A 121896-nucleotide genomic window follows, 5' to 3' on the forward strand; every position below is an offset into this window, starting at 1 on the left:
ATAGAATCTGTGCAAGTTGAGGCTTTGCAGGGCCGACACGGACGCTTGCTATAGGACGCCTCGCGTTTAGCCCCGGAGGTGAAGGCAAATTTACCGCAAGGCTGACTAACACAGCTGCTAGGAGAGCATGTCTCTTGTTAAGAGAACTGACCCCAATAAAGACGGACGGTTGGCAGTCAGTTACGTAAGATCATCTGACTGTGCGGATGATCCCGAGGCAGTGTGGACGTGTGTGCATTTGTGTGTGTGTGTGTGTGTGTGTGTGTGTGTGTGTGTGTGTGCGCGCGCGCGTGTGCGTGTGTGCATGCGTGTGTGTACTTGTATAAAAATACTTGTGAGGCCAAACGTCCCCAAAAAGTATAGTACAATGTGAGAAGTAGACATTGTGAGGACAATTTACCACCTTGTCCTTACAAGAGAAATGTTCCTTTTTGTTTTCATGGTTAAAATACAGTCTCTTAACCAATTGTTAATTAGCTAGAGATTCAGGTTGAGGTCAAGGTTAGGATTATAGAGGCTTTTAGAAGTTAGGGTTCATCGTGACAGATTTATACCTAAGTTACACACCGCCGGCGTGGCAAACTGAAAATGACAAGTTCCACAAGCTTGGAAGCTTATAGATCTTATAAAAGAGGTAAATTAAATTGCATTCATAAAATTCCTGTTAAAAAATGTTGAAGTATAGTAACACAAACGTGTCTGTCTGTGCATGTGTGTGTGTGCATGCATGTACTGTATGCGTGTGTGTGTGTGTGTGTGTGTGTGTGTGTGTGTGTGTGTGTGTGTGTGTGTGTGTGTGTGTGTGTGTGTGTGTGCGTGCGTGCGTGCTATCCGGAGGGGTATAGGGGGGCATGTGTGGGCATGCAGGCGAGTGGAGTAGCGTGTGCAAAAATGTGCATGAGTGCATGTATGTTCATGCATGCACACTGTGCATCCCTTCTGCACATTGTGTGGCACTTCCTGCGTCCAATTATGGCTCTGCACGACATGCAGTCCTTTAGAAGGTCCTGCTATGAAGCCATATAGTGTTGTGGAAAGTAACCGTAGGCCTACTTCAGTACAATTTGGAGGTATTTCACGAACAACCCACAACCCCCAACAACCCACTAACATCTCAGGGGCAAATATTGTACTTTTATAAAAACACACTAACCACTTCAGCCCCATATATATTTCGGCCATTTGAAAACAGCAGATCTACTGTACAAGCTCGTAGATCAGCTCCCCCCCCCCCCCCCCCCCCCCCCCCCCCCCACGAAATGGTATCGTCAAAGTATGACGATACTTTTGTACTTTTGTACTCAAGTGCATCTTGAATAGTACTATACTAATAATACTTGAAACAGAGTATATTTCTGCATCGCCGTATTGAGACTTAAAGAGTAAACAGAGTATAAAAAATAACATTTGAGTACTTCCATCACCCGGTTGTGGTTCCACTAACATATGTGCTACAGTATGTACTGTAGCTAAAAGGGGCATTTGCTTTGAACAGGAGAGTTATAATGGTCGAAACAATATTATAACAGAACAAGTCAGATTTATAGGAAGACATAGAAACCACGCTTCCTATAGAATTACTGTAATCCCTCTCAAGAAGCGGGTCCATAATAATAAACATATTATCGTCTCCGTCGGTGCGGAAACCTCATATGTCCGAAGGAAAACGGTTCAAACTTTTCAGGGGTCAAATAAAAAAAATAAGCAAGAGCAGCGGAATGGTTTGGCGGCACGATTCCAGCGCGTGGACCTGCTACTTTTGATGCCGTCGTGTGACGCAGCTGATGCTGCAGTATGAACAAGTACGGGGGGAGGGGGCCCGGGGGGGAGAAGTTAAAATATGGAGATAGGAGTTTTCTGCCCGACATGCAGGCAGCAATGGTATGTCAAACGGCAGCCCAAACCCATGCAGCACTGCACCAGAAACAGGGAGACACCAAAGCAGACTCCGTGTCTGCACTGTTGTGTGTGCAGGACTTTAATGTTGGCCACGGTTGCACCCTGCCTTATGTGACCCCGCCCCTGCTAAGTACAGGGCTCGAGGTTTCCTCCACAGTTAAAAATACGCTGAGTCGCAGTCGGGGCCAGAAACCTACCTCTCATCTCAATATTTAAACTTCTCATGTTTTACCCCCCCCCAACCCCCTGTAAATTAACGCCCTACTTGATCGTACTGCAGTCTCACAGATCCACAGGCTCAAAGCACGGCGCGACACACTTTGAGCCTGCATGTGCGCATCTGGAACCTTTGATACTTTTGAATTTGAATCCTGAAAAAGTAACAGTTTTTGACGACATGTATGCTCGGCAAGAAGAGGAATAACGACCTTAAAGGTTATAGTACAGTACAGTTACTACAGTACGATATAGGGCAGTACGTGTCCTATATTTACTGTTAACGGTGTGGTACAAATCATACAGCAGCTGGGGAAATTATCTGATATATTGGTGATTTGTTGGTGCAGGTGTGTGCATAGACTAGAAATACTGGTGCTCAGACAAATGGCACAACATATATTCAGATAGGGGTCCGTGGACAAATACATATTCATTTGGGAGCCCTTGTCATGACAAATTTGAGAACCACTGCGGTATAGTCCCAGTATAATCCTTGTATCTACAGTATATTGTCCCTCTCTCACTTTTCTTCCTCACTTCCTCTGCCCTTTGTCCCTCGTGGCTTCCCAAGAGCACCTCATGGCAGAGGCTACGTCATCAGCCAGTTCCTCTCCACAGTCGGTTGCAGGCATGGGCTCGTATACCATAGACTGTAGAAAAGGCCAGCCAGACACGCATGTGTGTCTATACTACCTTCTCCATTCTACAATGTATGACGAGGCTTTACCGCACCCAATGACCTACAGGCTGGCACATTCCAATATGCAAGCCAGCAGTGCTACGTGAAGACATAAGGCTGTCTATTGGCTGCCAAATGAAGCCCAGTCACTGAGACACAGAGAGAGAAACTTCCTTGTTTGAGTTGGAAAGAGTGTCATGTTATGCTCTGCCTACCATTTGCTCCATTAATGCATGGTTCATGCCAGTGAGTAAGAAGTTGTGTGCTTGTGTTTTTTTCTTTTATTTTTTTTTCTTCTTTTTTACGAGAAATAAGTTTACAAGTTTACATTCCATGTATGTTTACTGTTATTTTATGTAATGCCAGTCCTACAACGGCAGTAACATGCACTGGAAAGGTGTTCATTTTCAGCTATATGCACTGATAACAATAAAACAATCTAAATTACAGTCTAACTGGACACGATAACATGATTCATGACTTCATGAAGTGAAACCTATACGTGTATTTTATGTTGAAGAAGCAAGGCTGGCATTAATAAATGACATTACAAAGCCCCGGAGATTAAAGTTATTAACAGATGTTGGAAACCACAATCTGATTAGCCTGGGTGAAGATCCATGTATGCACTATGTGTATATTCTGAGCCTAAACATATTGTATCCCCACAAACTATATATGCTCGGAATATGGAAAAATAGGGCACTGGGCTGTCAGATATCCTTAGGATTCTGAGCGAAGTGCCACAGGAACATCTATTAAGCCTGGCATTCCAGTTCCACTTGGGTAAGAGCCCTGAAGAAGCCCCTTTAGTGCATACTCTGTGCCTCGTGCTTCTTCGGAGAGACGCGCAGGCCCAGGAGCGACTTCAGACGCTAAAGGATAGCAGCCTGGCTAACTACCTGGCTGACAAGTGGCGGCAAGCTGGACACCTTCCGAATTGTGCGGGTCTCTGTGAGGAGGAGTCTACAGGTCACGGGATGGTGGTGGAGCTGGCCAGGGTTTTCAAAGTGCTGTGCAAGGAGAGGCTGTGTGATCCACTGTTGAGAGACCTGGCTTATCGGAGAGCCATTTCCGCAAATGTCCAGAAAACATGGGATCGCCAGCACTTGGAATACAGCTGTTTAGATCAGCTAAGAGAAGAGGCTAAGTTAGTCTGTGGACCCCACGTTTCAGAGTGGATGTGCTCCTCCAACAAAGTCCCAGGGGTTTTGGACCCCTGGGACACATCCGAGGACACATCAGATCTGCCTATAGCCCGCTACAGGACAGCTATTCCACTGACTCCTATCCTACCCACCTAGAGATAAGTCTTGCCTCGACGGCCAGGTTTGACAGAACTACTTCAGCAGCACTGAGCGACCTCCAGCCATCTAACGCCACACACCTTGTTGAAAAAGACGGCCCGGAAGCGATGCCGGCTGGTCGTACCGCTTTCTCCACAGAGACTCACTCTGAATCACATCAAACGCCTCTAATTAAAGGAGAGACAGATGTAAACAACATGGACACTCCTGGCTCAGCAACTTTATCAGCAAAAGGAAATAAGCTACAGTGTGATACCGCTCCCAATCAGAATCAAAAGACCACAGTGCCAACCTTTGAACCCATGCCAGCACCTGCTGCAGCAAACACATTTACACCAGAGATTAAAGTTCTAGCGCAGGCATATGAAGGGGAGCCCAGTACAGAAGAGGAGGAGGAGGATGTGTTTTATTTGTTTGTTATCCTGCACACGCCACAGGATGCAGAAATGTCTGAGAGTATGAGAAAAAGACTGGAGTCCTTGGGCAACAGCAAGGGGGCCACTTTCACTGAGGACTTTGAGGTCCCTGGAAGGGGGACTCTGAAGTGCATCGAGGACGCCATCAACAACTCGGCCTACACCTCACGCGCAACTTCAACACACGCCTGCTGGAGGTGGAGACGGAGACCGCCCTAGTCAACTCCATCAATAACAGACACAAGCACAACACCGTCATCCCCCTGCATCCCCGGGAGAACTGCATGCCCAGGGAGAGACAGCCCAGGGTCCTGCAGATCTTAGATGAGCGCAAGCCTGAAGACTTCCAGACAAAAGTCAGAAAGATTCTATTGCCCGCAAACGTCAACATGCAGAGGAGGCTGTGGGATGAAGAGCAGAGAGTCAGACGGCAGGTGAGGCGACAGGAGAGACTGAGGCCGCGTGCTAACGAGCAGCAGAAGCTGCACAACCAGGAGCTCAGAGACGCAAAATTACTAGAGCAGGAACAAATGAGGCTTCACATGGAACAGCTTAACATAGAGCGTTCCCCACAGCAGCATTACCCCCACACGGGACCCCAGTTTACTAATGTCCCCAGTGGCTTCGTGCCGCCGCAGGTCGGTGAAGATGGCAGGCTGTGGTCAGGGAACATCCACATCGAGCACGCCAAGATAGAATCATGATCGGCAATGACTCTCAAATGACGGTGGATTTGGGCGGAGCTGCGAGCAGAGAGGATTTGACTGATGATGATGACAAGCTATACTGCCCTGCATAGCCAAAGTGCAGTTCATCTACGTTTTTGGACAAACCGACTAATTTGTGTATGCCACAGGTCAAATATGCCTTTGTGATATTGGGGGATAAACAATTACCTCAAGAAGAGATATACAATTAGTAGAATATCACTTATATGACGATATCTTATTCAGGTTATCACAGGAATAAATATCATAGGACAATGGAGTATACAAAACTATTAAAATAGTCATTGGCATTGTTGTCATTAATATTATTATACAAATACAGCTGTGTTCTGAAACGTACTCCCTTTCTTGTGTCTCTCTCCATCAGCTGGCTTAAAGAAATTGCCTTGCAAATATCCAACATGCACAGGCAGCTACACACGCATACATACACATTATAAAGAAGAGAAAAGGCCCAGACTGAAAAATGATAAATCCCATGTGAAATTGTATTTTTAATACACAGCAGGCTGGGGAGGGGATATTTGTACTGTAGTCCAGCTGTTGTCATTCATGTCTCTCTAGGGCAGGCTATGGTTCTAGTTATATTTAGATCAGGAGTGCCATCTACTGGCTAGCAACAATACATCTATTTACTGGTTGTTTTTGAGCGGTGCCTCCGCTCCATTACGAAGCTATGTGTGTCCGTCCGTATGTCCGTATGTCTGTCTCTGTGTCTGTATGTCCGTGTGTCACACACACACACACACACACACACACACACTCAGTTCAGACGGGTCTGATTTTAATAGATAAATGATCAATAGCTCTATATTCCCATAGTAAATGGTGCATTTAAATAGTGCTTTTATCCAAAGCGCTTTACATAGATTGTGCATTACATGCACATTCACTCACACATTCTCATACACTGATGGTGGAGGAAACCATTCAAGGCACCAACCTGCTAATCGGGAGCAATTAGGGGTTCAGAGTCTTGCTCAAGGACACTTCGACACCGACTCTGGGGGAGCCCACAGGGATCGAACTGGGAACTTCACGGTTCCCATCCGGCCGCTCTACCGGCCACTCTGCCCCTGAGCCACTGCCGCCTGTGTTTGTTCAGCAACAGTGTTTGTTCAGTAACAGTGTTTGTTCAGTAACAGTGTTTGGACGTGATGAGACAAAAACAATTAGCAAAATTGTAACTGACCCACTATAAAACTGAAGTAGAAATATGACAGATGAACTGAATCACGAAAGATGAAGTGAATTATGATAGCTGAATTGCACATCCTGTACACTGCTTTTAGGTAGACTATGAACTTATGAAGTATAGTTTACTTATTCTAGGATTGTATGTTTCTTCCTGTCTTATCTGTATTTTCTGTCTCTTTTTTAATGCCGACCCTGGGACCTGCGCACCGAAATGTCATTTGGCAAATTAAGTCTATTCTCTTCTGTCCTGATTGGATGAAATTGCTACCATGACCTGAAAAATTATTTTCTGTTAAAAGGAGAAAAAAAATAAAAAGGTTGGAGAGACTGAGAGACTTCAAACACTCTATTAGCAAAGATTCGGTCAAGGTCAGGTTTTGTTGTGGGCAATTTGTGTTACAGCAGATTTGGAACCTCTAAAAACACAAATTAAACATACACAAACAGACATAAAACAGCCACAAGGTCCAGATCATAAGTGTCTACAGCTGCAAGAACTTTATAAAGACTAGACCACAACATATTGAACCATTAAAAAAACATCATCTCATCATCACCATTCTCCCGAGACCTCCTGGTCCTTTCGTGTCAACTGCCCCCACAACAGTTACCTCCTCCAAGACGGTGATGGGCCTGTCAACTGCCCCACAACAGTTACCCCCTTCTATCGGAATTTATTTGGGTGATTTTCTTGATTTTCCATAGCAGTGATTCTCAAAGTGCAGGGGTCCTCGTTGAGAGGGTTCCAGGGGGTCCCCAGCTAAATGACATAATATAATGAATATCAATTAACTGTAAATATACAATGGCTATTGAAAATAGGCTGATCTTATAAGCTCACATAGTGTAAAACAAATCTGGAATGGGGGTCTCTGGCATAAAATTTGAGATGGATGTGGCCAAATACGTATCAATTTGGGGGCCCTTGTCATGACAAATTAATTTGAGAACCACTGCGGTATAGTCCCTGTATAATCCCTATAGTCCCTCTCTCACTTTTCTTCCTCACTTCCTCTGCCCTTTGTCCCTCATGGCTTCCCATACTCTGGAGCACCTCATGTCAGTGGCTACGTCATCAGCCAGTTCCTCTCCACAGTTGGTTGCAGCCATGCAGGGCTCATACAAAGGCTCGTACCCAGCCAGACATGCATGCGTGTCTATAACTTAGGCGTGTCTATACTACCTTCTCCATTCTACAATGTATGACGAGGCTTTACCGCACCCAATGACCTACAGGCTGGCACATTCCAATATGCAAGCAAGCCGTGCTACGTGAAGACATAAGGCTGTCTATTGGCTGCTAAATGAAGCCCAGTCACTGAAAGAGAAACTTCCTTGTTTATGTTGGAAAGAGAAGTTTTGCCGTCATGGTAATGCTGTGCCTACCATTTGCTCGATTATTGCATGGTTCATGCCGGTGAGTAAGAATTTGTGTGCTTGTGTTTTTTCTTTTCTTTTTTCTTTTTTTGCGAGAAATTGGTTTACACGTTTACATTCCACTACTGTATGTTTACTGTCTAATGTTTAATGTTATGTAATGCCAGTCCTACAACGGCAGTAACATGCACTGGAGAGGTGTTCATTTTCAGCTATGCACTGATAGCAATAAAACTATCTAAATTACAGTCTAACTGGACACGATAATGCAAGCCCTATACATGTATTTTATACTTTGGCTATTCAAAAATAGACGATCTACAAGCTCACAACACGTTGCATGCGTCGTTGTGAACTTGTAGAATGGCTGTTTGGAGATATTTGAAGTGGTTCATTTATTTTGTTTCTGTGTATTTTCAGTGTCTGTTGAAGAAGCAAGGCTGGCAATTATAAATGACATAACAAAGCCCTGGAGATGAAAGTTATTAACAGATGTTGGAAACCACAATCTGATTAGCCTGGGAGAAGATCCTATGTGTATGTTCTGATCCGAAACACATTGTATCCCAAAAAACTATGGATGCTCAGAATATGGAAAAACAGGGCACTGAACTGTCAGATATCCTTAGGATTCTGAGCGAGGTGCAAGAGGAACGTCTATTAAGCCTGACATTCCAGTTCCACTTGGGTAAGAGCCCTGAAGAAGCTTTAGTGCATACTCTGTGCCTTGTGCTTCTTCGGAGAGACACGCAGGCCCAGGAGCGACTTCAGACTCTAAAAGACAGCAGCCTGGCAAACTACCTGGCTGACAAATGGCACGCAAGTGGTGGCAAGTTGGACACCTTCCGAGTTCAATGTGTGGCTCACTGTGAGGAGGAGTCTACAGGTCACGGGATGGTGGTGGAGCTGGCCAGGGTTTTCAAAGTGCTGTGCAAGGAGGGGCTGTGTGATCCACTGTTGAGAGACCTGGCTTATCGGAGAGCCATTTCCTCAAACGGCCAGAAAACATGGGATCGCCAGCACTTGGAATACAGCCGTTTAGATCAGCTAAGAGAAGAGGCTAAGTTAGTCTGTGGACCCCACGCTGCAGAGTGGATGTGCTCCTCCAACAAAGTCCCAGGGGTTTTGGACAAAGACAAGAACGCATCCTTGAAACCATCTTCCAAGGACACATCAGATCTGCCTAGCCCGCTACAGGACAGCTATTCCATTGACTCCTATCCTACCCACCTAGAGATTAGTCTTGCCTCGACTACTTCAGCAGCACTGAGCGACCTCCAGCCATCTAACGCCACACACCTTGTTGAAAAAGACGGCCCGGAAGCGATGCCGGCTGGGCGTACCGCTTTCTCCACAGAGACTCAGTCTGAATCACATCAAACGCCTCTAATTAAAGGAGAGACATATGTAAACAACATGGACACTCCTGGCTCAGCAACTTTATCAGTAAAAGGAAATAAGCTACAGTGTGATACCGTGCCCAATCAGAATCCAAAGACCACAGTGCCAACCTTTGAACCCATGCCAGCACCTGCTGCAGCAAACACATTTACACCAGAGATCAAAGTTCTAGCGCAGGCATATGAAGGGGAGCAAAGTACAGAAGAGGAGGAGGAGGAGGATGTGTTTTATTCTTTTGTTATCCTGCACGCGCCACAGGATGCAGAAATGGCTGAGAGTATAACAGAAAGACTGGAGTCCTTGAGCAACAGCAAGGGGGCCACTTTCACTGATAACTTTCAGGTCCCTGGAAGGGGGACTCTGAAGTGCATCGAGGACGCCATCGACAACTCGGCCTACACTCTCCTGCTGCTCACGCGCAACTTCACCCGCCTGCAGGAGGTGGAGACGGACACGGCCCTCATCAACTCCATCAATAACAGACACAAGTACAACACCGTCATCCCCCTGCATCCCCGGGAGAACTGCATGCCCAGGGACAGACAGCCCAGGGTCCTGCAGACCCTCGTACCCTTAGAGGAGCGCAGCAGGAACTTTGAGAGAAAAGTAAAAATGGTTCTGTCGCCCGCAAAGGTCAAAGCGCAGAAGAGGCTGTGGGATGAAGAGCAGAAGGTCAGACAGCAGGTGAGGCGACAGGAGAGACTGAGGCACGCTAACGAGCAAAAGAAGCTGCACAACGGGGAGCTCAGGAAAGCAAAATTACTAGAGCAGGAACAAATGAGGCTTCACATGGAACAGCTTAACATAGAGCGTTCCCATCAGCAGCATTACCCCCACACGGGACCCCAGTTTACTAATGTCCCCAGTGGCTTCGTGCCGCCGCAGGTCGGTGAAGATGGCAGGCTGTGGTCAGGGAACATCCACATCGAGCACGCTAACTACATCATGATCGGCAATGACTCTCAAATGACGGTGGATTTGGGCGGAGCTGCGAGCAGAGAGGATTTGACTGATGATGATGACAAGCTATACTGCCCTGCATAGCCAAAGTGCAGTTCATCTACGTTTTTGGACAATCCGACTTATTTGCCTTATTTGGTCAAATTAGCCTTCATGAATTTGGGGGATAAACAATTACCTCAAGAACAGATATACAATTAGACAATTAGTGTAATACCACTTATATGCCGATATCTCATTTGGCTGACCAGTTTAAACACATTTAACACGTAAAACCATTTCTCAGATGTACATTTTTCGTATACTTACTGCACTTTGGCTTTGTACGTAGGACAGTATAACGTAATGCTGATTCTAAGTAGAGGAGATGTTTTGTGAACACTAAACTCATCTGTACAGTGGTGGAAAGTAACTAAAGTACACATACTCAAGTACTGTACCATTTTGAGTTACAGTTCCACGTTGCAACGCACTGTGAGCTTGTAGATGTGCTTTTTGAAAAAAAATATATATCCTTTTTTTTGATGGGCCTCTCCTATATACGGGTTTAATGTTTGTTTTAACTTTTTAGTTAAATCCCATTAACAATAAAGAGAATTTAATGTTTGTTTTGACACCATTTGTTTTACATCAATATTACATCACCTCATCATAGCAACATGAGTTAGACTTTAATATATTAGCGCCCCTCACTTCACACGGCCCACACGGGTGTGATTTTTTTAAAGATAAATAATAACAATAATAATAAAAAAACAGGAGATAGGCATTATTATTATTATACAAATACAGCTGCGTTCTGAAACATACTCCCTTTCTTGTCTCTCTCTCTCTGAAATTACCTTGCAATTATCCAACATGCACATGCAGGTACACACACATACACATGATACAGAAGAGAAAGGACCCCGATTAAAAAAATCCCATCCCATTATTTTTAATACACAGCAAACTAGAGTTACTTAGGCTATGGTTATAGTTATATTTAGCTCAGGAGTGCCATCTACTGGATAGCAACTATACATCTATTTTCTGACCTAATTAGCTGCGTGTACCAGCTCAAGGCACGAGGGGGCAGTGTTGATACATGCCTCCTGTACAGAGTAACTGCTGTGTCATCCAGCAGGTACCCTCACTGGAGTGTTGCCACACAACAGCCACCTCCTCCAAGTCAAGACAGGATGGGCCTGGCCTGTCGACTGTCGTGTCAACTGAACCAATTGGGTGATTTTTCTTGTTGTTGTGTTAGTTCCAAAGATGGCAATGTTTACTATCTAACAACATCAACTGCATTTTGTTTATCCAATTTACAATTCAGGCCTTTAGCAGACTTAATCCAGAGCAATAGCAAGCCCAAAGTCCCAAACACACCCCAATGTAAACTTGATTATGATCTAGAGAGGGTAAATTAATTAATCATATGAGCAGAGCCCCGTTATTAACGACAAATCAAGGCGAGATTGATGCCACGGTCTGTTCAGTGGTTCACATAACAACATAGGCCTACTATATTTGGCCACAGACGACCATCTGAAAAGATTTAGCGGGACTACCATCAGAGAATGTGAAAATATGCGATCTAGACATTCTGATGGGCAGGTGAAAAAAGGGCACCTTGTGCGACATGTGACACATAAATAATATATTCGAAGCTTTTAATCCATAATTGATCGATGTCACCATGGGCCACATACCGTACACTATACAAGACAAAAATAAAGGTAGCAATCTAACTTTGGCACATTTCTGTCCAGAGGGCAAAAGGGCTGGTGCTCTAGCACCACCTAGTGTCTATCTGTGCATGTCTCCGGTTCACAACGTGTTGCAAAGCAATATATCAGGTGACACTGGTTGTACTAATTTACACCCAAAAGAGAACTGGTTGAGTTATAGTATCCGTTAACAAAGATGGATAGGATTGCAATTTGCAATGTCGGCATTTAGCAGACTTACAATATGCAAGGCAATCACTAATCACATAATGCATGCACAGAAACAGTGTAGTAATGCTTCAAGAAACTAGATCCCAGATAAATAAATAAAAACTACACCTAATACTAATCGGTATCGAAATAATCTGCACATTGAAGCTAAAGTATATGGATTCCATGGTAAACAAAGAACCTAGGATGATAGGATCTTTTAAATAACATGCAGCTAATTCCAATAGGAGAGGCTGGCTGAACCCAATAAACAAGGGTCCTGGGACAGTGGAGGGGGCCCATACAGGACAGTAGAACATACCTGTTCTGTTGTCCTATACAGCAGCATATTCCAGGCATGCCTCTGAGCTCTCCGACACGATGAGACCATCTGAAAATGATAAAGAGAACCATAAACATGACCAATTGTACAGCTCCCACAACAAGACACACAAGAAGGCCAGGGACGGTATATCTTCATACATTCATACGACAGGATATTACTCCCCATTGTCTTCTTTGTTGCACAAGAATTTCACCAAGACTCTGAGAAATATAGCCGTGAAAATGAGCTCCAGCAGTAGCCACCTGGAAACCATTGTTTCTGACGGTTCAGGCGATGGTCCAGCCGATTCATGCAGACGACATGTGTTGTTTCATGCGGGCGCATGAATTTCTTTTTTTAACCCATTTAAACCTGAGACCGATTCTACAAATGTTTTCTAAATCATTGCCTTCAAATCATTTTTTTAAATGCTTTGTTGTACACAGGTTGAGGCCTTGTATAAGCCCTGTGGGCTTCTTGCCTCCTCCTAGCACTTTCCTATTTTTCTACGTATTTTCCCTTTTGTATTGTTTTTTTACTGTGATAAATATAAAAATCTAATCAAAACTGTTTTCTGATAAACACATGTTTCTATGTTTGTCAGTTCTGAAACCTTTTTTGTCAAGGACCCCCAAAATTATCTGTATTTGGCCCAAATTGGCCCATCCCCATCTCAAAATATTTTATTCCAGGGATTTAGCCTAATCTCCAATGAGAGAGAGGCTAGTTACGTTAGGAGAGTTAGGCGTTGTTTTGAGAAGTGTCCACACAGAGTGCTCACCCCAAAACACCGCTCGCCCCCCGCCGGTTCCTGTATTGTTCTTGTATTTGTTTTACTGAGGTTAAGGTTAGGAATAAGTTTAGGGTTAGGTTAGGCATGGTTTTACTGAGGTTAAGTTTAGGAATAGAGTTAGATTCAGGCATCGTTCTACTGAGTTTACGGTTAGGAATTAGTTTAGATTTAGGCACAGTTTTACTGCGGTTATGTTTAGGAACACCAATGGCGATCGCTCCGAGGTCACCGGATTTGACCCGGGGCACGCATGTTTTGGGGCGAGCGTTCTTGTATTCTATAATTAACCACTTAAGCCCTACAAGTTCAGCTAATCAAAAATAGCATGCCCACGACACATCGACACATTGTGAGCATGCACATATGCTACTTTCGACACATTCATAAGATTTTGAAAAATGTTGAGAAAGATCTACTAATAACTAATAACATGCTCAGAAAAGGGACACTCTTATCATGGTCCATCTGACTCCTTCCAGACACACTCCCGTAATGAGCAGCCTAAATTAGACCCATTAGGGATCATCATGGTTGATAGAAGACCTAAATTAGAGCTCCTTCTGGATCCATTAGATTAAGATTCTGCCATGTCATCACTTTCAATCTCCACCATGATGATGTCCCTGGAATGACAGGTGGACCACACACACACACACACACACACACACACACACACACATACACGGTAACCAAAACTTTAGTAAAATATAGTATCGTGTCACTCAGAATATACTTAACGTAGGCCTACCAAAAGTAGGCTACTTATGCAGGATGTCCCATTTCAGGTAGGCTACCATTAACCTAGTCACCAGGCTTTCCAGGGTATCATATTTAAAATGCATTCAAATAGCCAAAGTTGTAGTAGTAGCCTAGGCCTAATTGTACTTAAAGTAAATACAGTACTTGAGTAATGTAGGCCTACTATAGCCTACTTACTTTACTTTCCACCACTATTGATGATTAGCCAGTCACACATGTTAGGCTACTTAGGCTACTGCAGACGCATAGCCGTACTGCTTGCAGCTTGCTAGACCACACTGTGATATTATGCATGTTTGTTAATTGTTACACACTACAGAATAGATGATGCCATTTTATTAGTTTACCTACCGTATTCTAGTCAGGCATGCTTAATTTGCACTAAAATAGCCTGTCTTTGCATTAATGAGTGCTAATTAGCCTGTTTGTTACATAAAAGGCAATTAAGGGTTCAAGGCCATTTCGCCCTGGCTGCAAAAAATAAACAAATAAACTGCATTAAAACACCAAAATACATGCCATCAAACAATTCCAGCCATACTGTAGCAAACCCCTTCTGTGACTCAACTCAATGAAATCCCTATTCCCTACTAAATACAGTCTGTGACTGTCTCCAACCTCTGCTCTGAATGACTTCCACAAGGAGTGTGTGAGAGAGAAGGATGAAGCAGCATTTGAATCTCAATCATCGTTCGTCAAAATGCTGCCTCGTTTACGCACCGTCGTACGATGGTGTCGAACCCCACCACCGCAGGCGCCGGGGGGGGGGGGATAGCCGATCTACAAGCTCACAACGCGTCGCGAAAGCGACGCCTTGTGAGGTTGCATATCTGCTATTGTGTCGGCGCGCGATGATGGGATGCGATGATGGATAGATGCGTTCTGTTCTGACCGACTGACTTAAGGCTGGGTGGAGCGCACATGCGCACTGCGCGCGCTCTCGTCTGCCGTGCCGAGTGCGGCAGGAATAGGAAAGGCGCAGAGAGAGAGGGAGAGAGGGAGAGAGAGAGAGAGAGAGAGAGAGAGAGAGGCTGAGAGACACAGAGTCTGAGAACATTTAGAAAGACAGCCTACAAAATAACGATCATCATGGACATCAAGGAGAAGCTTCTGCCACATGTTTTGTGAAGCCGTGTTGTTTTGAATGGATTGAACGTCCCTGCATCAGTCTTGCCAACGGCCTGGTATATAAACAGCATCCTATTCCTATTCCTGTACGATCCGCTATGCTGGACAACCTGGAGATCAGATAATAACGCCCGGGCTGGGAATGTGCAGAAGGCGAAGAAAACCGCTACGATTCCTTCCTGGCTATACGAACGCTACAAACTTCATCACAGCTGCAGGGTTTAATATCTGGACATATTTGATATGGACATGACACACTGATTGAGGATTATAGGCCGATTATTTTCCACATGTAACGGGTTAAAGAAGGCTGCAGTTGGTGTAGATTGCCTGCCTGCGTGCGTTCGTTGTTCTTTTCCAGGCAGCATTCAAAGTTTTTTTTTCTTTTTAGGAAAGGGAAATTTGGTGCATCGAATTCCTCCGGACGGGATGTCATCGGTGGAATTCCAGCAGACTGACTGACTGACTGACTAGGCAGCAGCAGCAGTTGTTGAAGGCAAGCAAGGGGAAGCAGGGTCGTCCTGGCCGGGTACAGAGGCAGGACATCAGCGGGAAGCAGGGCCGTCCTGGCCGGGTACAGAGGCAGGACATCATGGGCGATGATGCGGTGGTAGACGGCGTGCTGAGACGGACCTTCATAGTGCCCACGATCAAGACGTTCGATCACTATGACTTCACCAGGGCCAAGACATCATGTAGCCTGACATGGCTGGTGGCCAAGGCGTTCGGATCGGGTAGGTGGTGCCGCTTGTTTTCAAAATTCTAGTCATGGATGGGGCCGGGGGATTCTTTTTAATTTGACCGGTAGGCCTACCTATATAAACAGGGCACGCTAGGCTGTAATTACATGACTCACATAAAGGATATGAGAAAATAAATAACTGCCTTGGGATTTTGTAAACACACAGATTTGATCAGTAATTGTCATTGATGTCTCTCTCTCTCTCTCTGTGTGTGTGTGTGTGTGTGTGTGTGTGTGTGACAGTGACACACTGACTGACAAAACGTATTGGTTAAACTTGTTGCTTGCTAATTGTCTCTAACTTGGTATATGGCCAGGCTACTATGCTATTACTATCCACTTAAGGCGACCAGGCCCTAGCTGTCTAGTGTCTATTATATAAGTCCATACTCCATAGTAAATAACTCTCTCTCTTTCTCTCTCTCCTGCAAGCCTTTAGTGTGGCACAGCTGAGCTCATGTCTTCTAATTCGGTGATTCAGAAAATAAATCATATCAAGGAGTCAAGGACAACAGTTTGTGCCAGGGAACCCCCATATGAGTTTGTCAAACATGGGTCAACATTTTTGAATAGCAAAAAAGTAAAACATCTTTAAAGTGTTCCTTCATTTTGCTGGTGACCCCCTGGAACCCTGAGCGTCTCCGGGCCACACTTTGAGAACCATGTGTGCCAATTAACATAATGATAGCTGATGCTCCTACTGGTACATCTGTACACTCACACACTGTAGTTGTGGTTATTCCACTCTAGTTCCCATGTACACCTGGAAGGCCTTGGCTTACAGCTGTCACACTGCCTGCGTTGTTGTTGTTGATGTTGTGTGTGACGGACAGCGGTCATGTGTGTGTGTGTGTGTGTGTGTGTGTGTGTGTGTGTGCGCGAGCGCGCGCGTGCGTGCGTCCTGGCTTCAGTGTGGCGTGGAAACTGGAAACCTGGCCTCATAGATGGACTGATTCCATCCAGTCAGTCTACTCACTGAGCAGAGCTTTACTCAGGGGACTTAAAACGCCATCTATTAATTAATGCTTTTAACAGGCACTCCCCCCAAGGACAACTCACAGAGAGAGAGAGAGAGAGAGAGAGTGAGAGAGAGAGAGAGAGAGAGACACACACACACACACACACACACACACACACAGACAGACAGACAGACAGACAGACAGACAGACAGACAGACAGACAGACACAGAGAGAGACAGAGAAACAGAGGCAGACAGACAGAGTTAGAGAGAGAGAGAGAGAGAGAGAGAGACTAGAGAGAGAGAGACATAGATAGAGAGACATAGATTGAGAGAGACAGAGAAACAGAGGCAGACAGAGAGAGTCTGAGAGAGAGTTGTGGACAGAGAAATATAAAAAGAACAACATTACTCAACCTCTTAAACCGAGATAAAATGCTAGAAAGAGACCCGGTGGGTATGTCTGCTCTCACTGAGCAGGTCACACATCTAGAGATAAGCGACAAGCAATGCGTTCCATTCCTCGTGTGTGTGTGTGTGTTTCGTTAGGGTACACCATGTGCTTCTGTATGCTAGTCTAGTCACAACGTACCGTGAGCTTGTAGATTTGTCAATTTTTGGTATTTCTGAAAGTGGTTACAAATTAGCGCCAGTCTACCTCCACACATACAGTACTGTATGCACCACGGCACACCTGCGGGCCGTTAGCAAACGGCACCACCACCATGGCTCATTTTTTCCTTCCCCTCCCTGGTGGTGACACACATCCAGCTTCCAGCACCACTGAGAACTGTGGCCCAATTCAGAACCGGCCCACCGTTAGCACTTGGCCTAGTTCGGATGTATCTGGTGATGCCAAGCCCCAGATTCAATGCTGCAATCCACAACTTAGTGCAATGAATAACATGCTATTTTAACCAGTCTGTATGGAGGAGTATACAGTATAACTAATACAGTGGTTGGAGACAGAGGTGGACTCCCTACTCTTCTATTGAGAAGTGTACACCCTGATGACGGTAGGGCGTCTACTGGTGGACAAGTTGTACTGCCCATGAAGCTCATAGGCGCAATATCTTTCCTCCTTGGTAAGCAAGGAGGCCATCTCGGAATAGAGGTAGAGGTTTGGTCTCTCACACGGGAGAGTCAGGTTCAAATCCCGGCTGGGGAAACTTACGGAATGAAGAAGGGTGCTTGAATGTGTGCGTGTGTGTGTGTGTGTGTGTGTGTGTACGTGTGTGTGTGTGTGCGTGTGCATGCATGCACGTCACAGTGACTCAGAGTCGTGACAGTAGGGGTGTCAATTACAATCACAACACAGAGGCTGTGTTGGGCTTTGTAGTCCCAGGGGACATGGTGTATGTGTAGGCCCAACAATAAACTACCATTAACTAGGAGCCATTATCACTTATCTAATTAAATGTGACCAGGATCAGCATTGATTTTTAATCATGCTAAATGGATACATCAGAGGCGGTGCGTGCTGACCGCCATGGCTTCACCTAACCACAGCGTACAGGAACATCCTGAGTGTTATTTTAAAGTTCAATACTCTGAAATCTGCCACTGTAACCTAATCACTTTCAAGTTCAACCATGGCATTGATATTTTGGGCACGAAACATTAACAAAAATAAATGAAACAAACATGATTTTATTTCAGTTTTGAAACTAGTCCTTGACTCCTTAACCCATTATAACCGGGAAGGTGGTGTCATTATGGATGTTAGCGTTGGCTATTCAAAAATAGCAAATGCAAATACTGTACAATGTTCATCTGCTATTTTTGAACATTTTGAAAAATCTTGAAAGTGTGATTAAAGTGTGAGTACTGATTAAGAAGGTTTTAAAAAAAATCAGCTTCAGGTCTTAACCCATTCTGGGCGGGAACCCCTATTGGTATCTTACCCCCTCAGGCCGGGCACCCATATTGGGGTTCTGTACAGTATGTACAGTATTCAAAAATGTAAATTTTTTGATGCTGCTATATAAATATTTGAAGTTTTTCAGAAACCTTAGGTCAGGATTTAGAGGCGTTTTTAGAATCGGCCTTAGGCCTAATGCGGCAAGGCCAAGGGGCTTGGTCACACATAGGTAAATCACTTTAATACTGTAAAGCAGAGTGGCTGTATTGTACTGCCGTAGAGCTAAAGTCAGCCTAATTCACCTGGGTTATGGCACCAATGTCACAGTCACTGACTTACTGTCAATGGTGACAGCCAGGTAGTGTTCGGTGCGTTGCCTTTGGCCTGGCTTACATGCATCGCAAACCTTCAACTCACCACTGAAGGAGGGATACACAGAGTTTTAATCAAGGTCAGCGATCATTGGTATCTCAATCTATACCAATTCATGTATACTTTGTTGCACATCCGTGTCACTCAACAAATATGACAGATTCTAAACTGGAAAATGTCTTGAGTCTATAGTTGAATCTGACAGATATATTAACAGTTTTAAAACATTATATAGCACACAGTGAAGTAACTAATTAGTCAGAGACAGAGATGAATCGGTCGGTATACAGTCTTGTCAGAGAGGTAGTCGGTGTCCACCCAGTTTTAGTCCCTATAATTTAGATGTCACCAGATGTTATCGGCAGAGATCTCTGATCATCTGGCTACGCGAGACTAATGTGGTTTAGTGGAAGAGTAGCGAGACCAACCCCTTCAGATGTACTAGTTATATTGTATTAACAAATATACAGATTGGACCTGAGGCCAGATTTGACAAATTGTCTTCTAAAATCGTAAAAGTTTTCTGATTTCTGTTTCTATATCAGTCGTTCTCAAACTATTTCATGTCAAGTTCTCCAAGAATTATATGTAATTGGCATCCGACCCCCATTTGAAAATACATTGTTCCTTCCAGCCAGGGACCTCCCCAGAAGCAAAGATACGAGTTAAAATATTTAGCTGTGAAAGAATGTATATTCAAAGAAAGCACTCTGTGCCTCGCTATGAGCTTGTATATCGGCTATTTTTCATTATAGCTAAAGTTGAAAAAATAATGGTTAAAGTGGTTAAAAGCTGTCAAATGTGTATTGTTGTGAAGAATGTAATGCTAAATATTCATATATCTTTCTAAGAACGAGTACTAAGCTACTAGGAGTAATGCTGACTGCTGGGGTTTTCGGTGTGTTGCCGAGTTGTGTCCCGGACGTCTCCAGGGGAGCAGTCCGTCCCATGTCTGGACTTCCTGTGGCAGCTAGCTACTTCCTGTCCATTTCCTCTTTGATGGTTGACACAAAGGAGAGGCTTTTTTTCCCCTTGACGATGCAGCTTTTTCATGAACCCTACGGGCTGCCCACCATAAGTGTTTTTTCTGCTTCTGTACAGCTCATTAACATTTACCACATGAACCCTATATCGACCCTGTTCTTGGGGTGAACATTTGGCAAAAATAGCAGATCTACAAGTTAAGCTGGGTAGATCTTCTATTTGGTGAAGAGGGAAACACCTAGAATAGAGCCCTGGGTGACCCCATTTAACTAGGGTTTAAATGAGTGGTTGGGCAAGTTAGTTGTCAGATGCACACAATATAGGTCACACAGAGACAAAATATGTTTTTGCAGCTTAGAAGAATTGCTTTCCAAAGAAACTTTCTTCAAAGTAGGACTGTAGATTGATTGTGCTTTTGTATTACGCCTCCCCTCAAGCAGTAACACTTTCTAAATGAATTGAAATAACTTTTTTCATCAAAGCTTGGCTTCTGCTGCTACCAGTCAAGCATAATGGACATTCTAACAACAGATGGATGACTTTACTTGTTTGAACAGTTGTTGCTTGTTGTGACTGGATGTTGGCGTACATACGTACTACGGGGAACTGGCTGTTAAGTAGTTGTTGAAGTGGTAAAAGTAAAACGCCTGGCCCTTTCCTTCCATCGTCCCTTTTCATCTCTCTGGGTGGGGGGACTAAACTAGTCTAGATGCTAAACACTGTCGACATAGACCCAGATAAGGCTCAGGCTGCCTCCCATCGCTGGCCGCTGCCATGCCAAACCGCCTCGAGGTTTTTAGTTTAATAGTTTCTTTGTGGCATGGACTGGTGTTGTTTCGGTTGATTTAAAAGTATACTGTGAGTTTCAATTCTAATTGTGTTAAAAGACAAAACATTAAACTAAAGCTCTCTGAAAGAAATCCTAGCTAATATAAGTGTGTTCAGTAACAGGGAGTCTCTCCATCTCGCCAGCTCTTTAGTAAACAACCAGAGTGCCCCAGTCCAGGAAGAAATTGACTACAGTATCCTCCTGACCTCCTCAAATTAGCCTTTGTGGGGGGGATAAACAATTACCTCAAGAACATATTGTAGTGTAATATCACTTATTTGCTGATATATCATTTGGCTGACCAGATGAAACTATTAAATCCATTATCGTCCATTTTCCCCCCAGAGTTACTGCACTTTGGCTTTGTAGGGCAGTATAGCGATGATTACAATCAGAATATAGAGCTGCAGTATGTGACACTTATTTAGTCAAATACATATAATGTACAGCGCTTATAGCCGTCGTATAGTATTGCTGTGTTGTCGGCTGTAAGTGTAGGAAGCTGTATCTTTAAGAAACCTTTCAGTCCCGTCCCACCCACCCCCCCTTCTTCCCAAGTGTGATTCACAGGCAAGGAGAGAGGAAATGACCCCACACACAAGGAATACAAACCCACCACCGAAACGCATAACTTTACAAATGTGTGTGTGTCTCTCACACACACACACACACACACACACACACACACACACACACACACACACACAGAGGAGCGTCTGACTCATCATGTGATGGCACCACATGTGGGATGCATAAAGCTTCAATGCAGTGCATATTACAGTTACAAGTTACGCTATACCAGAACAGAGACCCGGGGACCATTACTATAGCCCGCCAAACTCGCTAAACAGTCTAAACACGTCTATAATTAACTTTGTGAGTAATTATAGATAAGGAAAGGAAGGAAAGAAACTGTTTTTCTTTTTTTTAAACTAAACTATTTTTTATTAAGATACTTTTTTATTATTATTGAGAGTCCCTTTTGAAGTATGCATAGTAGAATGCTTAACCCCAAAGAGTGTACAGATTGAACGATTTATTGATTGATTCTTTATTTAAGTGTCATGCTTCCGAAGAAGCCCAGCCCATATGGACTTACAGGACACCTTTTACAGTTTATTTTTTTTAACCGTTTTGTTTATTCAAGATTCAGGGTATACAGTAAATCAAATGACAGTATAACCTTTTACAGTTTACATGACGATAAGGTTGCAAACAATGATCAAGCGACCTAACGAATACACCCCAGATCCTTACAAGGCAGATTACATATGATAATATACATAACATAAAATACACCATTAGGCCTGTAACAGGAGACACATGGACCTACAGTACTTGAAGAGCTGGGATTGTCTTCTACTCCAGGCTCGAGAAACAAACTGTGCCGTCCTAAATACTTCATTATTAAATAACCACTCTAACGTCTGACCATCATCTTCCCAGAATAGTTCAGGATGTTGTTGTTGCATTGTACAAGTGGAACTACAGTAAATGGACGCGTACAGGTCCATTTAATTTTGTACACTCGCTTTGGTCACAGGGGTCGTGTTCTAACCTGGGTGCAGTGGAGTTTGCATGTGCATGTTCTCCCCGTGTCCCCTATAGCCCCTAGGTTAGGTACCCTCACAAAAAACATGCAGTAACTCTGGTCTCTGTACTGCCTCCCCATGGCCAGCCTGATGGAGGGGAAAGGAACTGGTTGGAATAACGTGTTTCTTCCACGTGCTACGTCCTACCGGGGGAAACTCCCCCCCCCCCCCCTGTCAGGTGATAAGAAGCAGCCTGCTCACTCCTCATGCATTGAAGAAAGCTCACAACTCAGGAAGGATGAGCTCAGTTTGGGGCTCTCCCCAGGTTGGCAGAGGGAGAGTATAGCGCCCAGGGTTACAGCTTAGGCAATTGGCACCAGGTGAAAAAATGTGTTACAAAATCGTCAGATAAAAATGTAGTATTAAAAAAACCCACTTGCTACTGTGTTGGACTGTGAGTGAGCCTGGCCTCTTGTCCTTTTGGTGGAATGATTGTAAGTACTGATAGCGGTTGCTGCATGGCCACTAGTTCCCTTGAGAGTTGAGACACACGTTCTGCATCAGGGTGTGTGAGTGACTGTGTTTGCGTGTCCGTGTGCGTGTGCGTGTGCGTGTCCGTGTGCGTGTGTGTGTCCAGCTATTTCCTACAAATCTGATTTACTGTGTGAGTTAACACGATTAGAGTGGACAGCACAGCGTGTTTCAGACACACGCACGCAAACGCACACACACACACGCACAAGCACAAGCACACACACACACACTAGTCTAGACGCTTCTGTGCGGGCAAATATTCACACCAGCAGAAGCATCAGGACTTATATTAGGCCGAGACGTGCTCTTGCTGCCTGCTGACCGGGCGCTTGTGAAGACCCCTCGCATGCAGACCACTGATCCTGTTTCCTACTACTATACTTGTGAGGACCCCTCGCATGCAGACCACTGATCCTGTTTCCTACTACTATACTTGTGAGGACCCCTCGCATGCAGACCACTGATCCTGTTTCCTACTACTATACTTGTGAAGACCCCTCGCATGCAGACCACTGATCCTGTTTCCTACTACTATACGACGTAAGACGTCACTGGCCGCAGATTGCAGCTCTTTAACCCACTTAGACAGGACGTCGAAATTTAAAAAAAGTCTTCTAAAGACAGTTTTCTGAAAGATGTTTCAGTGGTGCTCAATATTGTCAATGTCAAGAACCCCAAAAGTGATATGTAATTGGCCACTCTCTCTCTCTCTCTCTCTCTCTGGCACAACAGTGCCACGTTTGCCCCTACTGGTACTCATAGTCACATAGCATAACATAACATCATGGACATTGCTGTTCCTTGGAGTGGTTGCACCACTCAAAAACGTTGGCTCTGAAAGAATATATATTCAAAGATTTGTGCCATATTTCCACGACTTTTCTAAAATAGCAGACCTACAAGCTCGTAGCGTGCCACTCGGTGGCGTGCTATGAGCTTGTAGTTTAAAACACCAAAAGGGGTTCCCGCCCAAAATGGGTTAATGCTCCTCTGGCCTCGCCAACCCATTTCTGTTCCACAAGAAAGACCACCGTAAGACTGCTGTGTAATTAACTGCCGCAGTGACTGACTGCTGTTCGTCACTGTTGTGTTCACAGCCTTGACCATGATGCAACAGCGAGGGTGCTGTGGTCTCTCGTCCCCGGGTTTAATTGTCTACTTTCTAGACCGCAAATGTGCCTCAAAAGTTTGAAGACTCAGCAGAACTCAGCAGTTTATATCCGTTTACGGTTTCATCTCAGGATACGGTAACCTTGCCCTGTGTTTACTTAACAAAACACTAAATACATGTACCCATCATGCATCGTTTACCCATCATGCATCATCACCAGCACTCATCAGCTATTGTGGCAGTGATTTGTACTTAGTCGCGTACCAAACATAGCAGTTCTACATTCACAGTTCACACAACACTTGTGAGCATTTTTGGTGCATGACATTTTCGTGGGCCTGTGTGTGAATTGAACTAAACCTTCCTACTTATTGCCTTTTCAGTAAGAGGCAATTACCTTACAGCTGCGATTATTTGCAACGATGTCCGAACTACAGTAATGCTTCAAATAACTTTACTGACATCTTCAACCAAGTAGGTGTCCTATACCCGACACCAGGGTGCAAATATCTGGATAGAAGGGTATAGGGAGAGCGGGAGACCACCTCCAGGCTTAACATACCCTATGCCTATTCAGGACGTTGACCAATTTAGTTTTTAACATAGATGTATTTTATATTATAACTTAACCACCGGTTGAGACAATGGTGAAAAGGTGCACCCATTCATACACACATTCATGCCCTGATGGCGGCGGAAACCATGCAAGGCACCAAGCTGAGCTTGGTGAGCAATTAAGGGTCCAGGGCTCCATTTTGCGACCACCCTTATTCCTTATCCCTAAACTTATTTGCCATTTTTTACTATTTTGAAAATCCTTTTAAAATAGTTCAACTAGCCGATCTACAGCTACACGTTGTGAGCTTGTAGATCAGCCATTTGAACTATTTTAAAAGTTTAGGGATAAGGGTTGAGGGGTGGCGCAAGATATAGCCCCCAGGTGTGTTTCCATAAAGCCGTTTTTTGCGCATTAAGGCTCTTGCGCAAAATCTCCTGGATGGAAACACCTAAAAGTGCGAATAAGTCTCCATTTTTCGCAAAAACACAAAATCCACACAAGGTGGTGGATTTTGGGGCTATATCGAAAAAGTGAAATGCGCAAATGGGGTATGGAAACACTTGCGAACACTTTATTATAGGGACAAACACACACACACATTATTATAGGGACAAACACACACACACACACACATACAACGCTATATGTCCAATTTATCCATATAGAATATTCCCCGCCAATTAAGGAGGTTTTAAAACTTGTATACAACGTGCCTGGCCCTGCATGGTCCCTGCAGGCTATTCGATCCATGCATGCTTCATCTCTTCTTATATTCATTGATGAAACACAAGTTACAGTTACACAACTGTTTTACAGCTGCAATCAATCAATCTATAAACGCTATGCTCCAATCGAGTCCCGACGTAGGCTACATCATGCGCCCCGAATATATAGCCTACAAGTTCAACTCATAAACTTGGATTGCTTTTGTCGCACGTTGCATGTGGCGCAGACATTTATGTAGCCTAAAGTCTACAATATCACAGCGGATGAGATGCGTTGAATCAGTTTTATACCATGGTGGTAAGAAGCACAAATCAGGCAACAGTAAGCTATAGGGCGGATACATGTATGTGTATCTGTTTCTGTGTGTGTTCATTGTGTTTGCGAGGAGCAGCAGGCTGCCGGGGAGAACAACATCTTTAGGCTATTATTTATTAATGTGTTCGGCTTGTAGTTAAATGTCCCTTAAATAGAAAGGCCTAAGGAAATTAGGCCTACTTTAATATTTAGGCTACAATCTAGTGATTCTAGTCTTACTGTACCAGCTCCCATTTTGGGCGGGAACCCCTTTTGGCGTTAGCATTATGTTATGCTTTAGCTATTGAAAAATAGCAGATCTACAAGCTCATAGCACGGCACCGAGTGGCACGCTATACGAGCTTGTAGGTCTGCTATTTTTGAAAAATCAAAGAACGACTGACATAGAAACATAGATTTTTCAGAATACTGTCAGAAGACATTTTTAGAATCTGATCTCAGGTCAAAATGGGTTAATAGTTAATTAAATTCCTAGGAGCCGATGGACAAAAACCTGTCCTCGGACAGCCTCTGCACAGCATAAAGGACTTGTAGCCCAATTGTCAACCAGGCAGTCCGTGTATAAGATTTCTGTATAGCCTAAAAGAACATCAAAAAGAAAAATATATGTCATAGAACGGTAAGGCTCACTTTACTGGCAAAATAGTGCCACACTGCTTATTTCATGAACTTATTTTGTATCTCCCATGAGTCGAATAATCAGTGGATGGACTTAATGAACATACGCTTCCAGGAGGCGGCTTCCTATTTTCGCAAAGGCTTAATGGAATCACACCTACTAGTGTCTTGCTCAACAGCTAAGTGGCCTCGTGGTTAGAGTGTCCGCCCTGAGGTCGGGGTTCGATCCCCGGCCGGGTCGTATACCAAAGACACTCAGCATCAAGGGTTGGATTGGGATTAAGTCCCGGGGTGACATACTGCCGTCATGTCTAGGGGGTGTACTTGTACATTATATCCAGGGGGTGTACTTGTACATCAAGCTGCCCCACGCTACAGAAATAGGAGATGGTGTCCTGCCCTATATATGGACCTCATGGCTCGGTGAGGCTTACTCTTGCTCAAGGACACTTTCGACAGTAACTCTGGGGGGATCCCGATATCGAACTGGGAAACATCGCGGTTCCCATCCGGCCGCACTATACTGAGCCACTGCCGGCCGCCCCCCACTGCTCAACCATACAGAATAGATTAGGTTAAAGTAACATTTTAGTCATCGTCTACTACTCGACACCTAACCCTCTCTGCGTCTGTCCCCCATCATCATGCCTATATAGACGCTGTCCCGGAGGAGCTGGCGGAGCCGTTCTACAGGGACCAGTACAGCGTGGAACACCTGAAGCCGCCCGTGGCGGTCCTGCTGCAGTCGGCCGAGCTCTACTGCCGCGCCGGCAGCCTGATCCTCCGCAGCGACGCCGTCAAGCCCCTGCTGGGCCACAACGCCGTCATCCAGGCCCTGGCCCAGAAGGGCCTCTACGTCACCCACCAGGACCGGCTGGTCACCGAGAGGGACCTGACCAACACGCCCATACACATGGTGAGTTAACACATTCTGACCCAAGATCAGATTCTATAAATGTCTTCCACATCCTGACAGTTTTCTGAAAAAGCTATGTTTCTATGTCAGTGGTTCTTCGATTTAAAAAAAATAGCAGACCTACAAGCTCGTAGCGCGCCACTCGGTGGAGCGCTATGAGCTTGTAGATCTGCTATTGCATCTGCTAAAGCATAACATAATGCTGACACCAAAAGGGGTTCCCGCCCAAAATGGGTTAAGAGATCTGACCAATCAACACGCCCATTCACATGGGACGATCTGAGCCATCCATCCATCTTCAACCGCTTAGCCGTAGTCGGGTCGCGTTGGCAACAGATGGAGCGAGAGCTCCAGACATCCCTGTCTGGTGAGTGGAGGATCTTGACCATCACTAGGGTTGTCACAATTAATACATAATCGTAATTATTTGAGGTAAAAATACAGTTTTCTTTAAATTTTATATAATGTATCTTCCCCCCTGAGAGCTTCCCTATTCCAATTATAGGTTCAAAACATTTGTAATCGGGATCAATATCAGACCCAGAAATCTGGCATCTGTCGGGCTCTAGCAAAAACAACTAAGAAAAACAGTTTGTGGTTATGGCGAAATAAGTCTTGAGTCACAGCACAAGACGGGTCACAAAAGACTATGTAACAGTGCAACCCCTGCAGCTTCCATTAACAACACACTGATTCATTCAGCGGCTCACAGTCACAGGAGGACAAAAACAAATGCACTGAGACAAACCTGAATAGAAACGCCATATAAATGTGCTGCGCAGACTAGCGTGACATGGCCGTCATATTAGATCGTTGGAAACCCATCATAGTCCTGTGTCCATTAGATCAGTGGTTCCAAAACTCTTTAGCTCGAGACCCAAAAGAGAAATTACCAGTATAGATCGGCTATTTTCACTACTTCAAATTTTGCTATCTAATTGACATTTCATTTTCTTGTATTATCCTCATGAAAGTACTGAAAAATCCTTGAATTTGCTTTGAATTCATGAAAGAATTTGTTTGTTTGTTTGTTTTTTTTGGGGGGGGAGGGGGATGCATTTTGAAAATGGTTTAAAATAATAATTAAAAAACAAATGAAGGAGACAGAAAATAAATAAAGGGACCCATAAAAATGGGAAACAGTGGATTAGATCTTTATATTGAACGAGCATAGCCAGATGCCTGGGGGATAATTTATGTATAGTCACAAAGATTATGAGAAAACATGCAGCATCCGTGGTGGCTGTGTTTGACATGCTGAATTATTTCAGTTCAGGCCGCAGCGCCGATTTGTCAGCTTACAGACGAATCAGCTCTGTAAAGCTCATAACAGGTATCAGCTCAAAGGCTGATATCAGTCATTTCCCTCTTTGGTCCTTTTACGATCACTACCCTTACAGGACAAACAGGGGTTGGGTGATGTAGTGACATGCTGTCGTGACTCGTGTATTCAGAGCGGTGACTCAAAGAGTCTGCTATTGACCGATGACCCGGTCATCAGATTATTGGCTCAGGAATACGTCAAAAACAATACAAAATCATTGTGAATTCACCAAAAGGGTAATAACTGATTATTATGAGTACCTATACCAACACTGTTGTGTATTATGAAGCCGTGAGTTTTTCTTTAAGTCAGTGTGTCCTCAGTGATGCTGATAGTACAGAGAGACAGCCAGAGAGACAGACAGAGAGGCAGACAGGCAGAGAGACAGACAACCAGAGAGACAGACAGAGAGACAGCCAGATAGACATACAGAGAGACAGACAGCATGCGACATACAGGGAGAGGGAGAGCATGCGTGCGTGTGTTCCGTTGATAGATGTTCCTCCCAGGCCTGGCCCGGAGGGAGCAAAACATTGTCTAATGACAGGTTTCCTATAGCATCCACTTACGCACCGACACTGTGTAGCAGCCAGACAAGGACAGAGCAAACATGTCCGTCTCAGCTCAACACAACACAAGAATGACGTATACGGCACCGTTCTGTACTGTAGGAACTAATTATACAGTCAATGTACACATCTAGGTTACTGGTGTAACCACACTGTACTGTATGGTTCCCTCAGCAGCACTATGGGAACTCCCAGTGTACACAACAAACATGGTCTGCCAGCTTTGACTTGACACTGAAATCCTCAGTGATAATTTAATGGGACAAGCACTTCCAATTTCACTTGTTTATATCAGTGCATACTGTAGAGTGTCGCAGTCCCGTCCCCCTCATGAGACCCGGAAAAGAAATCCCGTTCTTTTTCCTCATAGACTTTTCAGAAAGTATTTATTTAAAGACGTTTACGCCGCGGACAAAGCCAACTCTTGTCGTGACAAATCATGACAATAAACACAATGTTTTGGGCCAAACAAAGAATTAGAAAGTAGAAAAGAACGGCAGGTTACAACACTTTTTTGTTGTTTTTCTTCTTTGTAATTATTTGTTTGGTCCAAAATATTGTGTTTGTTGTCATGATTTTCCACGACTCGAGTTGGCTTCGTACGACGCTTAAAAGGTCTTTAAATAAATACTTTATGAAATCTCTATGGGAAAAATGCATTGGGATTCATTGATTGGATAAAATTGGGATCCTGACCTGACTATTCTGTTTACTAAAGAGCTGCCTGTCGAGACAGGGAGGGTGACCCCAGTTACTGAAGTTACTAGTCTTTAGCAATGATTACTATTACTATTACTATTATTAGAATAGAGAGCCATTTAACACTTGCACACCCCCTTCAATTCGGAGAGCGTATGCATATTTATGTTTGTAACACTCTCACTCTCAACAGGAGAAAACAACACTGAGGATTTTACCGTGTAGGAAATCAGCAGATGAGAACAGAATGTACTAAGGTTCAAACTAAAGGAAGTGTACCATGGTATGGGAAGGAGTTGCAGTACTACTGAGACAATGACAAAGGCATGAGTCTCATTCTGACTGGAAAACACGTTGAATTGTAAATCAATAGGTCATTCACTACATAACGTACAATTCAGTGTAAAAGCAGTGGTTTTTAACCTTCTTCATTTCAAGGTCCAACATTTGATGAGATTTACCCTCGACTCAGACCCAAGACTTTTGTCAACAGATAGGATTTTATCCACAATTCCAGCTGTATTGATGTTGGTACCATAGGAGAGATAACGGGCAAACGTTGATCAAAATAACAATTCTTCTACATTCTCTAATTATGTGGACTTTATTTTACACTCTCAAGAGTTAAAAGATCTAATAACGGTCCATTTGGTTACCAACTCTCCATCATTTAACCAGGAACCGCCTGGAACCCCCTCATGGACCAGTGGTTGAAAACCACTGGTCTAGAGGCTGTGATGCATTTTGATTGATAATTAACTACATAGAGATCAGCTGTAGTGTTCATTGAACTGTGAGAGTGGGGAAAATGGACCCACAAGGGCCTCTCAGAGATCAGTCAACACTCCAGCTAACAGTGTACTACTAACTACATTACCACACACACACACACACACACACACACACACACACACACACACACACACGCACACACACTGACGCTGTCTGCATTGCAGTGGACTCGCTCTCTCTCTCTCTCTCCCTCCCTCCCTCCCTCTCTCCCAAACTCTCCTTGGGTCTTTGCGTGTGTCTAACATCCATCCTCATGTCTGTCTGTCCGTCCGACCATCTGTCTCACTGGCGTTTTTCTCTCACTTTTGAATATTTAATTGAATTCAACCATCTGGTTCTCTCTCTCTCTCTCGCACTCCCTCATGCACGCACGCACGCACGCACGCACAAAGGATATCCCAAAGTCACTATAGGCACAGTATGTCAAGGACATGTTCTTGTGTGTGTGCATGCATACCTGTGTGTGTGTGCGCGTGTGTGCGCGCACGTGTCTGTGCGTGTGTGATGGATTATGCTGTAGGAGTCAATCAGGTGGAAGAGATGGGCAGTGGTTTGATGTACTCAATTATCCCCATGTCCTGTCACACGCATGTGTGTGTGTGTGTGTGTGTGTGTGTGTGTGTGTGTGTGTGTGTGTGTCACAGTGTGTGTTTGTGTGTGACGTGTGTCAGCAGCGATGGTGTTTAAGTAGTTAATTTGAGTCTATGATCTCAGTGACCTTGATTTTTAAGATACAAAGTGTGCGTTATTTGCATATCTCTGTGTCTCCATCTGTTCACGTATCACAATTTTAAAGGACCCCATTTTGTCATGCTTTCATCTCTGGGACTGCAAACTAAACACATGAGCCCTAGCTACAGTATAGCTCATAATTCAGCACAAATAGCAGATCTACAAGCTCACAACACGTCAGAATGCAAAGATATTTAGTCTAGAGGTAAAACAAGAGTGGTTGTATAGAAGTATAGAACAGTAGTTCTCAAACTTTTTCATATCAAAAACACCCAAATTGACACTAATTAATTATCCCACTGACCCCCGTTTGAAGAGATTTTTGTCTTTTTTCCGACAGCATATTGATCCGAAACCTCAATCCTAACCTAACCCTAACCGCAAGCACGGGAGCAGCGCATGTCGCACCATCGCTTTTTCGCATCGCAGCGACGGTCCCCCCGCTGCAGAGCGGACCGTTGCCCCGTCGGCTAGAATGCTGTCGGAAAATAGTCCGCCTCCCGTGATTCTCAACCATTTTAATTTCAAGCCAGGACCCCCAGATTTACATGCATTAGGCTACGGCCCCCATTTAATGGCATTTCTATCTCTGGGACCCCAATTTATATTGTAAAATCAAAGTTAATTTAACTCTGAGTGTGTACAAATGGAACTCTCAGAGTTACAGACCCTTAAGGTTCCATCGTTGGCTCCCTAGATGCCAACGATGAACCTCTGCCCCAAATCTTCCAGAACGGCCTGTTATAGCGCCACCAGGAGGCCGACCTTTTTTATATTACTCCTCCATATTTTGTCCAAAAATCCCGCAAATTGTTACACAGTATCTCTATAGTCATGTGCTCAAGACAGATCTGTCTTTCATATTCCATCCTGATTGGCTGAGGAATATATCCCACCTTTTCACATTGGCCTGTTATAGCGCCACCAACAGGTGGATTTTAGCAAAACACGCTTTTGGAACAACATGCCTCAAATCATCCAATTGGTAAGAAGAAATGGCACCCTTTTCACATTGGCCTATTATAGCGCCACCAGGAGGCCACAACCTGACCTGCCCTGGTGGAGACCTGTGCCTCTGGCTCTTTTTCTAGTTTATTCATGAAATTACTTGGGTCCTGACTCACTGGGAAACAGTAACATCCTTACTTTTCCTCTCTCTCATGTGTATTTCTGTCTCTGTGTGATGAGTGAGTCTTGCCTCTTCGCATCTCTCTCTCTCGCACACACACACACACACACACACACCCACCCCCCCCTTGATGGTGTGTGCGTGCGTGCGTGCGATGTGTGCACTACACAAACGTATATGTGCGTGCTAACTCAGCAGTACAGTGTATACTCTCAGTGGAGCTGAAGTGGTGTTTTGGGGTTTGGGTTACGGCACGTCTGAGAAGAAAAGTGATGAGCTCACCAAGTTTTCCACACGTTTCCCCCCCGTCGTTCCACACTCTGGCAACGGACGCTTAACGGAGCCAGAGTGGAGGATGAGGATGGGGGTGGGGGTGTGTGGGGGGGAGCGGCGGGCTGTCAGAGGATGAAGGGGAGGGATGCCTGAGTCTTTTGGCCTGGGGCTGGCAGGAAGGGAGGAGGCGGTAGGGGTCTTCAACGAGAAGGAGAGATGAAGCAGGGACCCCCCCCCCCCCCCCACACAACATATTAGCATAAATTGTGTTGCAAATGAAACCTTTTCATACATTTTCTAGATGGCTTCATAGACGAGTGTGACAGCACTATCATAGTGTTGTGTATTGTCATTGCATTTAGCACTTAAACGGAGAAAACCTCTTGGCCTGCTTTTTCCCCCCTCTACACCAAACCTCTGCCGAAGCTCACAGCGCAAGGCAAAAATCATATCATGCAAAGATTGTGGATAGTGACTCTTATAGGAGCCCCTGTTGAAGACCCCTGGAGTAGAGAGAGTGAGGGGGGGGGGTTCTGCTGCATGTCACACATCTGAACATATGGCGACGGACAGGCTCACATAGAGCGCAGTGTGATCCAATGGGTTTTGTGAGACTGTCGGATCGCCACCAAATCAGGATCGTGGCTTCAAAGCCTCTGGGAGAGGGAAGAGTGGAAAAGAGGGATGGATGGATGGGGCGGCCATGGGGACGCACGCCAAGGAAGGAGGGACGCGCGTCAAGGAAGGGAGAGAGAGAGAGAGAGGAGTGGAACAGAGAGGGAAAGTCTGTCCGCAAGCCCACAGAATTGTGGGGAAGTACAGCAGGGTGTGTGTGGGAAGAACGGGCAAGAAGAACGGGCAAAATATCGCTGTTCAACTGAGAGCAGAGGAGAGAATAAGAAATGTGTTGCTGTGGTGTGGAGGTGTGTGGGAGGTGTGGGGGGGGTGTGGGGGGAGCAGGACGTGATGTGCTCCACTGCAGCACTGTGTAGAGGGGTGGGGTCTCACAGCAAGTCAGAGCACGTCTGGCGCGCAAACGAGACTAGCACGTGAACGCAACACACCCCTCCCAATTCCTATACAGTTGACAGACCTTCAGCAGTGCATGTGTGAGAGCCATGCGTTTACCAATAAGAATGTTCTTTGTCCCCTCTCTCAATCTCTCTCATGACTCACTTTGCTTTAAACACTTAGAGCATTGGGGATGACAATGTCAGAGGAGAGGAGGGAACAGGAGAGGAGAGGAGCAGGACAGTAGAGGAGAGGAACAGTTCAGTGTAGAGGAGAGGAGGCAGGAGAGGAGAGGAGAGAACGGGGGAGGAGAGGAGCAGGACAGTAGAGGAGAGGAACAGTTCAGTGTAGAGGAGAGGGCTGGAGGAGTAATTAAATGTATCTGCAGAGGGGCGTGTCACAGTACTTGTGTCTAAAAGCTTAATTCTGAACGCTGAACGACGTGTACGGAGGTGGGGGTGGGAAGGTATTGTCGTGTGTGTGTGTGTGTGTGTGTGTGTGTGTGTGTGTGTGTGTGTGTGCGCTCGCGTGTGTGTGTGTGTGTGCGTGTGCGTGTGCGTGTGTCAGTGCTGAACAGCAGCAGATACTTGTGAGAAACAGCCTTTACGTTCAGTATCTGTTTGCTCAGCTGTAGTGTGCATTGGTGTGGGTGTCTTTGATCAAGGGCACGCGTGCGTGCGCGCACACGCACGCACACACACACACACACAGAGCCGAATTCACTGTCCACCGACTGTGCACTTCACACATACACACAAACACACAGAAATAAATGGTATATAAGTGGTATATCTGTATACCACTGGGCTACTTAGAGATGTAAGATACAATAAAACACCATGATTGTAGTATACTAATATCACAATGAAAACTCATCTTTCAAGGTTTTTAAGGAGATATTCCATGGGGGGCACTCCTAGGATCGAGAACTGGCACTGTACTATACAGTATAATACAGTTAACACTGCTTACAGTAGGCTGTCGTTCTGGCTTTATGACCAACGTGTGCCTTTGGGTCTCCACCACCTTATAAGGTGCGTCTGTCACTGCTGAGGGTACTTTAGACACGCACGCACGCACACACACACACACACACACACACACGCACGCACACGCACGTACGCACACGTGTTACCAGATGTCTTTGTTAGGGGATAATAGACGGCACATGGCTTTTAAATCCGTGGTTTAGTGTCAACAGTGGTGTTTTTATGTCTAGTCAGTGTGTGGATAATAAGCACAGTCTAATAGCCCTCCATCTTTCTTCTATCTCTCCATCTCCGCCCTCTCCTCTCTCTCTCCTCTACCCTTTCTCACTCTGTCGTCTTCCTGTGTCCCAAGCGGCACACTTTACTACTTATTTCGATGGAAATACCGGTAAGCGAATTAGCACAAAAAATCAACCCCCATTGAGGGCTTATATTAGGGGAAATAGCCAATAATGCACTTTTGCACAAAATATCACCTGACCTCTTTGGTGGGGACGTAACAACTACAAATAAATGTAAGAAAGCCTTCTAGCATGGAATTCTCCTTTAAGCACATTTCAACCTATTTTATAATTTAAAATAGCTGAACTACAAGCGTGGTAGATCAGCTATTTTCGGGAAAATTGTGAAACATCTTTTAACAACGCAGAATCGCAGATCTTATCAGGGTTCCTTCCTGGCCACAAGATCTTTTCAAACGTGTGTGTAAGTCCGTGGCATGACACTATTTGAGAACCACTGCTTTGTTGTTCAACACGCGCCCTGCACACAGTGTCTATACGCATGCCGCAGCCTGCGTCTATGCACTCTCCATGCATGCACGCACACACACACACACACACACACACACACACACACACACACACACACACACACACACACACACACACACACACACACACACACACACACACACACACACACACACACACACACACACACACACACACACACACACACACACACACACACACACACACACACACACACACACACACACACACACACACACACACACACACACAGAAATAGACCCTGTGATTCCTTGTCCCTATAGCAACAGTACAAACCTAGGATTGGTTAATTCAGCTGGGTTTGGTTTCACACTGACACATGGTCACATTGGTCACACATCCTCCCATACTTTTTGTCCATGCCCACCAGTGTGGTAGACATGGACAAAAAGTCAATTGTTCATGTTGCTGAATCTAAAGTTAAAAAACACCACATTCTGACGCACACACTCAAACAAGCACGCACGCACCAACAAACGCATGCAAGCACATGTACACTCAAAATGACAAATGTAAACAAATGCAAATGGTGGGGGGGTTGTTCCCGTGACCAGACTACGGATAAGCGGTTGAAGATGGATTGGATGGATGGATGGGTAAATTAAATTAAAAATCTAAATCTCAGCAAACAGCTCAGTTGGTGTATATGTTTTCTGGATGGCCAGTGCTGGTCTACGTTTCTTGGCCTGTCAGTCAGTAGGACAGACAGACATATACTGTATAGTCAGTCAGTCAGTCAACCAACCAGACACACACATAATCAGTCAGTAAGCAAGTCAGTCAGACTCAGTTAGGACCAGCTTTTGGCCAGGCAAGGCGCATCTCATCCAAGATGAGAATGCATATTGCAAATAATATCAGACATCTGCCAATATCCTGAAAAGACCAAATGAAAACAGTGCAGGAATTGTACATTGGCTCTAGGCTGTACTAGTGTTTTGCCTCTGCAGGCCATGGCTGGACCTCTTCTGTGCCTGTTTGGACTGGCACTGACGTTGTACTCACACGCACAGACAACTCAGAGTCCTGTAGTCAAGTTCTTCAGTTTATTAAGGAAACACACAGTCATACTGGCTGGTATTCTACGGCCCTGGGGTCATGAATAGAGGCTTGTGCATGGCAGTAGGGCTCTAGGGCTGAACCTGGAGCTCAGGAGAGGTCTGGGTGGGTGTTGTTGCTGTTTGTTTGTTTGTGTCTTTTGGCTGCGGTGACATTTTCTTTTAACCGTATCCTTGGGACCACGGTCGGAGAGCTTGACTTGAATGTTTGTTTGGTGGGACTCACTCACAGACAAGGCCGAGGTACGGACGGGGTGACTGCATCACGTTTGAGCTTGTCAAACACAATTTAAGACCTTTTAATAGCGGATAGAATGAAATACACAGTATAAGACAGCTGGGATAAACACTGAATGGACAGTGAGACAATACACGCCTGTGTGACCAGGTGGCTTTAAAACTAGGCGATTAGGGGATTTGGCACATGAAGAAAGAAGGTTTTGGAGGCATCCGAGAATGAATTAAAAGTGAGTAGAGAGGATATCAAAGGTTCGACCCTCAGCTCGCCAAATCTGGACAATCTAACCACAAAGCCACTGAGCTAGCATAAATCCCCCCTCAGCACAAGCCACCTGAGCAGCGCATCAGCTGGGTGAGGCTGTAAAAGCATAAAATTTACCCTCTCCTGAGGCAAATTTTCTCCCCATTTCCCCCTATTTATGACATTTTAAGGCCTGGGAAAAGCCACCTGACAGTGGTATGATACATCCAACTCACCCGTATACGCACAAACACACACACGTTTCGAGTGGACCTGCGGTGCGACAGGAAGCGGGTTAAGGGGAGTTCCGTTGGCGTGACCGGCCTGGAATGAAGCTGCTCAGAAAGGCCAGGAGAATGTCATGCATTGTGTAGGTGTTGAGGCCTGGCTGGCGAACCCACCAAGTACCTCCATGCAAGCATGACCGTATTAGATAATTCAGACAAACACACACACAAGTGCTGCTTTTATCCGGGTAGCTCAGTCACTCGGTAGAGCTTTAATTGGCCTTTTTGGACCACATGGTCACGGGTTCGATCCCAGGGCACCGCCAACTCAGCGTATTGAGTAGCACGGCTTGGGTCGTGCAGCAAGTCGTAGCGGTAAGTGCTTGGAAGCTGATGGTAGGTGTGGCGCAACACCTCAGCATCCATCTCCCAGGGGGTCTAGTGCATTGTAACGGGGACAGACTCCCAAGTGTAACCGTCTGATACCGACAATAAACCACTCCTGACCTACTTACATTTTATAACAACACGCAAAGTGCACCTTTCATTTATGGACTTTCAAGCCGTGCTCAAAGTTGTGTTTCTCTATAGTGTTCAGTTTTAGCCTGGATCCAGCCCAAAGAACCCGCCAGCCACTCTCTGAGTGGACTGCTCCAAGAAAGTCAGTCTGATAATCAGGCTAGTTCAGTTTGGGAAAGGCTGTCCAGCTGTGTTGTCTAAATGGGACTGGAGTAAACAGGGACACGTCTCCGTCAGACCTCCATGTATTTCAGGCATAAAACTAGCAAAAAGGTTGTTATTTTGAAAGCGAAATGCCCCACAATATGAATACATATATATACGTCTCATTCTGGTGGTAACTGCAGCTCCGCCTTGTTCCTGACCAGCAGCATCACTGTCACGCCAATAATTGCTCAGTCTTAAGCCATTACAACCGGGAAAGCACTGGTGTCATTTTAGATCCGCTGCGAGCTTGTACTGTACATCTGCTTTCTTTGAGCATCTTTTTTTTTATCTTGAAAATGTGAGAACTACTGCTTTAGAAGCGATTAGTAGAATCGGCTTCCAGAATCTTCCCCTAATCTAATCTCCCTGTTGTCGTCTACTGTGTCTGTGTGACTGTGTGTGTGTGTGTGTGTGTGTGTGTGTGTGTGTGTGTGTGTGTGTAGAGCTCCCACCTGGCGCTGATCGACACTCTGATGATGGCGTACACGGTGGAGATGGTGAGCGTGGAGAGGGTGATGGCGTGCATCAACAGGTACTCCTCTCACGGTGACGGACAGGTCCCCGAGCTGCCCTACGACACGGAGGACGCCATCACCACCTGGATCAACAAGGTAACAATCAGTCAGTGGGTGGAAACGGTACTCAAATGTTTTTATTATTGCCAGAGGAGATACTGTCAACGACAGGGATGAGTATACTGTACACATAACTCCAACAATCTAATGAGTGGTGGGTCTTTTCCCCTGGCACACCATTTTCTTTATCATTTGCTACCGGACTGACAAGATATGAGATGTCGTCTCTCGAATCCTCCATCTGCCCTCCCATGCACACTTCAGGGTCAGAGCAGTTGCTGCGTGGGGGCATTTAATCAAACAGTACCATAGAGCTAATGCTGGAAAGAGAAGCACCAGACCAAGTCAACTTATGACTGATCTCATCTGGTCCGGAACAGGATTTGAAGGTTAAATACTAAACAGTTACTTCACACACAATATTCCATTCCTTGATTCCTATACAGAGTAAAACCAGTGTTAACTGAATGAAAGCTAATGGAAGTTCATTTAACTCACACGCACCCACGCACCCACGCACACACACACACACACACACACACACACATGCACGCACTCACTCACCACTCACGCGCGCACGCAAATAATTCAAAGCATACGTTGTATGCCACACGGTAAAGCACTTAATGAATTGCCGTTGTTGCTGAAATGTCCTCTACAGATAAGATGTCTTGCTTTACTGTAAGAGACAAATTTAGCAACTTGGGGGTGCATTTTTATTGACCCAGCAGGAAGTGGGACTTTCGCACTGCCAGCTTTTTAAACAATGATATCGACCCGATATATTTATATATCCGATATCCAATGTCGAAGTGAAACAAGTGAACCACACGCTTTTGTGTTCTTCAATTCACTTCGTTTTAGTGTCACGGTCGGGAGTGTCCCCCCCAGAAACAAAACACGCTTCATGTTTGGTTCCCAGCTGAGGCTGTTGACATTCCTCTGTGCAGAAGCACGTGTGCTTCCTGTTCCATGCTGTAGGCCAAGGCCAGCCGGATGCTCGCACACACAAACACACGTGCACACACACACACACGCCAGTATGCACGCACACACTCAAATTTGAAATAAACAACATCCAAATAAAAGCGTATCCTCATGCAACAAAATGCCATGAGACTCTGTCTGTCTCTCTCTCACACACACACACACACACACACACACACACACACACACACACACACACACACACACACACACACACACACACACACACACACACACACACACACACACACACACACACGTTGGAACGGCTGCTCTTCTGCACAGCTCCCAGGCATTGCATGCCACGGCCGTGCTTGGCTCAGTGCACTGTGAGCGTGCACGGTCAAACCCCTGAGTGTTGATTTAACTCTGAGAGTGTACAAATGGACCCGAGAGGGTCCGTTTGTGAGTTAAATCAACACTCAGGCCTGTGCAGCGTGTGCATCATCTGGCGCTGTTACCTCACCGGGAATTTGCTTTTTGAAGCCGATGGAAGGAGTGCTTGTAAAAAAAAAAAATAGAGGGCTTTTTCAAGGAAATACAAAAAGCTCTGAGGCGAGGTCGCTTTAATTTGCTTTTAAAGCTTTCCTTAATGCTGTATCGGGTTACACTGGTGTTTTAGTCATAGCATCAGAAGACATGGCACCACTTTGCTAATAAACCCTGGCAATGAAACACAAGCAATCCTTTGATGGTCTTTTAATCCATGTTTTGAAAGCATTTAAGCCCCCTTGTCAGTCATTCACTCTCATCGAGATAAACAGAAAAAAGACATTCATTGCAATGAGGGGCGGCAGTGACTCATGGGGGTAGAGTATCTGGTAGAGCAGTCCCCAGAGTTAGTGTCCAAGTGTCCTTGAGCAAGACTATGAACCCTGAATTGTTCCCAATGTGCAGGTTGGTACCTTTCATGGTTTCCTCTGCCATCGGTGTATGAATGTGTGCCGTGAATGTAATGCACAATCGACAGCAGTGGTTCCCAAAGTGGGATACGGGAACCCCCAGGGGTCCTCGAGGGAGTTACTGGGGGGCCGAACCAAATGGACCCTTATGGGTCTGTAACTCTTAGAGCATTGGTTCCATTTGTACACTCTCAGAGTTAAATTAACATTGATTTTACAATATACAGTAAATTGGGGGTGCGAGAGATAGAAAGGCCATTAAATGGGGGGTCCGTAGACTAATGCATGTCAAACTGGGGGGTCCTTGAAATTAAACGGGTTGAGAATCTCTGCTAGAGCCGTAAATAATCTTCTCTTATGGGGGGTCCTTGGCATATCTTTACAAACGGCGGTCCGCGGGGCTAATTAGTGTCAATTTGGGGGTCCCTTGAGTTTGGGAACCACTGATCTACAGTATGTAGAGCTCCTTGGATAAAAGCGCTATATAAATGCACCATTTTGTCCATTTACCAAAGATATTGCATTGAATTTAATTGTGATACTACAGAATAAGCATGACACACACAGACTCTGCCACTCTGGGATCACAAACCCCCTGAAGCAGAGCCTAAATATACACGCTGAACACGTTTGAATAGTTAATGAAACCTTGCATAGTTAATTAATAAAATGTATAAAACTCAGTCCGTCGGTCAAAAGTCGGATGTTTCGTCACGGGATCTGTAGTCACAGAGTCATGGTTTCATAGCCCAGATGGACGGCAATGCCGTGGTTTTATGCTTTTATCTGTAGTTAACGGGTGCGCTCCCATAGCCTGGACGGGCGGTGGTTTAGAAATGCGGGAATGGACTGTTTTTGTTTTCTTAGATATTTGTATCTATAATGAGTCATGACATGATGCCCCAAACAGGTTGAAAGTGGCCACATCCTTAGAACTAAACACCTCTCTCTCTCTCTCTCTCTCTCTCTCTCTCTCTCTCTCTCTCTCTCCTCTCTCTCTCTCTCTCTCTTCTCTCTCTCTCTCTCTCTCTCTCTCTCTCTTCTCTCTCTCTCTCTCTCTCTCTCTCTTCTCTCTCTCTCTCTCTCTCTCTCTCTCTCTCTCTCTCTCTCTCTCTCTCTCTCTCTCTCTCTCTCTCTCTCTCTCTCTCTCTCTCTCTCTCTCTCTCTCTAGCAGGCGAGCGAGGCACAATCTCTCCATTCATTCATTCGTTCACATTCTGTCCATCAAAGGCTTGTCTGAAACATGACCCCAAGTAAACATCCCCCCCCTCCCCCACATCTCTCTGCAGGTGAACGAGCACCTCAGGAACATTCTTGTTGAAGAACAAAGGCTCAGAGAGGCTTCCTGTCTGGAGTCACACAAGGTAAGAGTGCATGCGCAACATGCAGCACATTTTGGAAAAATCCTGAAAATGTGGCGCAAATCTGTGAATATATATTCTTTCAGAGTCGGCGGTCAATTACATATTCTTCTGGGGTCCTTGACTTGAAAATGTTTGAGAACGACTGACACAGAAACATGGAAAACTGTCAGGATTTAGAAGACATTTGTAGAATTGTCCTCAGGACTAAGTATATAGTCCTGTCCCCAGGACTATATACTTCGTCATACTACAGTGTCACACAAACATATGTACAAGCATATTTACAAGTTCAACTTTTGAGCTTACATATCCAGTATTTTTGCCTTTGAATGCTGAAAAGTAACAGTTTTGGACAGTTTTCAGTGACCTGACAGAGTCGATATGTAACTTTTAATACATTTAATACTTTAAGTCAATGGGTCTCTGATCTGATCTGGCTGTAACTTTTGAGTCATGCATCATAGTGCATTCTAGATGAGAAGACAACATTCGTACGTGGACCCCGACATCTACATGATTCCATTTTTAATTAACACTCGCGGCTCTCCAGTGCGCCACACATACAAGCATGCACGCGCACGCACTCACAACCCGATGAGCTGTGACTCATACAGTGCAGAGACATGCTGGAGGGACAGACAGACAGACAGACAGACAGACAGACAGACAGACAGACAGACAGACAGACAGACAGAGACAGACAGACAGACAGACAGACAGACGGACGGACGGACGGACGGACGGACGGACGGACGGACGGACAGAGATAGAAAGATTGTCAGACGAGATAGGGGACATAGAAACGCAGCAAGTGAACGCGTGACAAAGCAATACTTAGAAGAGGAGAGAGAGAAGAGAGGGAGGAGGAGGCAGAGTGGATAAATGACATCTGGAGAGAGAGAGGGAGGCAGAGAGAGGCAGGAAGAGAGAGAGAGAGAGAGAGAGAGAGAGAGAGAGAGAGAGAGGCAGAGAGAGAGGCAGACAGAGAGAGAGGCAGACAGAGAGAGAGGCAGAGAGAGAGGCAGACAGAGAGAGACAGAGAGAGAGAGAGGCAGAGAGAGAGAGGCAGAGAGAGAAAGAGAGGGGTAAATACAGAGAGCGAGTGTGGCAGACAGAGAGGAGAGGAGGGGGTGTTTTCATTCTGCAGACAGCGGTTATGTAAGTCCTTTGTGACAGAGTGTGACACGCTGTGACATTCTGCTGTGGCCTGTCCTCTGACTCCCTGGAGCTACAGGCCCCTTATCAGGTCACGACCCCCCTTCAGGGTCACGACCCCTGATTAGGGTCACGACCCCTGATTAGGGTCACGACCCCCCTTCAGGGTCATGACCCCTGATTAGGGTCATGACCCCTGATGATTATAGGTTTAACACTCAAAAACAAAAATCACACCTGTGTGAAGTGATCATCATACATCACTTTTCTGCCCTCACTTTTATCTTCATCTATGTACTTTGCTCAGCCAATCAAATCATTGCTATGGGGCGATCAGCCAATCACAAGCCAATGTGATTGGCAACCCGGAAAGCTGAGCATAGGAGTGACCAAAATGCCGCATTGCAATGCATTGTGAGCTTGAAGATCTGAAACCTCCAAATGGCAAATTTATGTTTATGCATGAGTATGTGAATGCATGTGCGTGTGTGTGCGAGCCTCGCATACAGTATCTAAGCAAATGTTTTTCTGGGCAGTGCCGGTATAAGTAAACTTCCTGCAGTTCAGTGGCGAGTCAAAAGAGGTACACATTGATTCAAATTGGATCAACTGTGTGTGTAAACAGCAGTTAACGGACAGGCCAGAGGCTGGATAAGAACATTTAGCCAACGGCAGCGCAGCTGCAGTGTGTAAACCCTGTTCGGTTTCTGAATATCAGAATATCAGAAACACGAATAATCGTGTTTCTGCATCGCTCCCATCGTATCGTTATTATACATAGAAGAAAGAAAGGAAGAAGAGGGGGGGGGGGAGGCTGAGAGGAGACCAAACTAGAAAAACAAAATGCCAAATAGACATATTTACAAGGTACCTGAGATAAGATATGAAAGATGCGTGAGCATACTGTAGCAGCAGATGTATACTGTGCATGATATACTGGCCTGTCTAAATCATAAGTTGTCAAAGTGAGGTACTAAAGGGTCCTTATGGGGGGTTCCAGTGGGTCCCCAGCGAAAGTAGTTAACACAGCATCACAATCATTTGAATCACATTTATATGTTGGCTATTATTAACCATTTAGACCTGAGGCCCATTCAAAAAAGAAATGTCTTCTAAATCCTAACCTATGTTTCTATGTCAGTCGTCGATGCGCGGCACTGAGAGCTTGTACTATAGATCTGCTAGTTTTCAATAGCTAAAGTACAGTATAACATAACGCTTAAATCACCAAAAGGGTTCCCGTCCAGAATGGGTTAAAAAGTAGAAAATGTACAAGCTCACAGCACGTCACTTTGTGCCGCGCTGCCACCTTGTATAGCTGCTATTTTTGACCATTTTGAATAACTTATCTATTCTGGAGGTCACCGACACGAAACCATTGACACTGAGACACGTTGTCATAAAGTCACTGCTGTAAAGCCACCCTGACACAGAAACACAACGTCATAAAGTCACTACTGTAAACCACCCTGACACTGAAACACAACGTCATGAAGTCACTACTATAAACCACCCTGACACTGAAACACAACGTCATGAAGTCACTACTGTAAACCCCCTGACACTGAAACACAACGTCATGAAGTCACTACTGTAAACCACCCTGACACTGAAACACAATGTCATGAAGTCACTACTGTAAACCACCCTGACACTGAAACACAACGTCATAAAGTCACTGCTGTAAAGCCACCCTGACACTGAAACACAACGTCATAAAGTCACTACTGTAAACCACCCCGACACTGAAACACAACGTCATAAAGTCACTACTGTAAACCACCCTGACACTGAAACACAATGTCGTAAAGTCAACCGTTTACACATGGACGTTCTCTATCGTGTTCGAGACTGGCTCTCCACTACATATTGTTCAATATGTACGGGAACTGACCCTACAGGGCAGTGTTCATGGATATCTCTTTAAGACACATCTTCTATGGTGGCCCTGCCCAGCTGCCAATCAGCGGGCTATTTAAGCCCCATCTGTGCAGTGCCACTTCGATTTTTTGATTTCCACGAGAGCAGACGTTTCGTGTATCTCAGCAGTTTTGACACTATTTAAATATAATATATAAATATATATATTTAGAACATGAAGCTGCGTGGCACACAGTCCACTTACCTAGGTAAGAAGAGAGCTGGTCGTCTCGACGACTCCTCTCGGGGCGCCGCGTAGCTCCACAAAAAAACAACAACAGCAACAAGCTGCAGGCCTAATCCGCTAGACAGTGGAGGAAGCCTCAGCTTGTCCGTGCGTCCGTTCCCTGGTGAAACCCGACCACGTTGGGGGAAACCTTGAGACGGCGTTCGGTCCGTGCGTCCGTTCCCTAGTGAAACCCGACCACGTTGGGGGAAACTAGGAGACGGCGTTCGGTGTGGCCAAAGCCAAGTGCGAAGCCGACCACGTTGGCGGAGCCCTGGTTCCCTGGCTGCAGAAGCGGTGAGACCCCCGGGTCTATCATCGCAGCTGTACACCGCGGCGGCGATTGGCGGGGTAGAACCTAGAGGAGCTGACCCAGTCGGCGTACTCTGAGGCCATCTACGTTCGCTGATCGTTGCCGCCGCGGTCCGGGCCAGACCACACGGCAGAGAGTGTAAACAAACAATTCCAGCGTGTTCCAACTTCCTCATTGACAGGTTGACGTGAGCGTCATAGTGTAGGAGGTATGCTCGTCAGGGACGGCTGCCCAGACTGCACTGTGCCTCACGGTTCACAAGAGGGCGGTGTGGCTCAAAGATCAGGAGACAAAAAACTCCAGATGACCCACCGTGTTAGGCGCGGCAATTAAATCGCTTACTCTGTCACAATTGGTTCTGGTTAATATATACTTATATGCTTATATATATATATACCTGTGGGTATCAATACAAGCATACAGGTATGTGTATCACGCAAGCTGATACACTACCAATGTATTGTACAGTCTGTACAATACAGTACAGGCATATATATATGTACCATTGTAAAGCGCTTTGAGCACTTGGAAAAGCGCTATAAAAATGCAATTCATTATTATTGTTATTATTATAAGTATGATAATGGCTACAACAACACACTATGCATGTGGACTTGTAGGCCTACTGGTATGATATACAAAAGTTTGGAAGCCTCCAGCGTGCTTAATGTCAGATTGTTTTGTGCTAGCGGCCGAGCAGTTTATGTACAACCTCTTCCAGAGGTCCATAACTCTGCTGGTGACACAAAACAAACTGTGGACATTGATTTGGGGACTCTGTCCTAACAAAGAGAGCACACTGAGAATCCGCGTCATGGGGATGTCTTAGGGTACCATGTTGCCTTGATTCGTTTATGCAGCATTGTGAGCTGCAAAGGGTAGATTATGACCCCTCACGTTCAAGCAATTACTATGGGCCCACTCCCTGTGGAGCACATTCCGAACAGTTAAAATATGGTGTACAATACAAGATGTATACATATATGTATATATAGGTACACATATAATAAATAATATATAGGTATACATATGAATATATCTATATAGAGACAAGAGGAGATGGAAATAGCAGGGGTTTCTCAGGCTGCATGTGGAGCTCACACGCCCACAGAGGATGGCCATGACCAGTGTGTGCCCTGCGGGGGCCCTGGTATGAGGACCTCCTGTATGAATGGTCTCTTCCTTCCAGCTGAAGCTGGAGGGGCCATGCCTGTTTTAGAGGCAAAAGACCAGTCGTTTCCACTGACAGACCCATAAAAATGTATTTTTTATGTGAACGGGTATATGCTATTTGTATACAGCTGTGACTCTGTCTCCAAGACAATGTTTTCTCAAGAGAGACAAATAAGGACTACCTTGAACCTTGTCCCAGGTTGGCAGAGCTGGGCGAGCTAAGCTCAGGCTATAGCTCCACCTCTTTCCTGCCCTGCCTGGTATGGACAGGTCTGTAAAGAAGGATTTAGTGAAAGTTTTCGGCGAGACTACTTACGAGTGTCAGCAGCCTATTAATGCACTACAGTGTGCAGTTTAGGGAGCGAGCGTTGACTCGCCCTCTCGGGTTAGCTGTTGTCTCGTTTGTAGGTGAGACTAACACAATTCCTTGGGGTCAGACGGCCATTAGAGCACACTATACAGGGTATGGTTTACTGAATGGATCCCCATTAGCTGATGCCAAAGCGACAGCTAATCTCCCTGGGGTCCATATGAAATAGACATACAAAGAGTACATGAATACATGTATTGTGGGTGTTGCGCCAGCTTACACCCCGGTGATGTAGTTCGGTATTGTGGATCTGGGTTCAGTGACACAAACAGAACGTGCTGGGTCAGTCGAAGGTTTCCCTTTATGTTGGGCAGTCATCACAGCGCACTATACTGTCGTATTTCTGGCGGGGTGTCAGCTCACGCGACAGTGGTGTAGTTCTGTCACAGACAGGACATGCTGTGTCTGTCCGACGTTTGGTAACATAGACATGACATGCTGGGTCTGCCAGGAAGTATGCCTGAATCTCAGCCATTATCACACTATAGGGCGTATTGCTGACGAGGTCAGCTCATGCGTCCGTGGTGTAGTTTCACGGTGGAGCCGGGCTCAGTGACACAGCAGAGCGTGCTGTGGCTGTCGGGCAGAGCACACGATACAGTGTACAGTGTGTCACGGCGAGCCGTTTATGCACCTAGGTGTGACTCTGCGGGGTAGAATCCGGTTACCGGTCTGAAACCACAGAGAAAGCTCTTCTCATCCAGAGAAGTCACGAAGTCATGGCTATCTAGGCGCAGCTAGCCAACAACAACAGCAACAAGACTGAGTGCTGAATCTGCCTCGCGGAGGAAGCCTCAGTCTTGTCCGTGCGTCCGCTCCCTGGTGAAACCTGCTCGTCGGGGGAAACCTTGAGACGGCGTTCGGTCCGTGCGTCCGCTCCCTGGTGAAACCTGCTCGTCGGGGGAAACCTTGAGACGGCGCTCGGTGCGGCCAAAGGGTCCCAAGTGCGAAGCCGACCTCGTTGGTGGAGCCTGGGTTCCCTGGCTGCAGAAGCGCTGTGAGACCCTGAGCGAAACCGACCTCGTCGGTGAACCTCCTGGTTGATCATCGCGGCTGTAAACCGTTGCGGCGGGTAGCGGGGTAGAACCCAGAGGAGCTGACCTAGTCGGCGTACTCTGAGGCCATCTACGGTCGCTGATCGTTGCCGCCGCGGTCCGGCCAGACCACACGGCAGAGAGCGTAAACAAACAATTCCAGGGCCAACCGGCGGGGTATGGCTAGAGGTGCTCAGCACACCGAGCCCACTCCTCAGTCCTGACAGTTCAGGATACCCAGCCCCCACATGCTGTCTCTCGAGACAGTGGCGGTCAATTCAGGTGGACCCCTGAGTAGGTTCCACCATGTCATGGGTTGTAGCTCTCTCGAGGTCGTCCTCAGACGAGCCCTCCATTGTCGTTTCCGGTGATCCTGGATCTCCATCTGGCCAGTTTGTTGGTACTTTGCGCTCCTGCGTCGTTCTTGAGTACATCCACGGATGTTGGCGTGGGACGTCCTCGTGACCGGTGCCCGTTTGTTGGATCCCACAGCACTAGTTTGCTGGCTGGCATCTCTTGGCAGTGAGCCAGCTGGTGCCTCCGCCCCTTAGGGCTGAGGGAGACCACGGTGTACCGGGTGCTCGCACATTAGGTCGGCAGCCCCCCCACGGGAGGTGGTACTGTCTGCCTTGCGGCATGAGCCAATTAAGCGTGGACACTTGGGTGGCTTCTCGCAGGACAGCATTTTTGTTGTTAGCAGTGTCAGCCACAAGAATGTCCCTATCAGTGCATGAAGGAGGCTGCCGCTTCCTACATGGCAATGGTTAGGTGGTGCTGGCACCAATCCCTGCACTCTATACCATGCGGCCTGATCAGAGAGTGCTCGGGTAGACCATGGTCGAAGGGTGGACTGTCCCACCGGATCACAGGGGTGATCCAACAGGGACAAGCAGGCAGGAGTGCCAGGGTCGCCTGGAAGGCGGGCACACTCTGCCCATGGGACAACAGCCCCCTGGTTGCTGTAGAATGGTGTATCTCTGACAGAGATCTACACAGCAGTGACATGGGCGACTCTGTCTACATTCACCTTGCCCTACCGATGGAACGTGGTGGCATCCGCTCCCCCTGTGGGAGTCGCTCCTGCGTGCTACTCAGCGGTAGGGTCACCAGCACCTTGACCGGTCAGGTCGGCCGGGCATCTGACGGGCTGGCTTGAGCAGCCCTTCACCCCGGTGGTCACTGGCCTAGCATCATGCTGGGCCAGCTGAGCCTAGGTGGCGTCTTGCGCCTAGGCCACGAGTATTACTTACTTGGTATGAATACTGAAGTTTTGGAGCGTTTTGGCAAGCGCCTGTGACTCATGGCGCTCACCACTTATAGGCTCGGATGGAATTCAGGTTAAACTGCCTCGGGCTGCCGCAGGGGCAGCTGGTCTGCTTATTTCCTCGCGGTGTGTCTTAGAGAGTTCCCGTACATATTGAACAATATGTAGTGGAGAGCCAGTCTCGAACACGATAGAGAACGGAGGGTTACACTCTCTGTAACCCAGGTTCTCTTAGTGGAGAGACTGGCTCTCCACAAAAGAGCCGCTCCGAAATGCGTGTCAATCAAGAATTAATCGAAGTGGCACTGCACAGATGGGGCTTAAATAGCCCGCTGATTGGCAGCTGGGCAGGGCCACCATAGAAGATGTGTCTTAAAGAGATATCCATGAACACTGCCCTGTAGGGTCAGTTCCCGTACATATTGAACAATATGTAGTGGAGAGCCAGTCTCTCCACTAAGAGAACCTGGGTTACAGAGAGTGTAACCCTCCGTTGTATAAAACGTCTACTGTATCTGATGACAAGACTCAAGAGGAGTACTTATGTGTCACAGTGGAGGCATCAATACTTTGCTCTTCACAGGGATGTACAAATAATGTCATAATACCGTAAATCACCTCAATCACATGTATTCAAAAATAAAACATTTGGATTGCAAGTATATCTACAAACGCACCGCACGACGCGTTGTTAATTGCATGAGTAGATCTGGTGTTTTTTAAATAGAGCATAAAAGAGGTCAATTCACAATATATGTTTGTAAGTTTGGGTCCCAGGAGTCACTCCCTAGAAATGTAGTGTGTTCAAAAGTTGAAATGTAAGCGGAGTGAAAGTCATCAGCTTGCAAGACAACTAAAAACAAATACTTCAAGTGCAATACTCAAATGTACATAGTTACGGTCCACCCATGAGGTATTAACAGTACAACACATTGTTGTGACCGTTTCTGACCCGCTTCTGATGATAACATGCCCCAAAATCAGGGACGCCAGGTTGAAACTGGTTAAATGCGGTCTTTATGAATAGAGAGAGACTTTCTTGGTAAGCTGTTGGCCGTGTGTGTGTGTGTGTGTGTGTGTGTGTGTGTGTGTGTGAGAGAGAGAGAGAGAGAGAGAGAGAGTGTGCGTGCGTGCATGTGCGTAGTGTGCGTGTGTTGTGGTATAATCGGAGAGAGATCGCTTGCACTGTATCTCTCTGTATGCTGTTAATACATGGAGGTCCTGTGACCCGACTCTCTCTCTCTTTCTCTCACACACAGCTTTGTTCGGAAGCAAATGAAGGATTTCCAACAGGGATAGAATTAAGAGCAGAATGGAAGCGTGTGAAATGTGAATGTACTAGACACTGTCTGACTGTACGCTCTTCATTAGCTGTCTTATACTGTAGCTGTGTGTCTGTCACTGCACTGTATTATCACTTATCAGCCTCAGCTGAGTCTGTTCCCTCAATGAGATACTGTAAGAAGATCATTCTCCACATGCTGGCATGCACGCACACACATACACACACACACTTGAACTCAAACATTATCGCATTAAATGCACTCATTCTGTACTCAGTTAGCTACACTACACATAGGCTGACACTTGCTTTATAATTAAGATGCACGTCCCACGCGCGCATGCAAGCACGCACAGTCAGAAACCTCAAATTGTATGTCTGAGTTATATTAAAGAACTAAAAGAAATAAAGGTCCTGTGCCGGTGTAACTGTAACCAAACTATAAGTCCTGCAACGCAAAGTTCCTTTAAATGTCTCAAATGAGTATAGTTCCCAAAATGTTCCGAAAATCAAGTAATCCATTATAAAGTCAGCAAATAAAAAGGCAATGCATTGCTCAAAACGGGGGGGGGGGGGGAATCCTTAACCAACCTTCAAGTCAGGACGTCACAGCAGGTTCCACTTTGTCCAAAAGCTCTGAATGCCTTCAGAGATAAACCCTCAGAAACGCTCCTTGACCAAACTTTTCTTCTTCAGATCTGAAGGTTTTCCAGCCACACTACTCTGTGGTTTATCAATTTATGATTCTGGTTATAGTATTGGCCTTAAAAGAGTCTCTGACAAATCACCACCAAACACTTTTTTGATACCTAAAATGGAACTCCCAGCCACCTCACTTCCTGTATTTTTATAGATGTTCCTTCCTGGTACCTCAACTATTGCTAATCTACTTTCCCCCACAGCTCCCCCTATGGTCAAACCGTGTCAACAGATATGAATGACCATATTCAACTACACACAAAACATTTTTTCCGTACACTACATTTCAGGGTTAAATGTTCAACCATATTCTAACCTATTCCCTTGTATGTTATGCTTACTCTTCTTTCAATGCTCATACCAGGACAGGGATTACATTTACCACAGTGTCCGAGCTCTACAGCCTCCTCAGACCAACAGTGTGTTGTCTTCCCCAGACCAACAGGGGTCAGCACAGCAATGGCAGTGACCATACACATTAAGGAGGGGGGATTGATTACTTTATTAGTCAGAAATGTAATCAGTATAATCAGTACAGAGTACAGTCAAACTCTTCAGTGCAGTCTTGTTTCCATTCAGGTCCTGGGGTATTCAATTCATAATCATGACATGAACAATAACAACAACATTCAAATCATCACAAAAAATAATAAAACAGACATGTACAGGTTGGGGGGAAAAAGGGGGTTATACTTATAATAGAAGTGGGGGGTAGTAAGGGAGGAGCAATCATTTCCTCTCCCTTTGGCCTGCTGAAAGATGGATTTTCACGCCTGTTTTAATGGACGCCAGTGATTAGCATTTTTTTAGGGAAGGGGTCAGGGCATTCTTCCACACTTGGGTGGCAGTGAGAAGGAGAATATACCCATGTTTGTTTTTAAAAGTGGGTGGTACCAGATTGTTGTTTTCGCTCCCTCTAGTATTGTGGCTGTGGGTATCGCTCACTTACTGAGGGCATAGAGGGCAAAGCTGCATTTACAATTTTAAATGTCAATCCCAATTTCAATTGCTTAACCGTGTCTATTAACCGAAGCCACCCTAGACTATCAAAATGGCTTGCAAAACGATGCGTCATGGGCCCTATGCCGAGAAGTAGTCGAATTAGTTTGCTTTGAGAGGTTTGGAGTTTAGTCTTTACTAAAGACTAAACTCCAAACCTCTCAAAACAAACTAATATGTCACTAGTGACATACTGTATGTCGGAGAACCAAGAGGTGCAAGTATAGTCAAAAGAGGGCTGAATCATAGTCAGCTAGAGTCCTGAGAGCACCTTTGTTGACAAAAGAGGAAATTCTGCCCAGAAATGGTGTTCTTTGATTAACTTTTTTGATCAGCCTTGTTGCCATGCTTTCCCCTCTCAGTTTGTTGTGACATGGACAATACACACCGTGGGGAATTAACATAATGACAATAAATTGGAAAGAAATCTCATAAATAATAAAACCCTCTATAGAGAACTATAACTATAGAGAATTGCCCTAGCAGCAGCAATGTGACTCCCCTCCCTGCTGTGGCCCTAATAATGACTGTCCTCACACCTCACACACCTCCTTAAACCAGTGGTGGTCTCTCTCTCTCTCTCTCTCTCTCTCTGTCTCTCTCTCTGTGTCTCTCTCTCTCTCTCTCTCTCTCTCTCTCTCTCTCTCTCTCTCTCTCTCTCTCTCTCTCTCTCTCTCTCTCTCTCTCTCTCTCTCTCTCTCTCTCTCTCTCTCTCTCTCTCTCTCCGTGATGTATGTCTCTTAAACTTGAGCCTTCTTTGCCTGTGTGAATTATGATTTTATTGTGGTTTTCCTGCATGGGAAAGCCCTCTGGGGTCAAAACTGCTATTGCTTTTTAAACGCTGCTATATAAATAAAGATGACATGGCAATTCATCTGCACTGAGCCGGCGCATAGACTCGCCATGAGGTGCCGCAACAGGCAGCACATGTGATTTAGAGTTTAATAATGATCCGGGGTTAGGATAACATCCATTTCAACCTCCGGTTCTATATGTTTCTGTCTGCCTATTAAATAATGCAGTATGTACTGTACTGAACACCACCACCGCATACTATAAGCTGTTTCAAGGGAACTGAATTGTAGGTATTGTGGTGCCTGTGTGCGTGCGTGCGTACGTGTGTGCGTGCCAGTGACAGCAACAATGTTTTTTTGCTGTTTCCATGGCTACATGCAGGCTCGCCACAGGAGAGAGCGCGCTCCTTCGCTCCCTCCAGTGGACAACCTGCTGAAGGACAACACGGACGGCTGTGCCCTGACAGCCCTGCTGCACTTCTACTGCCCGCAGTCTGTCAGACTGGAAGGTACATTAGTTATTATTTTTACATTATTATTATTATTATTATTACTATCATCACCACCACCATCACCACTCTATCACCATAACCATCCAGTCTGTCAGGTTGGAAGGTACATTAGTATTATTATTATTATTATTACTACTATCATCACCACCACCACCATCACCATCCAGTCTGTCAGACCGGAAGGTACCACTCTTATCAGCATCATGGCACATCCATGTAAAAATGTCAATGAGCCAGAGTTAGCAAATGTGGCAAATGTTCATCTGTAGTCTCTTAGCAGGCTGTTAAAAAAGGTGTTCCATACAAAACAGACATAACATTACAATATAAGACAAGTAAACATTGTACAGATGACAGAACAATTATGGTAAAATGTGGAAAAATGACACCAAATAGAGCTGCTACTTTAACCAAACACACTATACTATGTCTGTATGATACAATACAAATACAGTACCCTCTGGTAGTTGCCTTTGAACTCGCTCAGTTGAGGAGGTGCAAGCCCAATGGAAACCCTAAAAAGAAGACCTTAAAAGTCTACATGTTTCAAGCCAGTCCTTCATTGAGGCTATCCATCATCTCCGTCCTCGCTTTGCCAGTTCTGGTTCATTTATTATGAACCGTTGCCCAAAATAAGCTTGTAGACCCTCTTTATTCTTCTAAGGCACTTATGCCTCTAGGTGAAGTATTTGAAAGGCCTTTCATAAAGGCCTTTATGAAATGAACGGCACGCAAGCAGCCAGCCGGTCTCGAGCGCCATCACAACTTAACGCATTGTTGTTTTGTGCTGCTTCGTTCACAAACTGCACACATACTGTGTAGTACCTTTGTATCTATACATTGGACTGAAAGGCCAAGCCATTATTATATATACTCTTATGTTTGAACACACACATTATTGTCTCTATACCTTCTTGATCCAGCAACGTTCTGTACCCGTAATGCTGTGTCTCAGTTGATATAGCCATGGTCTGAAATGTAAACTGAAGCGTGATTTCAATGGCGCAGGGCAACAATGTCTTCTATTCTTCCACTCTACTGCTATACAGATATCTGTGTTGTCCTCTTGGACAGTGTGTTTTCTGACAAAGAACCCATTTGTCATTATGTTTACTGCTTTTTTCCATTTTCCAACCCAGAGGTTTAAAGACGCTAGGGAAAAGAAGAAGAAAAAAAAGGTTAAAGTAAAATAAACAACTACGCCACATCCTGGTTTGGATGGTCTTATAATGTCAATGTTCTGCAGAAGTTAAAGACCTTTAATAAAGCGTTTATTTACATCACGTTAGTGATTTAAACGGAGGATAATGTAGAGGAGGGTTCACAAAAACCTAAACTCATCACATCAGACAGACAAACATGGAAAATGGAGAGAGAGAGAGAGAGAGAGGGAGGTGGGGGGGGGGGAGAGAGAGAGAGAGGCTTGTTTCCTTGGACTGCACTCAGCCCTCTGTTCTAAAAATGCCCTGCATGGGCTGGGCCGTGATTGGTCACGAGGGCTCTGTGTGTGTGTGCGCGTCCATGTGTGGCATTGCGTGTGTGCGTGCGTGCGACAGAGCGGACCATTACAGCACTAACGTTAGCCTGCCCACCCGCCCGGACGGCTGGGCTGTCTGTTATTATTTCAAACATAAACATTTCTAAACTCTCACCTCAGCACTTCTCAGAAAGGACCGAAGCACCCGACGCGCAGCGTAGCTAGTTCACGTACTCCTAGTTCAGTAGGAGTTCACCTCACACACATGTGTGAGCCAGCTGTTGGAAGGAAGATGCTTCTGCATAGTTTTCGTAGGCAGAACGTTGTCGTCTTGCCCTGAAATTAGAGGTCTGGAGGGGTAGTGTAAAGTATGACATCATGGTCCAGTCCCTCTACTTTGGCCTTCTTGTCCTGCAGTGCGGGGGCAGATGACGTGAACATGACCTCATGCTTGGAAGAGACTTTGGAAAAAAACAGTACAGTGTTATACATTAGAACAAGCACACACCAACAGTGCAAAATTCGGCTATTATGTTTCGACTTCAGCTGAAAATAGCTCACAATTCATATGGTCTGATTACAGCAAAAAACAATTTTTTTATGCACTGGAAAAAGGAGGAGGCTCCTGCATTTAAGCACTGGCTAAATGAAATGACTAGTACACTTAATCTTGAGAGAATAAGGTATTTCCTGAGAAACAGGGAGAGACAGTTTGATAAGGTTTGGCTGCCCCTTGTCCATTACCTGAGTAGAAACAATTAATAGACAGGATACCAGTGATATGGTTGACTGTACGCCATTTTCTTTTCAGATGTTTTCCATGAGCTTTCTATCATCTTATTCTATAGTATGCGGTGTCACGTATGGGTGGGAGGGTTGAGGGATTTCTTTCTCTTTTTTGTATTTGTATTTTCTCTTTCATTTTTCATTTTCTATATAAAGAATTATAATAATGTATTTCATATCATAATGTTTGTAACAATTTATACCCTAATCTGTTCAATAAAAACATATTTGACAAAAAAAGAAAATAGCTCACAATAATGCCTGCGACGCATTGTGAGCCAACTATAAATGTGTTAATTCAAACTGACTAGATGAGGGGTTCTCAAACCTTTTTGTACCGCAGGACCTCATTTGATGAACATGGGGAATTGTTTAAGCTATCCTATACTCGATTTAATAAAAAAATAAATAAAGCATACATTTGTACATTTATAACACTGTGATTCCTGCTGATATTGTGTCTTACTCTTAGAGCGATTAAAAGCTACGGAAACGTGTTTCTGGGCAGGTTTCTGTACACAAAAGAAACATAATGTTGCCACTGCCAGAACCTTAATAATACTAATAATAATACTATACTAAAATACTAAAAGAAAATAAAGAAAATGCATTCACAGTTTTCACACGCTATGCAAAAACAAATCAAACAGACTTAATGGGAAGGATACACTTTTCTACGTTTCCAAGTTGTCAATGCGACTCCCAACGCCACCTTCCCAAGACCCCCCCGGGGGTCCCGACCTATAGTTTGAGAATGTGGACTACTAGACCTCAATATAAGGAAGGAGGCAGCCAGCCTCATGTGGGATAATTTCAGGCCGGTCAGTTCTTCAGATGGCTCCTATTTGTTCTACTTGACCTAAACTATGTGCAATCTGTCTTTATCTTTCCCTGTGTCTTCCTGTCCGGGTCCCCTCCCCACCGTGTGTGCGTGCGTATGTGCGTGTGTGAGTGATTCCCTCTCTATCTCTCTTTCTCTCTCGCTTTTTCCTTCCCTGTGCTGTGTGATCCCCCACGTCTCTCTCACTCTCTCTCTCTCTCTCTCTCTCTCTGCCCCCCCCTCTCTGCGTGTGTGTGCGCGCGCTGCTGTGCGTGTGCGTGTGCGTGGCCCCTCCCTGTGTGTGCAGATATCTGCTTGAAGGAGAGCATGTCTCTGGCAGACAGTCTGTACAACCTGCAGCTGCTGCAGGGTTTCTGCAGGGACAGTTTGAACCACTGCTGCCACTTCAGCCTGGAGGACCTGGTCTACGCTCACGCCTCCATAAAGGTAGGAGAGAAGAAGACACACGCTCTATACTGTATACAAACGCCTCCGTAAAGGTAGGGCAGCAGAAGAAGAGGCATTTGATAGTGAGAATGATAGAGAACGATTTTGATGAAAGCTTATTCATCACACACCACAGTGTCGCCAGTTGTCAGTACCACAGCTAACAAAGCTTGTGGTCAATAATAGATCTTCAAGCTAACAAAGCCACTTGGTGTTAGTTGTTTGAAGATCGATTGTTGGGAATCAACGCCGCCTAAGGAAGGCTGCGCAATTATAACACATTTATTTATATGGCACTTTTCAGAAGCAAAAGTAGAAAGAAACAAAAGAACAATACAATATCATACAGTATAACAATACAAAAAGGTGTTTTCTACAGGTAATAGTGTATGTGGGTGGTCTCTCCGTGTGCCTGTATCGATTAAACACATCGACTAATGACTAATTCTGTGCTGCTATGTCAATGGTGTTAAGTGTGTCTGTGTGTGTGTGTGTGTGTGTGTGTGTGTGTGTGTGTGTGTGTGTGTGTGTGTGTGTGTGTGTGTGCGCGTGTGTGTGTGTGTGTGTGTGTGTGTGCATGTTCGTGTTTGTGTGTGCATGTGCGTGCGCGCACGCGCGCGTGTGTGTGTGTGTGTGTGTGTGTGTGTACCCTCTGGGCTGAGTCTCTTCAGTCACCCAGAAGGACAGAGGGTGCTCAGAGGAGCTTCACACAGGACCCCTCCTCCCTCCCCCCTCCTCCCTCCCCCCTCCCCCCTCCTCCCTCCTCCCTCCTCCCTCCCCATCTCCTCCCTCCCCCCTCCCCCCTCCTCCCTCCTCCCTCCCCATCCCCTCCTGGCTCCCTTGTTCTCTCTCTCTGCTGTGTTTATTATCACACAGAGACATCTAGGATCCTTGCAGTCTATAGCAGCAGCAGAACCTGCCCATTCACACAACCGAGCAGAGGATTACTTAGTTATCCGTCCCCGAGGTTAAACGTTGTTCCCCTAGCACCTAGCTGACTTCGTTCACACTTAACTTGCCTAATCTGACTTAATTATGTGTACAACTACTTACTTTCTTAGCTTACGCATGTTTCATGATAAATGCTTTTATGTGATGTATTCCCATGATTTTGTTCTTGCTTAATGTAAGTCGCTCTGGATTAAGAGTGTCTGCTAAATGCCTAAATTGTAAATTGTAAATTGTACAATATTTTGATCCGAGATGTGGTGGAGTGGAGGTAAACGTATTGGGAATTGGAAATACAAAAGAAGTTAGTTAAAAAATGTTACTTAAGTACAGAACTAGAGTAAATACACTTAGTTACTTTCCACCACTGCCTACGGGTGGTCAGAGTGGGTAAACAGCATGCCATGCATAGAGCGTGGGTAGAGAGAGAGAGAGAGAGAGGCATTAGGATTCTAGTCACAGTCCGGTCTGCCATCCAACTAAAGGAAGGCCGGGGCCCGGGGGCTTTCCATTCCTTTAAAACAACAACACAACGCTCAGTTTCTAAACTCTCACACTCTGTCGTCTTCCATCTTTTCTCTCATTTCGCTCTTCATGCATCTTCCTCTTTTTCCCGTGCCTTTCACACTTTGTGCCTGTGTGTGTGTGTGTGTGTGTGTGTGATGAGGACAGTAGAGAAGTGACCATTTTGGAAGTGGCATGTATATTTGTACAATGTACAATTCTGTTCAGTGTCTGCAATAATTGGCAGTCGCCATATATGGAGAAGGCGATGCTTTCTGTACCCGTGATCTGTATCCTGAAGCACTTTGTTCAAGCTTGTGCATCCACTATTGTTTGTGTTCAAGACATTTCTTGTAAAATATGAATGCAAATAAAGATGTTAAATGTGTGTGTGTGTGGAGCGGACAGTGCTACAAGTAGGCAAAAGGGAAGGGAGGAGGAGAATGACAAAACCGGCCCTGAAGAGCGGCCAAAAATCCTTTGGCGAGGTTCCTGCCCCGGCCGATGGCCTAACCTCCCACTGAATCCCATCCGCACTGTGCGTGCGTGCGCAAGACATGGAGACAGAGAGAGGCCTTTGATTGAACATATTTGCATGAAAAGAATTACTGTCACCATTGCTGCAGTATATTCTTTTTCCGCTCTGTTATCCAAAATTATAGACCGACCATGAAGCTGTGCAGGCGACTGAGGCTATAATCTGTTAGGTGAACTGTTGGATAACTTTTAGGCTATCTATTAGCCCAGTGGTTTTCAACCACTTTCATATCAAGGTCCATTATTTATTCGGCATTTGAGCAACGGACCACCGTTTGATGGGATTTAGCCTCTCAGACCCAAGACTTGTTGTCAATGGATAAGATTTTGTCCACAATTCCATGCGGTATTGATGTTGTACCATTAGGAGAGATAACAGGCAAACGTTGATCAAAATAACAATTGTTCTACATCGTCTAATTGTGCAGCCTTCTAGTAGAGTAGTGCAAATGTTTAACAATAATTTAACTCTCGAGAGTGTAAAATTAGGTGAACTGTTGGATAACGTTTAAGCTAACTGTTGGTGTTGTGGTGTTCATTATAACACAGTTAAAGGGGCGGGGAGGCCCCATCGCTCTGTGTTTCTCCGTACTGTACAGATGAAACGACGTGTGGAAGTTTCCAGAAGCATCATTCATTAATGTGTTTCTGTGGTTCTGCATGGGTCAGTCAGTCTCAGCGCTCGTTGCATCCATGTGTGCATGAGCTGTGTATTTAAACCCCAGTCCAGATGGTATATTTGGCAGTTTGATTACGGGTTAGACATTAAACAACAAATAGCCTCCCTTAAATGAACTGTACACATGCACACACGCGAGCGGATGTGCTCAAATGCGCACAACATGCACATACATGTGTGCACATTCATCCAGTTCCTTGGCAACAGTTGCCAAGCCGTGACCTTGATCCTTTTGATCTATTTGAAATGCTTGCATATTGTTTCAATTGCCCACCCGGTTGCATCTCAGCAGTGACACCTGGTGGAGAGCAGCCGTGCGTGCACGCATGCTTGTGTGTGGTTTTGCACCATAATGTATATTGGCAGAGACGCTGTTACTTATACCAAAGTATACTGAGTGTAATGCTTATTGTACCATGAAGACATAATATACCATGATGATGTGAATGTAACCTCACCGTGGACATAAATAAAAGGTTAAGATGTGTGTTGCAGAGCAACTACCTGGTGTTTATGGCTGAGCTCTTCTGGTGGTTTGAAGTGGTGAAGCCCTCGTTCGTCCAGCCCAGAGTCTTCGACCCTGAAGGTATACAGTTAAGAGTCATCGTTACATAATTAAAATATTAACAACAATAACCCACTATAATTATAGTTATTCATATTGATATACATACAGTCACGATCATGAAAAGTTCAATGGAAAAGTCTGTTAAATGTATGCTCTGTCGTACAGCGGCGCCGCATTGAGCCGAAAGTAGCCAATCCTTAAAGCTCACAATTTGTGAGCTTACAGGATTAGTTTTTTACGTCCGGATAAGCCGTCCAGGACAGGCGCCTCCTGAGGAGACTTGGCTCAGATCTGAACCCATTAGATTTGGCGTCCGTTGCGACTGCATGCCCCTTGCTGACGTCCACCCCAGGCAGGGTTTGAACCCACAACCTTCCGTATGAAAGGCATATGCTCTAACCGTCTGCAATGCCATCGTATACAACGAAGTATAAACCACTAGGCTTAAGTAATAATAATAACAGGCCTCTCGGAGTTGAAACTGAAAATGTACTGATGGACATTGTTTTTGAATTGACATTGTGTTCTGTGTGTTTGTGTTGGGCTCTGTTACAGCAGTGTGTGAGCCTGTCCCGTTGTGTAGAAGCATGGCCCCTGTGTCCAGCCCTGTCCAACAGAGCTATGCAGACAGACCTGACAGCCTGGAGCACATACCTGCTGCAGGTAATAGAAACCGCATTCATTCATAATAATCTAAATCTACAAAGTAACTAAAGTTTTAAAATTATTGGAGTGGAGAAAAAGTACAATATTTGCCTTTGAGATTTTACTGGAGAAGTAAGTAAATACTCTAGTAAAGTAAAACAATAAATACAAAAAAGTACATTACTCAAGTAAATGTACTTAGTTACTTTGTATCACTCAGTGTCTTATACTTTCAAGCTGTAGGCTAACATGATGTACTGTAGTCTGTATTTTATTGCCTACATCTCATACTGTATAAATTAATTCAGTCTGGTTGTGGGTTTCAGTTTGTTTTAGGGTTTAAGGCACCATCTGGTGGACATATTGTCTAGAGTCTAGACTAGAGTACAGACATATACACAGCCATAGGGCCCCTTTTCCACCAAAAGAACTTTGGTTCTAGAATCGGTTCTAGATTCTTGGAACCATGGAGCATTCAAGGCCATTTCTTTGGTTCCAGTTCTGAACCAACTTTTAGGGTTATGAACCAATTCATCTTCAGTGGAAACACTGTGAACTGGTTCAATATAAGGCTGGGAAAAAAGAACAGAACCGGTGGAAAGGGGGGCCATAGGCTACATACAATATATAAATAAATACATATTATACATTAACAGACAGGGTCTTGGTACTTTGCTACGTGCAGCTACTGTAATAACACTTGAGTGTGTACTTGAGTGTTTAATTTCTGGGTCGCCTCAGAAAGCTATGAACTGAAATGAAAGGGTTCTCTTCTGTTCGTAAGCAATTATACATCAAGTGTCCTTGACTAAGGCACTCAACTTCCGCTGTTTCGAGTGTTACTGTGTGTGTGTGTGTGTGTGTGTGTGTGTGTGTGTGTGTGTGTGTGTGTGTTACTATGTGTGTCTCTGTGTGTGTGTGTGTGTGTGTGTGTGTGTGTGTGTGTGTGTGTGTGTGTGTGTGTGTGTGTGTGTGTGTGCGCGTGTGCGCGTGTGCGTGTGCGTGTGTGTGTGTGTGTGTGTGTGTGTGTGTGTGCGTGCGTGTGTGTATTACCATCGCCCGCCCCCCTATCCACCCTCTGCAAGTAGCAGAGTAGCAAGTGTAAGAGTTAGTACTTCATCATCACATTCACCTGATTTGAAAGTATAAATAAGAAAGACTCACAGGATGCATCATTCTGTGTCTCTCGTCCCCGTGCAGGCATCATCAAGAGGTCCACCTCCATGTCCTATGTGGACGGCATAGGAACCTGGCCCAAAGAGAAACGGTTAGTACCTCCAGGCCATGAATAAAGTCATATTATAGTTTATGATATGTATATCTTTAAATAATATGCATGACAGTGTATTTCCCGGGTATTCCAACATTATTTTTTACTCTTTTTTCCGATATCGGAGCGGCTGTAGCTGAGTGGGTAGAGCTGGCTGTCATGGAATCAAAGATTGTCGGTTCAGCTTGCCCAGCCTGCATGTCGAAGTGTCAAGGAGCAAGACACTTACAAAACCTTCAAATCCTCAATTGGCCCGTTAAGACCTGTAGGCCAATTCCACAAATGATTCTTCAACTTCAATTTAGATTCAAAATCAAAATCAGTAGTTCTCACACTTTCAGGATTTCTCAAACATTTTCAAAAATAGCAGATGTACAAGCTTTCCCGGTTTTAATGGGTTAACTGGGGTTCATCAGGACTCCTTGATTCCCCTCCAGAGTTCTCCTCTATTCCACATATCTTAGCCATAGCAGCAATACAACGTGGTCAATTCAGAATTCTACTATTTTCTGAGAACGTTTGCCCCAGAATAGGGACGCTATAGGTTTCAAGGGCTTAATCAGAGCCATCGGCCGGGTGAAGCGGTAAAAGTTATTAACCCCTCCACCTTTTTTCTCAGTTTTTGATCTATGTCTCTCCCTCCTTGTCCCTGTCACGCAGCTCCTCGACTCGGGGAATCTCCTTCGAGATCCCCCTGGACGGAGACCCCGGCATGCCCCCACACGGCATGACCCGCTCCGCCAGCACCGAGGGCCTGGGGGGCTTCAGGGTCCACCACGCGGCCCCCCGAGGGGCCGTGAGGCGCCACGTCTCCATGATGCCCGTCAACGGACAGAGTGGTGGCAGGCACATACCCGAGGAGGACGACGACGAGGACTACACCTCCCATAGGCCTGTGGGGCGGAACAACACCTTCTCCGTCAAGAGCCAGCGCAGGTGCGGCGGCGGTGGGAGTGGCATTTTGACGATAGTATCGTTTCTGAATGAAGCCGTTTTACGGATATGAGCCCTTCCGTTTTAGGACAGTGGTTCTCAAACTTCTTGTGTCATGTCAAGGACCCCCAAAGAAAGTTTTCCAGTACATTCAAGATTTGATTAGATTAAAAAAAAAATTGTAGACAAAGTGTCGCGCTGTGAGCTTGTATATCTTCTATTTTTGAAATGCCAACCTATAAAAATATGGACGAAGTGGATAAAATTATTGTGATATTAACACAAATATTACAAATATTAACACATTTAGCTGGGGACCCCTAGGGATCCCTATATCCCACTTTGAGAACCACTGTTTTAGGAAACATGTTAAAGGACGATAAAGCAGTGTTTTTGCTCATTTCCCCATGCACATACTGTATCTGTCTTATATCTGTCTGTTTTACACTGTATCACTACCTGTAGCACAAACATATGATGCGTAGGGCAACCAAATGGTCAGCAGCGGCCCTGCTTTAGTTGAGTGTTACAACCCTGCAGTCTCAACCCTGCAGTCTAGGAATGACGGGAGGAACAAGCTGACGGTATAATTAGCCAAACACGGCCATTCATTGTTCAGCGGCCAATAAACAGAAATGACAACATTACAAAAACAGGAAAAGGTGAGCAGACCGGAATTGTTGACCAGAGGGGAATGGCCTCCGCAGAAGCAGATGGTGCACATATCCTGCTACCCTAATAGACAGGGGTACATGAGCACCTGGCCGTTCATTCGTGCTCTATCTCCGACCAAGCCACACTTCCACCACACATCTCTCTATGCAAAATAAAACCTGCACACTCCCACAAAAGACATAGACTACATTGCATTCGCCAAAAATGTCTTCTTTACTGTTTAAATATTACTTTTCAGAAACACGCTATTCTTGCTCAACCTCAACAGCCTACGTCAGAATCGTCATGTTGGCGTCTACTACGCCAACTACGTTCACTTAATGGGGCCAGTCCTTCACAGTGACACACGCGTTACATCAACCACGCGACCGGGATGGTTTCTACCCCTCAATGTCGTGCCTACTCTACACTGCCATCCCAAGTCCCCTCCCCCTTTCACTGCTCCTGTGTGTGACCTGTGAACTACTCTCTGACTGCACTGTGGCTTGATTTACATGTGCGAGGTGGAAATGTAATGCACATAAATTAATTATAGGTCCAGCAAGCAAATCATGATTGTCTGTTTGTGCTCAATAGGTCACCATCACATTCCGATTTTAGGTGTTGTGTTTTGTATGACATTTATTTTGGCCAGTAGTTTCATATCTATCCTTTTCCCTTTCACCAACACAGACCATGCTAACGGTGTTAGCGCGTTAGCATCACACAGCTTACAGCGTCAGTGTTGCATGAATACTTTCAACCATGACAATGCCGACTACTTTTGCTACACACACTTCCCAAGGATTATGGAGATGTCTTTATTTATTTTTTAAGGTTGAGAAATGAAATAATTATGGTCGTTTCTAATCTCAGCATTTCACAAGAGAAAGACGTGGATGCCTTTCGCTGCTGTTGCCATGTCTCATAGAAACAAGTAAATAGGTCTATAAAAATAATCCCAAAACAAGCGCATATAACAGGGGTCTGTAACCTATTTTAAATGAAGTGCCATGTTTTCATTTTCTAGATAGTCAGTCAGCCACAAGCTCACATCACAACAATAATCCATGTAATAATCACAATAACAATACTAATAATAATAATCATAATAATAATAATAATAACAATAAACTTCTTTGTAAACTCACTCATTTACAAACAAGCTCACATCAGAACAATAATGCATGTAATAATAATAACAATAATAATAATAATCATTATAAGAAAAACAACAATAACAACACTAACAACAGTACAGTACAGTACAGTAAAGACGTACAGTAAAGTACAGTACAGAGGACAACATTACAGTACAGTGCAATACTAAGGAGTGCAGTACAGTATTATAATAATTTATAACCCATCCGTTACTACATGTGCAGGGCACACTACTGAGTTTAGACTTTTTATGCAGGGCCTGGGAAATAAGGCAGAATCTTTTGTTTGTGTAAAAAAAACAGGGAATATCAACAAAACATATCTGTTTATTGTACACAATGCAATATTGAATGCAATGATATGGTGTGTCCTGTAAGCCCATGTGGGCTGGGCGCCTTTGGTGCATGACACAAAAATAAAGAAATCTATCTATCTATCTATTCAGGCCCATCCTGCTACCCTAATAGACAGGGGTACATAAGCACATGGCCGTTTATCCAACAGCTTTCTCCGACCAAACCACACTTTTACCAGACATCTCTATATGCTAAATAAATTCGCCACACTCCCAGAAAACATATAGACTACATTGCATTCGCCAAAAATGTCTTATTTACTGTTTAAATATTACTTTTCTCAAACAGGCTATTCTTGCTCAACCTCTACAGCCTACGTCAGAATCGTCATGTTGGCGTCTACTACGCCAACTACGTTCACTTAATGGGGCCAGTCCTTCACAGTGACACACGCGTTAGATCAACCACGCGACCGGGATGGTTTCTACCCCTCAATGTCGTATTTGCTGCGCCCTTCTAATGCTGCGCCACGCCTACTCTATACTGCTCCATAGACAGCGACTCGAAGTCGAACAGCAGCAGCAGCTCGCCTCCGTCACAATTTAAAGCCCACAGCACTGCACAGCCCCACACCCAAATGAATCGAATTAATGAATAAGGCGCTTATATCGCTTTTGCTCAGTGGATGGGACATTTACATTAAAAGCTATCGGATGGACGCGTGGACAACGGCATGGTTGTGTGCACTCGGAGGGAAAGGTTCCATATAGCTTCCATGCTAGCTGCTTCAGACACAGGGGAGGGGAGTGAGATGCATGTAATAATAATAACAATAATAATAATAATCATTATAAGAAAAACAACAATAACAACACTAACAACAGTACAGTACAGTACAGTAAAGACGTACAGTAAAGTACAGTACAGAGGACAACATTACAGTACAGTGCAATACTAAGGAGTGCAGTACAGTATTATAATAATTTATAACCCATCCGTTACTACATGTGCAGGGCACACTACTGAGTTTAGACTTTTTATGCAGGGCCTGGGAAATAAGGCAGAATCTTTTGTTTGTGTAAAAAAAACAGGGAATATCAACAAAACATATCTGTTTATTGTACACAATGCAATATTGAATGCAATGATATGGTGTGTCCTGTAAGCCCATGTGGGCTGGGCGCCTTTGGTGCATGACACAAAAATAAAGAAATCTATCTATCTATCTATTCAGGCCCATCCTGCTACCCTAATAGACAGGGGTACATAAGCACATGGCCGTTTATCCAACAGCTTTCTCCGACCAAACCACACTTTTACCAGACATCTCTATATGCTAAATAAATTCGCCACACTCCCAGAAAACATATAGACTACATTGCATTCGCCAAAAATGTCTTATTTACTGTTTAAATATTACTTTTCTCAAACAGGCTATTCTTGCTCAACCTCTACAGCCTACGTCAGAATCGTCATGTTGGCGTCTACTACGCCAACTACGTTCACTTAATGGGGCCAGTCCTTCACAGTGACACACGCGTTAGATCAACCACGCGACCGGGATGGTTTCTACCCCTCAATGTCGTATTTGCTGCGCCCTTCTAATGCTGCGCCACGCCTACTCTATACTGCTCCATAGACAGCGACTCGAAGTCGAACAGCAGCAGCAGCTCGCCTCCGTCACAATTTAAAGCCCACAGCACTGCACAGCCCCACACCCAAATGAATCGAATTAATGAATAAGGCGCTTATATCGCTTTTGCTCAGTGGATGGGACATTTACATTAAAAGCTATCGGATGGACGCGTGGACAACGGCATGGTTGTGTGCACTCGGAGGGAAAGGTTCCATATAGCTTCCATGCTAGCTGCTTCAGACACAGGGGAGGGGAGTGAGATGGCCCGCCTCACGGGACTCCAGTGCGAAATAGCGCTTATGCAACAATTACCCTAAAAACAACACCACAACTCAATGTCATTGTGAATAAGAATTTCGAGCAAAAAAAATATTTTTGGAAGGACACTTTCAACCAGTATGAAGCTAAATGTGGAAGCCGTGTGTGTCACACCAAAACGGGTGACCTATATAATCCTGTCACGCCGTGCATTCTGTGCTTGCGTGCGCATTTCCCAAATCTCAGTCATTTATCCACACATCGCTCTCTGTGTGTGTGTGTGTGTGTGTGTGTGTGTGTGTGTGTGTGTGTGTCGCGTCGCCCTCCAGCTGCAATTGGGGGTGCGCGCTTTGGCAGACTTTTTATGCAGGGCGTGGGAAATAAGGCAGAATGTTTTGTTTGTGTAAAAACAAAAAAGGGAATATCAACAAAACATATCTGTTTATTGTACACAATGCAATATTCAATGCAATGATATGGTGTGTCCTGTAAGCCCAATTTAGGCATTTAGCAGACGCTCTTAATCCAGAGCGACTTACATTAAGCAAGAACAAAAAAGCATGGGTATACATCACATAAAAACATTTATCATGAAACATGCGTAAGCTAAGAAAGTAACAGTGGAATATCTATAATGAAACTATACATATAAGCTATACATCTATACTACTATGCTATACATATGTACTATGACGTGCTATGACAATAGCACATACAATGCACTTATGCTGTCTACATAACATGCTATAAGACTGTATCAAATGCTATCTAAGTCTACAGAATTGCTATCTAAGGGGGTGGGGTAAGTGCTATGGGCCATGATGGAGTCTGAAAAGGTGGGTTTTCAGACTACGGCGGAAGATTGGGAGTGATGCTGCAGTTCTGACTGCAATGGGAAGTGCATTCCACAGTTTTGGAGCCAGAAGGGAGAAGAGTTTGGGACGTGTGGAGTGTTGTCCCGGCGTTTTTAGTGAGGGTACTTCCAGCTTCCCTGCGTTGGCTGATCTGAGTGAGCGGGAGGGTTTGTAGGGTTCGATCATACTTGCAAGATATGGGGGAGCCATACCTTTGGTTGCTTTGAATGCCAGCATCAGAGTTTTGTATTCTGTGCGGGCAGCGACCGGGAGCCAGTGGAGGGAACGGAGCAGGGGGGAGACATGTGAGAATTTTGGCTGGTTGAAGACCAAGCGAGCTGCGGCATTTTGGATCAGCTGGAGAGGTTTAAGTGCACAAAAGGACACTACACACATATATTCAGGCCCATTCAGAACACATTTCCCAAATCTCTGATTTATCCACACATCGCTCTGTGTGTGTGTGTGTGTGTGTGTGTGTGTGTGTGTGTGTGTGTGTGTGTGGGCGTGTGTGTGTGTCGCGTCGCCCTCCAGCTGCAATTGCGAGTGTGCGCTGTGTGCAGGGCACACTACTGAGTTTAAAAACACAGCTGAAACATGAAGTGGAGTCTGTCAACTCCTGCAATTTCCTTCTTCCCATATTGCGCTGCAACGACACTGGGATGAGCCCGCCGAAGGCGGGCGAAATTCTAGTACAGAGTAATAAGGACAGGGGGAGGAAAAACAATCAATAAAAGGCAGCAGTAAACACAAAGGTTTTTAGCTTTCTTTTAAAAAAAGAACTAAGAGTTCACAACAGGCCATTTGTCCACTCCACACACCTCCCCCCAGGTACCCCAACGGAGTCCTCCCAGACAGCAACAACCACCACAGCGGTCACCACACGGTCAGCCCGTCGTCAACGCCCCCGAGCATCGAGGAGGCCCTGAAGATCATCCACCATGATGACACCACGGAGGACGAGCAGCCTCACGCCAGCCTGGGCCTGATGGGGGGCGAAGACAGCTGCTTCTACCTGCACGGAGCAGAGCCCCCCACGGAAGGTTGGGATAGTTTTACAATTTTCATTTTAGTTTAGTTTTAGGTTTTTTTTTAAAATATATTTATAACTTAGTTCGTTTTAATTTTGTTTAATTGATAGAGCGGATTTGCTAGTTTTTATTTGATGAAAATGCTAATAGTTTTAGTTTAGTTGGTTTTTTTTAGTGCTTAACCGCTCTAATGACTGACCGCGTATGTATGTATGTCTGAATGAATGTCTGTCTGTCTGTCTGTCTGTCTGTCTGTCTGTCTGTACCAACAGCTGCAATACTGCTGGCAGCCACTGCAGCCAGTGGTGTTTAAACTTTGGGTTATAAAATGGCATTTCAAAATGTATTCAGTTACAGATGATCCACAAACAACTTGTTATAAATAAACTAAAACAAAAGGAACTTTGACGATAAAGTTAGTTTTGGTTCGTTTTGGAAGTTATACACACAATAAAGTTTAAGTTATAGTTTATTTCATTTTATTCTAGTTTTTATTTAGTTTGAAAATGTTCCCCAGCGTCATTTCGTTTCCGTTAACTATAATAACCTTGCGACAGCAGACGACGGCGTCACCGCGGGGGCCCGACGGGGCAGCGCCGGCGGCGGAGGAGGAGAGGAGGACCCCCACCTGGGTTCGGCGGCTAAGGCGCTACGGCCGGACGACCACGAGCCCAACTCGGCCTCCACGGAGGAGGTGGACACGGGCATCCACGTCCGCACCGAGGACATCCAGAGCCTGGACGAGGACTCGTCCTCTCTGAGAGACTACTCCGACATAGACCCCGACTGTGAGCCCATGAGCACGCGGTCCTGTCCCATACCGGACACTAGGGTGGAGGAGGAGGAGGAGCGGCCGCCCGGGGCGGGAGGAGACGCCTACACGCCCGGCAGAGAGAGGGGAGATGAGGGTGAGAGTTAGTTACTGTAGTAGGCCTTTCACAACATATTTGCATAATCGTTGTTGTTGTCGTCGGGCAGGAACCTCTTATTTCCATTTTTTAACTTTACATTTTTCGTAAATCAATGCCCTACTTACTAACTGCAGCATCACACAAAAGTATCAAACTACACTCACATCTAGCGCCACGTGTTTTAGTGTATTTATAACAAGTTGTTTGTGGATCATCTGTAACTGAATACATTTTGAAATGCTATTTTATAATCCAAAGTTTAAACTCCACTGGCTGCAGTGGCTGCCAGCAGTATTGCAGCTGTTCGTGCAGACAGACATACAGACATACATACGCGGTCAGTCACAGACATACATACGCGGTCAGTCACAGACATACATACGCGGTCAGTCATTGGAGCGGTTAAGCACCACTCAAAAACTAAAGCGAATGAAGTTTTTGTTACAGTTACGTTGGAGAACGATGTATCCATAAGTAACTGTATGTATTTTGTGTATTATGTATAATTTTGTGAGTGTCTTGTAAGCCCGTGCGGGCTGGGCATCTTATGATGTAGGACACTTTAATAAAACCCAACATACCTTGCACTGCATCGACGCGCGTGTCATGTGATCAGCCATAGCCAATCGAAAGAAGGACGCACAGCCGTCCACTTCATGTTTCAATGCCGTTTTAAAACCCTCTTTTCTTAGAATCTACGCTGCATCCACGGTGATTGAACAGAACGCGTACATTCTGGGATAATTTCTGATGTTATGCTGTGTCGAGGTTACAATATTAACGCTTCTGAAGAGAAATAGACTTTAGTACGGGTAATGGCGGAATTCAGAAACGGAAGCTGAAAAAGCTGGGTTGAAAACGCAGAGGTAAAGTGAGTGACGTCAGAGCACAGGCACAGCACAGGCGTAAACGGCACACCCGCATACTCCAAGCACGTCACGGTATATGACTTGCCGACCTGAACTGGCGCACAGTTTGTGCTCACATTTTGTGCTCATAAATGCGCGCTCAGCTGACTCAAATGTATATCTTGAAGTAGCAGCAGATCTACAAGCTAAAATAATCCAATAATCCCCAATGTACACACGTTCTCTCAATGCCCCTGCCGACAGATTCAGTAGCGCAGCTTGGACTGCTCAAGAGTTTATAATGGATGAATCGCAACTTTTCGTATGAAAGTCATCGTCATTCGTCCAAACTAAAATGTCCCTCCGGTGACAGCCCTAGGTGCCCCCCTAGGCTCCGTGCCCATGCTGCCCCGGTCACAGTCGGCCAGCCCTGCCTCGTCCTGCGGAGGCTCCGGGGGGAGGGCGAGCGCCCTGGTGCGCATGACCAGCTTCGCCGAGCAGAAGTTCCGGAAGCTGGAGGGGCGGAGCAGCAGCGGAGGAACCACGCCGGAGAGCTCCGAACTCAACATGCCGTACACACACCACCACCACAACAGAGCCATGTCGCCCGAGGTTGGTAGCCCACTCATCATGTGTCGTGTCCTGTTGTCGCTATTCATTTGTTTCAAAAGGTGCACAAAAAAAGAATTACACCACATGTGTGTCTGCATGTGCGTATGCGTGTACGTGTCCGTGTCCGTGTGCGTGGTGTGGTGTGGTGTGGTGTGGTGTGGTGTGGTGTGGTGTGGTGTGGTGTGATTGTGTGTGTGTGTGTGTGTGTGTGTGTGTGTGTGTGTATGTGTGTTTGTGTGTGTGTGTGTGTGTGTGTGTGTGTGTGTGCTGGCTAAAATAAAATAAATACATATACACGGCAATGCTGCTCAACAGTGCCACTTTAGGTCACCCCCAGCGGTATTGCAGCTGTCCATACTCAAACAGACATACATGGAGACATACATAGCTGTTCATTGGAGATGGTTAGACACCGCTCAAAATTGTCCCTATCGGTAGGGGTCCCCAAAATCATACCCCCAGTGGGTCGGTCCCCAGTGACAATGTATAAGAACCCTTATTGCATCAAAGGTAATCAACAAACTATACTATTGTCAAATAATAATGAGAAAGAGGCAAACATTTTGAAAATAGCTGATCAAAAAAAAAATGTTCGGCTATTGGAGGGTCTGAGGATGACCTAGAGAGACTGAGTCAAGCCTCGTCATGTCATTCCTCAACTTCTTTCTTTCTTTAGTTCAAATTATAATTATTTTGAGAACCAGTGCTGTAGATGACTAATGTCACAGGCTGAAGTCTGACATACAGTACACATTGAAGCCACAACATTCCATTTTAAGATCCTGACACCCAACCTGCCCTCTCTCCAGGTCTCTGGTCCTCCACTGCCAATCACGTCTCCTTCTCCGGCCACGCCCTCCCCCAGAGACCCCTCCCACCTGCTGGCCTCTGAGATGGTCCACCTGAAGATGAAGCTGGAGGAGAAGCGACGGGCCATCGAAGCCCAGAAGAAGAAGGCAAGGATGGATGGATGGAGGGAGGGAGGGAGGGAGGGAGGGAGGGAGGGATGGATGGATGGATGGATACAGGGCTGCAACAGTTTGTCCAATTATTTGATAATAGAAATGTTAGATTTTCAAAAAGTTAAAATAACAGGTCCACTTGCGTCATGACGCGAGTGCGACACGTTGTGAGCTCTTGTAGTTGCGCTATTTGTGGTATTTGTGCACGAGACCGATGCACAACTAAGCACAAACTGGAGCTTAATCAGACTAATCGATTAGTTGGTTACTTGGTTCTAAAACAATCTATGAGAATTTTTACTTACTTTTACAGAATCATCACAAAGACAATAATCGCTAGTTGCAGCCCTAGATGGACGGAATATAGTTTAGTAGTATTACAGCTGAGGATATGAATGCCATCTCTTTGCCTACCCAAACCGCATCTCTTTGCCTGCCAGGTGGAAGCAGCCTTCACTCATCTCTTTACCCCCCCCATCTCTTTGCCTGCCAGGTGGAAGCAGCCTTCACTCATCTCTTTACCCCCCTCATCTCTTTGCCTGCCAGGTGGAAGCAGCCTTCACTCATCTCTTTACCCCCCTCATCTCTTTGCCTGCCAGGTGGAAGCAGCCTTCACTCATCTCTTTACCCCCCCCCCCCCCCCCCCCCCCCTTTGCCTGCCAGGTGGAAGCAGCCTTCACTCGCCACCGGCAGAAGATGGGCAGAACGGCCTTCCTCAACGTGGTGAGGAGGAAAGGTGTGACTCCGCCCATCAGCCCCAGCCAGCAGGGGGCAGCACAGGAGCCCTCCTCCCCCTCCCCCGCCATAGAGGGCAGCAGCGAGGGGGGCAGCCTGGCGCGGGCAGAGAGGTGCAAGCCAGACGGTGCAGCGCCCAAATCCCCCTGTGAGGACGGTGGAGGTGGGTTACCTATACAGGAATATACAATAGAGAACGCAACTGAATAGATACGTTTGTATTTTCCTATCCTCCAGCGTGGCGTTTCTAAAATGGAGGCGCTTGTACGCAGTGGTACTACAGGTACTAATACAGTACATAGGAATTAGGAACGCAAAGGAAACGCAAACAAATGTAAAATAAGTGTATACATTTTAAAACAAAATAGCCGATCTACAAGCCTGCAACTTTGCTATTTTGGGTCCCGGACTCCCGGGCAAAAGTCTAATCTCTCTTTTGGGTCTCGGCCCTGAAAAGTTTCGGAATCACTGTCAGACACTAATCAACGTGATGCGGGTCGTGTCCAGGTGTGACTCCGTGCGGCGAGGTGGACCTCACAGAGTACACGCGCTCCATAGAGAGGCTGAACACGTCGCTGGGCTTCCTGCAGACGGAGATGCAGAGACTGGCCCAGCAGCAGGAGAAGATCATGTCCATGAGAGTGGATCAGCAGCAGCAGTCCTGGGTCATACCTCCCCCTGAACCCTCACCACACAGGTATACTACCGTCCTGGGTCATACCTCCCCCTGAACCCTCACCACACAGATATACTACCGTCCTGGGTCATACCTCCCCCTGAACCCTCACCACACAGGTAGCTACCGTCCTGGGTCATACCTCCCCCTGAACCCTCACCACACAGGTATACTACCGTCCTGGGTCATACCTCCCCCTGAACCCTCACCACACAGGTATACTATACCGTCCTGGGTCATACCTCCCCCTGCTCCCTCACCACACAGGTATACTATACCGTCCTGGGTCATACCTCCCCCTGAACCCTCACCACACAGGTATACTATACCGTCCTGGGTCATACCTCCCCCTGAACCCTCACCACACAGGTATACTATACCGTCCTGGGTCATACCTCCCCCTGAACCCTCACCACACAGGTATACTATACCGTCCTGGGTCATACCTCCCCCCCGCTCCCTCACCTCACCACACAGTTAAATTATCCACACGTCCCAGACTCTTCTCCCTACAGTCTCTATAAATTAAATGTGTTGTTTATTCTATATTATATTGTTTCGGCTGATGCTATAGGTTCTTGGTTTAACTCTGATCCTAGATTACTGAGAATTACTGCAATGTCTCTACATTTGATGTATATGTGTTTACATTGCGTACTGTAAGTCGCTCTGGATAAAGCGCATCTGTGAAATGCCTACATTGTAATTCATGAACTAACTTGCTTATGGAAACACCTGTGGTTCTTTGTCTCCCCCTACAGGCAGCTCAGAGAGCTGCGCAGCAGCAGCGTAGCGGGCCGGGGCTCGGGTCGAGGCTCCGTGGGCTCGCTGTCTCCCATCCTCTCGTCCTCCGGCTCGCCCCGCGCTCCCCACCGCTCCCCCGGCGGCATCAAGCGGCGGCCGGCCTCCTTCCACGCCAGGACGCCGCGGACCCCACGGCCCAACGACCTGAAGGTCACCCCCTTCAGCCGGATGCTCAACACCCCCACCTCGGTGGACAGCCTGCCCAGGCTGAGGCGCTTCTCCCCCAGCCAGAACCAGACCTGCTCCTTCGCCTACCTGGGCCATGACGAGTACTCCGGGTAAGGCCTGTCACAACTCAGAAAACAACTACAGAATCGCCTGATTGCATTTTTTTTTCCCTAATGACAATTATTTAGCATAACCAATGCCATTCATCTGTATTAAAATCACATATTATTTAGCATAACCAATGCCATTCATCTGTATTAAAATCACATATTATTTAGCATAACCAATGCCATTCATCTGTATTAAAATCACATATTATTTAGCATAACCAATGCCATTCATCTGTATTAAAATCACATATTATTTAGCATAACCAATGCCATTCATCTGTATAAAAATCACATATTATTTAGCATAACCAATGCCATTCATCTGTATAAAAATCACACTTATGTGAAGTGAGGGGTGCCATTGTTTGCTTTTGTACGTCACAGGGGGGCATGCTTAAAGCAAACATAAAAAGTCCATAGACATGTCTGCCACATGACATCACACGGGGCATGTTGATTTTTGGGGGCTTGCTGATTCTTGGGGGATCATGAATAAGTTGAACACTAAAAGTCCATAGACTTGGCTGCCTTATGACGTGCGTCATGTATGAAAGCCAGACGTTGGAGGGGATAGCGCCCCTCAAAAACACCTGGATGGAAATGACAGTAATGTTGAATTCATCACAATCATTGTATGACAATGAATCATCAACTACGGTTTCACGATGGTGACATCCCTAGGCCCGGCTCGACCCAGAGCCAGAACCAGAACCAACAGGCCAAGGACGGCCAAGGAAAGGAGAAGGACGAGATAAGGCCAGCGGGGAAGAGTACCGCCTCTCCCCCGGCCTCTGCCGCCAGTGACAAAGAACCAACCAAAGGTGACGGGCAGGAGTCGACGGAGGAGAGGAGAGAGGCGGAGCAGCAGAAGAGGTCATCAGAGGTGCTACGTCAGCCCGTGTCCGACGGTCAGGGGGTCCGCGGCGGCGGCGGTCGGACGACGCAGGTGGACGGCGCCCGTGAAGACCACCACGGCAGGAAGGACCTGGTGGAGGTGCCGCTGTCTGCGGCAGGAGACGGAGAAACCGGCGCAGACGACCAGAAGATGTGCTGCGGCTTCTTCTTCAAGGTACGTTAGTCAGAACTAGAGAACAGGCCCATCAGGGCCGCTCTAGCTACATAATGCTTATAATGGCAACATCCTTGGTTTGGGTCCTGTCTCAGCATCACCTCTGTTACTGGTCATTCCTCCTGTCTGCCCTCACTCACTGTCCTTTGTCAATCGGGATGCGTACTAAGATTAGACCCGGCCAACAGACCGACATGCGGAAACAATGGTCGGACTACCGCTCGAACTGCGCTGCTCCCGTGCTTGCGGTTATGTTTAGGTTAGGGTTAGAGATAGGTTGTCGATGTCGGACTAATGACTGGCCTGACCAATGCACACATCTACGTTGGCAATGTATGTCACACTATCCACAACCACCTTGGGCTGAAACACAGCCATGCACACATCTACGCTGGCTTATTTTATACATGTCATGTAATATCTATGTATGAATATTTTTGGTTGATCATCTCTGTCGTGGTGATTGACAGGGTGCAGTACTTAGTTTAGACTAGTGGTTGTGGATAGATAGCGTGACATGCATTGCCAACGTAGATGTGTGCATACACTGACACGAAACAAGACAGGAACGCCCCAAAACGTCACATCCGGGACATTTACCCTGGGCAGAATTTTCTATGGCTGCCAATGCAACTTTTTCCAATCCTTAATCACATACGGACAAACATCTATGCCGATAATATCTAACCTGCGGAGGTAACGTGCCTTGTCTACGGGCAACAGATCTTTCAACCTATGTCATTGCAAATACGTTTGATAATCGCTACTCTGCGCAATATTGTTTTGAAAATGCATTGCAGTGAACGAGAGCAAATCACAACTTATCCTGGGGGTGGTGAATCCGCCCTGAATATGTGTTGTCGTGTCAGTGTATGGCTGTGTTTCAGCCCAAGGTGGTTGCCGAGAGCGTGACATACATTACTCTAAGATTTGACTTTAATGTCAAACGCACTGCATGCAGGACTTTCCCGCAATAGATCATTGTCAGATACATGCCTAACTTGCAGATTTTGTGCTGTATCAGTCCCCTGCGAGCTACTGTACTTGCTGTATTGCCATATTTCATTATTTCCCCTCTCTATACAGCCTTTGATCCATACTAGTCTCCAGTCTGCCAGATGGTATTTTCATGCCGTTAACTCAGGCTGATCCCAAATTGGACCAAATTAACACACGATTGCAAATTCGATAACAATTAAGTGCTCATTAATAATACAGTCGATGTAGCTTACATGCATGGGTCTGTAGCCAGCAGGGTTGCAGCAACAGAAGGCTGATCTTACTGTGCATGCTTGGCACACATGACGACGTGCAGCACTGCGTCTACTGAAGCATGAGCTGATCATACAGTACAGTAGATACTAGCATCAGTGTGTGCATCAATGGCAGGCCAACAACGGATGAGATGACCTATTCTTGGGCAGAATGTTACTAAGCTCAACATCACTTTTCATTAAGTGAATTCAGTAATGGGCCTGGCCTGTCAGAGCTGTGTTGGCGCAATGTATTCACGGTAGTGTGACGCAGTTGTGACCCAGTGACGCACAACGAAGATAGCAGATCTGCTAATTTTGCGACCAAGTCCAATCAGGCATTAGAGTCCCACTCTAAACCTACATGTGAACTGAATAGGTTCTGCATTCCTGACAAATTGCTATAAAATGAGTATTTTCTGCTGAAATGGTTCACATAATGCTGCTACAGTATGTACGGGTTAGGCCTCAGCCTAATTTGGACATGAATCTTATTCTTGTTGAGCCCAATCATATCCCATATCTATTTGTCTGTTCTTTTGTACAACTATGTACAGTACATTACTTAATTTACAAGAATTATACACAATTAGAGAATATTGATTATTATTATTTATTTTTTGTTGTGGACAACAAAATATTACAAGTTTTGGCTAAAGGCCTATTCATAGTCATACTCCAGTTTTAGGTGATGAGGTGACCACTGGTTAGTAAAAACAGGGTTAGGTAGAGATGTGTTTGGGTGAGCGGTGAGTCGCTTATCACCGCGGCGTGACGTCATGTTGTAGTTTTCGGTAGTCAACTTATCACCTAAAAGATGAGTATGAATAGGCCATAAAACTCATCAAATGGTGGTTCGTGGCTCAAATGCCGAATAAATAATGGACCTCGATATGAAAAGGCTTGAAAACCACTGCACTACGGCGATAAGACACATCGTGATTGTGTAATGTCTGACATATGTATGGACCCGTGCGTTTGCTCTCCTCCCTCCAGGACGACGGGAAGGGAGAGAAGGAGCTGGCGGCCAAGAGAGCAGCTCTGCTGGAGAAGAGGCTGAGGAGAGAGAAGGAGAGCCAGGAGAAGAGGCAGCAGCAGGAGGCTGAGCAAGAGACCAAGAAGGAGGCCGCACGGTCTGTCTGTCTGTCTGTGTTCCTTCAGCTGTCTGTCTGTCTGTGTCTGATGGCTAATTTGCACCTCGTTGCATGACCTTTTAAACAGGTTGTGACCAACTAGTCACTACCCAAGGCAAGGAAGGACACAACACAGGGCAGCTTCCTTAAGTTTGTGCAGGGAATCATACACAATAATATTATTTTACACAGGAGAGGCGATAGCTCTCCACTGTCCGGCTATCTCCCGAGTGTTTGTGGAGATGACTGATTTCTCCTGTTGTGCCTTGATCAAGTCCATGCACAACAGGTGCGCAGCCACACCCAGCTCTGAGTCCAGTTCTAGTTTGACTCAGGCCAGGTGTAACTGCTTAAATCAGTCATCCTCCATCTCACACAGGTTTTGCTCGACAACTAAACTAAAATACACCCTTGTTAGATTTGGGAAAGTGTGACACAACAAAACAGCCCCAGCTTGCTGCTTCTTTTATTTACTATTTTATTTTTTATTACTAGTTTTATTATTGCATATTCATGTTGATTACTTGTTCCCACATGTTATTTAAGTAGACCCATACTGTTTGCTTGAGCACAAATGTTAAGTACTGTATGTTATTTCGATTTCGTTTTTTTAATGGCACTTAATTATTCTCTTATTCGACTTAAATATGTGTTTCACTGTCTTTGGATGTCTTGATGATGAGTTCACGCCATTTACTCTGATCTCCCAGTTGTTACTCTGATATAGAGCATCTGCCTAAATGTGTCCTTGGGATAATAAATTGTAATTTAGACAATAACCTTGAGTCTTCTCCGTCTAGGTTGAAAGCAGAGGAAGAGCAGCAGAAGAAGGACGACGAGAAGGCGAGGAGAGACTACATCAAGAACGAGTATCTGAGGAGGAAGCAGCTCAAGCTGATGGAGGACATGGACGATGTCATCAAGCCCCGCCCCGGGAGTCTCAAGAAGAAGCCACGCCCCAAATCCATCCACAGGGACGTCATGGAGTCTCCCAAGCCCCCTGTCCGAGCGACAGGTAAGACACGCACGCACACACACACACACACACACACACACACACACACACCTAACTTTGAGCACCAACGGTACCTGGAGCACGTGTACGTACGTACAAATCATTTTCTTTATTTTTAATGCATTCTTATTGCATTCTTATTTTTGCCCTCAAAATATTAAGTCTGGTGTCTTCACACAATTTGTTGACCATAGTTCTGTTCATAATTCACCATTTGTTTTGTAACTCCAAGTAGCAGTTAAACTATTGCTTCACAAAATGATATATTCCATCCACATCACATTGTGCAACGGTGCAAAAGTTGACGAGACTGAGACACTACTGTTTGTTTGTAATGAGTACTTGAAAATGCCCACATCATGTTCCATGGATTACAATCATTTCAACATTACAAGGCTATACTGTACATTCACAATCATAATAATAATAATTTCTGAAATATGAGCAAAAAGACAGCCTGCCTGGCTGCTTAACAGTAGCCAATGGTTGGCAGCGGGAGCCCACACTCCACCTGGCTCCATTGGCTAGGCGTCACACACACACACACACACACACACACACACACACACACACACACACACACACACACACGCACACTGCATATCATACAGCTGTGTGATCAATGTCTTCTGCTCTGTTTATGTTTTGGTGCAGGGGTGCGTCCCAGAGGGTTCTCAGTCTCCAGTGTATCCTTGGCCTCCCTCAACCTTGCTGACAATGACAGCAACCATCCAGACAACAGGAGGCCTCCCAGGTATACACTCTCTCTCACACTGACTCAATGCTAAAGCTGCTATACTCCATAGCACAGCAGGGTCGCTTCCTGAAAATAACTGATAACTACAAACTGATCGGTCCTTTTTGGAAAGTGACTCCATCTTACTACAGGCCAGGGTATGAATGAATTAGTCTTAAATGTCCTCCTGCACCCACCTCGCCGTTAGCTAATGAAAGCAGTAAACGCATTCCACATTCTGGTGGCGGTGGTGTTTGTTCTACTGTGATATTTGCTTAACCCTGTCTTGTCTTCTACCCTGAGCCATCCCAAACTACACCTAACCCTGTCTCCTACCCTGAGTCATCCCAAACTAAACCTAACCCTGTCTCCTACCCTGAGTCATCCCAAACTAAACCTAACCCTGTCTCCTACCCTGAGCCATCCCAAACTACACCTAACCCTGAATTCTACCCTGAGCCATCCCAAACTAAACCTAACCCTGTCTCCTACCCTGAGCCATCCCAAACTACACCTAACCCTGAATTCTACCCTGAGTCATCCCAAACTACACCTAACCCTGTCTCCTACCCTGAGCCATCCCAAACTAGCGAAGTGTGTTGGAATTAGGTGGGTCATGGGCTTAAAGGGCGAGAAGTGGTCGCATCGCTATCAGTTTGTTTTGGGAGGTCTGAAGCAGAACTGTTTAAGGTTAATTGTACTTGTTTTGAAATTATAACTTTCTATCCCTGTCAGGCTCATACTGTACTACTATGCATCACTCCTGTTTGACTCCTGTCTCTCTGTCTGTCTGGTTCCTTTCCTCCATTCTGCATGTCACCCACAGAGGCACTAAAGTAGCCTCTGGTCATATCTCGTTTTTCCTAAGCCCTCCCAAAGAGCGAAAGGTCAGGTTAGTACAGTGAGGACACAAAACGTAGAACACAGCGGATACGTAATGGTCTCATTACGCTTATTGTAAATATATGCAGTACTGTATATTTACTCTCATGCAAAAGAACTTTGATTCATTTACCAATTTCCTTGAGGCAGACCAATATGGGATTAAAAAGAAAAACACATATTGTGATGGTTGCGTCACAGCTATGTGGCGATAAAAGTTGTAATTTGACAGATTACGCAAATAACTTGAACCCTAGCATCTCTATTCTGGGTAACATTTAAAAAAAACCAATAAGATCTACAGTAGGCTACTAAGAACCGACGTGTTTTAAGCTCGTATATTGGCTCTTTATTTATTTATTTTATGTTTTGCAAATTGATTTGGTGTGTAGAGGGGGAAAAGAGTGGACCAAAAAAAAAGAAAGAGCCAACTCAGGTCAAGTTTACTAAGTATTGAGGTAGTATTTAAGTGGTTAATAATGAATTCAGTCTATTTGTGGCTTCTGCATTGAAGTTCTCCCTGGCTTGGTGTGTTCTTTTTGCTTTCTGCCCTAGCTCCCTTCTGGAACCGTCTGTATTATAAACCTCTAACAGCTTTCTGCCCCAGCTCCCTTGAGCTGGAACCTTCTGTATTGTGCACTTTTAATAGCGTTGTGTCTGTCGGATGGAAACCTCATGTGTCCAAAACTGTTACTTCTCAGAATTCACATTCAGAAGTAGAAAAAGCACTTTTGTGCGGCGCTGTAGTGTGATCAAGTAATGATCAAGTAATTTCCGGGGAAAGAAAAAACACAAAAACTTGGTATATATATGGAGATAAGAGGCTTCCGCCCGACGGCAACGATATACTCTCACACAGCTCTGAGCTAGGTTCTCTGCGCTAGCTAGTAGCTACTCTATGCTATACTCCCTCTGCTTACAGTAGTTGCTGTGCTTTTCGTTTGCCTCTAGACTAGTACTATACAGCTTGGCTCTCTATAGTTAATAGTACTAGCTAGTAGCTGCTACAGCTTGCCTCTCTCCATAGGCATAATGGTGACATAGTTCTGGGGAGTCTGCTTTGCTTGGCTGATAATTGCGTCCCTGCTTGTCGCTGCTCAGTCACAGAGATGTGTGCCGTGACGTGATGCGAGCGGACATGCAGGGGTTGGGAGAATTGTGCCACTGACCTTTTTTTTTCTTCTTCTGTATGTGTATGTGTGTGTGCGCATGTGTGTGCCGTAAACTATCTTCACGTCCTGCATGCTCTGGGGTCCTCTATTCTATGCTGTATGTGTCTCTCGTGTTTAATGTTGTTCTTTTGTGCGTGTCGTTTTTTTGTTGTTGTTTTGTTGGGGTGTGTGTGTGTGTGTGTGTGCACAGGCCAGATTCAGCAGAGGGCTTCTCTTCATGTCCGTCGGCTGGCAGTCGGAACGGAGAGAAGGACTGGGAGAACGAGTCCACTACTTCATCCACCCCCTCCAACACGGAATACACAGGTAACTCCACCCCCTCCAACACGGAATACACAGGTAACTCCAACCCCTCCTTACTCCACCCCCCCTCCTAACTCCACCCCCTCCAACACGGAATACACAGGTAACTCCACCCCCTCCAACACGGAATACACAGGTAACTCCACCCCCTCCAACACGGAATACACAGGTAACTCCAACCCCTCCTTACTCCACCCCCCCTCCTAACTCCACCCCCTCCAACACGGAATACACAGGTAACTCCACCCCCTCCAACACGGAATACACAGGTAACTCCACCCCCTCCTTACTCCACCCCCTCCAACACGGAATACACAGGTAACTCCACCCCCTCCTTACTCCACACCCTCCAACACAAATACACAGATAACTCCACCCTCTCCAACATGGAATACACAGGTAACTCCACCCCCTCCTTACTCCACCCCCTCCAACACAAATACACAGGTAATGATGCATTCACATGAAATCATCAGGCAAGCGGTAGACAGCAAACGGCAAAACCTCCTGTTCCGTTTACCGTCCTGCTCCCTTCCACTAAAACTACCGCTTGCCTGATCCCATGTGAATGCAGCATTACTCCACCCTCTCCAACACAAATACACAGGTAACTCCACCCCATCCTAACTCCACCCCCTTCAACACGAGTACACAGGTAACTCCACCCCCTCCAAAACACAGGTAACTAACTGTGCACGACTGTCAAAATGTTACTCTTAAACATTTCAAACATTTTCATGCGATGAGCAATGTACGATGAAGTGTAAAATAAAATCAGTTCATGGACACACCTAACATTGATTCTGCCTACTGTACGTGGCCGTCGTTGTGCAATGGTTTTCTATGGGAACGGAGCGGTTTGTCGTGGAAATTCGCGCAATCGCAACAAAACGCTTTAAGGACGGTGGATGTAAAATATGGCACAATTATGTTATATATTTTTTGTTGGAATGCAACACGAAATTCTCCAGCTCAGACATTCTGTGACGTTAGGATATGTCAGTGTCACAAAAGGATTCTGCCTGTCTCATGTATTCCCGCTGTGTCTGACTGCAAACCCTTTGTGCATTCTTCATTCTTCAGGGCCTAAACTATACAAGGAGCCGAGTGCAAAGTCTAACAAGCACATCATCCAGAATGCTCTAGCGCACTGCTGCCTGGCTGGAAAGGTCAACGAAGGGCAGAAGAACAAGATACTGGATGTACGTTTTGTGCGTGCATGCATGCGTGTGTGTGTGCTTGTGCGTGCATGTGTGTGTGAGAGTGCGTACTTGCACGTGTGCGTGCATGCTTATGTCAGTGCATGTTTACAACAACGTTGAATTATGTTTGGCTGATTTACCAAAACCACACCCACCTTCCCGCCCCCCCTTTCCCCCCGTACTCTTTACCGCTAGGAAATGGAGAAGTCGGAGGCCAACAACTTCCTGGTGTTGTTCCGCGACGCCGGCTGCCAGTTCCGCTCGGTGTACGCGTACTGCCCCGAGACGGAGGACATCGCCAAGCTGGCGGGCATCGGGCCCAAGAGCATCACGCCCAAGATGGTGGAGGGACTCTACAAGTACAACTCGGACAGGAAGCAGTTCAGCATCATCCCCGCCAAGACCATGTCCGCCAGCGTGGACGCCATCACCATCGCCAGCCACCTGTGGCAGACCAAGAAGCCGGGAACCGCGCCCAAGAAGCCGCCGCCAAAGTAGTGTCACGTTCCAGAGGCCCTCGTCCGGAACTGACACGGAGGAATTTGTGGATATTGATTTTTTTAACTTTTTCTTCTCTTAGTTTTTTTTCCTTCTTTTTATTAAAGGGACACCTGACCCTGCTGACAAAACGTACAACTGGAATGTAGAACATCAATGACAATGACAACTAAAGGGCCTTGGGGACATTGCTGCTATGCTACAGGACTGTGTGACAGTGAGACCCTGGGCTATTTAAATGGAGCACGTGTGTACTGTGTACGTGTGTGAGGCTGTGTGTGTGTTTGTGCGTGTGTGCGTGCGTTTGTCAGCACGCGTCCATCTTCTTGTGTGCCAAAAAAAATGTCAAAATGATAAATGAATGAAAGCAGATATGGGCTAATGCCTTACCTAGATGGACCACTGAAGCACTGAATGTCACTCCTCGTAAGAGATTGGTTTCGCCATGTTGATCGTGTGTGGCCTTATGCGTCGTTCCGTTTCATATCGAAGCGAAGTGCGCGTTTGAAAGCCTGTTGAGAAGTCTGCCTGCCGCGTGATGCAGGAGATAAATAAGGCTGTCCCTAACATTTCTGGGACAGCAGTAGCTGAGGGGCAGAGAGTGGTATGGTATAAGGTCACTGGCTCTGCCCCGGCCCCTGAAGTGTGTGTCCAAGTGTCTCCGAGCAAGACACTATTAACCCTTAACTGCCCCCCCCACCCACTTCCCCTGCTACCTTGTGCTCGCCATGACCATCTGTGAAGCTGGGTGAAGGAGAAGAAGAAGATGAAAAATAAGTGACGGGAGGAGTCAATTCGAGGCAGTCAATTTCTGAATGACAGCTTGATCGTGTACGGCCAGGCATGTGCCTCCTAACCTTCCCCTTTGAGGCCACTTTTACACGCCAACGGTCTCCACAGAGAAAACGGCAAAGTCCCGTTGCGTTCTCACTTTTCAATCGGTGTTTACACGGAGACGCAACAGCTGTAGTGTGCATGCCACGTGGCTGGGTGTCGGTGACACACTGCCAGATAGACCAGGCAAGAAGAACCAGTTCTATTTCCTGTCACAAGGCTGTTTGTTTACATCATGGTGTACATTCACCAATGCAGCGGCTCGGCGACGTAAGCCACATTGATGTCACACGTTTTGCGGATTCATCGTGTTGTCCGTTTACATTGAGACGCCAGGCGGAGGGAAGCGTTTTCAAAGATTTCCACTGTGGAAGGAGTTTTCACTTTGGTTCCGTTTCCAACCCCCGAAAACGCAGCTGTCGTCTAAACGGACCCTTGCAAACGACTATTTTGCCGTATTCTATGGAAACCGTTCTCGTGTAAAAGGGTCAGTGATTGGAGCGGTTGGTCTTTGTGTAATAATGTGTGTGAATAGTGAAGTGCCAAGAGAGCGAGGACAATACCTCAGATATCGATCACCACTTCAGTAAGTGTTATACGACGATGATCATCATCACTCATCTACCTTCCTGGAGAGCACCTGCAACTGACTCTTTTTAATTTATTTTCATTTTGATATAATTGCTTTGGAGGATGAAGATGAAATGCTTGAAAGACATTTTATGGAAAGAAACATACTTTATTGTCTTTAAGTTAATTTAGTTTGTATATAATTGCTATTGCGTCAGCTTTTTTGTTTATTATTAATCTATTCTTCATAATGTACATTTATTGTAATAATGGGGGGGGGGGGTAATCGTACTTACAGATGCAAGACGTGCGATCACTCAACAAACAGTGTCATTGATGGGTCTGTAGAATAGGAGATCAACTCACACCCCGTGCCATCAGTCTGTGCAGTCAGTCTTAATAGTCACTGTTGACGTAACACATTTGGTAATTACACGTTTATTAACACAGTGGTTCTCAATGTGGGCTAGCTCCGGTGACCCCCAGGTGTCCTGAAGTGGGTTCCAGGGGGTCCCACCCAAGAGGCCAGTGAGGCTTTCCAACGTTGATGCACGGGGCCCTAGTGGTAAGAGGAAGGACTGCAGGCGGACCCGTGGATTCATGACGAGGAGCTGGGCTTTAACATTGAGCGCTCGGTTGCACTTCCGCATTTGGGCACCACCCCAATGGGTGTCCTTCCTGAAGTGGGTTCCAGGGGGACCCACCCCAATGGGTGTCCTTCCTGAAGTGGGTTCCAGGGGGACCCACCCCAATGGGTGTCCTTCCTGAAGTGGGTTCCAGGGGGACCCACCCCAATGGGTGTCTTGAGGGTTCCAGGTGGTCCCGACTCCCAAGCTAAAAGGATTTGATAGTTAAAGAACCAAATAGACTCTTATGGGTCTGTAACTCCGAGAGACCCTCTCAGAGTTAAATGAACACTGAGGAGTTTGTATAGATTGGGTTCCCGCAGAGATAAAATGTTTTATCAAATGGGGGTCTGTGGCCTAATGCATATCATACTGGGGGTCCGTGAAAGAAAAAAAAAGGTTGCGAACCAGTGTATTAACATGTCACTTTACTGTGGATATTGTCTTAAATGATAGATTCCGGTTACGCTTAAAGTAGCCCACAGCAATTGTAAATACAAGGTCTAAACTAACCTATGATAGCACTTCATAGCCCCCCCCACCCCCCAACCAGTGGTGGAAAAAGTACTCACATTTAGTACAACGTATCAGTAGGCCTACCGTAATGCAGAAATAGTATGTCTAAAATGAAAAAAGCAACCTGCTGGTTGCTATTTTCAAATAGCCAAAGTGTATCTACAAAGCAACAGTAACGAAGGTTTTCAAATTATTTGAGTAAAAAGTACAACTTGCCTCTGAGATGAGTAAAAATATAGAAAAATGGAAATACTCCAGTAAAGTTTGTACTTAAGCACATGAGTATGTGTACTTAGTTATACTTTCCACCACTGCCACCAACCCACTATAGCTTTGAGCGAACGGCGTACATGAAGACATACGCAGCCATGTTTCCAGGGCTGTCATAATGACTTTATACTTTTAATCCTTTTTTTATGATTGATTTTTTTTAAACCCCGCAAATGAAATCATAGTTTTACTTTTCAGTGTTTTCACACTGTACAGATATATTTTGTCATATGAAAGTATTTTTCACATTTCATATATGGAGGGTTTTATGTCCGAGCAGCAAAAGAAGACGTCGTGTTATGAGAGCAATTGTGTGTAGCCAGTATTAAACAGGACGGAGTTGTCCAATGCAGCATAGTCTATTATGAGAAGTCTTATTTTATTTTGTATTCTGAATTTGTCTTTCAATTCACTAAAATGCTCAGTTGTTCATGTACTGTATTTATGTTATGTTTTTTTTATTGCTTTGATCTCTATTAAAATGCCAACTATCAACAGTAATGTGGCGTCGGTCATGAATCTCTTCTAGGTCATTGGTTCTCAAAGTGGGCTCCGGAGACCCCTATAGGTACTTGAGGCAGGTCCAGGGGATCTCTAGCTAAATGATAGGAACCAAATGGACCCTTATGGGTCTGTAACTCTGAGTTAAATTAACAGTGGTTTAACAATATAAATTAGGGGTCTGATGCCATTACATGGGGGTCCATATTCTAATACATTGGGGGTCCTTGACATGAAACATTTGGGGAACCACTGTTCTAATGGTAATGAGGGGTATTTAAAAGCCTATCCTAAATATCCTGGAGACAAATAATGTATACATATTTTATTCTATTCTATTTGAATTGCATCCTTTACTGCTATTCCCATATTCCAGAAAAGTTATCCTAATGATTGACTGATTGATTGATTGATTTATTAATGATTGATTGATTGATTGATTGAGTTAACTAGATTTAAAGCACAGGCCATCATTATTATCGTCATCATCACTGTGAATTCTGGCTTGGATGATGAATGTTAATGACAGCTACTGTATAACCTATAGGCAATAGATGTTGTAATTGGTGCATGGTAAATGGAACTGGTTTTTGGTACTACGGATATCTTTCATTTTTAAATAACAGTTCTGCATTCAACATTTTACTTGATTATACAATATAGGACCAAAAACATAAGAAAAGTAAATGTGACCCATTTCTGAATAATAAATATGATAATTATAATTACTGATTGATTCATGTGTAATAATTACAGCTTATTTTAACTATAGGTGCCTATTAGATGGGGGTAGCACCCGCAGTTTCATTAAAGAGGATATTTCCAGAGCACTTAACCTGCCAGTTATAGGTAAAGAAACGTTGAATAATTATGTATAATTTGTACGTGCATATCCTGCACGTGCATATCCAACAATGGCAGATCTGCAAGTTCAGTGTCTTGAATGAGATGTGCTGTGAGTTTGCATGCTATTTTCCAGCATAGGACCGTTGCACAGTGAAGTATAAACAAGGCTTTAGGATTTATAAGTCGTTTTATGCTCCTCAGGAGCATATCCACGGATGCCTATTCCCGAAGAAATGCCACTTGACAGTTTTCAAATGAGCCTCATGGTGGCGCTACAACAGGCCATGTTAAAATTACACTTTTGGGGTAGAATTAACTCTGGGCTGAGTTTTTGGTAACACTGACACTAACAACTCTTTCAAATGACTCCGAGTCCAACACTGAACCCAATTTAAATCTGAAGATGTTAAAATGACACCTTGGGAGTTGAAATCAACTCTGCAATGTTTAACCCTGGAATTTCAACTCTCCAGTTTTTGCTGTGTAGCCTACTATATGGAGGTCAGCTTGTGAACCTTTTTTTCTTTCTTATATTATTTGACAATTTGACCAGTTAAGCCATTAAATTGTCACAGCTGTGAACTGGGGACCCCACCCCTCCCTGGGGGTCCGTCTCCCGACCCACAGATTGACAACCACTTTCCAGAGTGATGTAGGCAGTCATTTTGACTATAGCTCCTGTCACATCGTCTAATCACTATTATTTGACATAATCGCAATTATTTTTGCATAATTGTTTCCATGTTGAAAAATGTGCACATAATAGTCTATAGGATATTACAATTTATTACATGTATAAAATTATATTAAATGTCAATAATGTCTTTGTGTAGGCCTATTTAAGTTATTTAGCATAATGTGCCCTATAGCCTATGTGCAATTATCAATTACGAAGCCTAAAAGACAAAGAGAAATTACATTATTTATTATTTTGTATTGATATGTTCCAATATGCAATCAAGGCCAATTGCCAAACACAATTATTTGAGTGACAAATTCTGACAATTAGTTGTTAAATTCAAATTTAATATCGTGACTCACAGTTTTGACAGTCAGCCGGGGACTGGTGCTGGGAGGGTATAGCACAGTGCAGTGCGAGGCAGAACAAGGAGGAGACAGCACAGCACACACACACACACACAGCGACTGGGGGAGCACAGTCACACACAGCCAGGCTGTCTACATTCTACAAACCAAGGGAGGAATACATTGCAAAGTGACAGTGTGTTCCTTACACACAACCACAACCACCACTCCTGGACCTCATCCGCAGCCCATGTGTTTTTAAGATCAGGTGAGTGTTCAGTTCATCATCACATCATCAGAAGTGTTGTGTTGTAAAAATAAATGTGGCGCACGGACGGTGCGTGGGAAAGCAGCTAGAGCACCCCGCCCGTCCGTCCGTCCACCAACCACTAGCGGATCTGGACTGGAGAGAGAGAGAGAGAGAGAGAGAGAGAGAGAGATGCGTAATATCTTCTCTTTCTCGGCCTGTCACTGTCTGCTCTTCTGCATAAACAAACAATCTGTCAAATTGGCTGGCTCGGCGTGATCTCTGCCTAATAGCCGCCCGCTCTGCGTTGGGTTAATCCAGACGCTATCCTTTCGCTATCTAGCCTCATCTGTATCTATGGCAAAGCTAACAAGTAGCTACATTACAACAGTAGGCTATAAGCTCCTTATGCTTGTGTCACACTCACACAGATCACAGCACAGTTACAGTGCCATCGCTAGCTATAGCTTCAGTAGCAGCAAAGGCTGCAGTGTTTCTGTCTAATGGGAGGGTGTGTGTGATCAAGGTTAGTATTGATGAGTTGACCGGTTTAAGAAGGTGTCGTTAACTTGTTATTGAACTCCCCCATCACCATACTGCTAGATCAGCAGCAACAGCAGCAGGAGGATGGCTGCTGCTTCGTATCATGATTCATGAGGGTGGCTGTTTTCTGTCAACAAACCTTAGCAACCACAGTTGTTGTAACGTTTAGTGCACCGAGAGTGAATGTATATTACTCCGTTACAATGTGATACACACTATAGTTAGTTTATACAGTTATTAACTATAGTTGTAAACCCTCTCTCCCTCCCTGGCTGATGGGAGCTGCAGCAAATGTGTGGCATCAGTTGGTTTGACAGCTTGGCTGTGTCATCATCCCTGCCTGCATGATTAAAACACATGATATTGTATAATCACTGTTGTTTAGCATGTGATTGGATTATCTCCAAAATTGAAGTGCTGCTGACCCCTGCACTGTGCTCTGGTGATGATCGAGGCACATTCCTGTGTGTGTGTGTGTGTGTGTGTGTGTGTGTGTGTGTGTGTGTGTGTGTGTGTGTGTGTGTGTCTGACTTCGTTGTTGATTTATTTACAGTACGGTACAGTGAAAGCACACACAATAAATTACCTTGCGAGTTCATTCATGAGTGAAAGTGCTTGTCTGGCGTGTGCGCCGTCTGTGGATTTGCGGATTACAACAGATTAACTGAAAGTTAAGGCTAGTATATTAATTGCCTTTCCTTTGAAGAGACAATTTAAAGATTAAAGATGAAAGAAATCAACTTAAAATGAAGGAATTTTAATTGTATGTTACTTGCTTTTATCCAAAGCGCTTTAGGTATAGATTGTGCATTACATTCACCCATTCTCACACACATTCATACACCGAGGAAACCATGCAAGGCACCAACCTGCACATCGGGAGCCATTAGGGGTTCAGTGTCTTGCTCAAGGACACTTTGACACTAATTCTGGGGGAGCCCGGGATCGAACTGGGAACCACAGCAGGCCCTTCTACCCCTAGTACTCTATACCCCTGAGCTACTGCGGGCCAATATTATTGTTATTAGGCCTACTATTATGGGCATTTGCTACATGGATCTAAGTGTATGGAACCTGCTCAACATATAAGCATATACACCTGAAATGTATGTACAACACAAAGTGCCACTGTGTTACTTCCACCACAGCAGCCAGGAAGTTGACTAAACTTCTTGTAACTCCGTCTGTGTGTGGTTATAATTCCACCAGCGTTGGACTTGTCCTGCTGTTCCCCCGACGAGGGGCTGTTTTTTTCACTTTGTTTTGTGTTTGCCCCCCTCTGGCAGCCCGTCGTCGCCATGACAGCGGAAGAGACCATCAACGTGAAGGAGGTGGAGATCATCAAGGTGGTGCTGGACTTCCTGCACTCCAGGAAGTTGCACATCAGCATGCTGGCGCTGGAGAAGGAGAGCGGCGTCATCAACGGCCTCTACTCCGACGACATGCTCTTCCTCAGGTCGGTATAGTACAGGGCACCGTCACAACATTTAAGTTGATTCATTCATTCATTTATCCATCCATCCGCTTATCCGGAATCGGGTCGCGGGGGGTAACAGTTCCAAAAGAGATTTCCAGTATTCCCCTTTCCAGAGCAACATTATAACAACTTCCTCCTGGGGGATCCCGAGGCATTCCCAGGCCAGTGTGGAGATATCCCCTCCATCTGATTGATTGATTGATTGACTGTTTATTTAGTTTGAAAAGGATTAGCTGGTTAGCTGATTAGCTGGTGCCATGGCAATCAGCGGCAATTATACAGTAGTTGTAGGAATCGTGAAAGAAGGACTCGTTAAGGAACCGGAATCGTTGAAATCCTAGAGAATCCCAACCCTAATTAGCATGCTATTTGCTCAACATGAAACCAATACAATAACAGCAGCAGCCAAGCCGCCGCAACATACACAGTCAAATCCGGAATGTTGATTTCATTCTGTTAGCGTAAAACGTGGATCCTTTCAGAGTGAAATAAACACTGCAGATTTCTCTGTGTACACCGTCTAGATTACAAAGCTGTCGTTTTCTGATCTTCAGTCTCACTATACGATACGGGCAGCAGCATCCTGTGTGTTTGACGTATTCCGGGACATCCGACAGATTTGCTGATAGTGTTACACAGACAGAACCGCCTGCACATTAGATCTGAGTGCTCCGCTGAATGTCAGCCAGAAGCGTGTCTTTCTGGACAGACCTGTGGAATTCCTCTGGAATGAGGAGGAAAGCATTTATACAAACCGTTGCGGCTTCTGTTTCGTGTCTGTTATCTGTCCACAGTGCGGCATGGTCTTTTTCTGCAGGGCTTAAACACCTAAATAACAGTGATTTTCAAGGGTCACCAGTTTGATATGCATGAGGCCACGGACCGCCATTTGATTAAAAAGGGGCTCCCTCCTACAGTATATAGAGGTTTAATGTTTGTCTTTAGGTCAATGTTTGTCATTGACAATGACGAGAAATTAATGTTTGTTTAGTCACTAACACAAACATTAAATCCCATTAACAATAAAGATAATTTAATGTTTGTTTTAACATTGTTTGTTTTACATCATCATTACATCACCTAATCATGGATTGGATGACCATTGAATAAAGTAACATTTATAGCTGCTCCAATTAAGGTATACCGAATTCCCTCCTCGATGTTGTAAGATGATAAGAGCGCCCCTCACTTCACACGCATGTGATTTTAGCCTCAATACGTACATTGCTCAGCCAATCAAATCATCGCTATGGAATGCTCAACCAATCAAATCATCGCTACGGAATGCTCAACCAATCAAATCATCGCTATGGAATGCTCAACCTATCAAATCATCGCTAGGGTACACACACATGCACACACACACACACACACACACACACACACACACACAAAACTACAATTTGTAGATGAAGAATGCAGGGATTCCAATGAGTTCCAATGACGTCATGTACTGCACTGTGTTTTCAGACAACTGGTGCTGGACGGCCAGTGGGACGAGGTCTTGCAGTTCATTCAGCCACTAGAGTGCATGGACAAGTTTGACGGAAAACGGTGAGTGAATCACTCTAATTGCATGCATCATTTTATCTGTACATTAACCACATAGTTTACGACCAACTACGGCTTAAGACATTTAAGTTGTTAAGACTTGATGAGGTGGTCTCAGATATAACCTATAATATGCTGTAGTACATAATCAAGGCAACAACACAAATGCTACCAGCGTTCTAATACAATCTAATAAATAGACCATAATAATTGACAAGTCCACTCTGTCTAGTCCAGTGCTGGTTCATATTAACTGTATCTGTGTCCTTGGCGTGGTGTTCAGGTTCATATTAACCCATTCTGAACGGGAACCCATTTTGGTGTCAGCACTATGTTATGCTTTAGCTATTGAAAAATAGCAGATCTACAAGCTCATAGCGCGCCACCAAGTGGCGCGCTACGAGCTTGTAGGTCTGCTATTTTTGAAAAATCGAAGAACGACTGACATTTTCAGAATCTGATCTCAGATCAGAATGGGTTAATCAGACCCAGTGGAAACCTCGTATGAATCTGATCTCAGGTCAGAATGGGTTAACTGTATCTGTGTCCTTGGCGTGGTGTTCAGGTTCATATTAACTGTATCTGTGTCCTTGCCGTGGTGTTCAGGTTCCGATACATTGTCCTAAAGCAGAAGTTTCTGGAAGCTCTGTTCGTGAACAACGCCATGTCGGCAGAGGACGAGCCTCAGCATGTGAGTCCACATCTCTCCTTCATGACACACCTATCTTTCTCACACACACACACACACACACACACACACACACACACACACACACACACACACACACACACACACCTGGGACCATCTCTCAGCAGGGGCTGCACCCTGGTACAGTACAGTACAGTATGTGCTCGCAGCTGGTTACGGCTATATGCTAATGAGATGAGGTGAGATATACTTTATTACTCCCAGAGGGGAAATTGAAGCGTTACAACAGCATAATGTGACACATAAAAAAACTAAAAATACTGGACAGACAGAAGAACACAAATCAGACACAAATGGACATAACCACACAAGACCCAAGACCTAATGCATTGTGGTGTGTTGTTTCAGTTGGAGTTCACCATGCAGGAGGCGGTGAAGTGTCTCCATGCCGTGGAGGAGTTCTGCTCCACTAAAGACGACTACAGCCAACTGTGTCTGCTGCTCACCCTGCCCCGCCTCACCAACCACGCCGAGTTTAAGGCGAGCGCTGCAGTACATGCACCACCGGCGCGCGCACACACACACACACACACACACACACACACACACACACACACACACACACACACACACACACACACACACACACACACACACACACACACACACACACACACACACACACACACACACACACACACACACACACACACACACACACACACACACACACACTACTTATTTTTCTCCCAGTGTTTATTGCATGTATTGAATTAACGTTTCACAAGATCCAGACGTGAGCAAAATGTTGATCCAGTAGTTGGGAGCAAATTATCAGACAGAAAAGACCTTATTATTTTCCGTTTGTCCTGCACTTGGATACTAGAGTGGATGTACTTTATCTATCTGGAGCGTTTCCATGAATTTACTCACCACACCCTTGTTTTGATTCCCAAACATTCTCCGTCTTTCCTGTCTATCTTTACCGTCTATCCAGATTTACTGCCACTGCCACTATATAGTGGCAGTGCAGATTCGCTGCCGTTATGAGACATGAATGCCGTGTGTATTTATATTGGCCACATGACGTCTCACGTCATCAATGTTTGTTTAACTGCTGCCATAACCCATTTTGGACTGAGGCCAATTCTAAAAACACCTTCTAAATTCTGACCTAAGTTTTCTGAAAAACTTCAAATATTTATATAGCGGCATCAATTTATTTTTTACAGTACATACTGTACAGAACCCCAAAAGGGGTTCCCGTCCAGAAGGGTTACAACACAAAAAGGGGTTCCCGCCCAGAATGGGCTAAACAAACACTAAAAGTCCATAGACTTGGCTGCCATTAATTTTTTGTCGAAAGTGCTCTAAACAAAAGTCAAGTCCACTGACTTGACTTGGCATATGACTTAATTTTAAAAGCCAGGCATTGGAGGAGCTAGCCCTTGCATCTTGCATTCAAAGAAACACCCTTTTGCTCACAAATCGGGCAACCATGTGGAATTGTGAGTGATTCTTTGTGTGTGTCCGCTACAGGACTGGAACCCGAGCACGGCCAGGGTGCAGTGTTTCGAGGAGGCGTGCACCATGGTGGCAGAGTTCATCCCAGCTGACAGGAAGCTGAGCGAGGCCGGGTTCAAGGCCGGCGGGAACCGCCTCTTCCAGCTGCTGCTGAAAGGAGTGCTGTACGAGTGCTGCGTGGAATTCTGCCAGGTTGGACCACTTTAGAGCTCATTACAGGAAACCAGCCGCAAAAAATATCTGCCTCCTGCACTAGTGTTGATTTTGTCAACTATAGAACCATGCCGAGAATTGCTAGTGGACTACCTGTTATCATGGTCAGTATCATGGTCAGTGTCATGACAGTATAATGGTCAGTATCATGGTCAGTATCCTGTCACTATCATGTCAGTATCATGGTCAGTATCATGGTCAGTATCCTGTCACTATCATGTCAGTATCATGGTCAGTATCCTGTCACTATCATGTCAGTATCATGGTCAGTATCCTGTCACTATCAAGTCAGTATCATGGTCAGTATCATAGTCAGTATCCTGTCACTATCATGACAGTATCATGGTCAGTATCCTGTCACTATCATGTCAGTATCATGGTCAGTATCCTGTCACTATCATGTCAGTATCATGGTCAGTATCCTGTCACTATCATGGCAGTATCATGGTCAGTATCATAGTCAGTATCCTGTCACTATCATGACAGTATCATGGTCAGTATCATGGTCAATATCATGTCAGTATCATGATAGGTATCATGTCAGCATTGCCAGCATGTAAATCTTTGGTGGAATGAGTGATACCAGATTGCAACAGATAATCAATCTAATCGATTCAATCCATAACAAATTGATTTGAATAAAACACTTAGATTTTTAAGGGAAACATGTTTTTGTTAGTTATCGATAGAATAACCATCTCTAAGAAAACAGTCGCAGTAGCCCTAAACGAGTGACATCTCATTGCATGATGCGTCGACAGAGCAAGGCGACGGGGGAGGAGATCACGGAGAGCGAGGTGCTGGTGGGCGTGGACATGCTGTGCGGGAACGGCTGTGACGACCTGGACCTGTCGCTGCTCTCCTGGATGCAGAACCTCAACCACGGCGTCTTCCAGTGCGCCTTCGAGCAGAAGCAGCTCAACATCCACGTGGACCGCCTCGTCAAGCCCGCCCGGGCGGGCTATGGCGACCTCCTCACGCCCCTCATCAGCAAGCTGTCCCCCTACCCGCCGTCGCCGCTGCGGCGGCCGCAGTCCGCCGACACCTACATGTCGCGCTCCCTCAACCCGGCGCTGGACGGCCTCTCCTACGGGCTGACGTCGTCTGGCCCGGACAAGAGGGGGGCCGGAGGCGGCGGCGGGGGGGACGCGGCCGCACACGGCAAAGGGGTCTCGCCCATGTCGCACTCCTTCGCCAACTTCCAGTACCCCGGAGCCGGGGGGGGCCCGGGCCTGAGCAGGAGTCTGATGATGGAGAGCTCCGACTGCCACAGCATCTTCGAGGAGTCGCCCGAGACGTAAGGGGGATATGAATGATGAGCGTTCAACGTGACGGACAGCATTCCTGACAGGGTTTACTGTAGCTCAGAGGTGTAGTTTTCAGAAAGAACTATGACATGCGGTGATCACATGCGTACACATTTAAACCAAGCAGTACCACAAAGATATCCTGAGGCTACAAGTAGATGCAGATCATTCCATGTGGAATGTGCATACAGCAATGAACAACTTAGGTTACCATAGGCATAGAATTTACTTGTGACGGGTGTGGCTAACGTTAAAACGCTCAGACGCCTCTGAAATTTCTGACGCCCCTGAACTTTCATGGATTTCATAAATGAATATTAACCAGCACAAAGGTGCACTTCTATAATAGCATTGATCTAAAATCTGACTAATCTGTAAAAAAAACGAAACTAAAACGTGCATAAATTAACTGAGTTTTAGGTAAAATGCGAATGGTAGGGAGTGGCAAATGACGACACTTGGCTTAGCTCACAAACAGAACTACATCAAAAGGAGGTACTGTTTGGCTAAAGGGCCTTTCTGTGTGGAGTTTGCATGTTCTCCCCGTGTCCCCTAGGGTAGGTAACTTCACAAAAAACATGCAGTAATCCTGGTCTCTAAACTGCCTCCCCCTGGCTAGCCGGGGCACCTGATGGAGGGGAAAGGAACTGGTTGGAATAACGTGTTCCTTCCACACACTACGTCCAACCAGGGAAACTCCCTGGTCCGACTTGGACACTCAGGCATGAAGGAAGCATTCAAGTCGAGTTCAAGTCCGTTGCTCTCCCCTTGTCCCCCATATACGTATGGGAACTAGGTTGGCGGAGGGTGTGTAGAGCCCAGGATCACATTAGATAATTGACACAGGGGTGAAAAATGGGTTACAAAATCCTGGGATAAAAATTATAAAAAAAGGAGGTCCTGTATGTTGGTAACACGACAGTGTGTGTGTCATCTGGACCAGCTGCTGAGTGACAGCTTCGTGCCACCTTCGATATGATAATAATCACAACAGAACCCTAATCTGTCGCTGTGGGTGGTTTACTCTGTGCTTCAGCTCCAGGACGGACACGCCCGTGGACAAAATGCTGGGGTCAGGAACCGGGGGAACCCCCAACTCAGGAACCGGGGGAACCCCCAACTCAGGCGGGACCCCCAACGCGCGGCCCGCCTCCGCCCCCGGAGAGGACGCTCCGTCACCTGGCTCCGCTGAGAGGAACGAGGTAAACATCAAACATGACCTCACCACTGGTTACTATCTTAAAAGCTGCAATCCAGGACTGAATGAATGAATGAATAAAACGATATTTTAACCAATCTTATACGGGGGAGTATGTTAATACTAAAGTCAAATAAAAAAGGTCCGCACACCATTTTCTGCTCCCAGATGTATCTTATAGCTATAGCTATAGGCTATAGCTGTTTTTCAGCCATAACTAACACAGCATAACTAGTACATCTGTATGGTAGAGTATGTTAATGCAGCATAATGAATACATCTGCCGTTGTTTGAGCCAGGCGTTCTCCCTACTCTCCTATTGAGACAAACGTTAGACCCTGGTGTCAGTTGGGACAGCATACTGGTTGACAAGTAGCCCTGTGTGAAGCTCATTGTCCCAATATTTGACCCTGGCAGAATAGAAGGGCAAATGGATGTTTTGGTTTCCCCCACGCGGGTTTGAAGCCCGTGATCACAGTTGCAATTACCAGTATACTTCTCTCGCCGTCAGGGGAGGACAGACTGCAGCTTTAATTAACGTAACAATTTTATGTGAAACATTTCTCGGGGCTTTGAAGTCCTGATGTCACTCGTTCATCCCCTGGGTGCCAGCAGTAATTCCTCTATGGAGAATAACATTGGGTCATCTTAGAATGGTCTCATATTAAGAATTCATTGTGTGTACGAATGAGAATACATTTGGCAGCGGTTAACGTTAGGGTTTTCTCGACCATCAGTTGATGCTTCATGTCCATAGGAGTCAAACCCTGTTCGTCTGTTTATTTTTGGAACACAAATTCTTATATGACGCAATATTAAACACGTCTGTGGGAATTCAGAACAGGGGGGGGGGGGAGGACATGACCGAGGTTGCGTAAATTACGTCAGACTCCATTGTCACTGAAAACGTGTTATCTTTGTTGTCAACATTGTGGATTGGCAGATTCTTTTTTGACTGGACTTTTGCCCTCCATTCTAAGTATAGAGCAGTACTGGCAGATGACTGTATATCTCTGTTGGACGTCTCTGATGACACTGAGTCATCATGCTGTAACACCTCTCTGTCACAATCTGAGCCTAGTTCCCCACAGCACTGCTCAGTCTAGAGGGTCACAATCTGAGCCTAGTTCCCCACAGCACTGCTCAGTCTAGAGGGTCACAATCTGAGCCTAGTTCCCCACAGCACTGCTCAGTCTATGGGGTCACAATCTGAGCCTAGTTCCCCACAGCACTGCTCAGTCTATGGGGTCACAATCTGAGCCTAGTTCCCCACAGCACTGCTCACTCTATAGGGTCACAATCTGAGCCTAGTTCCCCACAGCACTGCTCAGTCTATGGGGTCACAATCTGAGCCTAGTTCCCCACAGCACTGCTCACTCTATAGGGTCACAAATCTGAGCCTAGTTCCCCACAGCACTGCTCAGTCTATAGGGTCACAATCTGAGCCTGGAACAATTTGAAATGGTAAAATAGTGAAAATAGCAGATCTATAAGCTGACAACGTGTTGCATCATGACGCGTTGTGGGCATTGTAGATTCTTAACCCATTAAAACCGGGAAAGCGTCGGTGTCCTTTTTGCATGGCTATTCAAACATAGCAGATATGCAACCTCACTGTACATCTGAGTTTTGAGGGGCGCCAGCCCCTCCTATGCACAGGTTTAATGTTTGTCTTTAGTTCAATGTTTGCTTTGTAAACACCATTGACAATGAAGGGAAAATTTACGTCATAAATGTGTCATTTACGTCATATTGTCTCTTTATTGTTAATGGCGTTTAATGTTTGTGTTGGAACCGTTTGTTTTCACCATTACATCAACTAATCAACATGATTTAACGAGTTAATATATTAGCGCCCCTCACTTCACACGGGTGTGATTTTTATTTTCTCGCTCTCTCTTGAAAGTGTGAGAACTATTGATTTAGAAGGCATTTTTAGGTCTTAATATAGGTTAATAGGGCTTAAGTTATCAATTCATAATACATTTATTTGGGTCCTCCTGGGTACAGACACCATACAGTATAGTATGTTTCTCTTGAGGTGAAAGGTTTTTAGAACCCGGTGCCCTGGTAGAACCCAACCTGGCATTCTGGTTAGTGGTTTAAGCCGCTTGTCTGTGATGAACACTGAAGATATAGCAGCCTTTAAAAGAGCTCTTTGTCTCGGCGTGACATCTTCATATCTCTGTCTGCCTGCAAGCCTCCACTCCTATACACCATGGCATCGTGCTTTACTGCCATCCTACTGCTATTCTAGGCAGTGGCTGTGTTTGTGCAGGCAGTCGCTGTGTGTGTGTTTGTGTGTGTGTGTGTGTGTGTGTGTGTGTGTGTGTGTGTGTGTGTGTGTGTGTGTGTGTGTGTGTGTGTGTGTGTGTGTGTTTGAGAGAATTTACTGCTTTTGCCCCACCCCATCCCATTGCCGTGGCGACAGATAAAGCAGCCGGCAGACGGAGACACTGGTGGGCCTCTGGGATTACACCTCCTTCACACTCTCCTGTTCGCTTTTACTTCTCCCTCTCTACCACGCACGCACGCACACACACACACACACACACACACACACACACATCAGATAGCAGGTCCAGGAAGCAGGAGGGAACTGATCTGTCATCAACCTCTCATTCTTCTAATACCTGAACGGACAGCAACACACCGCACTACAAGGCTGCCTTTGAATACTACCTGGATCTCATTCAAGCATTAGTGAATTTGGGCTTTGTGTGTGCGTGCACGTCCGTGTGTGTGTGTGTGTGTGTGTGTGTGTGTGTGTGTGTGTGTGTGTGTGTGTGTGTGTGTGTGTGTGTGATGATGCGGTTTACTGTACATGCATCTGACATTGTAAGTCTTTATATTGTAGGTTATATCAGTCAGTAGCCTCGGAGACCACAGTTATATCAGTCACTCACTCCCCACTGCAGTCAGAACTGCAGCAGACTCACTCCCAATCTAACGGCATATAGTCTGAAGACTCAGCTCTTCAGACTCCATCTTAGCCCGTAGAACTAGCCCTAGACTCGACAACCTTGCAGGCTTATACAGTACCAATTCTTTATGGGTCATGACTCGAGTAAAAATCCCATTCCCCTTTCCTACATAAAAAGAATAATCAAGCAAACAAATGAAATCCCATGAATAAAAATAACTATAATTAAGAAGTCGTGAAAGTAGCCAATCTGCAAGCTTGTAGATCTGCTAGTTTGGGTCCCGGGGCAAACGTGTAATCTCTCTTTTGGAGCTGAAAAGTTTGAGAAGTGGCGCACAGAGAAGGGCATAGACACCCTCGTTCTCAGCCCATACCGACAACAAGCCACTCTGACCTACTTACTTTCTTTCTTATATAACTTACTTATACTTAGTTATGTAACTTTATGCAGATTGCAGGAATGCCCAAGCCTCGAGCTAAGGCATTGGCAAAATTCTGTTCAGTGTCTGACTGTCTGTGATAATTAGCGGTCGCCATACAGTATATGGAGGAGGCGATGCTTCCTGTATGTAGCCGTGATCTGTATCCTGAATCACTTGTTGTTGGGTTTCCCCAAGTATGTGCATCTACCATTGTTCCTGTTCAAGAATGTCTCGTTAAATGTGAATGCAAATAAAGACGTTAAATTAAGTGTGCGTGTGTGTGTGTGTGTGTGTGTGTGTGTGTGTGTGTGTGTGTGTGTGTGTGTGTGTGTGTGTGTGTGTGTGCGTGTGCGTGCGTGCGTGTGCGTGCGCTCCGTGCAGCTGCGCGACTCCACAGAGAAGTTTGAGGAGTACTACCGGCAGAGGCTGCGGGTGCAGCAGCATCTGGAGCAGAAGCAGCAGCAGAGACAGATGTACCAACAGATGCTGCTGGAGGGAGGCGTCCAGCAGGAGGACCAGCCCCCGCAGAACAGCGACATGCGGGACAGCCTCACACAGAAGTTCCTCAACAGGTAAGCTAGCACACACACACACACACATTTTAGCAATTTCTTTATATCCACAGAAAAGTTAATGTATATACGTAGGACACAAATAGCCCCACATGGGCACAAGCAGCATTTCAGCGGGTCCCCATTCAAAAACGTTGAGAACCCCTGCCCTAGGGTGCCACAGCACCCGCTTTGAGGAACCTTGTTATAGAGCCTTTATCCAAACCGCTTTAACATTCACAGCACTGAAGCTTAGCTAACCATGCAAGGCACCAACCTGCTCATCGGGAGCAGTTGTGGCCGGGGTTCAGTCAGTGTCTTGCTTCAGGACAGCACTTCCACATGAAGCCAGTAATTTTCAGATTCCAAGGTGCATGGCCACTCTACCTGCTGAGCCACTGCCAAAGGGACATTGCATTGTCGCTTTGAATTTGGCTCTGCAATTGTCTCCACACAGTTTTAGCAATAAAAGCTGTTTTATTGTCACCGTCTATGTTGAGTGAAGCAGCATTTAGAGACTGACGTGTGAATCAACCAACACTTTTTTCGGATAAATTAAGAACGAAAGTTCCATAGCAAACAAAGGCTGATGTTGTTCAAGAGGATCGACGCCCATAGTAAAAGGGTTGAACTTGTCACTCATGCCAGTTCAGCGAGGCTTGTTGTTTAACCACATGAATCCCTTTCCAGCCACAATAGGCAAACATTCGCCAAAAATAGCCAATCTAATGTATGCCGAGCTCGATGTGGATCGGCTAGTTGAACTATTTTTAAATGTAAAAAAATGGCAAATACGTTTAGGGATAAGGTTGGTGCAAGATGGGGCCCTTAGTGTGGAAGGAAAAGAGGACTAAAGATAAATTCTAAATTTACAAAAAAAAAAAAAGGTTAAACTATGGAGATATTAATTAGGGTTCTGCCCGACAGCAACGATAATAGGGTTTAAGTTGTTTTTAGACAGCCATGACAGCAGGTATCAGGCTTTTCCCAAAGCGAGCCCTCAGTGCTCTGTACCAGTGCTCGAGGGGCGGGGCTCTATTGTACCGTGTCATACCAGGACAACATGGGGTCTGCATCCACAATAGAGCACCAACGCACGCACGCACGCAGTGGAGTGGCTAATTACAGTGTACATTCTAGTATGTTAAGTACAATAGAGGTGCAGCTGTCAGATGAGGAGCAGCAGGTTCACAATGATGGGTCCCATGAGGCCCCACCCCACCCACCCCCCCACCCTGTCTTTCATCACACACTGAACCATCTGGGCTGTTACCTACAGCCCTCTATATACTCTACACCAGCGGTGCTTCTCAAATGGGACCACTAATGCCCCTAGGCCAGTGCTTTTCAACCCTTCTCATATCAAGTCCCATTATTTATCCGGCATTTGAGCCACAGACCACCATTTGATGAGATTTAGCCTCTCAGACACACAGAACTACTCCATGCTGTATTGATGTGGTAACCTGAGAGATAAAACATGCCAACGTTGATCAAAATAACAATTATTCTACATTCTTTCATTATTGTGTAGACTTCTTGTAAATTAAGTAATGCAGATGTCTAACAATAATGTAAGTCTTGAGAGCGTAAAATGAAACCAAATGGACACTAAGGGGCTATTTGCTTTCATTTTAAACTCTCAAGGGTTAAAGATCTATAAGGGTCCATTTGGTCACCAACTCTCCATTTAGCTCGGGACCACATGGAACTATCTGGAATCCCTACCATGACGTATTGTGAGCTTATAGAGCCCCCCAGGACCCCTGGCTGTCCCCGGACCTCACGTTGAGAACCACTGGGCCTAGAGTTTGACCCGTTAGTCACGCCCCCCGAATCCAGCCACCACCCCTTCCCCCTTAACACAAATACAACGTTACCATAGCAACTCACACACACACTCTCAAAACACAGAAACTGCACCGGCGGCAACAAACAGTGCATTATTTCCCGGGTTTCCAAAAAAGTGAATATAAAATGTGTGCCCCCTCCCAACACTCTATCAGAAGGACAAAGGCCCTTTGAATGATCCCCCCCCTGCTCTGAACCCCTCTGCATTATTCACAAGACTATTGCACAGTGACATCATTACTCCACAGTGCTTTTGTCCCCCTGTGCTATTTTAACTAGATGCAGACAATATGGCACGTGATTGTTTTGGTTTGGTCTGAAGCAGTCTGGCAATAAACACCATCAAAGGGGAAGTATATTCTGGTCCCATGGGCGGGAGGGGGAGGGAGGGAGGGGACGTTGCTTTTACTGCTTCACCCAGCAGATGGCGGCACAGTTGGCTTTTTGATTTAGGGCTGCAAAAGAGATTTAACTTACAAACAAGAATGACTTCAGTCATAACCGGCAGGTGCATAAAGCTCTCTTATGAACATCTACAGTATAACCGGTTTGTGTGCCACAGCCTCTGCCTGAGAGCTCACGGCTTCACGTTGCAGCGTTCAGAATATGGGTTTTATGGGTCAGATTTATTCTATGCTGACCAAAATAGGGATGTCAGATTGGAGGTCGTCATAAAAAAAATAATCTTCCCATTAGACAAATAAAATAAACATGATTCAAGTGACAAAGTTTAGGAACAACATAACCGTTTTCTCAGTCAAGTTTATGTATTTATTCAAGTAAAACAAGGGTAGCTGAGGTCACACAACTCAGCGCTGTATCCATTTCTCAGATTAAATGCAGCGTGGAGGTTGTGTGTGAATGTGGTGTGGACTGTGTGAATGTGACTCATGGTGTCAGACACGCTGTAGAAGGACAGAGTACCTGCCTTGTGGTCCAGGTACACTCCTACTCTGGGAAAAACACGGCCTGCGGTGCAAGTGTCACTTCTGTTGTGATTAAAACAATAGCCTCCTCTGGTACAGATCAAAGACCACGATGTATCATTGTTTCCAAATTTATGTGAACATTCAGCTTTTCTGATGATATCTTTATATGAGACTGCTATACAAACATGGCTTCCAATCCACTCTACCTCCCAGTAACAGCGTCCAGACATACCCTCTCTACTCATCACCTGATATCCAGTGAATCTCTCTGGGTGAAGAGGATATGATTGATCTTCGTTTGTGCATGTTACTTTTCTGTTCCCTTCAGACAGTTTGACCCATCAGTTTGACCCACCAGTTTTGGAGATATGGCTTATAGAGTAATGTCTTGCAGAAAACAGCGAGTTGAGAAAACAGGCTTGAAAGGTTCACTTCTGTGGTCTCTAACATTACACCTAGCTACATGTTTAAGCATTTATTTCATATTTACTCTGACACTTATTTCAGACATGCTCTAGTATGTGAAGAGTGTGTGCTATTAACTCATTTTGGATTTAAAAAAAAAAGCTTTTCTCCTCTGGTGAAAACTGGATGTTGCGTGATGGCAGGCTCTCAGTCAAATCTGTCAATTTTGTCCCAAAGTGACTGCAAAAAACACTATTTGTTTCAAAACACGCTATTTTTTTCAAAAAAGCATTATACTCTGTGTATAACATGTATGTACCGTGTACCCCCTCCATCTTATGGCATGCCATGTTTTTGTTCATTTCTACTGTGTAGTCACATTGCATTGAGTTGACTCACAAACCACATGAGTATGTGTGCTACTACAGGTACCACATAGCAACAATTCCACTAATCTCCTGCAACATATTAATGAGCATGTCGTCCCGAAACTATGAGTCACCAAAAGTATTAATTAATTAATTATTAGATTGAGATTAGATTGTGCCACAGACACAGAGGGCTGTATTTTGCGTGTCTTAAGTAGCAGGTCTTATTACATAACTTGAGTAAACTAAAGACCTGGAGGCGTGATCAATGCTCTTTGGCCACTCAGAATAGCCAAATGGCATTGATCACGCCTCCAGGTCTTTATTTTACTCAAGTTAGGTAATAAGACCTGGTACTTAAGACACACAAAATACAGCCCAGAGAGTCTTGCCACGGACATGTTTGTGTGCGTGTGCGTGCGTGTGTGGTTGTAAAAAATAAAAATAAATATGTGTGTGTGTGTGTGTGTGTGTGTGTGTGTGTCTCAGGTCCATCCAGAAGCTGGAGGAGCTGAACGTAGGCATGGATAACCTGGGGGAGGAGGTCCAGGCTCTGAGCCAGCAGTGCAACGGCAACGAGAACGGCAACGGGAACGCCAACGACACCGCGGCGCCGCCGCCGCCGCCCTCGGAGAACAACAACGACGAGCCGCCGGCCACCACGCAGAGGGGGGAGGGGCTGCTCAGCAGCAGCACGCCACAGCGCACGCCGGGGGGCCGGGCGGCCGTGCCCCCCACTCCGCCCAGCGAGTCCCCCGTCCTCTCCCAGAGGTGGGTGTATACATTATGTCACCGTTTTTCCCTGGGACTGGGACTCGGGACCGATTTGTGGGTCATTTCAAAACATTTAAAAAAAACATTCCCAACAGTCCCGGGGAAAATGTCCGATTTCTGTTTTGGTTCAAGAGGTAAAAAGTTTGGGAACCACTGGTGTATTTTAGATTTTGAGAGCAAATTTAGATTTAGTTATTTGTTCTTTTGAGTAAAATGTTATTTAGTTGTATAGTCATACTTTAGTCATCTGAAAATGTTTTGGTGTTTTAGTCAACTAAATCTAAATCTACAGTTGATTTTGTCAACTAAAATGTGTTTTGGCGGTCCTTGATGGTGACGTAATGCCTGATTGTACACGTCGTTGCACTCTTCAATAGCAGATCTACAAGCTCACAACGTATCGTGCTGCGACACACTGAGCTTGTAGATCTGCTATTTTCAGAGTGCTACCAAGCATAACATCACTTGTCTTTTAGTTCTACTGGATCTCTTCTCCACTAGTCTCCCCCTAACATTTTAGTCTAGTTTGCATTTGTTGACGAAATTGTCAGTACATTTTTAGTCATTGTAGTTTAGTTGTTATCTAGTTTTTGTAGGTAGGTAGGTTTTACGTCGTAGTTTTAGTCAACTAAATCAACACTGGAACTGTGATGTGATGGGCATGTGTCACCTTTTGAGGAGCACTAGCCCCTCCTATGCCCAGCTTTGAGTGTTTGTGTAAACACAAAACATTGAAAACAAAAGTGAGGACACAAATTGAGATTGGTCAGAATGAGATGATGATAAGACCCTTCACACAGGTGTGATTTTTCAATTAAAGCTGCACTATGTATAACTTTACTGTTCTGCCAGGGATTTTAATAGGAAAGTGCTGACATTTTTGAGGTGCAGCTAGCCCCTCCCATGTCCAGTTTTGAGGGTTTGTGCAAACACAAACATTGAAGACAAAAGTGTGTAAACACAAACATTGAAGACAAAAGTGAGGACATAAATTGTGATTGGCCAGAATGAGATGATGTATGATGACGAGAGCGCCCTTCACTTCACACGGGTGTGATTTTTGAGGGCACTATATACAGCTTTTGTCCCCACATGTCTCATATTTGCCATTGACAATGAAAGGAGAAATTAGGTCATATGTCTGTCAAATATGACGTAAATATGTGGCAACACAAACATTAAATACCATTGACAATGAAGGGAAAATCGACGTCATATGTAGACGAGCAACTCGGCTAACCAATCACATAAATTCAGTAGTTCATGAAATTATGTATGATAATGTATAAGAGCGCCTTTACACGGGTGTGATTTTAACATTAAGTGTGTGTGTGTGTGTGTGTGTGTGTGTGTGTGTTAACAGTGGTCAGAAACCAAAAGGAGGTAAACCAGGCGATTCTCCGGGCTCCATGACCCGAAGTAAAGAGGTAGGAAGCCAGGAATATGTGTTCAATTCAGAACGTGGTTAAATTGGCACAATAACCTCATGAAATGTATTTGAATTGAAGTTGGATTCGGTCTACAGACAGCCGTGCCCACGTATAGAGCTGCCCGAATACCCTATGTAGATCCAACACTCCATGAGCACGTTACGCAACATTACAACATGTCATCATGTCCTCCTATGAAACTGGCCTCATTACTAATTGCCAGTTCTTTAATACAGTAGCTGTTGTATTTCTAGTTTGGCTCCCAAAGTATTTTTTTCTTCAGTGTTTCTAATTCAGATTCTGACTATGTTAAGCCTTGGCCATTGACTGCGTCATCACGGAACTAACTGGCTCTTTGCACTTTCTGCTGTTGCTTTCATTTGGGTCGAGCGCCCGTTGACACATGGGACTCAGACCCGTTCGACATGCCCAAAATGTAGAGATGTACAGATAACATCATCATTGTGATGTCATCGATGCTCCAGAAATAGAAGATAAAGGATTGGTGCATGCATGAGCCTTTGTTGTCATTAGCTTGTTTTGCCTACACCATAATGTCTTGTCAAGAATGACGTCATCGGCCATGACTTGCTAACCGAGAGGACTTCAACTTCCACCATGCCTCTCTCTCGCACGGGGTGGGGCCACGAGGGGATCATCGGGGAACTCCTCATCAGCGCCAAGATGGCGGCTCCCTTGGCGCTGCTGTTGACTCTGGCCGCTGCGATCCGTGCCATCCTGTTTGGGTCCAGCTTAGCGGCTTTGGTCGCAGACAGTGTGGAGGTGGTTTCTCCTCTGAACGCCTGGAGGAGAGCGATGGAGGCTCTGGCTCTGCTCGACCTGGGAATATCACCCTACTCTGGAGACGTGTTCCACGGGAGCCCCCTCGTCATCTGCCTCCTCCACTTCGTCATGGATTACGCAGAGGTCGCGTTCATGGCGGCAGACGGGATCACTGCCGTGGCTCTCTACCTGGCAGCAAAGGACCTCGACCAACAGGAGTTCCGAAAGCAGAAACACGCAGAAACGCGCCCTGCCGTAAACTCCACGGAGCTCGTCAGAAGAAGCCCCGGTGACATGCATCGCGTCCCGCTACAAGTAGCCGCGGTATACCTCTTGAACCCGTTCACCGTCCTGTCCTGCGTGGCCAAGTCGACCTCTGGCCTAAACAACGCCGTCGTCGCGCTCCACATCCTCGCCACCGCTAAAGGAAGCGCCCCGCTGAGCGCCACGTTCCTGGCCCTCGCCACGTACCAGTCCGTCTACCCGGTGACGCTGTTTGCCCCGGCGCTGCTGCAACTCCTCCAGCGTCGGCGCATCCCGGTAGAGGCTCTCGGGTCCGGCTTCTGGTTCTTCCTACTGCAGTATTCCTTCATGTACCTGGGAGGCCTCGCGGTCCTGCTGGGCCTGTCCTTCTCCCTGCTGGGGTCCTGGGACTTCTTGTGGTCCGTCCACGGGTTCATCCTGTCCATTCCGGACCTGACGCCGAACGTCGGCCTGTTCTGGTACGTCTTCTCGGAGGTGTTCGACGCCTTCCGCCTCTTCTTCCTGTGCGTGTTCCAGGCCAACGCGTTCCTCTACGTCGTCCCGCTGTCCGTCAAGCTGCAGGAGCACCCGGCGTTCCTGACGTTCGCGCTCACGGCGCTCGCTGCCATCTTCAGGTCCTACCCCACGGTGGGAGACGTGGCCCTCTACCTGGCCCTCCTCCCCGTGTGGAGTCGCCTGCACCCCTACCTGAGGAACGTCTTCCCGGTGTCCTGCGTGCTGCTGGCCTGCTCCGCCATGTTCCCCGTCTTCTGGCACCTCTGGATCCACGCGGGCAGCGGCAACCCCAACTACTACTACGCCGTCACTCTGCTGTTCAACGCGGCGCAGATCCTGCTGGTGGAGGATTATATCCATGCATACCTGAAGAGAGAGCATCACCTGAGGCATGGGCAGACTACTGTACCTCCTACTGTACCTCGCACTCCACAGACACACGTTGTTGAGCAACAGGACAATCCTCCTACTAGTACCTAGGTTATTCGGAAGTCCTATATTCCTTCTTTCTTGAAGTATCATCTTTCTTGCAAGCCCATCCTGGAGGTCTCGTATTTTGGACTGGGATTCCTGTCCTCTGTTAAAAATGGTTTACCTGGTCTGGTGTCTGTGGCATAAACTCATTTCCATGCCTTTTTGATTTAAATGGGAACTACAATTGGCTGTATTCAGACGTGTTAGGACAGGAGACTTTCTTTGGGCAGCAGGTTGCGTGGGACTGTCCCTCTTGTGGAGTACTTTGGGCGCCGCAGCTGTAGACGCGCTCGCTGTTGACTCAGGCTCATTATAGAGCCTGGTCGATTCAGATTCCTAGCCCTAGACGACCAATTACAAGGCTTTGACAGATCATTTGTAAAATAAACAGAAAAAATATATAAAAATATTTAATGTACAGTATGATAAAGAAAACAAATAAATAAAAATAAAAGTTTGTAGATCTCCCTTTTTTGTTGTTGTATCAGATTCCTAGACCTAGACGACCAATTACAAAGCTTTGACAGATAATTTGTAAAATAAACCAAAGAAATATATTTAAAAATATATATAATAAAGAAAACAAATAAATATTTTTGTTGTTGTTGCATCTCCCAGGCCTGAACTGTTTATCTGGTGTTCAAATGCAACTGTCTTCGAGTTGAGTTAACACTTTAACAGTAACAGTTTACTATATGGAGCTCTTTTGTTTTGATACTGTACTTTTTGAAAATATTAAATGAAATTGTTATTTTATGGCCGTTTATGGAAGGGTGTTTGTCTACTAGAATTGGTCCTTATACTCCCTACTAATTATCATGATAATGTGGTACCATGTCTGTCTACTCGCTCTGTCTCAGAGGAGCGTTGTGGACAGTTCAGAAACCTGTCTACCAGTGACATCATCGATAAGCTAATACAAACTTCTATTCCTGGAAAGGTAGCATGCTATAATGAAAGCCATTCTTGCGTTAATAAAAGAGGGGCGCTCTTATTTCCCTACATCATATTATTCCGTGCTCTTATTCGTTATACACAGACACACAAAGTTGGGCATAGGAAATGCAAAAAAAGAAAAAACCACAAAGTCACACTTGTGTGAAGTGAGCTCAAAAACAATTATGTAAAAATACCATATATCATGAGCTATTGAAGTTGAACAAAAAACTAAATAAAAATGGGACGTTTTGGAGAAATCCATCGTTACTAATGCAGCAACAAAAGGGAGGAGGACGGGTCAGTCAACAGAACGGGGAGGGGCTAGTGAGGGGTACAGGTGGGTGGGTTATGAGGGTATAGCGACTTAACGACGCATACCACAACCGTGGCATCATTCTCCACCGCACCCTTTCATTCCTCCCCCACGTAAACCGGGTCAATGTCTGCTGCTGGAACACTCATCATGCATCCATCACATCAATTCTATTGCTGCAGCGTCCTCCACGACATCACCTCCAAAGTCCTCTATGAACTCCAATATGTTCAGAACATGTTCAGAGCAGAACCGCCTGTCTGCTCACCAGTACCCAGCGCCAGAGACCACAATACACCAGTCCTCCACGAACTGCACTGGCTTCCTGGAAATTCAAAAAATCACTTCAGAATACCTCACCGCCTACAAGGGACAGGTTCCCCGTTCCCCTCCCACTCCCTCAGGTCTGGTGAGGCTGACCCCTGACCCCAGTGCCACACACCGAACCCGGGGATATAGATAATTCTCTTTTTGTTACTGCTCCCTCCCTGTGGAATTCACTCCTCAACCATAAAGTCCCCATCCCATTCTTGAACCACAATCAATATTGCTTTCCCTAGCTAACAGCTCACCCTCCTTTTTTTTCCGTTCCATTGTTTTGATAAGATCTGACTCTTTTATTTTGTGTTTTTTCCTAATAAACGTAGTCCTTTTTTTGTTCCCCCTCAACCATGTAAAGCGACTTTTTAGTTCTTAAAAAGGCGCAATATAAGTCAGAGATATTAATATTATTATAATCAGCTGTGTGAAGCTAGAAACTGAATTGGCCTCACAGGATTAACCAGGTCTCCCTTTCCCTTCTCTAGTCTAATGCATTATCAAACTGGGGCTCCTTGATATGAAAAAAGGTGTAGTGTAGGGGCCACGCTTTGGGTTAGCGGGCCATTCAGAGCTCACGTTCAGTAGCAGTTCTTAGCCCAGTGTATAAGGGCCATGCTTTGGGTTAGCGGGCCATTCAGAGCTCACGTTCAGTAGCAGTTCTTAGCCCAGTGTATAGGGGCCACGCTTTGGGTTAGCGGGCCATTCAGAGCTCTCCACAATCAGAGACCGTGATGGTCTTTGTGGTCTTCCCGTCCCTGGAGCCGTAGCTCTCCACCTTCTTCACGACGTCCATCCCCTCCACCACCTTCCCGAACACCACGTGCTTCCCGTCCAGCCAGGGGGTCTTGGCGGTGCAGATGAAGAACTGCGAGCCGTTGGTGTTGGGCCCGGCGTTGGCCATGGACAGGACGCCGGGGCCCGTGTGCGTCAGCTTGAAGTTCTCGTCGGGGAACTTGGCTCCGTAGATGGACTTGCCGCCGGTGCCGTCGTTCTTGGTGAAGTCTCCGCCCTGGCACATGAACTCGGAGATGACGCGGTGGAACGTGGAGCCCTTGTAGCCGAAGCTCTTCTCTCCGGTGCAGAGCGCGCGGAAGTTCTCGGCCGTCTTGGGGACCACGTCGGCGCGCAGCTCCATGACGATGCGGCCCACGGGGGCGCTGCCGGCGCTGATGTCAAAGTAGACTCTTGGTTTGGACATGTTGGGATGTGAGGGAGCTTAGACGGTTATATTTGATCACTGAAAAAAACTAACTTGCTTAAAGAATTACCTCATGTCTTCCCGGCCATGCATTTTATATGATCCTGCCATGGTGTTGCCGTGATGACGTGATGACGTGAGCCATGCATTTCCACACTTGGGCACGGCAGCATGCACCTGTTGTGGTGTGTGCCCTGGCTTTGTGCGTCCCTCACTTCGCAGTGTGATGTTCCACCGCAAGTGTTACACCCTCCCCGTGAAACCCACCTGACATGAAGTCATGTGTACCGGAGGACACACACTCACGCGCCCACAAACACGCACGTCACACACGCAATGTCTTACTCCCCGATAACATTATCTTGTTATCGACAGACATAGACAGTTATAGTCAGTTGTTGGCATAATGATAGCGTCGAGGTCAATATGTAGATTAAATCCAGCTATAGATCACGCTGCTGATCACGTTCAAACCGTGCCTTTGTGTCTGCGTTTCAGGACGACGCGCCCAAAGACCTCTTTGTGCCGGTGCAGACGCTGGAGGACACCCAGGCCATCCGAGCGGTGGCCTTCCACCCGTCGGGGGCGCTGTACGCCGTGGGCTCCAACACTAAGACCCTGCGCGTGTGCGCTTACCCAGACACGCTGGACACGAGGTAAGCACCTTGAGCAAACAAAGTCGTGTTTGTTGTCATGATTTGTCACGAGTTGGCTTTGTCCGCGGCGTAAACGTCTTTAAAAAATACTTTTTGAAATGTCTATGAGGAAAATGAACGGAGAATAATTTCCTGGGCCCTGGTAGGGGGTGGGACTGCCACAGTTTTCATCCCAACTATTACACCAGCTGACATCACTTGTACTTTATAAATGGCTCTGGATAAGAGTGTCTGTTGTATAATGAAACACCCCACACAAAAAAAAAACCCCAACAACGATAAGAACCGATTCTCTCCGTTTCTTGTTCCTTGTCTTCTCTTCCCGTCTCCAGCGGGTCAAGTCCGCCCAAGCAGCCGGTGGTGCGTTTCAAGAGAAACAAACACCACAAGGGTTCCATCTACTGCGTGGCCTGGAGCCACTGTGGACAGCTGCTGGCCACCGGCTCCAACGACAAATACGTCAAGGTGCTGCCGTTCAGCGCAGAGACCTGCAACGCCACAGGTATACGCACCCTAACAGATGTGGGGTGTGATTCAGCTATAGGAGCAATAACAGTAGTAATCCGAATGCACACTGTAAGCCCTATTGTGATCGTATAGTTTGCCGACCTTAGATCTCCATAATATATGGAGCTGACCTGTTCTGACATTTCATATGTTGATCTGACCCCCCCCATGCCAAAGCACCGGCACTCGAGCGCCCAGCGGTCTGCTGTCACGCGACCTCACCCTTTAGGGCGACGTCGTGTGGGGCGTCTTACTGGTTATTAACAGATCATGTGGGGTGTGATTCAGCAAGGAAAATAACAGTAGTCCGAATGCACACTGTATGCCCTACAGTATATTGTTATGAATACAATTAATAGTGGGTGTGATAGGGTACACATGAACACTCGCCCCGGGGCAAATCCAAGCTAACAGGTTATACTTTCTTTGCCTCTCTTGCTTTCCCTCGTTCTCCCTCCTCCTCCTGCTCCTGCTCCTCCTCCTCAGGCCCGGACCTGGAGTTCAGCATGCACGACGGCACCATCAGGGACCTGGCGTTCATGGAGGGTCCGGAGAGCGGAGGAGCCATCCTGATCAGCGCCGGAGCGGGAGACTGTAACATCTACACTACCGACTGCCAGAGGGGACAGGGTCTGCACGCCCTCAGTGGACACACAGGTGAACTGTCAGAGGGGACAGGGGGACAGGGTCTGCATGTCCTCAGTGGACACACAGGTGAACTGTCTGTCAGAGGGGACAGGGGGACATGGTCTGCATGTCCTCAGTGGACACACAGGTGAACTGTCAAGAGGGGACAGGGGAACAGGGTCTGCATGTCCTCAGTGGACACACAGGTGAACTGTCTGTCAGAGGGGACAGGGGGACATGGTCTGCATGTCCTCAGTGGACACACAGGTGAACTGTCAAGAGGGGACAGGGGGACAGGGTCTGCATGTCCTCAGTGGACACACAGGTGAACTGTCTGTCAGAGGAGACAGGGGGACATGGTCTGCATGTCCTCAGTGGACACACAGGTGAACTGTCTGTCAGAGGGGACAGGGGGACATGGTCTGCATGTCCTCAGTGGACACACAGGTGAACTGTCAAGAGGGGACAGGGGGACAGGGTCTGCATGTCCTCAGTGGACACACAGGTGAACTGTCAGAGGGGGCAGGGGGACAGGGTCTGGACTATCCTCAGTGGACACACAGGTGAACTGTCAAGAGGGGACAGGGGGACAGGGTCTGCACGCCCTCAGTGGACACACAGGTGAACTGTCTGTCAGAGGGGACAGGGGGACATGGTCTGCATGTCCTCAGTGGACACACAGGTGAACTGTCAGAGGGGACAGGGGGACAGGGTCTGCACGCCCTCAGTGGACACACAGGTGAACTGTCTGTCAGAGGGGACAGGGGGACAGGGTCTGGACTGTCCTCAGTGGACACACAGGTGAACTGCCAGAGGGGACAGGGTCTGCACGCCCTCAGTGGACACACAGGTGAACTGCACGTCGTCGTGTCTATACGCGCAAGTGTGGAATGGCCTTTGCGCCAGTGCGCTTGGGTGGCAGTCGGGGAAAACGCTCTCGCCAGAACATGACTTACTATTCTGTGCCTATCGGGTTGCAATTCAAAGTCGGCTAAGCGAACTTCGCAAAACGTTCGACACGGCATCGGTGATGTCTCTCGTGGCTCAAGTTCGCTTGAGATGGCGCCCCTCCCTCGCGGTATGAAACTGTACTTGTAGGTATGTGACCATTTATTCAAACGCGTAAGTGATTCCGCACTCACTGTCTACAAAGTGTGTGTGACAAAGAGTCCGGGGGTGCCTCTGAATTCATAAATATCACTTCAGTTTAACCAGACCCTCTATACTTAAACTGCACTTTTACAGACTACAGTACACCACGCTTCACCAAAAATAGCAGATCTACAAGCTCCCGACGCGTGTTGTGAGCTTGTAGATCTGCAATTTTTGGTGAATGTTCCCCACGGAATAGGAATGCTGGGGTTTAAGTGGTTAAAGTATAAAAGTTATTTTCAGTCTGTCCTAATGGAAACAAATATTCTCTCCAGTTTTCCTCGTGACATACTGTATCTTTGGAGGAAAGATTTACATATTTACGTACCATTAGTAATAATAATAATATAATAATGAATTTGATTTATAATGCACTTTTCATTCACAGGGAATCTCAGAGTGCTACAAGGTTTAAAAGCATACGATATCATAAAAAGTTAAAAACTGGTTTTACAAAAACAGTGCAAAACAGTTCAGCACAAAAAGGCCTTCCGGAACAGGAGGGTTTTCAGGCCTGTTTTAAAACAGTCTGTGGCACTCTCAGGTCCAGGGGGACCTGAGAGTTTGTCATACTCATTTTGAGTATGACAAAAGGTGCCATAAAGTAACAATGTAATTCAGGGGTGCCGTGGTTGAAAAAGTTATTTATCTCTATATGGATCGTCATCGTCTGGCCAGAACTAGAGTTCAAACTAGAGTTCTCAAAAGGCCCGAAAATTAAGGCCCGGCGCCACCTGGGCCCTCATCAAACCCTGTACATTCAAGACACTGCCCCCGCTGCCACCCTTAGATCTCCATATATGGAGCTGACCTGTGCTGACATTCCAGATTCCATGACCTCATCACACCCTGTACACTCAAGAATCAAGATACGCTCCATATATGGCCTCAGGTGTCTTACTGGTATAATGTATAGCAAGAATATAAAATGAGATGGATACCGGTTTTAAGCGACGGTTTCCTCACATTTCTTGAGAGGAAAAAGGGAATGCTCTGACAAAAAATATGTCAGAATGTCTGGAGAAAAAACCTCACAATTCAATAAGTTTAGTGGTTTAGGGGTTTCCTCTCGTTATGAGAAGTGTCATCATTAAGTGTGCATGTTGTGGTTGCTCTCCATGCAGGTCACATCCTGTCTCTGTTCACGTGGGGAGGCTGGATGATCGCCTCGGGCTCCCAGGACAAGACGGTGCGTTTCTGGGACCTCAGGGTGCCCAGCTGTGTGCGAGTGGTGGGCACTGCCTTCCATGGCTCAGGTAACGTTCACCGGCAATTTAACCTTGTTGTGTGTGCGTGTGTGTGTGTGTGTGTGTGTTAAATGTGACTGTAAAATGTGGCACAAATCTTTGAATATATATTCTTTCACAGCAAACGTTTTTAACTCAAATCTTTGCTTTTGCTGGTCCCTGGAACAACATATTTTCAGATGGGGGTCGGCGGCCAATTACATATCATTTTTGGGGTCCTTGACATGAAATATTGAACACCACTGATAGAGGAACATAGGTATTTCAGAAAACTGTCAGGATTTAGAAGATCTTTTCAGGCCTAAATGGGTTAAACTGAGGGGGCATCATTTGCAATTGAGGGTGCCGTGACCCCTCTGCCACAGCCGTGGCTACAAGCTGACAACCACAGTGAGACAGTTCAAACAACCATAAAACAACAGTAGGCCAAGTTACAACACACTCTCCCAGCCTACTAGCGCCATACTGTGTTGAAGTGAGCGCAGCGCGCACAAACACACACACACACACACACACACACACACACACACACACACACACACACACACACACACACACACACACACACACACACACACACAGTATATTGCAGAGTGCACAACAGCAGCTAGTTTCAACTTCGCTTCCAAATTAAGCAAGATAGCAAGCCATAGCATAGCACAGACAACATGGGGCACAATCAATGAAAATCCATTCATTTTAAATTACAATTATTACCTTTGATGTCTTCAATCACGTAGTAATCCATAATCAAGTGCGGACGCTGTTGTGGAGTTTGCCGATACAGGCCCAGTAAAGGTGAACTCCTCAAGATACAACTGGTGTAGCTCCTCCAAGGACTACTGACTTAATTCCTTACAAAAACATTGCAATAGTTGTTTGTGAGGCTAACATTTAGGCTACTCTCAGAGAGGCTTCTCGCTTGTATTCATAAACAAATTAAGACGCAAGTTTCCGGGGTGAAGAAAAACCAAACCTGCCACATTCTAGAAACAGCAAATAACAACACAAGCACTTGATAGTGTCAGGCAAGGTATCAGGCATGACCAATCAATCCCTGCAGTGCCAGTGGATATATGGAAAGCAATAGGAAAAGGCGAATCATACACACAATACACCCACTGCCATATTTCGCCAAATTGAATGCAGTGATTGCATCTACATTATGTTATGTAATGACGCTACTCTTATCAAAATCTGTTAATATATATATATATATATATAGGATATACACTCATGCTCACAACGCTGTAAGCTTGTAGTGAAGAAATTATGTTCAGTCTCTCTCTCTCTCTCTCTCTCTCTCCACACACACACACACACAGGCAGTCCAGTGGCCTCGGTGGCGGTGGACCCTAGCGGGCGTCTCCTGGCGACGGGCCAGGAGGACAGCGGCTGCATGCTGTACGACATCAGAGGGGGACGCATGGTCCAGATGTACCGGCCGCACAGCAGCGACGTGCGCTCCGTAAGGTTCTCCCCCGGAGCGCACTACCTGCTCACTGGTTCCTACGACACCAAGGTCATGGTCAGCAACCTTCAAGGTGAGGACAGGGCCCGTATCTGGTGGTGTAAAAGTAAACTAAGTACATTTACTCGAGCCCTGCGCTGTACCTATACAGCAATGTACAATGTTGAGGTATTTTTGTTCCTGTTTTCAGTACTTTTACTTCTACTCCACTACAACTCGAAGGAAAATATTGTACTTTTCAAAAGATTTTGAAAAAAGATTTTATACATTTGAAAACTTGTGAAATGAGACATTCGGCACAATGAGTACTTTCCCCCAGAGTTAATGTCGAAGTGACCTTGAGCAAGACTCTGTCTGAACCCCTAATTGCTCCCGATGTGCAGGTTGGTGCCTTGCATGGTTTCCTCCTCCATCGGTGTATGAATGTGTGTGTGAATGAGTGAATGTAATGCACAACCTCTGTAAAGCTCTTTGGATAAAAGCGTCATTTTATAATAAACGCACCGTGTACCATGTCATGTGTTTGTATGTTGCAGGTGACCTGACCAAGACGCTGCCCCAGACCGTGGTGGGAGAGCACGGTGACAAGGTCATCCAGTGTCGATGGCACACGCACGACCTGTCCTTCCTGTCCTCCTCTGCTGACCGCACCGTCACGCTGTGGACGCACAAACCTTAACCCTCACGCGCGTGCATCACACACACACATCACAACATAGAGGCATCACATACACCACTGTCTGCACCCACACACAGCCTGCTAAGCACTCACTCACACAAATAAAACACACACACGCACGCACACACACTCCTACAGCACATACATCAGTGGCACCTTCGTTCTAGCCTGGAATCCAACCTTATTCGCTACGTTTTCTTTGTCTCCCTCTGTGAAGCGAAGTGTGAAAGAGAAAAGAGGCTGAGCGTAGCGAGCAGTCTGGATCCGAAGCTACCATCGTTCCCATCTGTAGGATAACTAATGGACATAACCCTGTGATAATTCAACAACCTCTGTGGGTTTTTACCATACGACTGGCTTGCTGATTCTTACTTTGGATTTGTTTTCTTTTCATGAACACTTCTCATTTTGGTTGTCCCTTTCCTTTATTCCCACCGCCGTCGCAGTTCCTTCGTTTGGAGTGATTGTAGGAGTTGATTGCCGGAATCGATGCTTTACTGCAGTGTAATGTACAACGATGGTGCCTTCCTTTTACCGTACAAGTCCATTTTCCTATTATTTAACACTCAGTTAAAGTGTCACTTGGGATATTTGCTGCGTGAGAAGAAAAAAACAAAGTGCAGGGGGGCGTCCGGGTGGCGCGGGGGGGGTAAGGTTCCTGCCCACCACTGTGGGAGAGAGACTGGGGTTTGAATCATACACGGTGTATGCGGGCGGCTTGGCCCGGGCGCTCCCAGCGGACAACATTTGTCGCGTTTGATAGAGGGTGGGAAGCCGGTAGGGGAGAGGGTGATCTCTGTCACTAGACTAGTAGCCTCGGTACCCAGGCTTTTATTTTCGTTCGCATTCGGCTCAAAAATGAAAGCTGGGGAAACGCTCTGGAAAATCTGGAAGTGGGAGCCAACTTATATTTCATGAACCAATGACAAATTTGGTGACGCTATAGTATTCTCCGCTGTTTTCTACCAGGTAGGGGAGGAGGTGGACGGGCACTCAAATCAGTGAACCACCGTCTTTTTTCGACCGGCAGCCGCCCCTCCAGACCAGAAATCACACAGTCTTGGCCAGACTACTGGACTAGTTACTCCTACGACGGTTGGCAGTTCAGCAGGCGAGTGGAACTGAGAGGAATGGCATGTTCTTCTGCTCACGTCACGTCCTCCTGGTGAAACTCCTCACTGTCGGGTGCAGAGCAGTGGCTGCTGACTCCATGTCGTTGTTGCTGTCGGGGCAGAAAACCTCTTATCTCCTTATTCTAACCGTGTGTTTCTTTCGATATTTCTGAATTTGAATCGTGCAAAGAGCCAGGTTTCCTTTCGACAGAGACGATATGTATGGACGGTAGGGCTTAGCAGTGACAGGACTGCATTTGGGAGGACAATTATTGGGAATTGATATAACGACAAAAGTGGGAGGAAAAAAGGGAGACAGAAAAAGAAAAGGAAAATGATATATATGGTCATTTTTATATAATTGTATTATTTTCATTTCTTCAGAAGAACAAGGCTATACATTCCTCGTTGTTTTGCACAGCGTTTTGTTGGTACAGCCACAGTGGTATGCTGCTATACTGTTTGGAGAAAGTGTTTTTAGTGTAAAAATAGTGCAGGTGTACATTTATTTCAGTGCATCAACATATCAGGGGCGGTTCTAGGGAGATATCTGTGGAAAGTTATAGCTATTTATTTATTTAGAGTTATAGCTATTATCATTACAACTAGCCCATGGGATGTACTAAACACTATTGTCTAACGTTTGCATCGATAGCTTTCAGTTTTGTACATAGGAAACGGCAACGGTGTACATTTGCTCGTCATTTTGTTTTTAAATGTAACAATCAGTGTTCAGTGCTCTGAAGCTGGTGCAGTGTCTTGCAATGGCTTGCTTGCATTTGAAGAATCCGTTTTTTAATTCGTAATGATCAAGATCAAAGGGAATTAACATTGGGGGATATTAATCCCAGTGTCCTAATTAATATATTTTCTATCACTTGACGAACAAAAGCTCTGACATGCCTGTTACCTACTGACAATACATATAAACACAGTACACTAGGTGGCAGTGTTTCCCCCATACTGTTATTATTGAATGCACAATGACATCTTAAAAGCACGTTTTGATGATGATGAAGCCTATTTGGAGCATATATGCATTGCATTACTTTGTTGTATTTTACTTTCGCACTTTGTTTTGACACTAATTTGCTAACCAGAAAGCATACTTTTAAGTTTTTAAGCTTTGTTATTTTTACATGCTCATGTACAGTAGATTGTTTTAACCAAAAAGGCCAAATTAATATGTAATTTAAATTTATTTATCCGTTGTGTTTATATGTATGTACAGTTAGGTTGTTTTTGAAATGGTAGTGGCGCCTGTAATGTAGCTTTTCTAACTCTTGTTTTTAAAAAGTGATTAACCACTTGAACCCTACTATTCTGGCATATAATGTCATAATAGCCGAAACATTTGGCAAAAATAGCAGACCTACAAGCTCACAACTCGTCGTGATGCATTTGGCACTTGCAGATCTGCTATTTTCAGTAAAGAGACTTATTTTAGAGAGAAAAACGGAAGGGGAACCATAACCAAGTATATGGACCCCTGGGGGACCCTGGTCAATGAAGTATATAGGGTTTGAGTGGTTAAGTACAGTAATGGTAGCTTATTGACGTGTGATCGCTGCTAAGCTAACTAAATAAATGGGTCTGACACTTCAGACTGAGACTGACGTTGTGTCGTACACTGGTTCCTTTTTATACAAAGCAAAGCACACAAGTCTTCTAGTAAACGGTGGCAGCAGTGGCCTTAAAACCCATTTTGGCGGGAACCCCTTTTGGTGTTTTAACTAAGCATTGTGCCATGCTTTAGCTATTGTAAAATAGCAGATCTCCAAGCTCATAGTGGGCCACCGAGTGGCACGCTATGAGCTTGTTGGTCTGCTATTTTTTTTAAATCATAAAAATGCAGCACAAATCTTTGAATATGTATTCTTTCCTGGTTTGATTCCCCGGAACGGCACAAAGAAATATGGGCCCCCCCCCCCACACTCTCTGTCTAGAGCAGTGATACTCAACCTCAGGCCCGC

At 45.7% G+C, this 121896-nt stretch overlaps 5 protein-coding genes across 9 annotated transcripts; 4 read left to right on the top strand and 1 right to left on the bottom strand.

Annotated features, from left to right (window-relative positions):
• Positions 1-7654: 7654 nt before the first annotated feature.
• On the top strand, positions 7655-10748 carry ticam1 (TIR domain containing adaptor molecule 1). Its single transcript, XM_080778489.1, has 2 exons — positions 7655-7862; positions 8243-10748. Exon 2 carries the CDS (start codon positions 8399-8401, stop codon positions 10265-10267), a length of 1869 nt encoding a protein of 622 aa, XP_080634615.1. The 5' UTR covers positions 7655-7862; positions 8243-8398; the 3' UTR covers positions 10268-10748.
• A 4259-nt stretch (positions 10749-15007) lies between these two features.
• camsap2b (calmodulin regulated spectrin-associated protein family, member 2b) lies at positions 15008-87451 on the top strand. Of its 5 annotated transcripts, XM_080779184.1 has the most exons (25): positions 15008-15166; positions 15502-15844; positions 26909-27168; positions 38416-38583; positions 41726-41800; positions 53412-53538; positions 56932-57071; positions 60235-60325; positions 60863-60970; positions 62153-62219; positions 62883-63158; positions 68846-69057; positions 69603-69953; positions 71178-71416; positions 72226-72372; positions 73042-73276; positions 73621-73810; positions 74551-74871; positions 75553-75940; positions 78190-78326; positions 79127-79341; positions 79996-80095; positions 82322-82437; positions 83518-83636; positions 83832-87451. In XM_080779184.1, the coding sequence occupies exons 2-25, from the start codon at positions 15703-15705 to the stop codon at positions 84132-84134; spliced, it is 4527 nt and encodes a 1508-aa protein (XP_080635310.1). In that variant the 5' UTR covers positions 15008-15166; positions 15502-15702; the 3' UTR covers positions 84135-87451. The 5 variants fall into 5 exon arrangements, with proteins under 5 accessions (XP_080635310.1, XP_080635311.1, XP_080635312.1 ...); XM_080779185.1 differs by having other exon boundaries at positions 15008-15844; positions 69606-69953; XM_080779186.1 differs by having other exon boundaries at positions 15008-15844; positions 60866-60970.
• Positions 87452-89453: 2002 nt separating this feature from the next.
• On the top strand, positions 89454-121528 carry wdr47a (WD repeat domain 47a). The gene is made up of 17 exons (XM_080779182.1): positions 89454-89591; positions 91400-91569; positions 93061-93144; positions 93748-93832; positions 94199-94330; positions 95330-95506; positions 96289-96824; positions 97871-98036; positions 101759-101949; positions 105971-106252; positions 107619-107682; positions 112971-113128; positions 113461-113630; positions 114122-114292; positions 116539-116670; positions 117987-118205; positions 118669-121528. Exons 2-17 carry the CDS (start codon positions 91412-91414, stop codon positions 118809-118811), a joined length of 2868 nt encoding a protein of 955 aa, XP_080635308.1. The 5' UTR covers positions 89454-89591; positions 91400-91411; the 3' UTR covers positions 118812-121528.
• Positions 108370-109707, top strand: LOC308325348 (phosphatidylinositol glycan anchor biosynthesis class U protein-like; the record flags this gene model as incomplete). Its single annotated transcript, XM_080777833.1, has 1 exon — positions 108370-109707. One exon carries the CDS (start codon positions 108370-108372, stop codon positions 109705-109707), a length of 1338 nt encoding a protein of 445 aa, XP_080633959.1.
• Positions 111978-112472, bottom strand: LOC308326363 (peptidyl-prolyl cis-trans isomerase-like; the record flags this gene model as incomplete). The annotated part of the gene is made up of 1 exon (XM_080779183.1): positions 111978-112472. The coding sequence occupies one exon, from the start codon at positions 112470-112472 to the stop codon at positions 111978-111980; it is 495 nt and encodes a 164-aa protein (XP_080635309.1).
• Positions 121529-121896: the final 368 nt, after the last annotated feature.

The sequence above is a fragment of the Protomyctophum bolini genome, assembly GCF_963924005.1.
Source record: "Protomyctophum bolini genome assembly, chromosome: 12".
NCBI lineage: Eukaryota > Metazoa > Chordata > Actinopteri > Myctophiformes > Myctophidae > Protomyctophum > Protomyctophum bolini.

What these genes read in the sequence shown, in the direction of transcription:
- ticam1 (XM_080778489.1), top strand. Translation starts at nt 8,399, where the DNA reads ATGGATGCTCAGAATATGGAAAAACAGGGCACTGAACTGTCAGATATC.
- camsap2b (XM_080779184.1), top strand. Translation starts at nt 15,703, where the DNA reads ATGGGCGATGATGCGGTGGTAGACGGCGTGCTGAGACGGACCTTCATA. An exon ending in GACAACAGGAGGCCTCCCAG is followed by an intron (nt 80,096 to 82,321) that starts GTATACACTCTC and finishes GTGTGTGCACAG; the next exon opens with GCCAGATTCAGCAGAGGGCT. An exon ending in AGAAGAACAAGATACTGGAT is followed by an intron (nt 83,637 to 83,831) that starts GTACGTTTTGTG and finishes CTTTACCGCTAG; the next exon opens with GAAATGGAGAAGTCGGAGGC.
- wdr47a (XM_080779182.1), top strand. Translation starts at nt 91,412, where the DNA reads ATGACAGCGGAAGAGACCATCAACGTGAAGGAGGTGGAGATCATCAAG. An exon ending in TTCGAGGAGTCGCCCGAGAC is followed by an intron (nt 96,825 to 97,870) that starts GTAAGGGGGATA and finishes TCTGTGCTTCAG; the next exon opens with CTCCAGGACGGACACGCCCG. An exon ending in CATGGTCAGCAACCTTCAAG is followed by an intron (nt 118,206 to 118,668) that starts GTGAGGACAGGG and finishes TGTATGTTGCAG; the next exon opens with GTGACCTGACCAAGACGCTG.